We start from the raw sequence: 135,908 nt of genomic DNA on the forward strand, positions 1-135,908 counted from the left end.
AGGGCCGCCCCTGAGGCGCTGAGAGAGCCCGCCCCCGGGGCAGCACCGCCCGCGCGCACTACGCATGCGTCACCACCCCCCTGCGCTTCCGCAGCACTGCCACCCGCCTGCGCGCGCTCTGCGCATGCGCACGCCGCCTGTGGGGGCACTGCGCCTGCGCGGTCCAGGCAGTCAGGCCCCCTCCCCCCCCCGCCTCCAACGGCTGCGGCTGGCAACTGCGCGTGCGCAGATCTCCCCCCTCCAATTCCGTTTCCCGCCTCCGGACCTCGCGGAGGAGCGCGGGGGGGGGGGCGGGTGGGCGCGCGGCGGCGCGCGTGCGCAGGAGAGGCGGCCAGGCTCCGGCCCGCTCCCGCCGCGCCGCCTCGCGCGCCAATCGAGCGCCGCCCCGCAGCGTCGCGCCGTCGCGGCCCGAGCGCGCCGTGCGTGCCGTGCGTGCGTGCGTGCGTCCGCTCGTGCGTGCGTGCGTGCGTGCGTGCTTGCGCTCGGCGGCGGCGGCGGCGGCGGCGGCGGCGCAGCGTCCCCTGCCCCGAATGAAAGGGACGGTCCCGGCGAGCGAGCGGCCGTGAGCGACCGGCGGCGACGGGGGGGTGGGGGTGTGCCCGAGCTGCTCCTCTCCCCGGCGCCCCACCCGCCGCACGGGTGAGTGACTGAGTGACCGACCCAGCGCCCAACCGCCTCGTTGCCCGCCCAACCGCCTCTTTGCCGCGCGCCCGGGGGCAGGCACGGCGCCCCCCGGCCCGCCCGCCCGCAGCCCCCCGCCCGGGGAGCCCGCCGGGCCCTCCCGCCGCCCCGCCGCCGTTCCCCGGGCCTCAGCGAGCCGCCCGCCCCGGGAGGGTCCCGGCACCCAGCGCTGCCGCCTCGGGGGGCGCCCCCGGTGCCGTTACCCGCCCCCCCTTCCCCTCCCCGCGCCGACGGCAGCCGCTCGCTCCGCCCGCCTCGGCCCGCTCCCTCCTTCCCTGGAGGATCCGCCCCCCCTTGTCTCCGAGTCCCGTTTCCCCCCAAAATTTGGTGAGGAACGCGGGGGGAATCGCCCTCCCCGGGAGCCCCGCGTCCCGCCGAGTCCCCCTCGGTAGGCCCTCCGTCGGGGAGGGGTCAGGCCCCGCCGGTGCTGGTGGCCGAGCCCCTGCGGGGGAGATGGCGGCCGTCCCTCCCCGAGGGGGTGCCGTGCCGTGCCCCATCGGTCCCCCCGGGGAGGCGAGCGGCGGAGGTGCCGGTATCGGCTCATCTCCCGCTCCCCGTGGGTGTGTGTAAACTTTCCTGAAGATCGGTCTGTGCCGCCTGCCAGATCTTCCTAACCGCAGGCTCTTTTTGTGTAATTTTTAGTTACCTGCTTTATTCTTATTGTTTAGACTTTCCAGGGCTGGGCCCCACCCCCCGCCTTTGCCCCCTTTTGGTTTCTTTTTTTTTTAAGGAAGTTGCACAGATAAGTTCCTATCCTACTTTTTATAATGGCTGTAGGATGCTGTGCGACCGTAGCTCTTGGATAAAGATTTCTGTGGGACTTGTGACTTTGGGTTCTCCCCTGCGCACACCTACAGGATACCACCCCTCTCCCTAGCTTCACCCCCTGCCTTCTCCAAAATAATGCCCCCAGATCTACCCTAGAAACTAGAAAGCACTTGATAGTTTCTTGAACAGAGAATCAAGTATCTCTAGTGAGCATCTTGAAAAATTGACGCAAATGTTTTCTGTAGCGTTTTCTGAGAGTCCAAACCACTTCAGCATGTTTAATGAAATTTTACGAAACTCGTATACTTCTCTTGTAGGTTTTCCTTGGTTGTCTGAAGTTTTCTTGACATATAAATTTAAATCCTAAATAATTTTGTGTCATTTTGTAATCATACAGGCCACAGAGCAAAACAAACTGTACATGAGAGGGTGTAGCATGTAGATCACTGTCCTTTGTTGGAAATACAAGTGAGGCCTTAACCCCTATAAACAGGCAGTAGCTCTTGAAACATATTCAGGCAGTAAATAGAAATTGGAATCCAGGTTACTTTCCGTTCTTCAGTGCTGAACAATGTCTCATACACGGAGAGCATTTTTCTTTGCCTGAGAGTCATTGAACTTGCACTTTTCTTTTACATTTGAAAAATCTGCTGTCTAGAAGAACTCGGTAAAACAGTGTGCAAGCCATATGAGTTTGTAAAACATGCTGCTTTAAAGATTAAATAAAAGTGCTATTAGGGGAAGCACCATGTTGAGTACCTTAGTGGACGTTAAGAAACGTGAATGCAAATGAACCCCAATTTTTGAGTGAAAAATCACCGAATGAGTTTCTTCTTTTGTGATTTTAGAATAGATGTAACTTTTTTATTTTTTTGGACCAAGTGTGTGGAAAACGTATCTATATGTAATAATCTATGTTTTGTAGTGCACGTGTTCCGTTTTGGTAGAGATAGTGTATAATCTCTTAGTCAGTGATTCCATAGTACATCGCTTTCTGTGATCCAATCTGTAAGACTTTCTCTGACAAAGCTGACAAGCAAGATGCTGTCAACAGTATATTTAAACACTATTTTATAAGTCTTGTTCATTTGTTAGGTTTTTTAATGTGGAAAACAGAAATATCGAGCTGGTTTTAAGTTGCATTATTTTTCTTGTTCCATTGAAAAGTAGCTTGATACTTGGCAAACTGGATTAGTTGCTTTTAGGCGATTTAACTCGAGAGATGAAAGCAGAAAATGAGTGTTTGCATTCAGAATTCCGGGTCTATGGCATAGCTGCATAATTTCGTTCATATTTTTCAGAAAATGGATATTTTTAAATGGACTGAGTAAGACGTGCATTTTGGCACAAAGAAAACTGATCCCCGGGTAGCATTTTTTCACATTTGTGAGAAAGCAAATATAATTTAGGGAGAGGTCTACAGGCGAAATGCTTCTGAAATATTTCTCGGGCTCAGGGTTTCTTCCACAGCCTTTAAAAATGTATAAATAGTGTTAATGTCTAGTGATACAGAAAACATAAATGCAAAGAACGCAGGGGTGGAAAGAAAACTTTTAGATATCCTTGTAAAATGCTTTCAGAGTAATTTAATCTGATGGTGAAAAAAAATGTGAGTTTCCTTTCTGGCATACCCTGATGCTTTTTGGTCTGTTGACGTTTCAAGTAATTTTTCAAGTGTTAAATTATTTATGATTGAATAAGTATTTCAAAACATAGTATTTGCTAATTTAATTTTTTTGTTGTTGTTATAACATCAACATCCATGCATCATCAAGTAAATATTGACATTACTTTTAACTTCACCGTGAGCCTTAAAAAATTAATTATGCAAAAGTACTTCAAGAAGTCAGGTTCTAGTCTTGCTGTCATGACGTGCCTTCTCGTGTCTGTTAGTGCGCTGGAAAGCATAAAGCAGTGGGAAGACTTTTTTATAATCTTGTTTCTTGGAAAGTTACTGTTCCTATAAATTAAAGATGATGAGAGTCACTTAATAAATTTTTATGTGTTCTATAAATTATTTGCATTTTCTAAAATATGAATTTGCTTGTTAAATTGAGGGATAGCTGGTTTTTATAGCAGTAATTCTCATTTTTGCAAGTCAGTAGAACCTATGCAAGTGTTCAAGGAAATTCCCGATCTTCCTTTTAAGAACTACTATCATTGCTACCAATATAGTGATAGTATGACCTGAATATAAAATGAAACAGGTAGACCCAAATGAATGTATGTGTGTATCAAAGTATTTATACCAAAGCAGAACTTCTTGCATTTTAAATTATTTTCGTAATATATTTCTAACCCATCACTGTTGTGATTTATGTTGAGCTATTGAACGTGACCTGAAAACAAGAAATCTTTGTGTTATTATTTCCTACTTCTCTTTTTGTAGGTCTTTTTCCTGCTCCCAAATATTTTTAATTTTTTTTAAGTTTAAAAAATTATTAAAAAAAAAAAAGGTGAAAATCTGTGTATCTTTCCTTCAGGACCCATTCCTCCTTTCTACTCAGAAGGGATTACAGAATGGTCTTGTTTTGTTTTTTCTTTAGAAGAATACAGTATAGTAATTCTTTTGTGTTTAACACTTAAGGACTCTCTATTGCCACTGCAAAAGGGTGTGACTAGTTTATCCAGATTGGCACATTTTTTGTGCAAATCAGCAAGATCTGAAATCTATGCATTCTTCTTATGAGTATGCGTCACCGGCTAGTAAACTGCTTTCCAGTTATAAAAGAAAGCGAATGAAGCTGTTGGTAAAGCAGAGGCAATAGATCCAGGACAGACACCTTTTGCTGCAGGAGTTTTGCAGCAAACATTGCAAGTTAAAACTCAGTCCGTGAAAATCTGTCGAAACGGAAGCGTGAGAATCTAAAAAGGTTGTCTTTTAGCAGTAGCGTGTGCTGGCAGGAACTTAATGACATTCCTCTGCTTTCGATGAGAAAAATAGTGAGTGATATTGGTATTATGAGAGTGTGACAGCACTGAGGAGCAGGCAGGTTTGCCTATGCAAATTCCGGCAAACAGTCGTGCATTTTTGTCCCGATCACCATTGTAGCTCAGTCCAGATGTACTGCAACTCCGCTATTCTTATGGATGGATTATTTTTTTCAACAGAAATATCAAACTATGTGGTGGCTTTTCTTATTTAGATGAGTCCAATGCAGACAAAGGCTGAGGAGGATGCTTTTATTGCGGTTGTGGCCAATTCTGACAGCAAGGCTCAGATCTCCAAAGTAAAAAGCTCTGAGCGGGTCTATTTGAAGAGGACAGTATTTTATTTTGTGAGAGATGTAGAAACAAATGGACATGAATTACTTAATACCAGGCCAAGATGCACAGATGCTCACTGCATATTTTCACTTTTGAAATCGCAGTGTCTGCCCGATTAGGGGATCCGGACCACAATGTTATATTTTAAAATGTGTTGCTGATACCGCATGAGAAGTTTTTGATTCATTTTGAGTTTAATTTTAAGTTACTTTTCTTAGATGAGAATAGCAGCTCTCGTGCACTTACTGAAAACTAGTGTGGTACTGCTAAATTAAGTGTGGGTCTCGCAAAGGTTTCCATTGCAGCGCCTTAGTCATACCTAGATCCTTCTACAATTTTGTTCCTGGTGCAGTTTGAGTAGCCACAGAGTATCTGTGTGATACCGAAAATGGTAACGTTTTATCTTCTCATCTCTGCCGTCATGAAGGGTACTTACTCATCTGCCACGCTACTTTGTGAGCTTGTACACGCAAAACCTGGTCTGGCTGCTCTGCTGGACTCTTGGGGTTTTTCTTTGCTTCTGTTTCCGAAGAAGTTCAGCAGCGTGAATGTTATTGTATGCACAGGTAGTGCGTTTCCTACAAATTCTTTTGCTGTAATAAATAAGAATGGGATGAAGGAGTTGCAGTAACTTTTCCCCTGACGATTGCTGTACTTCTTGTATTTTCCACTTATTTCTACTTTCCCCGTAAAGTTTTATATTAGTATCTGAAGCTTTATATTAATGTTCAAATGTTTTTGCCTAAAGAACTAATTCTTGCTGATACAATTTCATAAGAAGTTGCTGAAATACTGCCTCTGTGTGTTTATTTGGATATATTGAAGTAAAGAAAAGGGTAGAGAGGGACAGATCACTTTCAAGCAACTAATATTATATTTATAAAACTGTAAGATAAATTGCCCTTTTTTGAAGTTAACATGCTGATTGCACCTTTTTTTCCCGTAGCATTGAGAGGATTGAAGTGGCATTCTAAGGTCATTTAAAATCATGACAAGCTCAGTCGGACAGAAAAAAGTCTCTTCAAGACAAAGGAAGTGTGGTTTTTGTAGATCTAATAAAGATAATGAATGTGGACAATTGTTGATGTCAGAAAACCAGAAGGTGGCAGCACATCACAAATGTATGGTAAGTAACCCATAGGAAAAAGGAAACGAATGTACTCAGCTAGTAAAAGACTACAAACAAATGAAAAATTCAACCAGCTGTGGCATGGGCACAAATCCTTAATCAGTCTAATTTGAAATTTTTATGGGTTTCAAATATATAAATGTTCTATATCATTTATACCCTTAAAACTTAAAAAATAAGTTTTGTTTTTATAATTTTAGCTGTTCTCATCTGCACTGGTATCTTCACACACTGATAATGAGAGTCTTGGTGGATTCTCTATTGAAGATATTCAGAAAGAAATAAAGAGAGGCACTAAACTGGTAAGTCTCTATTTTTGGCTCTTGAAAATGGAAGACAATATTTTCTTACCTTTTATAGAGTTTACCATGAAGTTGTTCGGTGTATTATATATTTGGTTGGGTTTTTTTAAAGTGCTACCTTGCGTGAGCTCTAAGGTAATAGGTAACTTATAGAAGAAGATGTTGAAGTAAAATTGGTCTTGGATTTACAAAAAGAAAACCTCAGTAGATATGCTTATACTTATATTGAAATGAAATTGAAATGTCAGTTAACCAACCCTTGAAGTTGGATAAAACGTAGTTTGTTGATTTCAGTCAAGTTCTGCTCTCGTGCAAACATGTTTTAAGAATTGTAGCTTACTCGTGGAATTATTAAAAAATAATTCCAGAATTATTACTTTTACAGTCACTTCTTTCTTATTGGCAAATGTAGATGGTTGTAGGAGGTATGCATTTTTTCCAAGCAAATTTGAATACTAACTTACAGACTATGCCCGTGTTTCTGTTTGATGGACTGCATATAAACAATAGCATTTCCCAAATTTATGTTTCTAATCCAGTAATTTCTATTTAATATTTTCTGTTAGATTTCAGAATGAAACCTACATTTTAGGGACTTGGCAAGGGTATTATTGTACCTTTACCAGTATTTGGTTTTGCTGCCAAAATCTGGTTGTAACTACCAAACGTACTTTATTGCTTCTTTTTATATTGATTTAGTAGATGACTCTGTGAATATAGGCATCTTATGAGGTACGTGGGTACAATAGTGATTACAGCTCTATCAAATTCACGAGAATTAAGCAGCAATGACTTGTTTTTAATACCTGAGAAGCTAATCTCAGAAATTCCTTTTTTTCTTTTTTTTTTTTTTTTTTTTTAGAAATAATTGTTTTTCTTTTGGGAAGTGACTAGGACTTTTTCAAAATATTTTTGACAAACGATCAATTTCCTCCTCACATGAAAATTTTTCAGCTTCGTTATTTAAAGCACGCTTACCTCTTTAGCAGTTCTTGGACGACTAAGAGTAGTCTGAAGTATTATTGTAGAACTACGATTATATAATGATAGCCCAATTTTTCATCCAGTGTTTCATTTGAACCTTTTCCAATGTAGGGAGCTTTACTTGCTCTAATTAGCTAAGCAGAAAGAAATAACTATTCACAAGTCATTTGTGTTGTGATTAAGACTTTCCAAAAAACATGTTAGTAAGTGGAACTACAGATCGCAAAGAAACTTTTTGCTTCTTGGGTCTCTTAAATGTTTCTTGAAGTTTATTTCTTTTTATGTCGTTGGCGATTTCTGTCTTGCTCTGCTTCTGAATGTTTTTATGTTCCTTTACTGATGCCACAGCTGGATATATTCCTGGAGCTCGCTAGCTGTACGTATCAGGCACTACGTTCAGCTTTTTGCAGAAAACCTGGATCTGCTTAACTTAGTAGATTCATAGTCCTGAGATGTTTCCTATTTGGAGAGAATTTACAATAAAATTTTAGATCTTAAGTGCCTTATCTCTGTCTGTAGCTGTCAGAAAACTACAGCTCTGAATCACCCTCTGGAGGAATCTCTTTTTCTGCCTTGACTTGTACAGGAAGCTTAAAGCTAGATGTTTACAGTCAGCCCACATACCCCTTTCTATGGTCTGCTTTCTGTTCTAGCCTCTTCTTTTATGTGGGAACACATTGAGCAAAAATATCTCAGCGTGGTGCACTGGGCGAAGTAATTATATTGATAGCTTGGACTAAATTTGTCTGCTGATAGAATTTACGCAGCTGCCCTCCTTCAGGAGGTGCTGCTGCTGGCCAGGCATGCACTGAAAACTGAGGCCCGTGGTGTGTAAAGCCTTTCTGGTGATAATATGGTTTAGTTCTGTCTGAGAAAAGTTTGTAGATTCAAATCTTAGTAGGGCAGTCATAAAAACTTATGAATCTAAATATTTGGGAGTGCAAGACGCTGATATTATTATTTCTGTTAGCTGTGCGTAGGAGGATTTTTTTTCAAAGCACTTACCTATTTTGCAGCTTGTCAAACTTCACATATACCTGATATAGCTTGGGAATTAATTAATCCGTTGACAGTGATGGTTTGGACAGCAGGAATTGTACCAATGGAATAAATATTTTATTGTTGTTAGGAAACATAGACCAGTAAATCAATTTAAAAATTCCTGCGGTCTGTTTTGTTCATACAGGTACATCATGGTGTTCGTAAAAAGAAAGTTTTCTTTGAGTCATTTCTGGCTTTCAAAATACTGAAGTACTGACTAAAATTGATTGGATGGATATGATTTCAACCTAGGCTTTTGTAAAGAGCTTTGATCGGCTTAAACTGTAATGTATAATAAATTTATGAGATAAAATGCTCATACAAATTAGATAACAACCAGGGAACAGCATATAACTATACCCTTTCAGAGCTTGCAGAGGAGTAAATGGAGATGATCCAAGGCTTTGACATTTTTACTGTTCAGTTAACTTTGTTAAAATTGAAAAACAGGATGGTGATACATAACTTTGGTGGTATATTTATTTGACATATTGGAGAGTAACAAGAAGAACTTGACTAAGCTAGTGCAGTGGACGCAAAGTGTGTTCCACAAAGATTGGAGTTTAATGGGAAATTCTGAGATTTTGGGGTACTATTATGTCAGTAAAAAAATAATACAGAGAAAAATATTGTGATGCTATCAATCACTTCCTTTTCTAACATATTCTAAGAAGGGCAGCGATCAGTTTAGAAGCATGATGGTTGGTGTATCCTAAGCAATGATGAGTCTAATGTGAGAAGAACTAATTATTGGGAAAGAAGACTAAAGCATCAGGCTCCCATTTAAACCTTTTCTGCAGTAGAAGTATAAAGAACAAAATTTAGTCTAATTGAAATAAATTCATTCTATTTAACAAATATTTCAGTAAATTCAGTGGTTTGGAAATTACTTTAGGAAAAAGCTGTATAGAAAAAAGAAGTAAAGTTAGCTGTTGAGACTACGGTAAATTTGCAGGTGATTGGTATTTCTGACTGCAAGATTCATTGCCAAATGGGTGTCTTTTTTTTCTCCTACCTTCGTAATGTGATTGGGAATTAAACAGATACAATTCATGATTTTAACTTTTCTGAAATGGTTGGTACAAACGGACTGTCCTCGGGAGTCGGATATTTCGGTGAATAGCTGTGTCACCTTCATCAAACACCTTTCACAGAAGTAAATTGCTTGTTTTCTTCGTTGAATTGATAATCAATGTATGATGGTTATTATACTGTTGCGTAACTGCAACAAGCTGCTTCTTGATTTTAAAATAAATTATGAAAACCACCTGAGAGCAGGAAGACCAATGCCCAGTGCATAACTCCATTTATTTTGTCACCAGGAGTGGTAACTATATTATTTTTGAACTTGGAAATACTAAGCCAACAGTAACATGAATCGTGCTTCCTTTTCTTTACAGATGTGCTCTTTATGCCATTGTCCTGGAGCGACCATTGGCTGTGATGTGAAAACCTGTCACAAGACATATCACTACTACTGTGCTTTGCATGATAAAGCTCAGATAAGAGAGAAACCCTCACAAGGCATTTACATGTAACTATTATTTATTTGCTATGTTTACTTTTGTATTTATATTTCACATTCTTTGTTTAAAAAAAAAAAACAGCATCAAAGCAAAACAAAAAAATACCCCACTTTGAAATCTAAACAAGACTGTTGCAAAAAAATCTAATGATAATTGTGGCATTCAAAATAGTGATGTGCTAGAAAAGCATATTTTCACTGCAAGATTTGTATATCAGTGAGTCTTACAAGTGGGAGAAAAATGTACTGGCATTTAAATTTAAAAGATGAGTAAATAATCTGTGAATCGTGACTGACTTGACAGTTTTCAACTACTTTGTTTATAGGATTTTATGTCGAAAACACAAGAAAACTACGCATAACTCTGAAGGTAAAATTAATTATTCAATATAAATTTTTCCCATTGTAGAAAGATACTTGGTTAAATTTAATTTTTCTGGAGAATATAAATGTTTTCAGTAAAAATTAGAACTACATTTTTTGGAGAAACACTGAGTTTGGAAGCCCATCTGATTTCTGTATTTTCTCTAAAAATTATTGGTTGAGGTGGAGAAAAACCCAAGCCATAAATTTTAGGATGTTCGAAGGATTTGATGTTCTGTCAAAACAAAGTTTGGATAGAAGTAATGCATTCCCTTCTGGGAAGAAGCTGCCTTATATTTGTAGTTAAATATTCACATCTAAAATATTATGTCAGGTAACATCTGATTTTTGCTATTGCTAATGTTCCTAAATATTCACTGGTTTTATTTGAACTATTAAGTAGAGTTTAACCCTTCAAATAAGAAGGACCCAATAGTAGAAGAAAAGGTTTGTGATCAGATCATTCGTAGATATATTTCTGAGTCATTTTGATAAACAAAAAAACTCTGTATGGATACATTTATGAAAGCTGTGCATCTCTGCAGAGATTAGTGAAATGCATGTGGGGTGATATGCCACAAAAGTAGATTAATTGTGTGGTCTGTTAAAATTCCAAACTAGTTGTGCTACTGTGTATTTCTGCGGGGATTTTTTTCTTTTTCCTTTTTCCTACTGTATCTGACTTTGGGTAAGCGAGCAGTTGTTAGTTTACTTTTTGCATTGCTTTCAACTGAAATGTCATCAGATTTAACTAATAAGGAGTATGCGGCTCTTTATTTAGTAAAGATGAAATTTCATAAATTAATTCAGTCTCTTTCTGCCAAATGTATTTTTAAGGTAATATCCTACTTTTTATGCTATGGGTAGTAAATACATTCATGGTAAGGTTTGGATGTTACTTCAATGTTCAGAAAGATATTGAAGGCAGTAGAAAATCCCAAATAAAAATGGGTATTTTTTTTTTTAGTCTATTTAAATAATTATTGTCACGTGCTTTGTATAAAACACTCTCTCTGATTTTGCTCTTACTAGGTTTAAACAGGAAGAGCAATATATGTGTTATATTAATTCCCTAAAGAGACTGGGCCACATTGTCTTGTTGTTTGGCACTTTGTTTCTTTGGTTTGGGGTTTGTTTTGCTCGTTAGCAGAAACTGAATATGAAAGACATCTGAGTCCAGACAGAGATTAATCACTTTAACTGATATTTAAACATAATTTTTTCTACTTATTCACAAATGGCTCAGTGTTTGACATCTATTGAGAAATGCCTCCCAATTCTGCATGGAGCCCAATGCCAATGGGCGACTTTTTCTGCTTGGAATTCCTTGCAGGCTTTTCTTTAAGAGTTTTCAGAAACCATTATCTCCAATTCTACAATCTCATTCTCTAACAGCAAAGGCTTTTAAATTTTATATGGATATATTTGTCTGAGGAGACACGGGAAAAATTACTAGAGGCATAGTGGATTTTTTCTTAAATGTTGATGATGGCAGTTTACTAAAACATTAAACTAGATGCATCCAAAGAGACTCTGGGATTGAGGGTAGGAGAGGGAGGAATAAACAACATCACTCAGAAAAACTGAGGCCAGAGAGCCCAATAGCATCTTACTTAGCATTTAACTCGGCCCACGTTTTTTTTTTTTGTTTAAAATATTTAGTTCTGTTATGCTTTACACTTCTAGAAATATATGCAGCTATACATATACAATTTGTATTCTGGGTTTTGTTCAATATTTGACTGAAATTTTACCAGTGCTCTGGTAGAATATGTTCTCTTTTTAGTCCATGCAATTTAGGGAACTATACCTAGTGAATATTATTACTTACAGTTATGGATTTGATAATGCCAGAAGCTGGGGCTCTTCTTACTCAAAGAAAGTAAAAATACATATTGCATTTGTCTTAGGGAAATGACTTGCAGCATTGTATAGCAACGTTATTTTGCTATGTTGAAAACTAATTACCTTTAGAAGACAGACATAAACAGGGTGGATTTCAGGCTTTAAGGAAGGGACTTTGGAGGGTTTGTTTCTTAACATTTAAGTGCTGAAATTTGTGCAGTGAAACGAGAACTGGAAGATGTTGGATGGTGAGATTAAGCTTTATATATGTATTTTGTTGGCTCTTTCTTGAGGAAAATGTGAATATCAAAGAGGACTTTAAATGTGAAAGAATGGTGGTGTGTGAAACCAGAAAGGCCTTGCAGAGAAGAGTGAACAGACGAGCTAGGCATACTAGATGCTAACGTAGCAGCCTTTTTTTCTTTCTTGTTTTTGTTTCATTTTTGTGAATCCTTGCTCTCAGCAGTGTTTTCATAACAGAATAGTTAAAGCTTATCTGTGGTTATGTCACTCAATGGAGGTTGCACAGAGGCATTGGAATTATCGGTCCTTTTAATGGAAACTCACTGCTCCTGCTCTGGGATGCTGCTTTGGTTTTTTCCTTGGTCGGTGTAGAACATCTGGGTTTTTTATCCTTTGTTCTCTGTATCCAGATTTAATTGTTGCAATTCAAATATTTTTATTATGTCACTTCTATTAGTGGATGTTGGAAGAGTTTTTAGGAGTGTTTGGGTTGGTGCAGTCCAGAACAGTTTGTTTTCTGTAGGCAGAACTGCTGCGTAATAGTGAGATTTTTCCTTCCCTTCCCTAGAAAATGGATGGGTTTTGGGGGCATATCTCTTCAAGTCTGAGATTGGGCTAATGTACCTTTTGTTAGAAATTGTAGTTTAAAAAGAATATCTGTTAACCATTTACTAACAGCTAAAGAAAATTTCTTGAGGCTGCATGGAAATGTGGTTGAAAGACCTACGTTGGAATTAAAGTTACCCAGTTCAAACCTAATAAAAGGACCTCTTAGATGTTATTTATTGCTGTCATGAAGTTCAAGTGGTGCAAGAATTCATCAGACTAAGTATCTCTCTACTCATCAAGACAAAATTAATGAGTGATGGGAGTTCATTTTCCTTTAATTGACAAGAGTTGCTGAACTACTTCCTGTTTTCTTTGAATACAGATATATGAAACATGGCAGCAGAGTATTGTGCTCTTAAATTCTTTACCTGTTTCAGCACATTGTTGGGTTTGTCTAATTTATCTGTATGGCCTGGCCTTCAGGTGACCTACAATAGGGCATTTGTATGTCTCCTGTATTTCCTTTGTGTATATATATTTCAGAGCGATTCTTCTGTGCTATTACTGAAAGCTTCACGTCTAGATTTTTGTCCTGCTGGTTACAAATCTAACAAAATGACCTGACCTGAACTTCAAGTAATAGTTTAATTCATAATTTAGGCAAACCATCTTAAGTTTTCAGTACCTAATAGGTTCCAGGAATTGGTGCCAGTGCTTTCAAACTATCACAGCTGACTATTACTGGAATTACTGTTCAGTTTGATACAATTGCATTTATTCTTTTTGAAGAATAGAGTATTGTTGAACTAAGATTTTGGAACTATTTACTGGAATTTATTCCAATGTACTGGAAATAATTGTTGAAAAATGTAAAATCTGGTATCTTTCAGTTCCCTGCAGGTGGGGCTGCCCTGGCCCCTCTGTTGTATTTAAAACAAATTCAGCTGATCAGGAGTATACTTTAATATAAACTAAGATAAGAACGTAATTTCATTTTTCTGTTACATAGGAGTAAAACAAAGAATAACGAAGACAGCCATGTGATCATCTATTGTTAATGTTTAAAACAGATGCTTGGGAACTGTGGGGTCAGAAAATAAAGTGTCCATAATTCCTATTGTAGCTGTACTCAAAGCCTTGGAGAATTATGTTTCCACAGCGGAAATAAGGACGTTCCCTCTCTCAGCATCCTTTTCATGTTATTCTACAGATCAAATATGAAATCTATGCTTCTCGTAGTGCTCAGCAAGTTGAGTCAGGATAATATTTCTCCGTGAGACCTATTTTGGGATGCTGCAGTCTGTATCAAACCGAATACTTTTTCAAAGCACTGTGTAAACCAGAGGCTGGCAGGAAAAACATCCGAAACTTTTTGGCATTATAGTTAGGTAACATCTTGATTCATCTTTGGATTCTTGAATCGGTGTTTGTTCATAGTTGCATTTTGTGTAACGCTATTGACAGCACAGGCTTGCCTAACATTGCATGCCTTAATGCAGCTGGGTATAAAAGTTTCTGTAACGCTGCAGTCGGGTGTCAGCACAGTTCTGCTGGTGGATGAGAACAAATCCTTCCTGGGCTCTGCCCCTCAGCCTTCTCATTGTCTGTCTCGTGGAGAATGCTGCTCTGAACGTGGCATCGAATGTATACGTAGCGTTACGACAAAACTGGTTGCTCCAGGCAGTAAGTCAGCAATCTCCTATGCAGTCCATTACAGACTAGCGAGGGATTCTGCAGAAGAATCACAATGGTGTTTTCTTAGGGAAAAGGAAAAAAATATAAAAGTAATGTGGCAAACGGTTTGTCCTGTCCAAGGAGGTGTCCTGTGGTGTTCACGTTCTAATTCTCCTTCCTCTCTAGGCAAGACGTTATACAACTAGAAACTTGGTCAGCTAACTCATACTTAATGGGTTTATCATACCAGTTTGTCATAAGCTTTCTGATTATGCAGATAAGCTAAGTGTATTGTCTGCCTTCAGTCTTTGCCAACAATTGTTTGCATGTGAAAGTATTTAGACTGTATAGTTATGAAGGACTATTTTATTCATTTTCTATGTTAAATGTACTTCATTAAAGAAATAATCTCAAGTTCTTCATAACGTAGCTACTACTCAGTCAAAAACAGCTTTTGGACAAGAGTCATCAGTTCCTTGAGGTATCTGATACTCTTGGAAAACATAGTAGTGACGGGACCTAAGGGGTAATTTGATTTTTTTCCTCTCCACTCTTACTTTCTCCAGTTCAGATATTTCATGTAACTTAGTCTTTTTCCATTAAAAAACAAACAAGCAAACTAAAAATTACATTCAGCATTTTGATTGTTAATTTCACGTCATTTGCTGATAAAAGCTACTATTGTTTCATGATAGGTTTACCTTATTCTGTATTTGCTTGCAAGGGCTTTTATGCAAATCTCTGATTCTTATTAATTCTTAAATATGCTTTCCCATTTTTACTATTGACTACTGGGACAATAAGGTTTTCTGGGTTTTTTGACATTTCTTTTCAATTTAAGATAATTATGTTGCCACACATGGATCATTGGGTTTCAGCCATATTTTAAGGACATCTTACTTTAACATGCTAAAGTGCTTTTTTCTTTCTCTGTTATATTCCGTTTCTCTTCTAAAAATGTAGTAAGGTTGATTTTGTTCTTTGTAGTTTTTAGTTTCTCTTTTATCCCAAACACATTGTAAAAATTTAAATACTTATGTGTGATTTCAGATTTACGTAGCAGCATGTCTAAACCACTTCCACCTTCTACATTTTGCCTTCTTTTTATGTACAATCCTACTTGCAAATATATTTTGCCAGTCAGTTTTATTTATTATCTTCCTCACACAGACTTAGCCCCCTTTGCTTCTGGCTCACTTAGTCCATTGTTTAAGGTAATGTAGGAGGTGGATACAGAGAGCAGTAGTGGCCTTTATTGTACACATCCTCTTTTTATTTGTTCTTTCACAACCTTTAAATCACTTAATTCTTTTATTACTTTGCTTTAACCTAGCTTTTGGAGAAGGGTGATTCCCTGTATATTTCAAGCTGATGCAATATAGAATAGAACAGTGATATCTCAGCCTCTTCTCTGCCAAGCCTTATTTTAAACAGCCAAACATCTCGATCCTTTTCCTTCTGGTCGTGATCAAAGGAGAATTTTTAGATTTCTCTCTAAAGCTGAGTCTCCCTGTTAACAGCTTATGTAATACAGCATTTTGCCAGTCTTCTTTTTGTGGTACTTTGTACTGCTCAGGGATTTCTAAAATGCAAATTTGGGGCTTGTTGCTGCTCATCTTCCCGCTCATCTGAATTTACAATATCATGTTCATAGGTGCTTTTTAAAATGTAGAATGTTTCCTCTTGATTTCTATCCCCACCCCTCCTTCTCATACCATGTTGCGTATTAAGCTCGTTTTTTCAGATACAGCATTTAGAGCCTTCTGAAGAAAGCTCATAAGATACCTCCTTCGAAGACTTTAGACAAAGTTATGTTGAGAATATTGTGGTGCTTCTAACGATCGATGCAGTAATGGGGTATGGGATGGGGGGCAGTTGAAGAATATGTAGGGAATCTCAGGGGATTCAGCGTAGGGGTGATATCCATGATAAAACGTCATCTGGTCAGGGAGGAGTTGAACAACTTTTTGTGTTTTCCTTAGTTCAAGCTGACATGAGAAGTTGGAAACACCCAACCATCAGATGCCAGGGAAACAGGGTAAGCTGGCAGTGGGCTCGAGGGGAGGGATAGGGCACAAACCAAATTGTATATTAAACAGTAAAGACCATCCAGGGCAGGTGTATTTTAAAGCTGGTTACAATCTCTCTCTTCCTATACTGTTACGCTAGTTCATAGTGCTGTTAAAAATGAGCGAAACTTTCTTGTTTTGAGGTATCGGTCTTGCAGACAGATGTGGTAGAGCAGATCCTCGCATCTCGGTGGTATTAATCTCTAGGTCTGTGTCACTTGGAGGACATCTAAATCTGCAAGGAATTTTATTTTGATGAAGGAGTCAGGTAGCATCTAGATTTCAATGAACTACTAGTTTTGAGCACAGAAAAGGGGGGTTCCTTTGAGGAAAGCTGTGCAATCTTGGTATTTTTTATCTTACACTGAAACCATCTTTTAAAAATATAGCATTTTTACTTTTCAAATCTTAAATATTCTAATAGTTGTAGACTAAAAAAATAACACTTTAGAACTAGGCTGTGACATTTCTTACAAAAAGTTGGTTTTCATAATGTGCGCTTGGGTTTTAGCAATTATGATTCACTTCCAGTTTTGAAAGTGTGACTGTAAAGAGCTCAGGATCTGCTTTAATGTTATTTAGAAAATAAGGATGGACTAAAGGTGGAAAGCATTATGGTTGACAGAACCGATAAAGAACTTCGGAAAAAATAAGGAATGTTGGTGAATGGACTACGTTTTGCTTCATCAGATACAGTAGGGAAATCTGTGGAATGGTTTTGAAAGAAATATTTTTAACTTCTTAGTGATGTTATTTAAAGGGTCACGAATTCAGTAGTCACATTTTTGTAAGATTTTTTTCTAGAATAACCATCTATGATTTCTGTAAATGTGAAAGTAGAGACAAAGATTCACAAATGTCTTTTAATAATTTGGTGGAGAGCTCATATGATGAGGGATAAGATGAAAGAGAATTCTTTTCTTTGAAATAAGTTTTCGGTTGTAATAAAATTTGCTATGTGCAACCTGAGAGGTATGATAACCTAAATTGCATAATCTTGCTTGGGGAATTCAGCAAGTAATCATAAATGAAAAATAACGTTAGACAGTAAATTCTGAGAAGAAAATGTAAAACATATTGTTTCATTAGATAATCCGTGTCATCCTGTATGTTCTTATATTTTTTCGAAGTAAATTAAATGGTGCTTTTTTCATCTAATAACAAAAGGGTAGTATATATATTAAACCATAGGAATGTTGTGGTAAATAGACTGACGTATTTCAGTAGCAATTTGGGAATATCTGTATACAGCTGAATAATCTCTCAATTCAAGCCAAAATAATTTGCAGATTTGTATTAATTTATTCTCAATTTTTTGCCTCTTTCTGTCTGTACAACAGAGTAAAGCTTTGGGGAAATTATTTTTCAGTATAACCTGTTGGTGCTGCATTTGGATTAGTTTTCTGTCCTTCATTAATAAATGTGCAAGAAGCTGTAGCGTTCTCGGGGATTAGCGCCAGAGACGATAGACCTTAATAGGATACACTTGTGCGCAAGGCTTCGGGCCAGGAGTGGAGTTATCTCCTGCTCCAAGTTGGTGGCTGTGGAATATGTTCAAGTCTTTGACTTCAAACTCTTGCGCAGTTGAGTCGCTGTTGATCATGAGATAGAAACGTGATTCGATTTTTATGTGAAAATAGATAAGAAAGACGAGTTCTGGCAGAGCAGCATTTAGTCGCAAAGTAAGATGTCCTCTGGCTAGCGAGACCACGATATAATGGCGGTAAGTGCCATAGCAATGCTTAAATAACAATAATAATTATACCACAGCGGTTAAGTGTCCCATTAATGTATAAAGTAGATGTTCTGAATCTTCTGATTAAGATTTCCTTCCGTTTGGGGGCTTGTAGTGATGTTTGTGGTTTGGATTTTGAGAAGCAGGTTCTTCAGTGGTGTGTGTGTTTGTTTAAGCAAGTCTGCTGAAACGTCTTTGCCATTTGAGCAGGGGTGGCTGTTACATATTAAAAGTAAAAAGAAAGACGTTCCTGTGAGCAGCTGATGGTGAGGAAAGTTGTTAGTGACTGAACAGAGCCGGTTAGTCAGTATCAAATAGAACTTAAGATCGCTTCCAATACGATCTAGTTGAGTTTGCAGAATTGATCCGTATTAATTGCAGAGCTTTGAGCAATCAAAAGGAGACTCTGCTAGAATACGGGACTGCAGTTCTACGTAGCGTTCACCACCTGAGCTGACACTTTCACAGGAACTTGTCAGACCTCTTTGGTATATCTGTATTAAAAAGATACATTCTTATATTCCTAATGGTCTATAAATACTTTTTCTGGGATATTATCAGTGTGGGTGATTTTCTGTAAACTGGCAGCCTTTTTTAGCTGTAGATGTAAAAATGTACTGTGGCTAAAATGAAATTTTAGGTTTGTTTCATGGAGGCAAAATACATTTCAGTTTTAAAACTTGATGTTAATGTTATAGGCAAAATGGGTGAATTTTTTTTCTTCAGTCAAAAGGCATCGATTAATAAAGCAAGGAGAGGTGTTATTTAGAAACACTGGCATAAATCAAGGACAATTTACATTGGAGTTATGCATCTTAAAAAAAAATTTATAAAAAATTAAAAGCTTATTTCATGGTTGAAAACATTTTCTGGTTTCAGTGTAGTTTAAATGAGTCTTATTTTCCGTGGAGGTGGATATATGTATCTGAGGAGACATTTTGGGTCTGAAAGTAGAAATTGTAAGAAATGCTAAACCTTCTTCATATATTATATTATAAAGATGCAAAGCTGTGTGATATGCATAAAGAAGTAAATAATGTTTTCAGGATCTGCAGTTGCATGTTTGTAATAAATGGGGGAAAGCTGCTATTTTTATTTCTGACCAAAATACAGAGAATACAGGTTATGTTTTTTCTTGTCTGGTTTGGGGTTTTTTTGTTGGGTTTTTTTTTTGGTTGGTTTGTTTTGCCTAAAATTTTTGAGAATGTTATTTGATGATGTTTTCTAACTTCTAAAGCAGATTTAGAAGAAAGTATCAATGAACACGAGTTGGAGCCTTCACCTCCCAAAGGAAAAAGGAGGGGTCGTAAGGGAAAGCCGAGAAAAACAAATCTAAAGGGGCAATCAGAAGACACTAGATCTACGTCCTCACATGGCACAGATGAAATAGAAAGCAGTTCCTATGTAAGCAGTAAATATGCTAAACTTCTTAGAAGACAGAATTGCATATTTCTTCTCTGCAAATATCATTTTTATTAAAATTTGCATTTGTCTGAGCCTCCAGCTGGTGGCCACAGGCTTTTAAAATTACAACCTTATTTGTGACCCAGCAGTATATTTTAGTAAAATGTTTTTCTTTCAGAGAGACAGGTCTCCCCACAGAAGCAGCCCCAGTGATACAAAACCTAAATGTGGATTCTGTCATGCAGGTGAAGAAGAAAATGAAGCTAGAGGAAAGCTTCATATATTTAATGCCAAAAAGGCTGCAGCACACTATAAGTGCATGGTGAGTAACAGTGGTGTTGTTAGCCAGTCTATTATGTGAATTTTGTCTGAATTGCTTATTTTAGATTTTAATACAGTACCCTCACATGTAATTATGCATGAGTATTGTCTGTGTGCTGATGATCTCTTTAAGCGCTGAAGTGTTGCAAAGTGAGCAATTCGTTTATTTTCACTGCGGGCAATATGGATAAAAGTTGGCTACGTGCTAAGAGACGGAATTAGCTCAGGGAGACTCTTTAGCTTATTAAAAATGCTCCCTTAGCGTCTAAATGCATACACAATATTTAAAAAGGAAAACAGAAAACAGTTTTAAGGAAAAGAATCCACTCCAAAAATAAAATACCTTTACTCCGCAGACATTCAGACAAAATCTGGGAAGAATCCATGCACTTCATTAGTTTTCTGAGCAGTGGGTTCAGCCTGTGTGACTCGTAGAGTGGGATATGGAAGGTCTAGAAAACCCTTGCCTTTAGATGATCACATTTACAGAACCATCAGCCTGAAAAGAATCTGCTCGTTTCAATGAACATGAGCAGATAGCGCTATCTTTCATGTAACTCGTTCTGTGACTGAGGTAGGGCTTTGAGTAACAAACCTCAGTGGTTCCTGTTGTACCTCAAAATGAATAAATAGTCCAGGTAATCTGTGGAGTATTAATTGTTTTTCTATACCTAGCCTCACTAAACGGAGAGCTGGTGTGTGCCAGCAGCCTTGAGTCTTAGACTACTCTTCAGTACTTTGTGTACCCGAGCTTGAATTTTAAAACAGTTTAAACTGAATATACCAGGATGATGATGGTAGGGATGGTGTTTATGTGCTCTGTTGATAATCCCTCAGGGCTTTTCAGGTATGTTGACATCAGCTGAATTGTATATATGTCACAGGGAAGGAAATGGAATATTCGTAAAAAGTTCAGTGGTGTAATTGGTAATATTCCCCATTTATTACTCTGTGCTTTCATCATGTCATATTTCTTGTCTACTCCTTTGTCATGTAAAATACATTTCTCCAAGGCAACAGGTGTAATAAAGCAGTCAGGCGGGTATCAGAAGGAATACTCACCATACTAACTACTCATTTAGGATGTTGGGTTTTTCCTAGTTTGTTGGCAGAGCACATGCTGTCTGAGATCGCAGAAGGGGATGTTCAATGCTCAGATATTCCTGCACATAAAAAAAGTTCTAATCACGTTGGTGACCTGGAATTGTTTTGACTTGCTTGTTTTACAGTTGTTCTCTTCTGGCACTGTCCAGCTAACAACAACTTCAAGGGCAGAGTTTGGTGATTTTGATATCAAAACTGTACTTCAAGAAATCAAGAGAGGAAAAAGAATGGTATGTATCTGCAGAATGCGATGAACGTGTCACTGATTCTACTAAGGTGTATATAGCTCTGCCTCCTTCCTTTTGTGAAAAAAGCTTTTCCATCTGCTTCTAAAACCAAAATTTGAATGTATTGTTACTTTTGGGACAGGTAGCGGGCTAGAAATCACCTTAAAATTAATGGAGTTTGGGCATGTGGTATTTAGTGTTCTTTATGACAGTGCACATAGTAAATTATTGTTAACCTTCCTGTAACAGCTTTGGATCCTGTGTTACTAAAAGCACAAAGTGTAAAACTACAAATAAACTTAGAGAATATGTTCTTGCAGAGACGGGTTTCCAACTATTTTGGTGTTTTAATATGAAAACATATTAAGGCCTCAGAGGTGGGGATGTTGGTAAAACGTCACATTGTATTTTATTAAAATTCAGGATGTTTTTAAAGTGGTAAGAAATTTGGAGGGGCAGAGAAAACAAACAACTTACAATATTGTTCCCTGAAAAATAATCATTTAAAATTCTTTATATATTAACATACTAACTTCAGTGGCAATACAGTGATCTTGGAAATGCAGTAATACGTGCAATCATGTTGCAATAGTCAATGCAATGGACAGGTAAATCCTAGTGTTCATATTTTAATAGGTTAGTATTATATAGTTTCTGTTTTACAGTATCTTTGATTAACTTTTCATTGGAAGGATGATCTGCTGGAGAAATTACTCTGTTCCGAAATGATAGCTATAAATATGAGGAACGCTAAACTGAATACTAAGAGGCAAGAGACTGAACGGTGCCCTTCTCTTCTTTCCCCTGCCCAGAAATGCACGCTTTGCAGCCAGCCTGGTGCTACTATCGGGTGTGAAATTAAAGCCTGCATAAAAACATACCATTACCACTGTGGAGTAGAAGACAAAGCTAAATACATTGAGAATATGTCACGAGGAATTTATAAGTAAGGACCTATGTAATTCTTGAATCTATTATGAGAGTGAAGATATTTCATGGCACTTTTTCTGCCTAACTTGACTAGTCAAGTATGTTATTAAAAAAGAGACTATTATTTATTTTAAATGTTATTTTTAAGTAGTTGTTGACTTTGCAAAATATTTCAGTTACTCTGCTAACTTAAGATTTATCGAGTAGTGTTGTAATAAGAGAAATGAGAAAATTAATTGACCTATGTTATCTTTTCCTCCTCGATTAATTGTAATTTATATTGAGGAAATCCTGGATAATATGTTTTGTAGCTTATTTTCGGGTTTTTTGGACCCTGTAACATTCCATGTTTGCTTGCTGAACGTTGAGTTGCCAGTGTGGCTGTGCCCACAAGAGGGCATTCTCTGAGCAGTGTAGTAGCAGTTCCTGGAAACTAGAATTGAACCAAGTTTTGTTGCCTGGTCTTCAACCTTGTTTTATTTCTCAGTTTAACTGATGCCTGACTGAAAACCATGAGTGAGTTAAAAGAGGGAGCAATTGACTTGTAGCACTTCTCAAAACTAATTGAGAGGAGGTTCTGGTTCTGATAGATATTTTCAGTAAAAGTCCTCACTCTTTCTTTTATTGTGCTAGACTCTATTGTAAAAACCATAGTGGAAATGATGAAAGAGATGAAGAGGATGAAGAAAGAGAAAGCAAAAGCCGTGGCAAATCAGGCACTGACCATAATGACATTCCTCAGCAGCAGCTCAATGGAAACTAGGTATGGAAGTTACTCCTGACAGATCTGTTACCGAGACTGAAACGCAATATACATTTAATGTAGTTTATTGCAGTGAAGTATTTAAATCTAGTGTATGCAGATAAGTACTTTTTATTGGCATACTGTAGAAAAATGGGGAGGAATTGTTGTTTTTTAAATCCAGCTGACTTTGTAACAGTGTAAGAAGGGAGGCCCTCGTTTCTATCGCTAAATATAGATGTAATGTCAGAGCTGCTAAATGCTTTCCTGTATGATTTTAAATTTACTATTGTTTTCATCGTTTTTTAAACAGGTTCAAGGGACAGAGTTATAGAAGTGGGAATGGCTAAGACATCATAACTACTAATTCTTTTAAATTGTTTTCTAAAATCAGAAAAGGGCTAGTAAGTCTTTACTGCCCGACTCTGTTAGAAATTTCATTGAACTGCCTGAAACGTTCATGTGTGTGAGCCTTCAGTAAGTGGCAGAGTTTTACATGTCAATATTATGTAGTTTGTAGTCTGCAGTGTCTGGAAAAAATGAAACACTATATAAATGATATGTAATATGTACAGTGTCAAAAGTTAAGGCAGACATTGAAATGAAGTAAGATCTATATTTCTGGACTGAATAAAAACCTTAAGATTTGGAATGTGTAAGTTGTTTAGTGGATTCATGCAACGAGGGAAAGGTCTTAGCTAGTTTAATTAACAACATGGACAAGTTCGTGGTGGCAACAAGCTGGTACTTTGTGAATTTTGCATTTTCTTCATACACAAGTTACGGAGGCTATACATGGGAAAGCCGCTCTCTGTTTTTTGCTTGCAAAGCACACAGTAGAAAAGGACTCAGTGTACACCGAAGCACGCTTGAACATTTCAGGTTGTTCCTGTTGTGATTGCTCATTCCGCCCAGCATTGTTTGCGGGAGATTGACTTGAGCAGCTGTTGGTTCTGAGCTGTGAGCTTTAGAACTCATGCCAAAGGGCTGTAGTTCATTCTTTCCCCGAGGACCCACCTCTTTCTGTGTCCCTGATTTACAAAGAACACTTCACTAAGTGTGATTAAAACCTTACCCTACAAATGTTTGGACTCTGCAGCCCAATCTCTTTTACTTCAGAGAGTTACAACTCTTCACTCACTATGGAATTTAGCCACCATATCTGACGTCCATACCTCAAGTGTTCTGTCGCGTGTGGAACACTTCATCTTTTGTCCAGAATATGCATAAAGGTCCCATATTCTGCAAGAAGAAAGAGGAAACAACCTGTTTTGCTAGATTGGTATTTATTTTTTAGTCTTATGACCACTATATGAGAAACTCTGCTTATCATCCTTATTGTTTTAGCGATTATTTTTTTTCCTCTTTCTGTCAAGTCAGCAATCACGTCATGGAATTCTACTTGCTAGAGTCCAATGTTCCTTTAGGGAATAATCGGATCTAGGCTATACCAAACCTAACAGCTCAGTCCTCTGACTGCTTTCAAAACGCCTTGTTGTTTCTAATGGCTACTAGCTTCTTCAATTGGTCTGTTAAAGCACATTCTCAGACTTACTTAAATAAAACCAAAAAGCTGAATCTAGTCCATATGTTTGTTGCTATCGCATCACCTTATTGTTTGTTTAGGGGTTTGACTTGTTTCACTCTGAATTCCCAACAAAACTTCTGGATTTGAAGGAAGGAAACAAGCAAAATACACTGATTTGACTATAAACTGCTACAGTTCTTCTGTGATTGGTATTGCAAAAACAGTTCATTTGTAACATGAGTTTCTGTAGCATTTTTTACTTGTATTTTTAAGAGATTTAATGTGTGTCATTTGTCTTCTTATGCATTCCCTTAATGTCTTGAGGGACTCAATTACTGTATATTGGAGTTTCTAACATTTTACCTGTTAGAACTCAATCAATTCTGTTTGCTTTCCTGGAGAATAATGCCGTTTTGGAAAGAAATATTGCTGTGTACAGAACATATTCAGTTACTGCTCTAAACATGATGCCATTGATCATTTTTATTTTGTATTTGTAACTTTCAAAATTAAAAGCGTGACTTGAATTGCAATGACAGATCGGTTATTGAAATTGTCTATCAAGGTGTTTTGTTTCTCCTAGAATATGAACATTTTTCAGCCACACAGAACAGTTTTAGGATGCAAAACGACATCCTTTGATGTTTAAATGACTTCTAGATTTGTGCCTCAGACATGGCCCTCCCATGGAAGAAAGGCACTTTGTTTGCAGCTACTGTATTTTAACTAAGGTTGCATGGGGTAGATCTGCCAGCATACTGATTGTATTTGAGACTGAGCTCTAATTCATAGTGTGTCAGTTGCTTAGTATAATATTCAGTCCAACGATTCATCTGTTAGGAAATAAATTACCCCATTCCATGCCTCGAAGAACCACAGCAGCACTTTACCTTCGGGTAGCAGAAAAGTAAGTGGCTGGTTTACCTGTTACCTCTCTGTGCTGAGGTGGCCTGACTACGCTGCCATTAATTCAGAATTCATGGAAACAAAGTCAAAAGCAAAAATCTTTTCTTACGAGCCTCAAATTTGTCATAACTGACTTCAACTCATGTATGCTGGGTAAAAGTGCCTTACAATGTAAAAATTGTATTTATATGTTCCCAAGTAGCATCACCTGCTGGGGAGTAATTCTGTTGTGGTGTTAATATTTAGAAGAAATGTACCTCAGCAGTGTATTTACTGTACATCTCTTACATCCTTAATTGTAGTTTTAAAAAGCATGACGATGTATGATACTATACAACATTTACATCATTTTTTTAAAGACAAAATACTGCCATTACTGTCTTTTTATGTGTATTTTAGCTTGGAATTTCAGACAGTCTGTCTGAATATTTTTTCTTTTTTTTTTTTTTTTTTTGGTAAAGCAATGTAATCTTTGCAAGCATATACTGAAGATTATTCTGGAGCATCTACTGCCTTCCCAGAAATGTTAGAAGTAATGAAAGTGCTCTATAGGTGAAATAGGTATGTTTAAACTAGCTAGTTAAATTAATGCAGTCTATTTGTTACTGAGGGGTTTGGTTTTTTTTAATAGGCACCTTCTGCTTTCATCTCACAATCAGAGAACTCATGAAATTAACAAAACTTGTCTTATGAAACTGGTTTCACTTTATTTAAATTTTTTTTTTTTTTTTGTCCTTTGGGCATTTCTTTTGCTCGCAAGAGTAATGTGTGCTGTTTGAGGCGCCTGGAACCCTCTGAGAAGGGAGGTTTCTCCCCACCTCAATGTATCCCTGTATTAACAGACCTCCCCAACTCACTGTATCTCTATATTAACAGATCTGCGATTGTGCTAGACCAAGAAAGGACTGTACCAAGGAAGGACAGGCATCAGAAGGATATTGTTCAAATAACTTGAGGATACAGCTGGTGTAATGCCAGAGTCTCGAGGCGTGATCAAACACTCTAGCAGTAAGCTGTGCTATCACTCCGTTTCAAGGAAGGGTGAAAGGCCGGTGCAGTGCCAGCGTCAGTGCAGCTAGCTAGGATGAAACAGATTAGGTAGGTGAGCAAAAGGTCTACTCCTTCACCAGGTGTTGATCCACAGGAGGTTCTGGGATAAGGCTCTAGTAGGAGTTACACCTACACTCCCCACAGTCTGATCTTTTAGGTACAAAGAGCTGTGCTGATCTAGAATGTATGGTTATACTGAATCTGTCCCTAAAATGTCATGGAAAGGAAGAGAGCTTGCTGCGTACTGCTGCCTATATGAAAAATAACTTTGTGCTAAGCCAGAGTGAAAGATGAAGAGGTGATAATCTATTTGAAGTATCAGACTTCTCTGGCAGCTGATAATCAGTGCGTTCCAAAAATATTAATATGCTGCATCAGATTGACAGGAAAATTAATCCTCATTAGATGAAATTAATCTTAAGAGAACTGAAAGTACCTTATAGCAAATAGTAACTCTTCTTCCATGTCACCTGAAAGAGATTCCACTGTGTTAGTGATGGAGGTTAAAAAACAGAACACAGCTCTTGATTCCTATACTTGTCGAAGCATTTTCTATATATGCATATGTATGCACATTCATTAGTCAACAGTGACATCTCAACCCTTAAAGGATCCTGGAGAACTGTTGCTTGTCAAAAAGCACTCAGGTTAGGCTAACGTTTGCAGCTTTTGCTCTAGCATACATTTACATTAGTTGTAAAGACAAGGAATGTATGGAAGAGGGTAAATGCATTCCTATCTACAATGTTATGTATATTTTGTTCCTGTTATATTGGCTTTACTTCCAAAGTTGTAGTTTGCAGTATTAGTTTCTTTTTATTGGTATCCTTGCATATATATATTCAATAAATGAGTTATGAATTTCATATTTGCATATCTGTCCTTTTTCTGAAAGTATAACTTAAAATTGTCGTTTTAATGCATAAATGCAGTATTTCCCGTTGAGGTTACAGGCCCGTGAAAATTTTACCAGGAGAGAAGCGAGAATGCATATTGACAGTATGCCACTTGCTCAGAGGTAACTCTGCATATTTGTGTTTTTTTTTTTAACTTTGTGATTAATAATGTGAAGTGACTGACTCACTGAAGGGTCCCATTCTCACCTTTCGAGAACTTTATTTTTTCTTTTTCAAGAGCAAATTAGTGTAGACAGAGATACCAAGGGAATGAGGAGTGTAATACAGTTACACTTCAGAAGAGCAGTTGCATCCAGAATGCACTTTAGAACTGTGTAAATGTAGCTGAAGAGATTAACAAAACAAAAGATAAGGAAGATGCTGGATTTGTCCAAATATGTAACTGCCTAGTTGTGTTTTTGAACTATCAAGAAACGTGGTGGAAAAACTCTGTAGGAGGAAGAGTGCTATTAACCTATTGATGAAGATTTTATTTTCTAAAAACAAGTACGTGCTTTTATGTCATCACCTTCAACGAGTCAATTTAATGAGCATAGCAGGTATTTACTGTGACTTGAGAAAAATCATATCCCCAGTCAGCACAGACTTACGTGGCAGGAAAAAATTGTCAGGCACTGTCTGCAAATAGGAGTTGCCAAATGATCGGGTCTTGTTGATGAAGTGTAGTTATTGATGCTGTGATTCCACATCCATCTTTGCAAAGGTTTCCTGAAGAGGTTAATTTAAGACTTTTATTTTCAAAATCAGTATTGGGAGTGCTTTTACCACATGGCTTTTGATGCCAGGGAAATAATTACTGGATGCATGTTTACTTTATTTGCTGTATGTTTTTTGTGTTTAATTCAGTCCGCTGGGATCTTTGAAGGAAGTGCAGGATATTGTTGCGGAGTTCCATGGATGTGACTTCTCACTGGAATAGCTGGTCACTGAAACCTTGGAGCAATGGAGGAGGGACCCACAGACACAGGAGCAAGAGATTTTGATCATCCTCGCTTTGTGTGACGTTAGGGCAGAGTAGTGAGTACTTCAAGGGCTCTCATGCCCTCACTTGGCCAAGCTCTATTTATTCTGCCCTGTGTAAGAGGATGCAGCACAAGCACGACAACCGTAGTTATCCTCATGCCTAGATCAGACACTCCATATGGTAAATGACTTTCATGCATGAGAGACAAAGAGGGATGCTGTAAACTGAAGGCTCAGCTTGTCTCTGCTCCCAGAACTGGGGGTCAATGGTTTAAACTGGAAAATTAATGGAAAAGGGAAACTATTGGTGAGCAGCTAAAAGAAAGAAAGATCAAGTTGTGTTAAATTAATGTTGCTCCGTCTACACCAAGCTTCTCAAAGAGCAGAGAAGCAGCGGGCATAGCTTTACTTTAACTGACTCTAATGACTTTCCGTAAGAAAATAGGAGAATGTGGTCTGACACCAATTTAAAAGTGAGGTTATAAAAACCAGTTTGGAAAACTCCTCTCAGAGTAATTATTAATCATTCATAGTCAGACTGCAAGGATGTATTGAGTGGGATTTTCTGGTTCTGCTCTGATTTGATGTTATTTGGTATTTTCATTAACAATTTAGATGGCATACGCTGATTAAATTGTAGGGAGCACCAGACTTGAGCCAACTACTGACTGAGTAGAAGACAATTACAATTCAAAGTGAACTTGATAAATTCTAAAGGGTTAGAATGTGATTCAGTAAATCCAGCAATGGGTTTAACAAATGTGTATTTGTACACTTCGGCAGAAGCAACAATCAGCTGAACAAATACAGGATGGGACAGGACAGGGTAACAGTTGTACAGAAACGTTCTCCTGGGGTTAAGGCCAGTCACCAGCTGAATGTGATTCAACAGCATCCTGTTCCTGGAGAAAAAAACCAAATGTTATGGAATGTATGATCAGGAACATAGTCTGTAAGATACATGACGTGGTCCTCCTCCCTCATGTGGTAGTAGCAAACCTTTCTTGGAACATGGTATCCCGCTGTAGGCACCGTGCTTCATGGAAAATGTGGAGCAGCTGGAGATAACCAGAGCAAAGCAATGAGAGGGATGGCAGGATGGAAGATTGGGCTTCTTTCAAGGTGATGGGAGAGACTTATTTTCAAATCACTAAGAGGTAGCGGCAAAGGAGGAGGAAATAAACACTTTCCCTCACTGCTGCAGGTAGGACAAGAAAAAACGATTACATTGCAGCAGGAGACATTTAGCTTAGACATCAGAATGGGTAGTTGGCCCTGACAGCAGGGAGAGTTAGGCTCTGGAGTACCTTTCCTGGGCAGGTTGTGGAATTTCTGGAGTTTGGGGTTTTAAAGGAAAATTTAGTGGGCATTTTACAGGGCTGGTGCAAATGTGGGTTGGAGGTGCTGGGGATAAGGCTAGCTGAAGTGCCTCCCAGCTTGTATTTCTCTTACATTTTTTACACTAAGGCCTTCTGCGAGGGAGTGGGAGAACTGTTCGGGAGCAAAATGCTGCGCTGGCAGAGCTACCGAGCTTGACCTCAAGGCTCACAGCCATGCGTTTCCTTTTTCATCTTGTCTTTTAAAATAGCGCTTGTGGTAATAACAACATCTGTGGGGAGACTTGCCCATGTCTGCGTAGTTAGTATGAACTTTCCGACACCACCCAGCGTAAGGCGCACTCTGCTCTCCATTTCCCATTTTTGGGAGTACTTCAGCGCTCCAACTTCTGGAGTAATGTGTCCCACACCTTGAGCATACGTTTCTATTGTATAAGAATAAGTGAAATGAGAGCAGTATTTCATATGAACGTATGTGTGGCAGTAGAGCACACAACTCCTTGATGCTTCTTAATTGCGTGCGTACGTGCACTGGGATGATCCAGAGTTTGGAGCGACTGATCTCTTACCCAGTTATTGTGGCAGGAATCTTAAACCTTTCTCTGAATTTTTGCCAGAAATGGTTTCTCTGGCACTTTGTTTAAACAGAGTTCTCTGCTTTTATTTTTCCTAAAACAACATTCCAGCTGAGAAGAGAGCAACCAGGGCTGGTGCCGCCCCTGTGCTTTATTCCTCGGATAGACGTGCAGGTTGCTTGGCACACGTGCAATACCCTGTTTCATGCTGCTGGCCAAAAAAAATCCCATATTCCTGGGTAAGTAAGCTCCATCAAGCTCCTGCCTGCCAGCGGAGGGCTTTATGGAGGCTTGGGGCAGAGGGAGGAAGACACTGGCTCCCTAACCGTACACTAAAAATAGGCTGATGCTGTGCAAACAGCTTTGCTGTGAACTTCCTTCTGGCAGGCAGCCATGCAGCTGCCTTCACGTTTTAAGCCTAGATACCTCTCCAAAACAAGAAGTCACCAAAGTTAAACGCAGTCAGCAACGCTTTTAATCTTATTACTCCCTGCTGTGTTGTATCAGTTTTAGCTTCTTCCAGAGTGCAGGTAGCTTACTGGGATCTTAAGTTCAAATTTTTTATTTTTTTTTTTTTTTTTACTTAAAGCATGGTTAAGACTGGTGCTGGCAGTCCCTGGAGTCTGCAAAGTTCAAAGGAGGGAGGAGGCCTTTAATCTAAAACTGAAATACTCAGGTGACGCATCCAAAAAAGTGCTTTCCTGCAGAGTAAGAACGGCAGTAGCTGGGCTGCAAAAGGTTTTTAAACTCTCCAAATTGCCATTAAATAAACATCCTTAAATCCTGATGTGATGATATGAAATTGGAAAGTCAGTTCCTTAAATGAAACCAGTATAAAAAGAATAAACACAAGACTCTCCGGGCAGTTGGATTGAATGACAGAAGTGATTCATTCAGGCCTTGAAGCCTAGGAGTTATTTGGTTTTGCCATATTTTCCAGTGATTTTTACCTACTTATTAGTGCCAACATTTTGCTCTAAAGTAAATCATGTCCCGTGCTTCCGTACGTTTTGACTATGAAGACCGATGTGGCAATTGAAGTATTAAGCTTCCTTGTTCTTTGTTTCAATGGTTGTTCATTGTTTAGACATAAGAAGATTCACATTCTTCTTTATCATGATTTCTTATTTGTAGCAAGAGTATTTTCCAAGACAGTAATTAAATCTCGGGATCATTTTCAGCTATTTCACAGGAATCACTGAAAACGCAGTAATTTTGCATAGCTGTTTTTTCCCTCCTGATATTTTATTGTCAAATACCCAGCTTTTATTTGAATCCTCTGTATCCAGTTATCTGATTTGTGCGGCAATTAAACAGAAGATCAGTGTCATTGTACTTTACCTTTTTAAACTCTCATCAATAGCAGGGCCACACTAATCTCTAAATTTGTAATTTAAGATGGGCTTGGCGGGGGTTCAAAGGGACAGGAGCTCTAGTCTGTCCCAATTCCCCTTGGAAAGCCTCGCTGGTGCTGCCGGACAATATTTACACCAGAAGGGAACGGAGTTTTGGAAAACTTTTCCAGACTCAGAGGAAACCAAGCAACCTGAGACTTAGATAAGCCTTGGTGAATTTAAAAACTCTTGATGCTATCGCTGTGTAAAACTTGGATTAGCCCATCAGATATCACAGATTTACAATTTGGGGAGTGGATTTCAGTTAATAGATAAAATTAAGAGCAGAGGTTTGGCAAAAATAATGTTATTTGAAGCAAAATTCTCCAATTGTCATCTCCGTTGAGCACTTTATGATATCTTACATTTCTGCAATTACAGGTACAGGTTCTCTGTTCCGCAATTAACTGAACACATGGTTTGCTAAATAGGGTTAGTGTCTGGAGCCAGAGAGGTTCAAAAAGCATCAAGCTTATTTCTTTTTCCAGGACCTTCGGCTTTCTAGCTGTCTGGAGAGAGGGTTCAGATGAGGTCCTGTCTTCTCCCTTGCCGTGGGGCCTGGCAGTCCTTTTGAGAACAGTTCTCCCCCTTCCCATCCCTGCAGGGTTTTTGAGGACAGATCTCTGAGGGGGCTTTCCACTGGGTCACACAGGATTCTGGGTGGCCAACAGATAGCACCCAGGAATTCTAGCTCCCTGCTGCCTGGTTGTTTCTCTTCAGACCCTATATATTCACTTATTTCCCCTTTTAAATATAAACTGAATTCTAAAAGCACTCTTCCACTGAACTATCTGCCTCTGTCCTCACCGGGCACCTCATCCAGTCCTGCACCCTTAACCCAGATCCAGAGGCAGGGTCTGCTGTTACTCCTAGAACAGCGTTTAATATTTGAGGATGCGAATGGTGATTTTGCTAGCTCGTACCATGCAACACAAAAGGTCTCGCAAAGTGAAAGGGAGTCCTGAAGCGCAGTTCCCTCCCGGCCTGCCACATGCTTTGTCTCTGCTTCTCTTGCAATCTGCCCAGGGAAGATTTCTGAGATACTTGAACGGCTGCCAGGGTCTGGATGGAGGCAGAGGCCGTGGTATGTGAGCGCTGCCACCTGAACCTAGGCTGACTTGAGACGGTGCCAGCTGGATCTGCTCGGCAAATACAGCCTCTATCAGCAAGTTATCTGATCATGTTGCTGCCTTGTGGTCTCATGCTGGTCTTCCTCATTCTCCCCTGTTGCTGCAACCACCTTCTTTTGCCTCCTCTCCAGTTTCTGTCCACACGTGGCAGCCCGTTGGGCGCATTTGTCCATGCTGTTATCGACAGGTACCAGATTTATTTTTTTATAAACAATCCTTGCGTCTGGCTCGCCTGCATGTAGCTGTACGGACACCTCTTCTGAGACATGCGACACAGCTAGTCTTCTACAGCTTTTTAGAAATGCTTCCTGGGGTTCGCAGACAGGTCCTGTGCTCAGGTGCCTGCTGGGAGCAGATGAGCCTGTTCATTCCTCAGAAAGCAACCGAGCAAGGGGGGAAACCCCACATCTGTCTCTCACTCCCCCTTCCCCAGTGGGAAGACCGGCTGGTGCCAACCGCCTGCGTTTGGAGTCCTCCAGCCTTCTCTCAGGCTGCAGCTGAAGGTACGCTACGAGCGAGCGTCCAGCGCAGATACCCTGGGCTGAAGCCCTGCTGCAGGGTGCCTGTGGTTTCTTGCTAGCATGCTTTCATCTAAACGGTGCCTGAAAAAATGGAGGCCATGTTAACTACGTTTTTGGCTAAAATAAGCCGCTCAACTTCAGTGAGAGCACTTCCCGTGCACAGCCCATCTCCCAGACATCCTTTTATGCCTGTGTAGTCCTAGGAGTTTGCCGCACATGCATGTCGCAGTGTGGACATCTGTCCACTCCTCTGCTCCCAGAGACCACTTAATTTCCAGTAAGCCAGTAAGGTCACTGCCATCAGTCGTGGTAATTTTGGTGGGGTTTGCCCTGAAATGTGTCACCCGGAAGCTTCTGGGTCACCCAGGTATCTTGCTGATGCAAGTGCTGCTGAATGAGGGGAGCAGAAGAGTTTTCCTTGTTACTGGCATGGGGAAAACATGCCGCTCACTGATGCTTGCCGCCCAGTGAAGGAAGGGATCTGGTCTTCTTAACTGGCCTTGGCCCTGCTCTTTGTTCTGCTTTGGGGTTGCTGGGGACCTTGGATGACCGCTCCAGCACGAGGGGAGCAATGGGTGCAGCCAAAGGAGACGTGTGGGAGGAGTGAGAGGAGGTCAGCCCAGGCTTTACCGTGTCCTTGGCGCGGGGTTTTCGCTGCCACGTGACCACGTCTCTGATAAACGCTGGTGGTTCCCCTCGTGCGGTGGGAGGGGTGGGTGGTGTAGCAGCTCTGAGGGCAGCTCTGCAGCAAGCACAGGGCTATCGTCTTAAAACAAACTCCTGGGTTTTTACTTTTTGCTGTGTGAAAAGTCAGCAACTCCGTCAGGCCGCGTTGTTCAAGTTGAGCTTGAAAAACTGCTGTTTCAAACTAAAAAAAATAAGAAAAATACCTTCCTGGTAGTTACATTGCTCAGGCTTCAACCTTTCTGTCAGGACAGGTTCAAACAAAAACAATGTCCTTTGGGCGGGTCTCTGGATTTCAGCTGTGCCATCCTCCCCATCCCAGCCGCTTCCCACAGCTCTCCCGTGCCCGGGGAGCGAGTTCCCTGGAGAGCGGGAAGAGGAGCCAGCCCAGGGCTCTGAGCTGGGGGGGGAAGGTGGGACCCCCCACGTGCTGGGTCATGGCAATGGGGCTTGAGCTACTCAAAGCCTTGGGTGTCTCCAAGGGCATCGGGCCCCACGGCACGGGGTTGTGCTTCAGGTCTAGCAGCACTGAGCCCACGCCAGCTACTCTGCTTCGGTGACAGGATATGGCCTTTGCTTGTTTTCTGCCATTTTAAGATAATCCCTGTTTAAATTTCTGCAGGCCCTTAGGCTGGGCGGACCTTGGCAGCATGCTGGCACTCCGTAAATCCTGTTGGGCAGGACTTGGGTGCGCCTTTAGGGATGCGCGGTGCCAAGCGCAAGCCTCTCCACTGTGTTGTGATGGATGCCATCGCCTGTCTGGTCCTGCTGAACCGGGACCACTGGGATAATTCTTAACGGGTGTTGGCAAACGAAAGCCAAAAAATGCCATAAATACCAGCACGGCATTGTCTGCAGCAATCCAGGTTGGCGTCTCCGAGGCTGGTTGACATTTTGCGATAAGTCAACACTGAGTGTTCTGTAGTAATTGTTTAATTCTTGTGTCAGTGACCGTTTCTTGCGCTACTGAATAGAGCAAAATGTCTGTAATTCCTCCAACCCCCCTGCCTAGAGTGTGGAAACCTTTTTCCTAAAAAGGTTGGCAGAGGCAAAGATGTATGTGAAAAAGGAAGTCACCTACAGATCCAGAGGAGTGCACCGGGTCAGAGGTTTTGCTTATTTTCATTTTGATAAGTAAATCTTCATTTATTAGCTGAGCAGAGAGAGAAATCTTGGTAAACTCTCATCATCCAGGAAGTCCTGGTCTTAAAACAAGTAGGGAGATAGACACCACTTTCCAAAATCCATGGGACCGTCACCACCGAGAATCGCTTTGATGACTAATTTCTGCAAAAGTCAACAAGACGGAGAACAGGAATGACATTATTTAAAAAGGTATTTTGCAACAAACAACATCTATTCCCTGTTTCTTAGGAGGGGTGTGTCTCTCTAAATGTTGTTTTGGTCCATCTGGCTTCCTCTCCCGTTTGAGACATTAGGCTAGAAAAAGAATTTGGGGATATTTGAATTACTAGTAACAGTGGAGGGATTTCTCTGTAGTCATGATGAAGACGGGATGCTCGCATGCTAAGTTCATATTTTGATGAATGCTTTATATATCATCTAATGAGATATTCCTTTTTGATTTTGCTCTTGATTAAAACTGTCGGTGCTCACATCAGGACCAGTTTAATATGCCTTGAATTCTCTATTTTTTCCCATTCTGTCTGCAGAGACTGATTTCTGGCCACAAGTGGGTCTTGCTGGTCTCAGTTGATAATCTGCTGAAAAATCATTGTGCTCTTGGCTTTTTTAGGAGGCTTGTCTTGTGAAAAAAAAAAAAAAAACAAACCCAAAACCAAAAAACAGCAGATTTTGCTAATTCCCTGTGAGTCACCCAGCAGCAATGGCAAAGCTGGGAGGAAAAAATAGGGGGGAAGAGGGGAATTGGTGAGTGGGCGGTGACCTGAAGACTTGCCTCAGATGAGTACACTATTTCAAGTGTTTACAAATGATGAATACTTATCTCCAGGTATTCCGTCACTGGGGGCACGTGGTTACCAAGCAAGGCTTTAAAAGTCTGTTAATAAAGTTACATACAACTGGTGCCCACATGGGCCATGGTTTACCGTGCCTGAGCACTGAGATACGCCTGACTGGCAACAGAGGATAAAATAATTACGAAATCAGGAATCTACTCAGAGACAAACCATATTTCTTAAATTATTTTGCCTTCTAAAAAGCCGTGCATACCGGAGAAATCAGAACATTGGCTCTCCCACCTGCTGCATCATCTAGACAGAAAATGCGCAGCTCCCAGGTACCTCTGAGCCCCCTCCCTTCACCCTGCCCCGCAAACCTCGGTGGCTCCCATACCAGCAAGAACAAAACTGGTCATCTGCTAAATCTGTTGCTGATCTCAGCTAACCGACTTCCTGTAACATCAGCAAATATTTCGGCTTTTGTAAATCTGTTCTTCCCTCCGTAACGGGGTGCCAGCAGGACCAGGAATGCTTTGGATCTAGAAATGCGCTGGTTGGCAGGAGGAACAAAGAGATTGCTCACCCAGAAGGGCAAAACAGAACTAATGCTTTTGTCTGCTCGGGAGAAACCGCACGAAGTCAAGCCAAGAGCTTTTGCGTGCAATCAGAAAGGTGCCGATGGATGCTGCTTTTAATGGCAGACATTGATATCAGTCATGAATAAGACATGTCTTCAGTAACTTAAAATAAAAGCAGATCCTGAAAGGCTTCTGTGGTTGAACTGTCTCTCAACAGATACTGCCCGCTGCCCCATAATGGCAGGCTCTCCCTGAACTTGACAGCTGCTGTTTTCCCCAGCCTGCTGGAAATAGGCCAGCTACGACACGTCCCTGATATTAGCTAGCTGCAGGGCGTATTTCATTCTGCCGCTCCAGGCAATTTGATAAAGGCTCTTTCCTCCCACTCCAGTGTTAACCCGCCCAAACCGTAGCTGAACACCTAGCTGCAACAATACCGTGTTTGCTAGGGATCGTGCCTATTTCCTTGGTTAAAATTTGCTTAAATTGGTTGTTTCATACAAAGGAACACTTGCATTGATTTTCATCGTGTTTTCTGAGCCAACAGTAATAATGCTAAATGTATACCGGGAGTTGATTGCTGCAGCTCTTTATGAATAAAGTTATTTTTAAGAATCATTATCCTTTTCTTGACACCAAGTATTTATGCAGCATAAGATAAAACTTGGTCTCCACCCCTTAGAGAAAGAAGGGGAAAGTCTTCAGCTGATAACATAATTGTTGAATATAAGAAACCATGAATTTTCATTTGTACTGGTGTATTTTCCTTAACTCCAGACTTACAGGAAAAGTTGACACAGGAGTTTTCTTCCCATTTGACACCACTGGAGCTATCCAGCCATTTACATGCTTTCTTATTATTTTACCAATATTTAATACCAAGATTTATCAAATACCAGTAAATACCAATATTTATCAAGGTTTTTTGACACAGACAATTAAAGATATGGATAGCTTCTGCAGGCGCAGTTCAGCCTTATCTTACACCAAATGGAAAGTGCATCTTCTGTCCACCCCGTCTGTGACGGGCGTGCAGGGGATCCTTTTTCATTTGTGCCTGGGAAAGTAGCACCTGTCATTGTCTTTGTCTAAGGAAAAGGCACAGTTATTACCAACTATGGCCTACTTTTAAATCAGTTCCCTGCTCTGACACATCATAGAATCATGGAATGGTTTGGGTTGGAAGGGACCTTAAAGCCCACCCAGTGCCACCTCCTGCCCTGGGCAGGGACACCTCCCACCAGACCAGGTTCTCCAAGCCCCGTCCAGCCTGGCCTTGAACCCCTCCAGGGATGGGGCAGCCACAGCTTCTCTGGGCAACCTGGGCCAGGGGCTCACCACCCTCACAGCAAAGAATTTCTTCCTCGCATCTCATCTAAATCTCCCGTCTTTCAGTTTGAAAGCGTTCCCCCTCATCCTATGGCTCCCCTCCCTGATCCAGAGTCCCTCCCCAGCTTTCCTGTGTCCCCTTTAGGGACTGGAAGGGGCTCTAAGGTCTCCCCGGAGCCTTCTCTTCTCCAGGCTGAACCCCCCCAACTCTCTCAGCCTGTCCTCACAGCAGAGGGGCTCCAGCCCTCCCAGCATCTCCGTGGCCTCCTCTGGCCCCGCTCCAACAGCTCCGTGTCCTTCTGCTGTTGGGGACTTTGGAGCAGCATCTGTGCAGGGTTCCACGTACGATGCCAGTGATGGTTGTTTGATAGCTGTGACCACACTAGAGCTGCAAGGGAAAGCAGAGAAGAAAAATCCCCTATTTTATTCAGGCAGTCGTTCATGCAGGGACCCGTCCCCTGCAACTGATCAAATTGGAGCCCTGAAGCATGAGGTCTGGTTATCGCAATGGCCCTGACATGAAGCTGCCAGCATCATTAGCATGCCAAGGTCAAGGCAGGCGACCCTGCCATGCCTGGGCCCCGAGGGCTGGCGGTGCCCCAACAGCCCAGTACCCGCATGTGCTGGTCTGATGGGAATTTAGGTGTATTTTCCCTCAGCTGCCCATACCAGGGGGTTGGATTTCCTACAACTGGGGAGAAAGAAGCTCCACCAAATCCCGTGATTCGCGGGAAGCCCCGAAGTGATGCAGGCAGTCCCTTTTCTTTGCTCCTTCGAGGTGCACAAAGCCACGGTGGAGGAGTGGCGGTGGTGTCCTGGTGATGGAGGAGAGGAGCTGGGCAACACCTGGCAGGAGAGGGGTGTTCTCCATCCCCTCCAAGGACGTGAACACCCGTGGGAAGAGCATCCCCGTCCTGGCTTTCAGGGCGACAGCCATTACACACCTTTTCCCCCCCTGGGGATGGGAGAGGGGTCTGTTAGGGGACAGGGGACATCCGTGCACCGCCCTGGGGGAGGGGGACGTCGACTCTAAAGACCCGGGATGGGATGGGGGAGACACCCGCACCCCTGCTGGCATGGGGACAGCCCTAAGCGAGGGAAGGGCAGGGGGACCGCCCCGGCTGGGAGAGAGGACCCGTACCTGCGGGGCAGCGCTGCCGCCGGGGCTGAGGGCGGCTCTCCGAGACTCCAGGGAGGCGGCTGCCGGCGGGGCCGCCCCATCCCCGTCCCCATCCCCGTCCCCATCCCGGCTCCGCGCCCGGCCCGCCGCAGGCCTCCGGCCGCCGGAGAGGGCGGCGGCGCCGCCGCGGCCATGTTGAGGGCGGGCAGCGCGGAGGCGGCGCCGGGGCCGCGGCGGGGCGCGGCGCCTCCCCGCTCCTGCTGGCCGCACGCCGCCGCCACTGCCGCCTCTCCTCCGGGCCGCGCGCCGCCGGGCCGCCCCGCTCCATGGCGACCCCCAGCCCCTGCATCGTGGTGAGTCCGGCGCCGCTGCCGCGGCCTCCCCCCGCGGGGGAGCCTGCCCGCCGGGCCGGGAGCTGCCGGGCGCCTGAGGGGTAGATGTCTCCCGCCATGCCGCCGCCGGCTGAGGGGAGGGGGGGTCCCGCTTGTCCCCCCGGATCCGATGATCTGTGAGGGAGCGGGGCCGGCGGGCGGGGGGATCCCTCAGCGGCGGGAGCCGCCGCCCCGCCGAGTCACCTTGAGGGGAGCCCCGGCCTCCCGGCGCCGGGCCCGGGGCGCCCTCCCATTCCCCGAGCGGTGCCGGGCCTGCCGGGGGGTGGGTATGGGGGGTTGGCGGTCACTGGAGGCCTCCCGGGAGGGTTTAGAGGCGGAGGACGGCGCGGGGAGCCGGAGCTGCCGCCTCAGCAGCGCAGGGGAAGAAGTTCCCGGCGGGCGGGAGCGCGGCCGGTACAACTTCCATCCCTGCGGGCGGCAGCGAGGGCCGGGAACGCCGTCCGAGTCGCTTGAGCCTCCGAATTCGGAGGTATTTTTGGAGGGAGAGCATTCTGGGGATGTTTGGGGTTTGTTGGGTTTTTTTTTGCATCTTCGCTGTATCTGCTGAGGCTCTTATATATTAATTTTTATTATTTTTTTAAAGCCAGTGCCGGGCGTTTATGAGATACATCCCTGAGAGCTGTGGCGGCCGCAGGGTTGCCGCCGTAAATCCCTGCGGTCAATAAAAAAAACCTGATAAAATCTCTAGGAAGGGCCCATTCCCTACCGAAGGCACAAGGGAAGGTTTAGTAGGCATGCTGCATGTAACGATGGGGCTGAACCACAGGAAAATACCATGTGTTTTGGGAGGGACATGTCTTATTACTTAAAATAACAGCGTGCCCTGGCTTGCAGGGAGCTGGGTCAGGGACTCGATGCCTGAGCCGGGTGCGTGGGTGGCTCATACAGGATTTTTTTTGAACAGGAGGGTGAAATACTCATGAAATTCCCAATGTGAAATACTTATTAGGGGGTTACACAACAAAAAACCATGTAAACAGTTGGCTGATCACAGGCCAGGTAAGCGCTTCCTTGGGCTCTGAAATCAGATTGTGTCCTGTGAGGGCTGCGGTAGCCAAAATGGATACTTAAAAATGCCTGCCCTGGTGAGCTGTCAGTAATAAGCTTTGGTTTTCCCGCTGAAATTCTTAACTTCATTTTACACATAGTAACGTTCAGCTGCATAACCAAAAGAGCGAGGAGTTATTAAGAAGCATATTGTCTTTTTCGAGTTGCAGCGGGGTTGGGGTTCCGGGGAGGCTATTTTTGATGCCGTTGCGATGATGTGTCCTGAACCTCAGCAGTGTTTCAGATAATTATATACGTATGCTAATCCCTTGTCCTAATTAATATGCACTTGCTAATATTGCAGGCTGTTTTACACCGGGAGTTTGCCTGTGAGGAACAGGTTGCTGAAGTAGGGCTTTCCTTTCAGATTCTGAAAGATCCCGAACCCCCACACTCTGCAGAAGGCTTACTTCGCAGCCCTGTAACTTGTCATGCTCAGCTGGCTCACTTGCCTTGTCCTGAAAACTGCCTGTGCGTTTTGTCGTTACTTGGTGTTGTGACGATTTGGAAGGTGTCCATGTCAAAAACTCTGCTTGCTGAATTGTAAATGCAGGTTTTGCATTACACTAGGAAAATCAAAGGTGTTAAAAAGCTCCTTGATTTTTTTTAATGGAATAAAGAGATTAATTGAGGTGTAGTAGTTTCATTTTCGCGCTCTCTGATGTAGCAGAATGTTGTTAGGACTTAATTTCTTACCCATATCGTACTGCGCAGCAGCTCATGTGGTATTTCAAGCAACTCCTGTGAACTGTAGGTTCTGTTACATTGCACTTTGTGCTGTGTTCAGTGTGACAAATGTTTTTACAGAGAGGGAAAGTGAGGTGATCCCGATGAGTGTGATGGGTTTGATAGTTTACTGAATACAGCAAAGGACTTGCAGTTTCTCACTACAGACTTTCCATAAGGCTTTGTAGAAATCTCACCTTATTTCCTTTTCAGATTGGTGACGATGAACAAGGTTATGACCTGGACTTGTTCTGCATACCTAAACATTACGCAGATGATTTGGAAAAAGTCTATATTCCTCATGGGCTCATCATGGACAGGTTGGTTTGACTTCAGACAGTACGCTGCTCCAGCTGATTCCATGACGCTGGAATAAACAATCTTCCAGTGATAGTTTTGCTGCCTGGTGACTGTCTAAATAGATTACATTTAATTAGAGACTAAGAAGTACAAGTGCTAATTAACTCTTTCTTTCTTGTTTGGCATCTAAGAGTTTGTATATTTGCTGTTATGCTATTGTTTGGAAATTTGTCATAATTCTCAAGTGAAATTTTGTGGCATGTAGCAATCTACAACTTTCTTTCCAGTGTTTCTTTGATGTTTTACCTTCTTAAAGCCTAATTAGAGATGTTATTTGTTGTGCCAGTTCAGTCTGAAAATAATTACAGTCTCTTGAATTTCCTTAGGATATTAATAAAAGTAAATTATTAATCACATCATCTTAGACTTTCTCATGTTCGTATGGTAGGTAAGTAGTATCTAGCTTTCTCCTATCTTCTGGGAAAGGCATTAGCCTCTGGAAATATCAATCTGTCACTTCTGTGGTTGCTGAAATCTGTGATGTGCGGTAGCAATTTTATCTTGTGTGATCAGAAATGGGTGCATAAGCCTACAAGGCATTTTTCCTTTACTTTGATAGTTGCTAATTCCCTTTAAGAGAATGAACAGATTCAGTGAAGGAGTTGTTGGAGAGACACAACCATTTAAGAGTGGTGCTGGGTGGATCTTCCTGGAGATCTTCTGGATAGGAATGCACCTAGATTTCACGTGGTGCTGTTTGATTCGATACAATAAACTTTCCTATAAAATGTTTTTAAAATATTGGAAAAACTTTGCACTGCAAGTCCATATAGAGGGAAAAATTGGACAAAGTACATGTCATTAAGTAATTGATGTAACGTTTATAATGGTAGGCTTTCGCTGAGAAACCTGCTGTCAGCTGGCACACAATAAATACATACCATGCTTTCTAAAATAAATTACAACATAAATTTAGAAACAATGATTGCAGAAAAACGGGGCAGTGTTCTCTTGCTCTGCTCCGTTGGTATTGTATTTTACAGTTAGGACAAATTTCCGGCATTCTAGCTTGGCAAATACACATAAGCTCTTTAGTTTACAATTTGAGAATTTTCTTGCTCCTCAGTCAGTGAGGGCCACTGCCTTTTTGGTTGTGTTAGCTTACACTGCTCTTCTCGTGGAAGCTGAAGCTGTCTTTGGAAGGAGAAAACACACCTTCGTGTCGTGTATCTCGCAGTGAAACAGCTTCAGGGTGTTAAGGTTTGCTTTGACTGAGTGTGACGTATGAAAACAAAGGCATTTGGCAGAGCTACTGTCAGATTAACCTTGAGAAGCAAAACTTCCTTGACCAATAATGTGTAAAGGTGACTGAAGTGATAGGCAAATATTTCTGAGAAAAGTGTCATTTCCAAGTTGGATGCATGTGTTTGCTGCTGTTGTTAGTGATACAGAATGCTGCTGCTATAGCATGCAAATGAAATGTGTTATGACAGCTATCTCTTTCTTGGTTTTGTATAGGACGGAGAGACTGGCACGAGAAATTATGAAGGGCATGGGAGGACACCACATTGTAGCACTCTGTGTACTCAAGGGTGGCTATAAATTTTTTGCTGATTTATTAGACTACATCAAAGCACTGAACAGGAACAGTGACAAATCAATCCCTATGACTGTCGACTTCATTAGGTTGAAGAGTTATTGTGTAAGTATCTCTGTGATACTGTGCAATTTTTATATAAACTTGACTGTATAGACTTCAGATTATTAACAGAGGTGGTTTAATATCGTTACTGCCAGAATGTGCTAATATTAAACAAATATTTAAGGGAGTTAAGAGTCACAAGCTAATTTAAGCTTTCTCTACCATATTATATCATCTGTTTTCTTTTAGACCTTGATATTTCCACAGCCCAGTAAAATCCTATGCAAAGCAGAGAGACCCTTTCCATGTCCTTTACTTGTTAAACAATTTCCTCTCTGCCCACTACCCCATCTCTAAAGCTGTGGCTCTAGAATAATGCAGAGGATTCTTCGGCAAGTGTGGTTACAAAAAATTAATTCTAGGAATTTTTATGTGGCTTAGACATCATTCATTGGACAGGAAGACTTGAAAGCTGCAAAAGCAGTTATACCCGAGTTCCCTGTCTCATCTCAACCAAGCAGTGAACACAAGGAGTTGGATTTGGCCTTGAGGAAATACTAGGTTCTTAAATGTAGATTTATGATTAGTGGCCACTGAGTATGGCACTACCTTTTCAAGACTAGGCGTAGGTTGCATTGGGTTTACATTTTTGGAAAATAATTTATTGTCATTCTGAACACCAGGATTTAATTTTATAGGGAAATTGAACATTCTGTAACATGAGGTAAGGTGTAGGTTTTATAGAAGGAAGCACGAGGTTATGTTGTGCAGGTCGAAGGAAGAGGCAGATGTATGTTAGTACCCTGTGTTTCCTGATTTACCGATAGCCTACTGTCACGTTTTCAGGATGGTGTTTATGATTTGTTCCATAAGACCATCTGTAGCATGGAAATAATTAATTTTTTTAATTTCAGTTTAGGATGTTTAAATAAATTGTTTTGTAAAGTTATGCTGTTAGTTCTGTCACAGTAATTTTGCATTCAAGTCAGCAGTATAAGCTGCGTGTCACAGTTGTAGGTGAGTGCCTATTCCAGTAGAAAAAAATAGAAATTACAAAATTGGAAGCTCAGCCTCATCCTTCCTTTCATTAAACTGTGAAACCAGAGATGGAGTTATTTGCAGGCTTAGTTTGGACTGTCAAAGAACTTCATAGGTTCATGATTTCTGTTGAGCGATCTGTTAACATTTCACAACGAAGCCCGGAACTGCGTGGGGCTTTGGTCAAGTCCATCTGCAGGGCGAGAGGCCCTGGCTGCCCGAGGCATTAAACACACGGCTGGCCGTCCAGGGGTTACCTGGAAACCACAATCATGTTTGCTGAATGCAAGGCAGTAATTTAACTGTGCTCTTTAATGAGGAGGCAAGGCTGGGCAGAAAGGTTCCTGCCAGCCTTTGGTTGCGTCTCACAAGGCGCTCTCTGTGCTTGTGCACTGTATTTAAATCAGTGAGTGAGAGCTGCTTGACACCCTTTCTTTCTGCTCCCCCCGCCCGAAATAAAAGATTCAGGCTGCTGCTGCAGGTCCACGTAACCACTAAGCCACAACATGCCCATATATTCTGCCTGTAAAAGCCACAACAGAAAGCTGAATGTCTTTATTACAGGATAATATGTTAAAGAATAGGAAATGACAACTCCCACCTTTTTTTTTTTTGGTGAGGAAATTGTGTATCTTCTGCCTTCTTCAAGGGACACTTCCAATAACTTACTTGGTTTGTTTAAAAAACAATATGAAGACTACACCCTTTCAGTCTCTCCGCTTTCTGACTAATTTGGAAAAAAACTATTGGAGAAATGGTTTGAAACACCTGAAAAAAAACCCCTCCGTTAAAAAGCAAGGCTGCTTTATTAACCACATGTTTTCTTTGCTCATACTGGTGTGTTAGGCATGTCTTGGTTCATTTCTTTACTACGGCTGCTTTTGTCATTTACTCCCCAGAACTACAGTGCCTTGATATTAATAGGGGAGCGAGCAGCAAAATAAGTTTTATGGAAATTACGGTTTTGTAGCAAAAACAAGTAGATGAAGAGAAACACGGAGAAATTTAGACAGAAAACTGTCTAACTAGAATGTTTTCCTTGAGGTGTTGGCTTCAGGGTTTTTGGTTTTGTCAGCCAAGTCTATAAAAGAATGTTTTCTTGTTCTAGATGAGTGAGGAGCTGCTGTTACTTGATGCCTCCACTACAGTATTTACGAGCATTTCATTTCTGTGGATTCTCTTAGGTGGTTATTAATATCCAGACTTATGTCCTTTAGATTGCATAACTTGTTAGACGGGATAAGATTGTCCTAGCACGAACACGTATGTAACAGATTGACTAGGTCTTCCGTTGTTAATAGTGTCAGAATGCTAAATCTGCTTTGTAGTTTTTATCTGTGCTTTACTAGATGGAGGGATCAGCGTTGTTAGTGATGTGAAAACCATCGCAAATGGTAATGGACAGTTGAAAGTGGAGCTAGCTCTCCTGTCACTGCCTCTGGATGCGATTACTAGATCATGCTGCCTGCCTTTACAGACCGGATAAAAGATGTTAAAAATACCCTGGTCGCATAAACAAAGCAGCTGAACTTGTGTAATGGTTTTGAAATTGATGTAATTGAGGTTCTATTCTTGTTTCAAACCGATCATTTAATATTTACAAGCGTATGGGGCTTTTTTGTGTTGCAGTGCAAAGCTCACACTGTTCTGCACCCAAAAATAATTCTCCAAGAATACTGACATGATCAAGCTGTGATTAAACTTTGCTCATAACTCCAGCTTTTCGAGTCCTTACAGATGAATTTTAATGATCTGGCAAGCTGTTAAGAAATGGAAAGATAGTGTTTGTGAACAGACCCAGATTTCAGTATTCTTGACAAATAGTTTATTTAGTTTGTGCTACAAGAAGAATGGCTTTTCACCACTCTCCTGCATTTAAACTTGGAAATGAGCAAGCGTTACGTATGTAGTCATGAAGGGCAGCCAAAAGACAATGAATGTGTTGCACTGTCACCGAGGAAAACAGGGATTTGCAATGGAGTCCATGGTAAACTCTGGTTAGGCTGGTCACGGCAGTATTCTGAAAGATCTCTGTTAACCAAGCCTTATAGCAAATACTGTAAGGAACTTAAAATGCCTTTTTAAAAGGTGATCTTGGAGTCACTTGGGTCAGGAGTTACGATCTTGTAAAGCATTATTGTTTTTCAGCAGTGACAATGGGGAGGCAGTGAAAACAGATCTAAACAGTAAAACTCTTATGTGTTAAACCACAAAGCATTAAAGTCTTACCAGTACTGAAATCAGAAATAATGCTCCTGAAGACAATTAAAACATTGCTTAATTATTAAACAATGTTCTTTCCAATGGAAATCTGGTTACAACCGGTGACAGAAATTCTTTAACTGTTTTTTATCCTTTAATTGCTCAGGAGGTCAGTACCTGCATAGGAATGCAGGTTTATCTGCCAGCGAAGATTTGTTTTGCATTAAGAAGTGTAGCAATTTGTAAGGGGTTTGTTGGGAAGGAGAAGGAAAGTTTCTGTAGGTTAGATTGTTTTTTCTCTGCTGATCATCATACTTTAATGTGCATAATCCAAAGGTTTACCGTAGCCTACTACAGTTTTGTGGTGTTCTTGTCTGAGTATGGTGCATTGCTTTGTAGCCAAACAGATCATCAAGAATCTGATCTTCTGCATATACCGAGAAGTACCAGTCTGCCACCTGTGCACATGATTTTAATGGAACAAATAGCTGTTAAGATCTTTCTCCATCGTTGTTTTGTAAGGAATGATGGGTTTTTTACATCCTTCCATGGAAGGAGGATGAAATCCCTATTAATGTATGAATAGATAAAAGAGAATCCTGTAACATAAACAAGGAAAAGCTTCAAGAAGCTGTCACTTAAGATAATTTTAAGATAGGGGGAACACAGGAAATGTGTTTTAGCTTTGTGAATACAGTGCTTAACTGAAGCACATTTTTGTGGTTGATCTAGCCGGTATCTAGGCATTCGGTAGCAGTGTGTATACCTGCCAGGTCAAGCAGCCATCATTTTGGACATCTTTGGTCATGGACTTTTTCAGCACAGTGACATGGATGCTGTTGGGTTTAGTTATTGTTTGCACTGTTATGGAAGCACTGAAACAGTTGACTATTTATCAAAAGTGAATGTTTCTTATAGTAATGAAATATGGCAGTTCGGTGTAATTTCAGAGTGGTATAACTCAAACTAATGTTTTCTTGAAAACATATGGGGCAAAACTGAAAAGATACTTTTTCTAATAATTTGCATTTCTGTATGTTGTGTTGTAGGAATCTGTTAGGCTTATCTGCTTTCACATGCCTCGAGCTAGAAAGGTGACACCACTATCAAAAAGATTCTAATACATTTTCTCTTTACTATCATCCCAGTGTTACTTGCTGTGTACTTGGCGTGTGACTCTAAATAATTTGCTTGGCCTTTTTTGTGATAACATTTTTAGTTTTTGCCTACAATCCATATAGCAGGAATATCCGTCTTCAGGCGGCTGCAAAAACAGGAAGCTGTATGTGGCTGTCTCTCTGTTCCCTTGTGGTCTCCTCTCCGTTGCCTCTGTCGTTCCTGGGTTTGGGGAAGGAACTGCTGTTTTGCTACGTGTCTGCATAGTTGTGCAGCACACTCGGGCTTCATGTTGCAGCAGCAAAATCATATCGGTTTTCTAAAAGGAAGATAATGTGGTGAGGAGTTATGAGAATAAAGTTTGATAAGCGGTATTAACCTTTGACTGAAATGATTACATTGTAGGGTAGTATCATCATCTGTAAGTAGTACAATAATAAGCATATCGCATCTAACTGTGAGAGCCCGTCAAGGTTTAAAGTCGGTTGAGTGACTTTAACTAAACTGCAAAGATCTGCGAAGCGCTCCTAGCAGCTGTCTAACTTTCTTATAGAACGCTTCATTTACATTTGTATCAAAGTTTAGTTTTACTGAAGTGAAATGCTGTATAGTGATGGTGTACCTATGTTGCTGTTCAATTACTGTAAGAGGTAATTTTATTGTTACTAATATTTGTTGTAAACTAGGCAAACAGAAGCTTTTCTGGCTATTTGTGTAGCTTATATTTCTAAATATTAATCTATGCCTTGTTTGTTGGCTATTCTTGTTATTGTTATGATTGTTTAATCTTACTCAAAGAGTAAGGCTTTCTAAAGCATTACAGTTTAAAATGTAAATTACCAGCTCTGTAGCAGCACGGAGCTTGGAAACTGAAGTGCTTTTTGTCTTATTTCCATCTCTGTAGGGAATGCGTAGCAAATTATATCATTTTAGGTACATGTGTATATATAACGGTCACGTGTGTGACATACACATATATAGCGGTGTCTGTGTTTATGCAGATCTCTCGTCAAACAGTCTTTAGTCTGAAGTACCATCTTTTAATTGGATCACTTCTAATTTCTTAGTTAATAGATGCTGTTGGTGCTATGTTTCTGAAAGCGTTAACATTCAGTGGTTATGTACTTTGCAGTTTTGATATTTACTGAAAGAAAACATTATTTTAATTCTGGTAATGCTAATGCTCACCTTCCTCTTTCTCAGAACGATCAATCGACTGGAGATATAAAAGTCATTGGTGGGGATGACCTCTCGACCTTGACTGGAAAGGTATGGCCCTTTGTACGTTTGAAAACAAACAAACAAAACCACTGAAGAACCCACATACCTGCGTGGTTTTAAGGCTGCTCTTTTAGCGTGCGAAGATTATAGAGTTCTAAAAAATGAAAATGGAAGAGTTTCACTTAAATGTTCACCCCTGTATACTAGGAGAGCGGATAAGCCCCACAAAAGCCATCAGTTTAGTCTGAACTTAACAAAAAAAACCCTATTCACCATCTTCAGTATCAGCAAAGTTTTAGGAGATTTGTTTTTCTGCAGCGCCTGAGAAGAATAATCTGGTGTGGGTTGTTGACTACAAACAACCTTTGAAAGAGAGTGGTATTATTTACGTGCTGTATTGGTGATTTGGTGAAGTAGTGGTGGGAATCCATACTGTCGAGACCTGTAATGTGCAGCCCAGGATGGGGACGGAGGTTCCTGTTACAGGCAGTGACTAGAGAAGGAAATGAGAGAATGTAAATTGGGAACCAGCTTTTCTCCAGTGACTCTGTGGAGATCGCTGAGCCAGATGTCTGGGGTTAAAGCATCAGTGCCTTCTGCTCTGTCACAACACATGACTTTCCCCTTCCCCTTACACATAGGTAATCTTTAAGGCATGTATGTTGATATAAATTCAATAGTTCGATATAAAGGACGTAGGTGTGACAGCATTGTGTGTGTGTCTATATTATGACACTCTTTGCTGTGGAAGAATACGAATTGTGTAGACTGTTTTGATCTCTTGCATATATCTAGAATCCTGAAAGTCTAAATAATTTAAAGACCACTTTGTACTCAGCGTGAGACATTGAGCAGAATCTCATCGCCAGATAATTGTTACTGGTGCATCAGAAATGTTAACTACGTAGAATTCGCTGTTACATGTGTAAACATAAATACATGCTGGTACAAATATTTAACTGCAATGAAAATTAATAAGTTATAGAGATTAATATATATAAGAAATGGCATATTCTCTAGATGTTAATGGATTTTTCTTTTCTTTTTTTCTTTTCTTTTTCCTTCCCACCAGAATGTTTTGATCGTAGAAGTAAGTATTATGTTTCACTTTGAAGTTCTAATGTGTGACTGGTAAAAGAGTTCTAATAAAGTTGTTCTTAAACTAGAAAACCTACAGTTTCTGGTTTCAAGGCTTCCAGGCCTGAATTTTGCAAGTGGGCTCTGAATTTAAAATGATCTGTATTTTGAATTCTCAAATTCATTCCACTGCCAAATTTAACACGGAAGATATCCATGTAAAACTGTTTGTATTTGCTTTCAGTTTTTAGGGATTCTGTCAATTCTAAAATACCCCTTTTTTTTTTAATTAAAATATAGCTTAAACAAACTGTTATTAAGCATATTATTGTTCTGGGTTTGTAACAGCCAACTAGGAAATTAAACTGCAGGAGTAGAAATGTTCCTAATAGGAATATCCTAAAATATGTGAAAAACAGATCTAAGCCCAATGCATCTGTGTATAATTTGTTTAGAGAATCGTGGCATAGAGAGCACTAATTCGTAATTAGCATATTGCAATTGCTAAATTCCTATTCTTCTGTCTTGTCGTGGTTCTTTGGATGATACCAGGCACAGTACACCTCAGTTTGATTTCTGGGTAGCTGCTGTTGCTTAATTCTTGCTTTCACACCTCGTTCTTGATGGGCAGCGTCGTGTGTGTTCAGTAAGTTTGGCAAAGGATGTTCTTGACTAAGATTGCCAGTGTCAGGGCAGGGAAGCAGCAGCAGGAGACAGGAAAAAGGGACGTGCAATCTAATCATGTCTTAAGGCTCCAAATAATGGAAGTGCCTTGTTTGAAACCAAAGAAACAGCTATGGCAACTGATTCAGTGATTCAGCAGCCAAAGGGAAGGATGTTTCCTCTCATAAAATGTGGCGGGTTTTATGTATGTTGGGTTTTTTTTTTTTAATTTGAGAAAGTTATATTATTCCACAGGAAGCACATTCAGTTCCCAAACTCCTACCAAAATAGTACATATACAGCAGTGTTTGTGTGACCAGTGGTGTCCTTCAAAGTGTATTTTGCTTCAGATAGGCAGATGCATTTAATTATGTATCTGCTCCATTTCAGATGAATGTATGTCTTTAAAGTCCCAGACAGCTAACTAGGTTAGTTTCTCATTTGTTCAGTGAATCATCTATCCAGTGACTTGACTTATACACTATCAAATATGAACCCTTTTACTGATCACCGTTTTAACTATCAAACAATAAAAATGCACATATATTGTAGGTTTAACATCGCGAGGCTTTTCTATACAGCATCCCTTTAATGCGCAAAAAAGTCTGAAGAAAATGGAGATTCACCTCCAATCAACAGATACTCAATACAAAATCAGTAATAGATTCTATTTTTATTTTGGAATATGGAAGTAGCTACTTACGTTTATTCACCAACTTTTGTTTTTATCTATGTATCTGTATGCCTTTAACTTTTCTTGAGTTTATAACCATGATTAAAAGCATTAAGTGTTAGAGATGGTATTGCTGACAGGTGCGCTGTTGAGTTTTTTGTTTGATTTTTATTTTAATTGGGAGTCGTGGGAAAATAAGCTGAAACCAGGACACTGCTGCTTCTGTGTTATCTACCTCCTTCCCTGCAGATAGGCTTGATTTCGGGCCAGGGGAAGGACTGTCCCTCTAAAGATTGTCTGATTATTTCAGTGCAAATGAGGAGTCCGTTTCTGATGCTTTGGTTGTAAGCCATGTATTCTTTTTTCTGCTTACATGCGCAGGGAATAAAATGGTGTGTCAAAATTCATTTCAGTGTGTTTGAGTATAGACTTTAGAACTGCACCCAGATATTCCCAATGCAATTTCTTCAGCTATTTCTTGGATCTGTAATGTAAATTACTCTCCTTTTTCTTTAATTGCAATAATGGGTCGTTCTGACTATTTTCCCATCTTACTTTTCTTTCTGTCTCTGTAACCGAGCTCAACAGTGAGACTAATGTTACTCTTATCATATTCAAATTAAACATTGTTTGTCTAATAGCTGCAAGGAGCACAAGCCGTAACATCTCCAAAAGGAGCCAAGAAGGTCATAGTTTAGTAACCGCTTTCAAAGTCATAGTTATCCACAACAATTAAGAACTATTGTTAATGTGCGTGATCACGTTACTGAGCATAGTTACGTAAGCACAACATGGTGTTACACGTCACCTATATTTGATTATGAATAGTATTTTGGCATATTGTCATGCTCTTGCAAATAAGCAGTTTCTGTAGTAGAAACTTGAAAATGCCTCTCTTCACTTGTTTAATATTCTTTCTTACTTGAGCTTTTTTTATTTTCAGGATATAATTGATACTGGTAAAACAATGAAAACGTTGCTGTCTCTACTTAAGCAATACAATCCAAAGATGGTGAAAGTAGCCAGGTAAATTTTTAATGATTGTTTGTGCTGTGTTTTACCTTAACAATGACAGACAGTGTTTAAAAAAAAAAAAAAAAGAAAAAAGTAGTGTAGAGTACATTTCCATGAAAGAGAAACGGGAGGGGACGTTTCTGCAGGAGTCATAGGAGTCATATATGATGTGATCTGTGGGAGTTTACTATTTGTTCAAACTCCAAAAGCACTTTTGCTTGTTATGAGAACCTACATTCGTTAGGCTGGTGGAAGCACTGCTCTTTTCAGTCTTACTGCTGGAAGAATTTCAGTGCTTCATAACGGGACAGCTTGTGCATGCCTGGTACATGTCTTGCCTTATCACGTGATGGTAAGATTTGTGTCCGAGTTAGGTTTAGAAGTATATGGAAGAGTTTAAACCTTTTGGACTTAACAAAAATACCCTCTCAAGTTGGTAGAGGTATTTGCAGCACAAATTTAGTTCATAAATGTAGACTTTTACTAGGGAAGGAGATAAAAAAATTGGTGGTTGTCACTTACCTATATGTAGTATCTATCCAAACATGTTTGTTTCTGTTTGCGCTCTCTGCAATTACAGTATGCTGCAGTCATGTACCTGTGCAATGGAGACCGTTTTTTAGTTTGCCTTCTTTAATTGCAGAATTAAATTAGTTTGCACACTAACATTACTGTTTGTATAGTGTGCATAGTGCAGCTGAGCTTTAGAGGTCATTCTGTGAGAGTCACCCAGCCATATGCTCTTCCAGGCTTTTCTACTTAGTTACATCTTTAATCAATTCATTTCAAAACATTTTATAATTAGATAATTTACAACTAACAAGAAACATTGAGGATAATATTATATTATTGACCAATACTGACATTATTCCTGCTTCTTTTTAAATTGCATCTTCGGCGTTGCTGTGCTGTGGTTGTAGTAACAATACAATAACAATAAACGATAATGATTGCTGGGGATTAAAGATAAAGCAGAGCTGTGTGTAATATCTAATCAGTTGTGTTGCCATAACAATGTCAAAGCAGTTGTTAAACGTGTGAGAATAGCTCTTCTTGCTGATAATCTGGAGGTGACCTGCTGAAGGTGAGGTTGTTGAGGATTTCTCCCTGGCCTGATTTAGGGTGCCAAATTTTACGTATTTGTCACTGAATAGTGCGCTAACACTGCAGTGTACATCGTGAATATAATACAGTATGAGCAAAGTCCAGTTTCCTGTTGTCTAAACCCGTTGCAGTAATTTGGGTCTGCCAAAGACCTGAGGAGATAACACATGATCATTCTACGTGGTCTTAAGTATAACGTTCTTAGTTACTTCAGTTGCCTCTCTTTCTTCTCTCTCTCTCCCTCTCTTTTTTTGTTTTTAAATTTTCTTTCTCTCTGACAATTAAGTCGTTGTAGCAGGGAGATGTTAGATAGTCCTAATTAATATGATTCCGGGGGTTTCTTTGATCAAATCCTACACTAATTCTCAAAAATTAAGTCTTACAACTAGAAGTTTCAGTAGCTGTCAAAAATTGAAACTGTGACTGACGAATGAAGCCCCACCTTCAGAGGGGATCCGGGAGGGAATTCTGTGCTTCATGCGTAGAGTTATGCTGACCTCTGTCTTTACGTTCAGCCATCGACCACCTTTTCTTTCCCTGCCCAAGTCTCTGTGTCTCAGACAGATAAATATCAGGCCTGTGGGGTTGTCTTCTAAGAGGTAGAAGCGCTCAACTGAATGAGGAGTGAATCAAACCGGCAAGGCATTTCTCTCTACTACAATACACCCAACTCTGTATCTCTGTGGTTTTTACACCTCTGACTATTAATTCTGGAAAAGTGGAGCTGGTTTGTGTTGCTTGATCCTCAGAACCAATTACATTTTCTTTATGGGGTTCATTAGCACTGCCAGCGAAGAGGAGTTGAGGGCATGTTGCACAAGTGCAATTGAGGTTGCATTTAACCAGCTGAACTTTTGCTTCGTAATACTAATGCTTTTGAAAAGAGCACAGTTGGTCTGGCCAGATCCCAAGTTGTCGCCTCTTTACCTGTAAGCTAAATTGCACCTGCAGTTCCTAACACACATAAAACCTCATTAAGTCACTTTTCACGATGAAATACATCCAGATCAGTATCTCCTTGCCTCTTTCTTGCAGACCTATCAGTTATCCTTTAGGCTCTAGGAAGTTTTGATATTGTCATTATGATCAGCTGCACCTGCAAATAAAAGAATAGTTTAAAATACGTGTAGATGTGCTTTCAGTTTTGCGCGTTTAGGCCAAATTCAGCTTGTCTGTCATCAAAACAGTCTCTTGTATTTGTATACAGTGCTTTTACTTGTTTCAGTTTTACATTGGTTTTATTTGACAGTTTGTTGGTAAAAAGAACTCCTCGAAGTGTGGGATATCGGCCAGACTGTAAGTGACTTTTTGACAACCATTATTCATTTTTAAAAGTGTGTTAATGTATTGTGTACCCTTTGATCATAGTCCAAGGATGTTCCAAATAAGTTTTCACTAATGATTGTGGATAGATTTTGCTCTTATTTAGGGAATTTAAATATTTTGAATGTATTTTGACAGGGTTAATCTGGATTTGGTCTGATCCTTTTTTTTTCTTTTTCCTTAACTTTTTGTAACATTGTACTATATGAAAAGCAAACTTTGACATTTTGGTCCAGGTTACACCTTTTTCATGTGCAAATTCTCCCAGCTTGCATGCCGTCAGATGTTTTTGTCAGCAGAATCTGCTGGATTACCCTTTGACGCTCTGGGGAGTGATTTGGGTGTCTCAACCTAACCACCTCACGCCATTTGGATGTCCCCAGGAACGAAGGAGGACTGCATAGGGTAGCAGGTCTGATAAAAGTTTACAGTGGCAAGATGCCTAAATTGGCCACAAAACTGATTATGTCAAGGCATCTGAATTACTCCCTTTTTGTCTTCTCCTGTCTGTCCCAAGACCGTAAAGAAAGGACCAGCATCCACAGCAGAGAGTGGCACCAGAGTGACAACTCCTCCTGCCTTGGGAAAGGCTATGTGTTTTAACCCTGTTCCAGAGGCCAAATTCCTGTTTAGCTGGACCATGGAAGCGGAGTGAATTTAGCAATAGAATCCTCTTCCTCCTCCTTTCTGAGTTTGTACAATATTCTGGAACTGAAATTTTTCAATGCCTTAAAGCTTAGTTGAGGTGTTTCCCTCAGTCAAGGATGCCCCTCATTCCTGAGATCTTATTATAAGCTTAGCTGGGTTACTGCTCTGCCTTTTGAGCATCTTGCAGCAGATGGCTTGTTTTGCCATCTGTCCACAGAGACAACCTGTTCGGTGCGGGACATGCGAGCTCTGAAAGAAGAGACAGCAAGGCAGTAATGGCTGGGCCTCTGTTTTATCCCTCAGTTGTGAGGCCAAGCAGACCCTAAACTTCACCTTAATTTTTCCAAAAGCGCACACAGCCTTTTCTTCGAATTGTACAATTTCTCTCCCTGTTTCCCTTACAGACCCTGGTTGTAGCCAGGGAGGGAAAAACCACGCAGCTTTCCTGTGCTCAGGAGTCTTTCATTTTAGCGTGAAGGGGAGAAAGCCATTTGGAAATCTTATATTGTATATAATTTAATATTTTTGGTCATTTTGTAGTGTGTGTGGACAGGTTGGACTGATACCGCCTGACCGCCCACAAACCGTCCTGCTAGAGCTGCTTAGACAGTCTGTGGAATAGCTGATGTCCTCTTTCTAGGCAGCTTCTCTGGGAGGAAAAAAACACAACCGAACATACCAAATTCGGAAATTTTGGTGGAAAAAAAAAACCCCACACCTGTTTCTGAAACTTGCAGGTGACTCCATAAAGAATTCTTTGCGCTTCACTATTCTCTATATCACAGACTCAGTATCTAAGACGTGCTCTAGCAGTGATAGTATGTTCCTACATAGTGGGTCAATGCCTGCGAGTCGCGAGGATGGAGTCCACCAGGCAGTTACTCAAAGGCGAAGGATTGGTTTCCCTGCAAGAACCGTGGTTCTGATACTTGCGTTGTTCCGTGCTCGCTCTCCCAGCCCTTCATAGAAAGTCCTGTGGGACTTGGCGCGCCCACAGTTTTGAAGGAGCTGACGACTGACCCTGCCAACTCGTTACGCCTGTGGGTACCCTTCCTGCAGCCCTGCCCCAGGCGCCGGCCCAGCTCCCTCTCCAGTGATTCTGGGAGCGTGACGCGTCCTGTCCTCCCCAGATCCACTGCTGCTGCACTGGCACGTCAGGCATCTAGGGAGTGCTCTTTTTTGTATGTATTTACAAAGTTGCAGGACTTTTTCAAGGAATTTTACATTCTGATAATAATGCTGTGTCTGTAGATTTAAGTACTTCCATTCATTTCCTGCAGACTGCGTGCTAGCACCACGCTGCTGCGTGGGAACCGATAAACACATCCATTTAATTTTGCTTTAGTCGATGAAATAAATCAACAAAGTAAGTTAAAATTTTAAAGTAGCTTGAATGTTAATCTGAGGGTGCTTGAGTAGAAGAAATAAAGTGAGTTAGGATGCACACATAGCGATACAATTCCAGATTGCCTCTGTAAAAAGGTCTAACGAACTCTAGGAAGTTCTTTTCTAACATGCTGGTGACTTATGGTCTTTTTCAGTTGTTGGATTTGAAGTGCCAGACAAATTTGTTGTGGGATACGCCCTAGATTACAATGAATACTTTAGAGATTTGAACGTAAGTAATTTCTCCCGTATGTTTTTGTCCATTTAAAACCAGGGAGGAGGAAGGAAGGGAAGTCCCCTCACGTCGCTCTCCCTCCTCTGTAAATCATGCCTCGTGTGCAGATCTGTTCCGCTGGTGATGGAACGAGGAGAGCAAACCCTAGAGCAGCAGGACAGCCTTTTGGAGCTCTTAGGAAACTAAAATTTATTTGGCTACGTGCACAATGGAGGCTACGCATCTCCTGTCAACTTTGAAGTAATATGAAGTTTCTTATCTCACCAGATGCCTGCAACAAATAAATGCATTTGCTTAGTTAGTAAGAGAAGAGAAACCTTGGAAGTTAAGAGGGGGTCGCTTTCTTCATCTGGGTCTCGCCAACTTTATACTGGACACTGTGTGGGATAATTAGAGGGAGGAGGAAGAAGGCAATGTTGAGACTTTTAGACAAAAAAAATGGCTTAAGTTGTTCTACATAAATAGTATCACAAGATTCTTTCATACTGAACCGTGTATAGCGTGCTTGGATTTTTTTCAGAAGTGCGTTATTGAATGCATATGTAAACCGTTGGTCTCTTACATCACTTTTCTAACAGGATCTTTTTATTTTGTTTTGTTTCAGCATATCTGTGTGATCAGCGAGACGGGGAAGCAGAAGTACAAAGCATGAAAGCATAGTTCAAGTGCTATGACAACACAGCTTTGAAATGTTTTGTTTACCGAGTCCTATCTTTCACAGGCTTCAACTCTGGTACACCAGCTAAAATTGTAGGATGCCCCAGCCCCATTGTCATACCGCTTACTATAATTTATTGCATGTACGATATAAGATCTTGTCTTGTTCATTTATATTTTAGAACTCTAAACAACCGGTGCGGTTCTGCACTCCTTATTTTGATTTGCACTATGACTCTACCGACTATTGCTGCCCCTGGTTGGGTTGTGCTGTTTGTGAGCTCCGGAGTCTAACTCTCGCAGTGGTAAATTGCTTAAACCTCATCAACCCAGAACTGAAATAGTTCAAGTACTGTAAATGTAAAACATTTTATGATAGGGAAGTCTATTAGTAATATTTTTAAAATCTGTAATTTAAGTTTTATATTTTAATGCACAGATGTGATTGTGATTAATGGATAGTTTGCACCTTTGGGTGTCATAAGGCATGAGGAGCAGCCAGTTACAGTATCTGTAATCTCCAAGGAGCTCGTTCAGATCTCCCGGAGTTGCCTTATTGCTGTAAAGGAAGTCTGGGTGAAAAAGTCTTTTTTTTTTTTTTTTTTTTTTTTTTTTTTTTTTTTTTTTAAAGGAGATGGAATGACAAAAGAGAATGTTTAAAATCTACTTTCGGTTGAGCTGCCTCTTTCTCTTGGATTATTTTTTTTTTCTTTAGAAATATCCATCAGCCAGTGGAATTGCCTTTTAAATTTAAACAATTTTAATATATTTGTGAAAAAGTATTGTAATGTTTACTTTATAAGATCTACCAAACAAAGTACTTTAAATAAAGGCTGTCTCTTTAAAATAAGCCCTATACATTTATGCCGCTCGGTCTGTCTATTAAAGCGCGCTTGAAATTTTCTTCTCAGTGATATTTTTCATGAGTGTTTCTGGCGGTGAAGGCAGACTCTCCCTTTGGTGTCTTTGTGGAGCTTTTGGTTAACGTTATCCCGGCTACAAGAGAGATGGTGAAGCGCTGAGGGAAAATATGGAAAGGCTTGCGTGTTCTATAACCAACGTAGATTTTGGAGAAAATGGTTTAAGCACTGTCCTTTCTTCTGTTTTGGCAAAGATGAAGAGTGGAGATTATATGTTCATTAAACATACACATGTGGAAAACCCCCACAGCCATTTTGTACAGAATTGTTTGGGTTTGTTTCTTTTAACACCTCTGTTCGCGTCGATTCTAAACGTGGCAGCCCGTCTCCCGCCTCCTCCTTGGCCATGCTCTTCCATCCCTTCCCTGCCGCGGCTCCCGTCGCTCTGCGCGGGGGTTCCTCCCCTCTGTACTCCTATTTAACGCCGCTCAACGCTCGATGCGTCACGAAGTTTTTGCCAGCCTGTTTGGAAGGATTTTTCTGTGGTTTTGGAGCTTGGGTCGTGTTTCTGTACTTTTCCAAGTACCGCGCATCCCTGTGCATCCACGCTGTGTTGCGTTACAACTGTAGTCATCTGTAGCAGACCTAAAATAGGAGTAACTTTCACGATGGAATTCAGATCAAACGGCCACGATCTGTAGGAGACCTATTTGTAAATCAAAATTCTCATTAACAAATATTAGAACACTGCTCGTGATTATACGATACTTTTGCAATGTTAGAGTTAACTTTCCAAAGAGGTTTGTTTTTTGTTTTTCTTTTCCCAAATGGACTGCAAAGTCTGACTGTACGTCTCCATCTCCTAAATAACGTTTGTGGAGTTGCCTTTCCGAGAACCTGGACCATCCCTGGGACAACTTGTTGCAAAAATACGTGATACAGCTCCGAGAAGAGGAAGCGCAAATGCAACATAGGAAAATAGAAACCGCTTGAGAATTGCTACATCCATCCAAGTTTGCACTAGTTCTGGTCGGGCTTAAGGTCGAATCTTAAAATGCGGCGGTTTCTTCAGCCATCTGAGTAGTTCCTGCTTCACAATCCTAAAACAAATTCATGGCACACTGGAGAGGCGGCCTAAAAGCGCCTGCTTACACAGGGAAAGAGTGAGAAGTGGTGTTTGGTGTCTTTTGGGACTAAACCCTTCAATTGGTTTATCCTGTTGGTTAAGACGACATTCAAATGCCGTGATTTGGGAAGGGGAGGAGAGATTTAGTCATAAATGAGGGGGTTTATCTTCCAAATTGGGGAAATTGGAGGGTAGGAACTGCGTGGACACGCGTGTGTCGGGGAGTCACAGAAGAGGGTTGGGAAGATGCTCTTGAGCTACGCTGACCCCGGGAGCGACGGTTTGCCTAGTAACAAACCTCACCCCTGTGATGGGAAAGGTCGATAATTAAAAAAAAAAAAAAAAATAAATAAAAATCCCACATTTCAAATTCTGGGGAACAGGCACCGTTTTTGTTTTTGGTTTGTTTTTTTTTTTTTTTGCATTTCCTTCACAGAGGTGCTTGCCCGATGAAGTTTATCACCCCAGAGGGATTCCTCCCTCAAAACCTTTGGGTACTTTTTGACGAAAATGGCTTGGAGGAAAAGTTAGCCGCTCTCTCGCCCCGGCTGGAACGCCTCTAACGCACTGCAGCCCTTTACAGCACCTGGGCCTGCGCTACAGCAAGAGAAATTCCCACTTGAAAAAAGTTGAAGACGCAGTCGTTACTTTTTAGGCAGTCATTTTGGTTAAAAGGCTGGGGTTTTCGTCACACCTTGGCAAGTTAAATGCCAACTTTGTGCAACCCAGACATATATCGTTAAAACATTATGAAAGCACAGAGACAATCTTGTATTTGAACATTTATGCAGCATTTGAAATTCATTAGAGCTCCACGTTTTATGACTCGCAAATGTACGCTGGAAAAATAATTTTGAATATTTATAGGCTTTAATATACCGTCTCACCCCGTGACATCTGGCGTTTCTGTACATTTCGGTAATTCCCGCCTGCCGCGGGCCGCTGACGCCACCTGATGTGGTGCCGCAAATGCGCAGCTCAGGCTTGGAGTGTTTGTTTTTCTCGCTTTAAATCCACATGGATCGGAATCTGAAGTGCTTGGGACGGAGCCGGGCCATGGGGTTAAAAGTCTTTATGTGACCTGAGCCGGTGGCTCGCTGGGGGGGGTGAATCCTGGTTTGAAAACGGAGACAAACGAGGATCTATTAAGCGGCCTTGTAATTGTATGTCCTGGCTGACGGAGTGGTGCTGGTGGCTCATTGTTACGCTCCGAAAGTGCTGCCAAGCCAGAGAAAGAGACCTGGGAGTCCTGGGGGACAACAGGATGCCCATGGGCCAGCAATGTGCCCTCGTGGCCAAGAAGGCCAATGGCATCCTGGGGGGCATCAAGAAGAGCGTGGCCAGCAGGGGGAGGGAGGTCATCCTCCCCCTCTGCTCTGTCCTGGGGAGGCCACATCTGGAGTGCTGTGTCCAGTGCTGGGCTCCCCGGTTCCAGAAGGACAGGGAACTGCTGGAGAGGGGACAGCAAAGGGCTACCAAGATGCTGAGGGGACTGGAACACCTCTCTCATGGAGAAAGGCTGAGGGATTTGGGTCTCTTCAGTCTGGAAAAAAGACGACTGAGGGGGGATCTTATCAACGCTTATAAATACTGAAAGGGTGGGTGTCAGGAGGATGGGGCCAGGCTCTTTTCAGTGGTGCCCGGCGACAGGACAAGGGGTAACGGGCACAAACTTGACCATGGGAAGTTCCACCTCAACATGAGGAGGAACTTCTTTCCTGTGAGGGTGGCAGAGCCCTGGCACAGGCTGCCCAGAGAGGTGGTGGAGTCTCCGTCTCTGGAGACATTCCAAACCTGCCTGGAGGCGTTCCTGTGCCACCTGCTGTGGGTGACCCTGCTCTGGCAGGGGGTTGGACTGGATGGTCTCCAGAGGTCCCTTCCCACCCCTGGCAGTCTGGGATTCTGGGATTCTGTGACCCGGGGTGAGGGCTCACCCTGCTCCCAGGGGCACTGCTCCCTGCGCCGCAAAGCAGCGCTGCTCCGGCTCTGCCCGTCTTGGGTTCTTGCACCCAGCCAGGTCAGAGATCTGTGGAGCAAGTGCCTTTATAAGCAAATGAGACATCACAGTTGTCTTTTTTTTTTTTTCTCCTTTTTTTTTCTTTCTCGCTTTTTTTTTTTTAGTGTATAAGCATTTGTAATTGATTTAATCTCACAGGCAGTTGTAATTTGGTAATATTTTGATGAGAAAATTGCTTCCTCGCTCTGTGAACGTGCCAGTGCCCCGCTGCAGGCAGGATGCTGAAGAAGGGAGGGACAGAAGAGCACAAAGATGGAGCACGATGTAAAAGCTGGCAGCGACGGCTTCCATCCCCAGGGGCTGAGTCAGCCGAGTGAGCCAAGGCGGGTGCGAGGTGTGTGTGTGGGACACGTTTGTGTGGCTGCAGAAACAGGTCTGTGTCCAGCCACCTTCTGCAGACACAATTCTGCGTACAGGCTTTGTCCTCCGAGCTCTTCTGCGCAGGTAAAACACCACCTGGGATGAAGCGGGGCGTCTCCCAGCAGGTGCCAGCCCTCACAGAAGTGGGCAGGAGGGACAGGCCCGTGCCCGCCAGTACATCGAGGTGCGGGTAAATGAACCTGGGTTTTATCTAAAAAGAGAATATTGGTGGCATCTTTATTTTTCACCCCCCCCATAACCAGGAAGGGAACCAACCCTCGTGCCTCCTGCCGGTCTCTGGGTCGCCCACAGCACATCGCTGTGTGTGGGACCCACAGCTTCGGGCATTGGGGGTGGGGAGCGGGTGTGTGTTTCCCAGGCGGTCCGTGTTCTTTCCTGCAGGTAGTGAAACCCCCCCTGCCACAAATACAGCCAGGAAAATTCCCCAACGGACAATGTCTGCGTTTGTAAACGAGGACCCATCTTTTTCCGCCTCCAATCCCAGCCCTGTCGGGTTTCCCGCGGCCAGGCAGCGCGTCCCTGCCCCATTTACAACCCTGACGCGCGGGTGGGATCGCTTCAGGATTGCTTTTGGAAGAGACTCAGAAAAAAACTCAGGTCTCCTACAATCTTTTTCCGTGCAGGGCGGTGAAGTGACCTGATTTATTTCACGTGTTCCAACCCCGCCACTGAAAGCAGCGTGTCTCCCCATGGATTTTTGCGTGGGGGGTGCGCCAATGCCCCCGGATCCGCTGTGTGGTGGTCAGGGATGCCGGCGCGGGGCTGGGTTCGCTCCCTGCAGCCTGCGAAGCAGCCGGGGCAGGGTTTTGGGGAGCCCGAGGTGTTGTTGGGGTTTTGGGAAGCCCGAGGCGTCAGCTCTGCCGTCCTTCCGTCAGGGAGGGAGAAAGCCTTTTCCCTGGGGACAGACTTTCTGGGTACTGACGGAACACGCTGCCTTTCCTGCACTTTCCGCTGGGCATCCCGTGGGGCCTGGGACGTGCCGGAGCAGCGATGCCGATGCCTCACTTGCCCGTTTCCCATCTGAGGAGCCGGGACACGATAAAGCCATCCGGAAGGCGGGGGGAGGAGAGCGGAGGGGACCGTCTGTGCTTTTAAATGGACATCGCAGTGTATTTATCAGCTCTTCTTCTCCTCAATCAATTTCCTTTCTTGCCAATTTTCTCTCTTCCATTCACAAAATGCAAAAAGTACCCCATAGCAATCGGAGAATACAAAATCCGAGGGAGAAATATCCTTTGCAGTCTCAAATCCTGACGCTCACAATCAGAAAACCATCTTGTGCTGTCTAAGTAAAGAATAATGACACACACAATCCCCCGTGTAGCTGCACCTTCCACACCCCCCCTCGTCCTTCCCCCGCCGTCCGAGTTGTGCACGCTCAAATAATTTCTTTTCGGTACGAGGTGGAAGCTCTTTTCTCTCGCAGAGAACTCGCTCTGCCCAGTTTATAAATGAATATATGCTTTACTTGAATCCTATTTTGAGTAACCTCCAACGTTCTGGTACTTGACCAGCACACAGGAATGGGGTTACGTGAGAAACTGCTGAGAGAAATGAAAAGATTTTTGAATGAAACGGAAAGAAATCCCATTTTTTTTCTTCCACTTGGTGAGTTTGTTGCCAAGACCCACCGAGTCCTCAGGGCGCCAGCGCCATCCTTTGCCCTGGAGGTGACACTCGCTTTAGCAAACCCTTGGGGCGGGTGAGCGGGTTCCTGCTCTGCCTGGGGGGGGCTGCCACCCACCACCTTTAAATTAACCAAGGGGATTGTGTCCTTCCCGCAGCTTTGCGTGGGGGATACCGGTGGCATCCCCCTGAACCCAGCTGCATGAGAGGTTAGAGCCACCTTAGCCAGGATCACCCTCGCTAAAACAGGCGTATGAAGGGGTTTCTCCCCCAGTTAGTGCATAAAAAGCAAGACCTGAAGTTGTGAGCGCCCAGCACCGGGCGCTGCTGCCGGGCAAGGCGCTGCTCCAAGCCCTGGGAAAGCCGGCCCTGGCTGGGAGCGCGGGATGGGGCTGCGGCCCCGCAGGGGAGGTGGGTGGGCAAGAAGTGCAAGGGAAGCAAGATCACGCTGGATACCGCGACGAGCCGCTGCCAAGCGCTGCCAAATATTCCTTTTGCATCAAAGGAGGCGAGCGGGGAAGCGCCGAAGGTAGATAAGGCGGCTTTTGGCGTTGCTTTTTTAGTGTTTACAGGAATCTGCAACACCTCGTTTGGCTCCCACCCCGCTGCCTCGCTCACGGAGGTACCTGGTACTCTCGGCAGAGTAACGCCGCAGCAGCCTTCGCGTGTGGGAGGGTTTCGGTCTGGGTGAAATTTCAAAAAAAAAAAAAAAGGTGTAGAAACGTGCCATTAATAAGCGTGTCTAGAGCCTGCCTCCTAAACCCAGCAGCCACGCCGCGGTGCAACGTGCTGCGCGGATTTACCTGCCGGGGGAATTGCCGCCGTCCAGCTCGACTATAAAAAAAAAAAAATCACAGCAAAAAAACTACTGGGGAAGCTGAAAGGCTTTTCCTCCAGAGCGGTCACGCGCGTTCCTGATGGAGCAGACTTCACATTTTATAAAACAGACATCTTGCTTTAGCCTATAGCAAGAGAAAAGCTGCTGCCCCTTTGCGGGGCTGGGTGCTGCGGAGCAGAGCTGCCCCCGCCGACGACGCCGGGGGCTCCGCTCGCCCAACTTGGCGCGGGGATGTGCTGCAAGCGCTTCTGCTGCCTTTTTTTTTTTTTTTTTATTTATTTCCAAGCGGTTTGTGCCGAAACACAGTAGTGAAGTCAACCTGCAAACACGTTGAAGGCAAACTTGGACGTTTTAAGGGGAAAAAAAAATACGAGAGGAGCTGCCCCAGCTTCTCAGCCGGAGGAGCCCAGCTGGATGTCTGTCCCCTGGGCTTTCTGCTTTAGTAATTGGCAATATCCTGACAGATCTGGAGCAGAGCAGAGACATGCTCACAAGCAGCAGAGGGGAGTGATCACGACACGGGAGGCACATCCACCACCCCTGCGCCCTGACCACAGCACATCCATCCCCCCTGTGCCCAAACCACAGCACATTCATCCCCCCTGTGCCCAACCAGGGCACATCCATCACCCCTGCGCCCTGACCATGGCACATCCACCACCCCTGCACCCCGGTCACAACACATCCATCCCCTCTGCACCCCAGCCAGGGAACATCCACCACCCCTGTGCCCAAACCACAGCATATCCATCCCCACTGTGCTCCAGCTACGACACATCCACCACCCCTGCGACTGAACCACGGCACATCCATTCCCCTGCACCGCGGTCATGGCACATCCATCCCCTCTGCACTCCAACCATGGCACATCCGTCCCCTCTGTGCCCAAACCACGGCATATCCACCACCCCTGTGCCCAACCACAGCACATCCACCACCCCTGCACCCCAGTCATGGCACATCCATGGTCCCACCTGTGCCCAAACCAGGGCACATCCATCCCCTCTGCATCCCAACCATGGTACATCCATCCCCCCTGTGCCCCAACCACGGCACATCCATCCCCCCTGTGCCTGAACCAGGGCACATCCATCCCTGCCCTGTAGCCACCACCCCTGTGCCCCGGCCACGGCACATCCATCACCCGGAGCTGGGGCTTGGACAGGAACCGCTCACCCACAGCCCAGCCACCTCCACAGGCACATCCTTCTCTCTCCCCTGGGATTGTTTTCCCTGTTGGCTTGATTGAGCCTCTACATTTCATTCTTGCCCGCTGCTCCGAAAACCACGGTGCTTTTATTCTCCTGTTACTGTCAGGGTGGTTTGATGCTGTCGGGAGGGTGAAAGCGGAGTTTTAGCAGGACTCTTCCGTTGGAGACTGAGGTGGAGATCTCTTTTTCTAGCCGAGGAAAATCAAACCAATCACAACAGAAAGGTCTAAAAAGAAGGACTAAACCTGCTTTTTAACTCTTTCACTCCACCCATAAACGCAAATAGCAGAAAACCGTCCTAAAAAAAAAAATCTGATGTAGAATTAATAAAAGTGTAGAACTACAGAATTAATCACTTTACTGGCCAATTTCACTGTAAACCAAGTTATTCATTAAATTGTTTTCCTGAGGAAAAGCAGTATTTTATACAGTGATTAAGGGTTTGACTTGCAGAAAGCGGGAATCAGCCGTTTTAGGGACGCGAGCGCGAGAATGCCCATGTTTGCTTTGAAATGAGTCAGTTGGGTGTCCAAATATTGTGACTTTGAGCTGTTTGTGCACCCACACGGGCACCTTCTGCACCTCCCCTGTGCTGCAGGCGTTCATGCACGGGGCGGGGGCTCCCCTGCGCCGCTCGGCCAGCGGCACCGATGCTCGCCCGCCGCTCACCGCGCAGCCCCGGAGCCGCCACAAAGCTGTAAATCAGCAGGAGGACGCTCCCCCACCACCCCCCTGCCCCGCGACTAGCGACTGTGATTTATTAATTCCTAAGAACAGTTGGAAAAACACGTTCTGGGCTTCGCAGCCGCCAGCGCTCAAGAGGAGACTGCAGGATCGGGCCCTTAACAATGCACCCTCACGACAGGCGACCACGCTCCCACCGCAGGGGATGGATGGCACCATCCCAGCCCTTCCCAGGAGGAGCAACCCTGGCCCCACGGCAGTCCCGGTGTTTATCCCTTGCTCCCACCCGGGCTGGGAAGCTGCGAGCAGGGCGATGCTCAGGGCAAAGGAAGGGAAACCATCTCCCCTTGGGGCTGGGCTTGCTCAGGAGGAGCTCGCTGCTGCAGCCATGGGTCTGTGGACAAACCCTTGGGTGCTCCAGGCCCTCCAAACTCTTCCCACTACATCTCCAGTGCTGCCAGATGCTGGGTGGGTGCTGGCAGCCCCCAGCTCGGCTGTGCTTGCCCTGGGCGCCCGCTGGAGCTGCAGGTCCCCCCCATGGCAGGGCTTCCCCAGGAGCACCCCAAGCCTTTCCTTCTCCCCACCCAGGTGACACTCTGGTCCCCACCAGTCCTCACCACCCCACCCCACCCGCTGGAGGCAGGGTACAGCAGGGCAAGTACTGGGGGGACCACCATTAGCCCTTGCCCGTCACCAACACCCTCCCCCGCCCCCCCTGAGGTCCTCCCTCCCCCACAGTGATGCCAAGGAAGGACGTGGCACCATTTCCCAGCCCTGGCAGTGCCCTCTGCCCGCTCCACGCCTGGGGTGGGATGTTGGGTACCCACCAGCAGTGGGGTGTTGGGGTGCAGCCCGGCCCCGGCCCCCCCCCCCCAATTAACGACACCAAGCCCTCATTAGTTGCTGCCTCCGCAGTGGTTTATTGGTGTGGGAGGCACCGGCCCCCCAGCAGCAGGGTGGAATGTGCCATGGGGGTGCCGTGGAGGGCCCCCCCCCCCGAGAGCCAGAGCCCCGGCTCCTGCGGCAGGGACCGATTTCCAGCCTCACTAAAGCAGCAATGCAATACTGGAGAGCAACAGGCAATCCCCAACTCCAGTATTTACGTGCTGCTAGAGCACTGCTGACAGCTCTCCAGCCCAGCGCCTCGCCACGGCCCCCACACCACCCCCCCGCCTCTCCCCCCAAACTCCGGGGGACAGAGTACCTCGGGCCATCCTTTGCCGGGGCAGGGACGGAGGAGCCATGGGGAAGGCAAGGTGCAAAGCCAACACCGGCCGTGCCCGTGCGGGAGAAGAAAAGGGAGCTACAAGTCCCTCCTTGCCTGCAGGGCCGGCGGGGCCGGGACACACGGACACACACAAACTCCTGGGAGAATGGATTTGCAGCTGCAAGGGATGTGCGGAGACAGAAGCACCAGAACTTATCTACACGTACCTGGTCAACTGAGCTAAAGAGAGACATGGGACTGCGTTAGCTTCCACATCTATGATACCCAGAAGCTCACTTTCTTGTCTTATCCTTGAGGTAATGAGGCAGCCCAGAATGGTCTGTATCTCCTTGTCCCTACAAACCATGATGTGCTGCTACATCTCCTCAAAGCCCACTGAATGTTGACATTCCAAATGGTATTTTGAATATATACATATATATTATTATTGTTATTTTAAAACCATGATATAAGGTACTGAAGAACACTCTACAATGAAGAATTTAACGTGCATGCATTACCACCACGGGACTATTTTTTTTTTTTTTTTTTTTTTCTCTTCACGGGTCCTATCAGAAAGTCTGTAACTATAAGAGAACAAGCAGTTACACAGTGCAAACAAACCAGAAACAGAATCAGAAATAAACTGTTCCCTTCCCACCCCCAAAAATATTCGGGCCTCGGCACGCATGCACCTTCCGATGCAGCAGAGCTGCTGCTTTGGCAGCGGATCCCAGATACCCCCCCCCGGCCCTCCCCAGCCCTCTCTGGGGAAATGTTACCTGGTACTTCCCTCCGAGGGGCTGCTGAACAGCAAGGATTTTTTTTTTTTTTTCCAGGAGTCGCAATGTTAATATTTCAGATAAATAAATCCAGATTCCAACAGTTCAAAAAAAACCTGTTCAGTTTTCCTTAAAATATTTTTTATTCAGCTCATTTTGACTTTTGAGAAATCTAAAAAAAAAAAAACAAAAAAACAAACAACCCCACAAACTAACTCCCCTCCCCCCTTTTTTTTTTTTCTAAAAAAAAAAAAAAAAAAAAAAAGACTAGATTGTGCTCATTCACTATTTGAATGGACAAACTTTATGCGATCAGAAATAAAAGACACCCTGGAAGCTGACGGCCCCCCCTGCCTGTACCAGCATCCCCAGCGCAGCGGCAAGGGCTGCGCAGGAGCTGCGCACACAGCCTGACATTTTTCGTGCTTCCTTTCGACTTTACTTCCCCCCCCCCCCCCTCCACTTTAGTTATGTGACAACTTCCTTCAATTCATTTTCTTTAAAAGCGGCATCACAAAAAAAAAAACAAAACCCAAAAAAACAACCCCGGACAATGTCAGCAGTGACGCCAGCAGGCGAAAGGCTCGTGCCGCGGCCGCACCGGGCTCCAGCCGGCCCTCCTCTTACTCCCTGCCCCTTCAGCAAACTCAAAAAAAAAAAAAAAGGAATTTCAACAGCTCTCGTCACCCGGGCCAAATTATTGCAAATTTTAAATCAAATATTTGCCAACCAAAAAGCAGGTTTTTTGTTTAGTTTTTTTTTTTCCCCCCCCACCACTTGAGCGTCCTCGGTACCGCCAGCAGCAGGGCCAGCTCTCCCGCCAGCAACTGCTACTTACGGCAAAGCCAACAAGCGCCCAGAGAAAGTTAAACCTGTGCAAGCTAAAACAAAACAACCCCCCCACCCGCATAACTTTACCACTAATTATTCCGTAACAACGTTTTACTTGACTGTACCTGTGTAGTTTTATTCCTTTCATCTCTTCAAGTGACTCAAAAAAAAAAAAAACTAATAAAGGCAACAGCAAACAACCTCCGCTCTAGAACCCATTTCGATTGTGTTTGAGGTTCCTCTTTTAATTAATGCTCTTATATATATAAACCCCAGTCTTTCGGCTAGTTCGACAGGGGGGGCAAGAGCTCTCTTCAGCAAGGAGGACCTTCCGAAGGGAGGGCTCGATACACCTCCACCAGCCTGTTCTCTAGCACGGAGAGAAAAATCAACACTCGCGCTGGGTATTGGGCAAGTGGAAATTTGGGATACGCAGCGCAAGATGTATCTGAGAAACTACGCGTGTTTATGACGTGACAGCGTAATTATTTTAAGCAGTAGAAAGCTCCGCCTTTGAATTGCCCCATCTCACTACTTTGGCTTTTTCAAGCTCAGTCTGTGCTCTGGACCCTCCACGCTGAAGCAGGAAGGCAGCAGCTGAACGGGACGGTTTGAGTTTATCCGGACCCCCCGAGGCGGTACCCGCAGTGCCGCAGAAGGGACGGGCATCTCGGGATACGCCTTTCGGAGGAACCTGCCTTTATCCGGAGGGAGGGAGGTGCTGCAGGTGCTTCGGAGCAGGTCGGCCGCGGGAGCTTACCTTCCCAACTCACCTGGGGATGCAGTGGCTCCTCCGCGCTGGCTCTCCCGGGGGACAAGGACGCGCTCTTCCCGAGGGATCTAGGAAGCAACACAAGGAGGGTTGAGGAGACGCTCGCAGAGGCACGGCCGCGCTCCAGGAGGGGACACCGGGGCCATCACGCAGCCTCGGAGAGTCCTCTCCTTAGAGATGTGCAGAACACAAGGGCTCGGATGGGCGCAAATATTTTTTTAAATTAGGGGGAAAATAAAAATAAATCAAGTTTTCACCTCCAGATAGGGCAGGCTACAAAGCAGCACATGAAGAGCGAGGGCACCCCTCCTCTCCTCCCCATCCCTGCTGCCAGGAGGGTGACTGTGGGCAGTGGTACCCAAGTAACCCCACATCATCACCCGGGCGCCGGGCAGCCAGCAGGGATGAGGCGAGATGGCTCCTGCTGGCCAAAACCAGTGGTCAAGCAGAAAAGCCACCGCACACGGCCACCAGGAAGCCCCCATCCCTCCCCAAAGGGGTTATACCAGCAGCAGCGAGAGCAGCCCATTGCTCTCAGCCGACCAGATGCAAAGGAAACGTCTTTCTTACACCAATTTAGGTGATAACCCCCCCTCAGGACCAGCAGGTAAGATGCAAGGCGGCTATTTAGGGGTTGGGACTTTTTTTTTGGTGGCACCTCAGCCCCTCGCTGCCGGGGCAGGCAGCATCCCAGCAGCACCATCAGCCTTTGGGAACTGGGGGGGTCCCACTGCACCCGGTAGCCCCAAATATCAAGAGAACTGCCCCAAAAGCTCCAACTCGACGCAAAGGCAGCACAAAAGCTCTTCTGCTCCGCACCTGCGGTGTGTACATCAGCTATTTCTAGAAATCCAGGCTTCTACCTGTCACCTACACGAACCAACCACCTTCAGGGGTTTAATTAAATCCCCCGCACAACCAGGGAAATTCGAACATGCAGAAATCCATTAGGGTAGCTCACAAAACAATGCAACTTCTGCTTGCCAAAGTATATTGGGCAATTAAGTAAAAAACACACACACACCACCCCCTCCCCGAGTCCACACACACAAAACAAAAAGAAATTCACCCCGAAATAGGGGGTTCCCTTAAAACACAACCCCGTCCCTCCTCACAGACAGTGTAACCAGGAAAAAAAAAAAGAAAAAAAGAGAAAAAAAAATAGTGAGAAAGAGCGCCATGGGAAAGGAAAGGAAATAAATATAGGAGCCTATGACAGGACAGATTTGCATACAGAGCCTTCACTGACTCGCACACTTCAGGGCCAGCTAAGCCCAAAAACCAGTAAATATTAAGCATTTCCTATATAAAGCACAGGAAAAAAAAACAAAACAAAACCAACTTTGTTATCGAACAGTTTTTCAGGAGACACGCACAAACTAACCCTGAAGTCATTGTTCTCAAAGGATTAAAAAAAAAAAAAAAAAAAAGAAAAAAAATAAAGAAGGCATTTACTATTTTACTAAAAGACTAAAATAAATCATCTTGTTAGAGCTGAAGGTCCCAGACATTAATTAGTGAGACATAGCTACGGTAACAAAAGGAAAATAAGGGGGCGAGCAGCACCACCGAAACGCTCCGTGCCTGCCTGGGTCTGAGAGGACCCACACCACTTCCCCCCCTGCCTCCCCTTGAGCCATTCGATTCAAACCCAAGTCGCGTATCAATATTTACAGATGTGGCCCACAGCTGGAATCGGAGCCGACGCTCCACCGACAGCCACCGAGCGGCTCCAGCTCTCGCGCTTCCCACAGGAGCGGCCGCGGGAGGCTGCGGAGGAGCAGGAGCAGCAGCAGGCGGACGTGGGAACGTCACGCAGCCCCCACGTTACTTTCATTTGCCCCCGGCACCCCCTCACCTCGCGCCAAAAATCACCGGTACGCCCGCTTTTTTAGCCAGCTACCACTTCCTCCTAGGCGGCACAAAATAAACGCATAAAATACAGATATATTCTCCCCGTTCGTTTGTCAAAGCTATATGAGAGCGGCTAATTTCTCCTACACTTCATAAAAAATTAATTTTATTTTTTTTTTCCCTAATTTACTCAGAAAAAGTTCAGAGGAGCAGCGTGTATTTCAAATCAATACCAGCATATCAGAGCTACATTTTAATTTTAGCCTGGTGTACCTTTCGCGCGTGAAACCGCACGGCGTGAAGGCGCTCCGAGGTGGGGCAGAGGACCCGAAACCACACCGCGGCTACAAAGGGCAAATTCAAATAACGCCGAAAATTAATTCGTTAGCTCGATTCGATTCGAAACTCGACCCCGGTGCACGGTTACCGGCGGGACGGGCCGCGTTTATCGAGACGGGGCTGTTAACACGAGGGAGAGCTACCGGCGCTCGCAAGGGCCTGCGGGATACGACTTCCACTTACAGTGCTCCAGAAAACCAGTAAAATCCACAGGAAAATTCCCGGATCCGCAGTTTTTTTCTCAACGCTGCTGAGGAGAAGAAAAGTAGGATGCTTCTTGTTACTTCCATTTTTTTTATATTTTTGTTTTTTTTTTTCCTGCATTGTCATCCCGTCCAGTTTTAAACAACAAGGGACAGATCTGGAAGCCCGACTCCTACAAAATTTGTTAAGAACGGGGGGGAAAAAAAATTTAATAAAAAAATTGTCAGATGAACATTAATTCAAAACATAACAAGCGCATAGTAATTTTATAATTATTTTTTTTTTTTTATATTTGGGTCATTTTGCCTGAAGCGTTACTTAGAGCTTCCCTCTTATATTTCATAAATGTTTATTGCATTAGCAGCTCAGTTTTACTGTATTTCCCACCAAAGTGGATTAACTGAAGACAGACTTTCGCAGCCGATGGCGAGCGCTGGAGCTCCTTGGATTTCTTCAGAGCAGAAAATGATGGAAGTTGGCGGATGGGCCCTCACCTACACACGAGCACAATTTCTTTTTTTTTTTTTGGGGGGTGGGGAGCATGTTTTAACCTTTGGAAAACTCACTCCCTGAGTGCGAAAAAATTGTCTTTATGTACCTGATCCCTACGTGGGGAAAAATACGGTGTTCAGGATAAATCAGAAGGGGAACACACGCACACACCCCCCCGCTGCCCCCGCGCGTTTCTCCCATCACCCTTTGTCGCCCTTTGCCAGGATATCCAAATTTCCTGTACAAAGCCAGGAACCAGCCGGGGGGGGGGGGGTGGTGAAAAAAATAAAAATTAAAAATTAAAAAAAATAGCAAAAACTGGCTGCCAATTTTTTTTTTAATATTTTAAATAATTTCGCCTAATTTTTTGGTTGTACTATGATTTATTTTTTTTATATTTTTTCTTTTTAACGTATAAAACTATTTTCTCCCGTGTGCTGGCCTTGGCAGCGGGGGCGAGCACGGGTGGGGGGGGCGCAGGCCCCACGCCGGAACGGAGCCACTGGGCTCCCGGGAGGGGGTGGGGAGGGGTTCTTTTAAAAAAATAAATAAATAAATAAAAGGGAAACTGGCAAAACCCCCCCCCCCCCCCCCCAAAACAACAAAACGTAAAATCAAACAACGCCGAGCCACACCTGCGGGGGGCGGGCGCGGCTCCCCGCCACGCAAAAAAAAAAAAAAAAAAATTATAATAATAAAAAGGAGGAAAAAGAATCGGGGGGGGGCGCCCCGCACCCACGTGGGAACCGTCCCCGCGCACCGCTCCCGCCCTAACGGTCCGGTGTCCTCCCCCCCCCCCCGCCCCGCGCGGTCCCGCTGTCACCGCCCGCTGCGTCACCGGCCGCCCCCCCCCCCCCCCCCCCGGTCACCCCCCCCCCCCCCCCAACCCCCCCGGTGCCGCCTTTGTGCGGCGCCGCGCGGGCGGGCGCTGCCGGTGCCGCCGCTCTCCCCACCCCACCCGCCGCAAAAAAAAAAGTTCTTTTACCGCTTTTTTTATCCTTTTCCCCCTCAAGTTTCGCCCAGGCCCGTGTCCGTCCCCCCCCCCCCCGCCCCGCAACAACGGGGAGCGTCGCGACCCCGCCCACGGCAGCGGGTCCCCCCCCCCGGGTCCGTCCCGTCCCGTCCCGTCCCGCCGCCCCCCCCACCTTCGCCGGTCCGGTCCCGCCCGCGGGGGAAGGGGGAGGAGAAGAAGGAGGAGGAGGAGGAAGAGGAGGAGGAGGAAGGGGGTGTGCGGGGGGGCAGCGGTCGGCCCCCCCGCGGCGCCCCGGCCCCCGCCGCCCTGCCCGCCCTCCCTCCTCACCTCCGAGTCCACTCGAAAATGGCGCCGAAACCGAAAAAACTTCGCAAATTTCATTGTAGGCGGTTGCAAGGGCTGCTGGGAGCGGGGGCGGTGGCGGGGCGGGGCGGGGCGGGGCGGGGGGGCGGGCAGACCGGCGGCCCCTCCCGGCCCCGGCCCCGGCCCCGGCGCGGCGGGGGACGCGTATCCCCGCGGGCCGGGGCGGCGGAGGGCTGGGGAGGGGGTTCCCCGGCACCCCGCGGCCGGGCGGTGGCGGGGAGCCCGGGCTCCTGTCCGTCCCCCCCCCGCCCAGGCTGCGGAGGAAAAATCCCTGCGAGTTTCCTCCCTGAAAACGGGGAAAATACAGAAGGCGCCGCGCGGGGCGTAAGGGTGACCTCGGCTTTGCCCTCCGGGCTCGTTCCGCTGCCTCTGCCCTCCGCGGTTTCCAGCCTCCTGTGAACCGTCCCGGGGTTGGGGGGGGGTGGCGAGGGGGCGATGCTTTTTCAGTCCTGGGTGGGTAAAGGTCGGTTTATGGTTGTTGGGCGTGAGCTTCTGCCCGCACACGGTCCGTGATGTCTGACGGGGGTTGATGGGAGTTCGGGTTCTTTGGGGTTCTTCGGAAGAGAAGGCTCCGGGGAGACGTTAGAGCCCCTTCCAGCCCCTAAAGGGGCTCCAGGAAAGCTGGGGAGGGACTCTGGATCAGGGAGGGGAGCCATAGGATGAGGGGGGACAGTTTTAAACTGGAAGAGGGGAGATTTAGATGAGATCTGAGGAAGAAATTCTTTGCTGCGAGGGTGGTGAGCCCCTGGCCCAGGTTGCCCAGAGAAGCTGTGGCTGCCCCATCCCTGGAGGGGTTCAAGGCCAGGCTAGACGGGGCTTGGGGCAACCTGGTCTGGTGGGAGGTGTCCCTGCCCAGGGCAGGGGGTGGCACTGGATGGGCTTTAAGGTCCCTTCCAACCCAAACCATTCCATGATCTAATTATTCTATCTCCCCTCCCCGTTACTGTGCTACTGGAGTTCTCCACAAGCGCTGGTCTGCACCCTTTCCCATAGAATCATAGAATCGTAGAATCAGAATCTTCATGGTTGGAAAGGACCTTTGAGATCACCGAGTCCAACCACACACACACACACAAACCCCTACAATCTCTGCCACTAGAGCATGCCCTGAAGTGCCACATCTAGACGTTTCTTAAATACCTCTAGGGATGGTGACTCCACCACCTCCCTGGGCAGGCTGTTCCAGTGCCTGACCACTCTTGCAGTAAAGTCATTCTTCCTAATGTCTAATCTAAACCTCCCCTGCTGCAACTTCAGACCATTTCCTCTGGTCCTGTCATTGTTCACCTGGGAGAAGAGGCCAACACCCATGTCTCTCCAACCTCCTTTCAGGTAGTTGCAGAGGGCAATGAGGTCTCCCCTCAGCCTCCTCTCCTCCAAACTAAACATGCCCAGCTCCCTCAGCCTCTCCTCATATGACTTGGGTCTCCAACATCAGGAGGTGTTCCCCACTGTGTTCCCGTGCACAGCTGGCAGAGCTTTATAACCCACCCGGAGTCACCCAGGAGCGATGGGAAAGGGATTTGGGGGCCCACCTCACACATGCTGGGTGCGGAGTGGCACCGCGACACACTTGCAGGGAAGACGGGCGGCTTGGAGACATGGTTGTCTGAAGATTCTTGAATGTGAAGAGTCAGAGCTTGGGAGGATGGTGATTCGTGCCGGTGGGAAGCCTGGTGAGCTGAGGCCTGGGGAAAAAGTGATGCTGGGACAAAGTGATCCCTTCCAAAGGGACAATCCGGATTTGGAGGTCAGAAACTTGCAGGTCCATCCTGGAGGATGGAGGTCCTCCACTTGAGTGTCCGTCGTTGGGAATGGGCAAAGCTGTGAAGCCTCCTGTTGACTGGGTGGGTTCGTGGTCTTCCCACTGCAGTTTTTACTTCTACCCCTGCCCCAACCAGCTAAATAAAAAAAAACCCCAAGCCCTGTTGCTAAATAATTGCTCTGTTCTCACAGGTGAGCAGTGAAGCTCAATTAATTCTGCTTTGTGAAGCGCTTCTCATCCTCCGATGGAAACATGTAAGGGCAAAACACTATTATTTTGCAACTTTGCGCAGGCTGATAAGAGCAGTGAAAATGGAAAAAAGCCTCACCTCTGAAGGGTATCGCAGCCCCGCGCTTTTTCCGCTCGGCATCTTAGAAACGAGCTGAGGGCTGCTGCTTTTCATTTAGAAGGGTCCCCCGTCCCCCCACCCCCCCCGACTTTTTGAAAGAAACGCAATCACTACCAAGTATTCCGGAGGGACTTCATCTTTAAACAAATAATGTTTTTCTTGTTGGGTGTGCGCTATTATTTTCTTAATTATTCCTGGATTTCTGCCTGTTCCACCAAGAGTTTTCTCAGATGGCAGAAACAATTGGTCCTTTTTTTTATTGCGCTAATAGCAAAAAGTATCCCCAATAAAAAGACTCTGTACATCCCATAAACTCAAACAGGACACGTTTTGCCAACAATCACACCTCTTCATTGAGGCATCTTATATGCGCTTTTTTAATTTTTTTTTTTTTTTCTTGCATTTCTACTATTGTTTACTACTGGGCCTCGCCGGCTGGCTGCGTTTTGGTGTCAAAACGAAAGGCATCGAGTCATTTCTTTAGCACCGGGGCCCTCCCACGCACCCTTAGCGTGTGCGCCGAGATCTCGGCAGACGTGGCGGGGGATGAACGGGCGAAGAGATTCACCTACAACCTCTCCCGTCTCCCCGTGGGTGGCCTCTAATTAATTTGGCTCGGAGGCTCGGCTGCAAGGTTAGATGGGTTAGGAAGTCTGGCCGGGAGTCGTCGCTTTGGATCCTACCTCTTCTACGGAGAACTTCATCGCGTAGCCGTGGCTGACCTGCACCCTTGCGAGAACCAATTAAAAAAAAAAAAAAAAAAAAAAAAAAGCCCCCACACTTATTGGAATGTCAAATATAAATAATTAAAAAAAAAAGCCTTTCAAACGAAATGGTATCTTGGGAGGCTCCTGTGCGTTTAATCAGCCGGTTGCGCCATCTATATCGTGGAGGCAAAAGCAGCAGCGAGAACCACGAAAGGCACTGGCTTCGCATCAGCAGAAGTGTTTGCCAAGCTCGGATTATGTCACTGCTTTATGATCTTGCTTTGTAAAGGGAGAATACTCTTGGGGAGAAAGGACTCGGCACGCCGGATCTACAGCGGGAGCAAGGAATGAACGCCGCTCGCAGAGACCTGGGGGGGAGGGCGAGGGGTTGTGTTTGCTGGGGTATTTTTGCAGATGGATGGTTTACGGCCGCTGCCTTCCAGCAGAGATGTGCCCCGCAGGTCGCTCGGCCGGAAAGCAGAAAGCCCAAAATACCCCTGGGAAGCTGTTGGCTGCTCTCCCCTCCCGCGGGATGACCTGCTGGGGTCCTGCCTGGGTGCCGTCTACCCGACAGCCCCCGGCTCCCCTGGCATCGCCACCTCCCCTGCAGCCCCCGGCTCTCCCAGCATCACCATTCCGCTCTAGGGAAAGGGATACAGCTGGCTTTCCCTCCCCCGTGGGATACAGAAACCCAGCTGGGTTGGGGCTTATCAAATAGTCATAGAACGATGACACAGCATTGTGGAGAACTCCAGTAGCACAGTATGGGAAGGGGAGATAGAATAATTGAGTCATAGAATGGTTCGGGTTGGAAGGGACCTTAAAGCCCATCCAGTGCCACCCCCTGCCCTGGGCAGGGACACCTCCCACCAGCCCAGCTTGCTCCAAGCCCCGTCCAGCCTGGCCTTGAACACCTCCAGGGATGGGGCAGCCACAGCTTCTCTGGGCAACCTGGGCCAGGGGCTCACCACCCTCACAGCCAAGAATTTCTTCCTCACATCTCATCTAAATCTCCCCTCTTCCAGTTTGAAACCGTTACCCCTTGTCCTATGGCTCCCCTCCCTGATCCAGAGTCCTTCCCCAGCTTTCCTGGAGCCCCTTTAGGGACTGGAAGGGGCTCTGAAGTCTCCCCAGAGCCTTCTCTTCTCCAGGCTGAACCCCCCCAACTCTCAGCCTGTCCTCGTAGTCAAACCGGGTTGCCTTTGAGAGGTGGTAGCTATAGAACTGGTTAAAAAAATAAATGTCCCTGCACCGCACCTATTAAACATGGCCCTCTGAAATGCTTCTGCTCCTCGCAGCGGGGACAAGCTGTGACCGCCCCTTCTGTGCAGCGGCTTCATGGCAAAGGCAGGGAACTGTCTTTGAAGAGAAAGTTTGTCCAATTCTGTTTGCCCAGCGCCAGCCCAAATGCGGGGCTCACCTTTGCTCGGAAGCAAGTGGCAGTGGAAGTGGAAGGAGAATAAAGGACAAAGCTTGGAGGTGACGTGCCCTTTAAGGAGGGCTGGTGGTGAGACAGGGGACCTCAGAAGGGACAAATGGCTGAAGAGAGACGTCTCTTCAAAAGTAGCCCCTGGGGTCTGAGAGTCATGCTGCCCTTGCTCTCCCCAGGCTCACTGCCGAGCATCCTGCCCAGCCTGGAGACCCTCCACAGCCACTGGGCTCATAAACTGTGGCTCCTTCTGGCCGGGTACCTGGCCAGCTCCAAACTGGATCCCGGCACTGGGGTTTGGCATGGAAAAGGGGGTCCCTGCGCCGGCAGGGGCTGCGTGGGGAGTACGGGGAGTGCGGGCGGGCAGCCCGGGGGTGGTGGTGGAGAGCAAGCGTGGGTGTGTGTGGCCACCACAGATCGTGGTTGGCCACGTGGAGAATGGGGAGCCGTGCCTCTGATTTATCATGTTACCGCACGTCAGCTGCCCATCTCCAGCCCTGCCTTCCGCACCGTCCTTTCCTCCGGCGCTTCGGTCCCCTCCAGCCACGCTGACGGGTTGGGTTTGGGCTCGGTTTCTCTCTGGGTCTCCTTCACCTGACCTTCTGCCCCAGCCCTGGGCATTCTGCAGCTCCCCCCAGCTTTGTGCGTGGCGTGGATGTCCCAGCCCCGGCTTTCCGGGCACCGCCACTGTTTGCAGCAGCCCCGGCCACTCGCCTTGGTGTGGAAGATGGGTGTGGTGGCCGTGCCGACGGGTTTTTGGCAGCGTTTCTTGCCTTCTCTTGGCTCAAAGAGTGCCCGGAGCATAGCGCTGTCTGGACAGGGATTTCGTTACCCGCCATCCAGCCTGCCAGCGCAACCTTGTCATTGCAATTTGTCACACATATTTGGGATGTGTTTAGTATCTTGCTGAGGGCTCGTTTGCCAGGCGATTCATCTAATAGCTGCTCGTCTGCCGCCGAGAGCGGCTTGGCCTTTGCTGTGCCGTGGGGTTGTGCTGTGGGGCTGTGCCATTGGGCTGTGCTGTGGACTGTGCCGTGAGGTTGTGCCGTGGGGCTACGCTGTGGGGCTGTGCCGTGGGGCTGTGCTGTGAGGTTGTGCCGTGGGGCCGTGCCGTGGGGCTGTGCCGTGGGGGGCTGTGCCGTGGGGCTGTGCCATGGGGTTGTGCCATGAGGTTGTGCCGGGGGGGCTGTGCCATGGGGTTGTGCCGTGGGGGGCTGTGCTGTGGGGCTGTGCCGTGGGGCTGTGCCGTGCTCTCGGAGGCAGCGCCGTCCCTCCAAAGCAGGGAGGTGTGAACCAGCAGCATGAGCTTCCCTCCCATCAGCCTCCTTTTTCCACTAGAGGGGGGGTATTTTTGTAGAAAATAACGAGTTTTGTCAAAACAGGCATTGTAAAGGATCTTATTGTTGTTTGGGGATGGAAAAACTTTTGCCGAGGCAGCAGCTCCCCGCTCCTCCCCTCCTTGTCTTTGCAGTTATTTGCTCTATTTATTTACTGCAAAATTAGCTGGATTGCCTGACATTTTTCGGTTATCAAAATATTTTGATTATGTGCAGGGGAGGGGGCGGGTTGATAGCGCAGCCGACATCTCGGTCGAAAATTGCCTGTAAAATATTCTAACCAAATTCAGGGCGGGGAAGAGTGAGATACTCCAGCTTGTCCTGGGCAAACCCTCGGCATTGCTGCTGCCACCCGGGCCTGCGCAGACCCCCGCGTCAGCTCAGACCCATTTCCCTGGATATTTCCAGCCCTTTCAGGTTCCTGAGTGGAGCGTGAGCTCTCCCCATGGATGCATCAAATCCCGCAACAATAGCAAGGAAGGCAGGGAAGAAGATGCTGCTGCACGAGATATATATAAATACTCAAAATACCCGAGACTGCGGCAGAGGTTTTGGTGCAGCGTGAGAAGGGATGGAGGCAGGACACAAAAAGCAGAGCTTGGTGGCGCGGGAGGAGAGTTGCACATCAAGGTCACTCCAAAAAGGGCTTGGAGCACTTTCTGCTTGGTTTTCTCTGGCTGCGAGAAGCAGAAGTGTGGCTCTCCGCGGGGTAACCGCCAGCGCGTTGGCCGCAGAGACGTTCCCTGGCTTCGTCCTTAGGCGAGTGGCATCGGCAGAAGATGGGCTGGCCCATGGGTGAAGAGCTGCTCGCTCCTGAAAGCGAAGCTCCTCTCACGCGTTTGAAATAGCGTTGAGAAATTCCCTATTTCTGTGCAAAGTTGGCCACAGTTTTGAAGATCAGTATTTATTCAAATGATGACTTTGTCTGCTGTTGTGACTCTTCTGTGTCTAAACAAGCTCGTCTCACTTCCCCAAGCCAGCACATATAAACTTTTTCCGACTTCACAGAATCCCAGACTGGCAGGGGTTGGAAGGGACCTCTGGAGACCATCCAGTCCAACCCCCTGCCAGAGCAGGGTCACCCACAGCAGGTGGCACAGGAACGCCTCCAGGCGGGTTTGGAATGTCTCCAGAGACGGAGACTCCACCACCTCTCTGGGCAGCCTGTGCCAGGGCTCTGCCACCCTCACAGGAAAGAAGTTCCTCCTCATGTTTAGGTGGAACTTCCCATGGTCAAGTTTGTGCCCGTTACCCCTTGTCCTGTCCCCAGACACCACTGAAAAGAGCCTGGCCCCATCCTCCTGACACCCACCCTTTCAGTATTTATAAGCGTTGATAAGATCCCCCCTCAGTCGTCTTTTTTCCAGACTGAAGAGACCCAAATTCCTCAGCCTTTCTCCATGAGAGAGGTGTTCCAGTCCCCTCAGCATCTTGGTAGCCCTTTGCTGTCCCCTCTCCAGCAGTTCCCTGTCCTTCTGGAACCGGGGAGCCCAGCACTGGACACAGCACTCCAGATGTGGCCTCCCCAGGGCAGGGCAGAGGGGGAGGATGACCTCCCTCCACCTGCTGGCCACGCTCTTCTTGATGCCCCCCAGGATGCCATTGGCCTTCTTGGCCACGAGGGCACATTGCTGGCCCATGGGCATCCTGTTGTCCCCCAGGACTCCCAGGTCTCTTTCCACAGAGCTGCTCTCCAGCAGGTCACCCCCAACCTGTCCTGGTGCAGGGGCTTATTCCTCCCCAGGGGCAGCACCCTACACTTGCCCTTGTTGAACTTCAGGAGGTTCCTCTCCACCCAGCTCTCCAGCCTGTCCAGGTCTCGCTGTATGGTGGCACAGCCTTCTGCTGTGTTAGCAAACTTGCAGTTTGTCATTAAGACGGTATTCTGTCAGAAATGCAGGCCTGTGGGCACGTACGTATCAACAGTGTGCTCTCCTGGCACAGCGAAATGCCACGATAGGCTCATGTGTTATTTAGCACAGAGCTGTAGATTAGGGAGGGACATTTGCAATACAAACAGGTCCCAACAGCAGACATTTGCAAAAGTCCTCATTCTGCTGAGACAACAGGAAAGCTGATATTTTCAGCTGAATATTTTTTGTATCGTGCTCCTTGACCATCCCATGGACCTCTGCCATATGACACGCAGTATTAAATTATACTGTCCAAGAGTTATTTTGTACAATTCGAGGCAATAGCCCCCGGAGGTGTCCCTTAGATGTGTGAGGGGGTCTGTGAAATGGTGAGTTAGTGGTAGCTTTCAGATGCCTTGGCCCTTCTCCTGGGAAAGATAGCCTGGCTCCTGGCTTCTTACCTGGAAGTCGTATGAATTCCTAAAGGCTAGTGCCTAGGACTGGCGAAAAGAAAACACAAGCAGTAAAGCTGCGCGTCTCTGAGAGCTGACAGCCAACAAGCTAGCGGGGAAACACGTTCCTCTGAGCTGCTGGTCACCCCATGGACCGCTCCTGGAGATCCAGCTCTGTTTCCAAAGCAAGCAGGTCCATGGCCAGCCCAGGAGCACCATGAGGGAGCCAGGGAGGCTCCCACGCAGCGCCTGCCCACACGCTGGCACCGTGCTCTCACGGCTGAGTTTTAAGCCTCTCTCTGTGATTTTCCTTGGGAAAAAAACCTTGCCCTTTGCCATCTGTAGGCAGCTGGGTCCCTTGTTGGGTGTTGGACTGCGATCGCTGCCCTCCAGCAGGTCTGGGGGTCCCTGGTAGCACTTTGCCTTCATAAGGAAGGCCGGGCTTGCTGAGGACAGGAGCGAGGGTCCAAATGCTGGAGAGAGCATGGCAGGATGGTCCCAAGCGCTCCAACTGCTGGCGTGTCCCTGGTTTCCCACCCTGGGAAGGAGTGGAAGGGCTTTGGGAAGGGTTATGCAGTAGATCTGTGTCCCTCCAGCCCATGAATACTTGGTTTGGTGGCTCCTGGACACCCACCTGGGGGAAGTTTAACTCATGGGGGCTTCTGGGGGACCCAGCTCCCACAGCGATCTCCATTGCTTTTGTGAATCCCCATCCCGGTTTTCCTTGGCGGCACTCATTTTCCCGAAGAGAAGAACAAGGCTTTAGAAGAAGGCAGCTTCGAGCAGGGACGGCCTTGCGCTGTGTCGCAGGGTGGGACAGGTAATGGCAGCACCGAGTGCGCAGCGTGGCCGTGCACCGCTTTAGCAGAGTTTTAACAGGAAGACGAGCATTGCTCCTGGGGATAAACATTAATTACATTTCGAGACGGCCAGGGCACAATATACCTTCAAACATGGTTTTTACCCTGAATTACTCAGTACACCGTGTTGAACCTCAGTGTTTCCCACTCTGCGGAGGAGGATGAAGAAGTGTTGCTTGTACCATAACGTCAAGGCTGGCAGAGCTCATGGGGAGGCACTTTATTCACATCTTCCTGAGGGGGGACCTTAATCAACGCTTATAAATACGGAAAGGGTGGGTGTCAGGAGGATGGGGCCAGGCTCTTTTCAGTGGTGCCCGGTGACAGGACAAGGGGTAACGGGCACAAACTTGACCATGGGAAGTTCCACCTCAACATGAGGAGGAACTTCTTTCCTGTGAGGGTGGCAGAGCCCTGGCACAGGCTGCCCAGAGAGGTGGTGGAGTCTCCATCTCTGGAGACATTCCAAACCCGCCTGGAGGTGTTCCTGTGCCACCTGCTGTGGGTGACCCTGCTCTGGCAGGGGGTTGGACTGGATCACCTCCAGAGGTCCCTGCCAACCCCTGCCAGTCTGGGATTCCGGGATTCTGCGATGCCCTTCTTCCAGAGCCATCTGTCTCATCGTGCCTCCATAGCAATAAGGCTTCAGGGGCGAATATGGAATTTAAAGCCACGCAGGATCTGACTTTCTGTGCAAAACTGCATGGATATTAACTGACAGTGCAGAAACAACGGCAAAACAGGCTTCAGATGGTACTTCTCATGTTGTCCTGGGTGCAAAGAGGAGACGTTGCATTAGGTATCTTGTGCGGGTGGCCAAAACTTGCACACAGCGTGGGGAGGGATTGCCCTATCCACCACTTTGCAAATGCACTTGTATTTGAAGTGCCATTTGGGACCAGGCACTGACCTGCCCCATCTAGCCCAGTGTGGGCCAGTGAAAGCCCAGTGAAATCTAATAATAGCTTTCTGCTTTCCACCAAAACTGCAAACTGTAATGTTATTTGTAGAGAAAGAAGTAGTATAAGGAAATAGCTGCTTAACGTCAGCCCTGGACGTCTGTCTCTTGAAAAGCTGTGTTCATTTCTGGGGTTCGCGATGCCTCCGTGTCTCTGTGTCTGCGACCTGCCCTGGATGGTGCTGAGGGCTGTGGGTGTCGCGGCTCGGCGTGCAGGGGAGGGATGCAGCGCAGCCCAGGGAGAGAAGGGAAAATCCTGCCCTGTGCCCCGGCAAGGGGCAGCCAGCGGGGTGGGCGACCCCCGGGCACCGGGACAGGCCCCCCTGGAAATCCCCTGCGGGGACGGCTGGGAAAGGCGCTGAGAGAGGAGAAAACGTGGGAGAGAGGGAAGCGGCGGCAAAACCAGTCTAGCCCAAAAGGCAGAACGCCAAAACGAGACCACCCAGAATAGCTTTAATTAGTACTTTTCCTAAATTAGCGCTTCTCTCTGCTCATCTTTCATTCATTTTCGGCTTCATGAAATGTCAAGTCAGATGGGTGTGATAACATGCTGCTCCCATGGGGAATGGCAGTGACTTGGGGCTGCCCATGGGTTGGGGTGCAGGATCGGGCCCCGTGCCAGCCCCGGAGCCGGTCCTGCTGGGAATGGGTCTGGTTTCAAATGGTGCGGGTTGGGGGGGGCACAGCCAGGTGTGACGGGCCGGAGCAGAAATACACAGGTACGCCCAGGCTGCTGCGTACGGCAGGGCCCCCATCCACCGCGAGGGCTGCGCAATTTAAAAAGCGAATGCAATGTCTGAGTTCCCCCAGTATTACTTGTTTCAGTGGGTGCTGAAAACTGTGAGAAATAATTAGTGGTTTTTAAGGAGGGGGGGGCAGGGAGATCTCTGCTTGGAGAAGGAAAATCAAGCGCTTGAAAAACAAGACCGTGCTCCCATCACGGGTGGAAGTGCCATGGCGGGGGTTTGCAGAAGGGGCACCTCTGAGCTCAGGGGTGGTTTGTTGGCCATGTGGGTGCGGGGCAAGCACAAAGGTAGGTGTCTCATGGGTCGGCTCCCACCGCTGTGCCCCAGCTGTGGCCCAGGAGGGCGGTGGGAGAGCCATGGCGGGCTTTGGATTCCAGGGGGGTGGCTGCCGACGCACCTTCCCCGGCTCCTCGGTTGGGAACGGTGATGGTTGGCACGTGCCCCGGCCAGACCCTGCCATGGGGGATGCACCCCGCAGCCCACAGCCTGCCTCTCTGTGAGCGCTCCTCACCCCCTGCGGCGGCACAGGGCACCCTGGGGCTGCTCTTCCTTCTCGCCCACACCGAATTTCACCTGCCATCACATCACCCAGCCTGTCACCGCCTCGATGGCCAGCTTGGCCATTCGCTCTCCCGGCTGCCTTCATACCCTCTGCACATCGCGCATCCGTGGGGGGCCGGCTCCGCACCAGCTCAACCCTTCCCGGCGAGCCCCTCACCTGGGCAGACACAAGCATCACACTGCCGTGGGCATCCCGGCTTCTCCGGCTCCGCTGAGGAGGCAGGAGACATGGAAACCCGCAGAGAAGCGGCGGCGTAACCCCCGGGGCGAAGGCGAGGAGGGAAGCAGGGCGACCGCCTGTTTTGTTTTCCAGTCTGATGTGTGAACTGGGAGAGGTGGTGATGAGACGGTCTGTTGGAGCCACTTGCCTTTTTAGTCTTTTGCACTGACTCCATCTAATAAAATATTTTAATACGAAAAAATAATGATTTCTGAATCTCGCTTCTGGGAACGGGATCTACATTTCTGCACTCCTCACAGGAATGAAATCCAATTTTGTTTGAAAGAAAGAGAAATTCCTGCCTCCTGGGGAAAATACCTAACTGTAAAGAGACAGAAGAAAAAGCCCAAATGAGTTTCATGATGTCAGTAAATGATACCATGAATTGGGAAATCCATGAGTTTCGCTGAAACCAGCCACGGTTTCCACCTCCCCCTGCCTCTCATCTGCTTCGAAACACTTTGTTGGGGCTCGGGGCTGGAGGAGTGCAAAGGTAGCTAAATATTTCCACATCTGGCTTAGGGAAGATTTGGAAAAATAATTTCGCTGAAGAATTAACATCAGTAATGGAGTTTATTTGTGTCTCTCAGTAAATGGCAATATGTTGTAGCGTTTCTCCTCGAGCACGTGCGTGCCGGGGCTGCCTGGCCTGGCCCTATCGACTCACCTTCTCCTTGGAGAGGGAGGTTTGCTGCCTCCCTGAGAGATAACGGGGCTATTCTCAACCATGGAAAAACATTTACTGTTTCATTTTATCAGCCTCTCGTCGGGAAGGTTTCACCATCCGAGCCCTGGTTCTTCTACACTTTCACTTACTTCGACTTTGCGGTTTCATGCACTGAAAGGAAAGCAGCTGTCGATGACACCAAGGAAAGTGAACACGGGAGACAACTACATCTGTTTAACTGTTTATCTGCATCCACAGAAACGCTCCCAGAAAGCAGAGGGATCAGCTTTGAAATATAAAACGTTTCTCTCCGGAAAATATTTTCCCTACAAGAGTTGTACGAAGCGAAAGGGTGGATGATGAGGCTTCACCCGGAGGACACCCTGCGGTGTGGGTCACCGGCTGCGCCCGTCAGACCGCCACGGCTCTGCAGCGCTCGGTCCGATGTGGGCTTTCACATCTGCTGAGGCAGAGCGGGACACCTAAGAGGGACACGGGGCGTGGGTTGGCAGTTAGATGGGAATAGCCCCGCGTTGCGCAGAAACCAAGTGTGGGCTCTTCACGAGAAGAAATATCTGTGGGGCATCCCCCAGGCGCTGGCAGAAGCTCTGGCAGCTCCCCCAATGGTGTTCAGCCCCAGAGCTGAACTTGGAGAGGAGCCGCTGTTTAGCGAAAGGAGGTGAAAAACCTGCCCCAAGTGAGCTGAAACCCTCACTGTGCCCCAAAACCCTTGCCATGCCCCGAAACCCTCGCCATGTCCCAAAACCATCCCTGTGCCCTGAAACTCTCACTGTGCCCCGAAACTCTTGCCGTGCCCTGAAACCCTCGCCGTGCCCTGAAACCTTCACATGCCCTGAAACCCTTGCCATGCCCCGAAACCCTTGCCATGCCCCGAAACCCTCACAGTGCTCTGAAACACTTGCCATGCCCCGAAACCCTCGCTGTGCCCTGAAACACTCGCTGTGCCCCAAAACCCTCGCAGTGCCCCGAAACCCTCGCTGTGCGCCGAAACCCTCGCTGTGCCCCAAAACCCTCGCTGTGCCCTGAAACCCTCGCTGTGCCCTGAAACCCTCGCCATGCCCTGAAATCTTCACCATGCCCCGAAACCCTCGCTGTGCGCCGAAACCCTCGCTGTGCCCTGAAACCCTCGCCGTGCCCTGAAACCCTCGCTGTGCCCTGAAACCTTCACCATGCCCCGAAACCCTTGCTGTGCCCCGAAACCCTCATTGTGCCCTGAAACTCTCACTGTGCCCCAAAACCTTCGCCGTGCCCCAAAACCCTCACCATGCCCCGAAACCCTCGCTGTGCCCCAAAACCCTCATCATGCCCCGAAACCCTCGCTGTGCCCTGAAACCCTCGCTGTGCGCCGAAACCCTCGCTGTGCCCTGAAACTCTCACTGTGCCCCGAAACCTTCGCCGTGCCCCAAAACCCTCGCTGTGCCCCAAAACCCTCGCCGTGCCCCGAAACCCTCGCCGTGCCCCAGGAGCATCCCGGCACAACAGGGAGCTCGAAGGCAGCGGAGAAGGAAGAGGATGTAAATCGTCCACGCTAAGGTGGGTGCCTTGGGGAAAAGCAGCAGGTCACGGTGCCGGTCACCTCTGGGGACCAGCCGCATCAATGAAGGCATCGGCGCCTACCAAAACTTCTGGCCAGGTTTTGTTTCCTCCAGCAGTCACAGTTCACAACCTTGAGGCCGAGCTCACCTCCTCCCTGCCGCCCCTGCCGTCCCCCCGGGGAGGGCAGCGGGCGAGGAGCCGCCCCGCTCAGGAAGAGCCTTTGTTGCAGGGCTCAGCCATTGAATTCAGCCACTTTCAGAGAAATCCCCCACTTGTTTCCAAGATTTATTGTTCGCCCTGGAAAGCAGCTCTGAAAGGGCAGGTCTGCACACCCCGAACACAGGCGTGCACCCCCAGGAGCTGCCGGGCTGCTCCTTGCCCCGGCTGAAGGCAAACCCCCAGGTTTTGGGGGGGTGATGGTGGAGGTTGGGGTGCAGCGGGTGCCCGGCGCGGCCTCCATGGTCAGCGATGCTCTGTGGGGTCACCGTGGCTTCCTGGGGTGCAGTGGCAGTAGTGGGGAGGAGGAGGAGGCTGCATGGGAAGGATAAGAGCATTCTTTTTTGTTGTTGTTCAATTTACATCCTCTTCCTTCTCCACTGCCTTTGAGCTCCCCATCGTGCCGGGCTGCTCCCGGGGCACAGCAAGGGTTTCGGGCACAGCGAGGGTTTCAGGGCATGCCAAGGGTTTTGGGGCACAGCGAGGATTTCAGGGGATGGGGAGGGTTTCAGGGCATGGCAATGCTTTCGGGGCACAGTGAGGGTTTCGGGGCACAGTGAAGGTTTCAGGGCACGGCGAGGGTTCCAGGGCACAGTGAGGGTTCCAGGGCACAGTGAGGGTTTCAGGGCACAGTGAGGGTTTTGGGGCACAGTGAGGGTTTCGGGTCACGGTGAGGGTTTCGGGGCACGGTGAGGGTTTCAGCTCACTTGGGGCAGGTTTTTCACCTCCTTCGCTAAACAGCGGCTCCTCTCCAAGTGCCAGGAACATCAGGAGCGTGACTGAACCATGGCTGTGAGTGAGGCAGCCAGCCATCGCTGCAGGGACAGGGATGGGGATGGAGACGCGGGGCCGTGTGCCATGGACAGGGATGGGGATGGGGACACGGAGCTGTGTGCGAGGGACAGGGATGGGGACACGGGGCTGTGTGCTGGGGGAGCTGGCTGCGCGGCAGCCTCCCGCGCCGGGTCACCCTCCGGCGCGTCTGGCTGGAGGAGGCAGCCTCAGCCATAACCTGGCTTTTATGGGGCCTTGGAGAAGGTGTCTTGGCAGCTGTCATTCATGCGGCGCGGAGCGCAGCTCCCCCACCTCTGTCCCCAGCTGGCAATAACCCCTAGAAAGCAGCCTTGAAACAACAACCAGCTTTCTAATAAAGCTGGCAAGTGTTGCTAAGACAGAAAATGCAGGAGACCCGCATGCAATCATGGAGCACAGCCTGCAAACCAGCCCTTATACAATCATAGAATCATAGAATCACAGAATGGTTTGGGTTGGAAGGGACCTTAAAGCCCACCCAGTGCCACCCCCTGCCCTGGGCAGGGACACCTCCCACCAGACCAGGTTGCTCAAGACCTTGCACTGCAATGTCCTAGCCCGATTCCGTGCTTCCCTGTCCCCTTTGGCAGGAGGGTGGCTGGCACTCGTGAGCCAAGCTGCAGCCTTTGCTCCATGCTGGTGGCCTCCTTCTCTGGTGGTGGCACCTCGGCGGCCAGCTGTACCTGCGCAATGTAAGAGCAAGGCAGGTCGCCTGGTGTTGCACAGGTTACGCGAACACCGCCAGCTGTGGAGGTGTTGGTGCACAAAGCTGCACAGGGTGTTTGTGAAAAATGGGTTGAGAAACCCACAGTGTCCTCTCTGTGCCTGTGTGTGACTTTATTTAATAAAGTAAACCCTACAATACTGGTCCTGTTTGTATTCTTCATCATGTGATCTTCATCATAGCCATGTGTTGTAATATCACTCCCAATAGCATTTTTTAAAGTTTTTATTTTGGGGAAGGTTTTTGTGCTGTTTCTGGGGATGCATGGATCCTGTCTGAATCCTGCGATGCCCCGCTTGGTGCAACGGCAGCAGCTGGGCCGGCACCGGGGACCTCTCTTTCGCTGGGGACTGGCTCCGAGATGTGCTTTGGGGTGTTGCTGGCCCTGGAGAGCGGGGGTGGCCCAAGGGCTCAGTGGTGCGGGTGCAGTGCCCGGGCGATGCTGATGCGGTGCTGGTGCAGTGCCAGAGTGATACTGATGCGATGCTGGAGTGGTGCCGGAACGATGCCGGTGCGGTGCCAGAGGGATGCCGGAGCGATGCCAGAGCGATGCTGGTGTAGTAGCGGTGCGGTGCTGGAGCGATGCCGGAGCCATGCCGGTGCGGTGCCGGAGCAATGCTGGGCCGAGGACCAGCAGAGGGAGCACAAGAGTGCAAAAATCCCACCTGGGAGCTAGGGGGAGGAGGGCTCCGGCTGCACTGGTGTGCAATGGTGTGCACTGGTCCACTGTGGGCCCCACGGCTGCTCTGCCCTGGTCCTGAGGTCCTGAGACACCCACCACCCCATCCCAGAGCCACAGGGCTCCCCAAGGGTCAGCGATCCCCGACAGGACCTATAGGGAAGGCATGGAGCGGCGCAGGCAACCTCCATCCCTCGGGCTCTCCCTCAGCATCCCCCTGAGCCATGTTGTCCGGTGGGAGACGGTGACATGAGTAAGGAGGGTCGTGCTCGGGACACAGCCTGCCCGGGCACTCCGTAAGGCATGGCCGGAGCTCTGCAGCAACATCGCTGGTTCATCAGGGCACATTTCAATTCAGATGTTTCTATCCCCCACACCTGTATCCCTCTCCTCTGCATGCTGCTGGCGTGAGCGAAGCCCCCCTGCCCCAACCCGCACCCGTCGCTGGGGATGGGGGCACAGCAGCGGGTACCTGCTGTGCCCCAAGGAGCCAGGCTCCCCTCCCGGCCCCGTGGGGCAGCTGTCAGCACCTCCGAACCCGACTTGCTTCTGGAGTTCGCTGTGAAAAAGCCATCATGGCAAAGTCCAGGGGGTTATTTTTGATGGAAAACTATATCTGAATGAAAAGAGAGCAGCCATCCAACTGTAGCCAAAGGGTCTGGTGATATCCCTGCTGTGGCTTGGAGCTGCCTGTCGTGCTGCAGCTCTTGTTCTCCCAGAGCCAAAGATACCGTGGAGCTCCGGCTTCATTGAAGCATGGAATTGCAGAATGGTTTGGGTTGGAAGGAACCTTAAAGCTCATCCAGTGCCACCCCCTGCCCTGGGCAGGGACACCTCCCACCAGACCAGGTTGCTCCAAGCCCCGTCCAGCCTGGCCTTGAACCCCTCCAGGGATGGGGCAGCCACAGCTTCTCTGGGCAACCTGGGCCAGGGGCTCACCACCCTCACAGCCAAGAATTTCTTCCTGATATCCAATCTAAATCTCCCCTCTTCCAGTTGAAAACCCTTTCCCCTCATCCTATGGCTCCCCTCCCTGATCCAGAGTCCCTCCCCAGCTTTTCTGGAGCCCCTTTAGGGACTGGAAGGGACACAAAGGTCTCCCCGACCTGATTTACACCAGGTTGCTCACAGGGGGGTGCCTGCTCTCGTGTTTACTGTCTGCACCCTGCCTGGCTTCACCAAACAAGTCTCTGGCTGCATTTGCTGTGCGATGGCCGTGCTGGGACCTCCTTCAGCGCCCTGTGCCCTGCAGCAGGGCAGATCTCTGCGCCGAACAGGCTCTACCTGGGCCAGGTGATCCAACCCCCCCATTGCAGGGCTCACAGAGCAAAAAGACAAATAATTCCCAGCACGTCACTGCTGTTGGTACAGTCGCGAGGGCTATTTTTTCTTGCTCATTCAAGAAGAGGTGAATTCCACCCGGGAGGAATTCACTCCTCGCCTGTGCTAATATTAAAAACGTGCTGGATGGTTTAATTTTAGGCCCGGTTATCTTCCTCGCTGCAGAGTTTAAGACAATTGCGTGGCAGGATGTCTGCAGAGGTCAGATGGGAATAATAGAGGTGTTAGTCACTCCAGAAAAGGAATTAAATCGCACCGGGGAGTTTGCACGGTTACTTCTGTTGCTGCCACGGGGAGAACTTCTAGGTCTTGTCTGGCAAAGCTTCAGCATTTATTTAGGAAAGCACAGCCAGCATTTTGTACATTTTCGGCTGCCTTTCATAGGGGGTGCCCTGTCCCCATGCCCGTAGGTGGATCCATGTCACAGCTGCCGTTGGAGACTGTCCCACCGGCGGCCGGGTGCCGAGGGAGGGTGATGGTCCCATTGTGTGGGTGGGAAATGTGAGCACGGACACACAGAGCTCTGCTCGGAGGCTGGCGGTGGCCAAGCTCGAGTCTCTGGGGCCTCAGCCTGAGCCTTAACTACGAAACCATCTCTTGCAGCCCTCCGTGAGCCGAGGGACGGGTTCCAGAGCATCCCCCTCCCTGCTCGTGACTCTTCACCAGCAGCTTTCTGGGGGGTGTCCCTCAGGAAACCCTGCCGCTCTCTCCAGCCTGGGTAACTGCACGGATGGTGCAAAAGCTTGAGCTCCGGCCCAATTTCCCGGAGCCCAGCCGAGCTCTGGTGGCACAGAGCCAGGCAGGGTCCGGCTGGTCCCGGCACCGATGCCCAGCTCCAAACCCCGGGGGGCTGGTCCCCGGGGCGTGGGTGCAGGTGACACCACATGTGAGGTCCACGAAGTAAGAGTGACCCGAGGACCTTCTGGGTCCCAAGGACTTAAAACCCAAACTGCAGAGCAAAGCGTGCATCTGCCCGAAGCTGCGACGGAGGAAAGGGACGGAGCGAACGGCGGGGGGAGGGAATGGCGGTTTCGGAATGGTGTGAGCCGTGCTTGGGTCTGACGTTGGAGATAACGAGGCTGAGACGCGCAGGCTGTGCTGGTCCCCTCGGCGGGCGAGAGGGCTGTGGTGGGTGCATCCTCGGCGGGCCCGGCCCCGCCACCCCGGGGCATCCAGACACACAAGAGCAATTGTGGCTTTCTCGCTGTTGGGCAATGAGCGGGGCCTGAATATTGTTGTGGATTTCAATAGAAAATGCTTTCAGATTGCAATGACCTTGATTACAGCTGGTTGTATAATTTGTTGTGAATAAGGTTCTGTGCGGAGTTTGGCATTTTCGTTTTCATTGCATAATAACTACTGATTACATTTTTCCAGTATTTATCCTGTGCTAATCTTGATATGAGCCTGCAATGCCAGCAGTGCGATGACAAGAGCCAGCGTCCACGCCACCTGGGGCGTTATTTGCTTTCTATAGGCCAGGAACATCAAGCAACCCAGAATTGCTTCCCTCTCAGAAACACACACCTCACTGATGCCCGTTTGGCTATTTTTAATTTTATTAAGGGCTCTGCAAGTCCCCTTCGGGGGACAGATGCAAATGGGGACATGTGTTTGTCAGGTCTGCGCACGCTGTGAACAAAAACTGTCCACAAACACGTATTCCCATGTAAACCAATTTATTCCCACCATGGTCCTTTCCATCGTTACGGGATTATGGGTTTAGTAATGAAAATGAGGATGAATAGTCCTTGGTATTTACGCTGACTATTTACAGAACCAGAACTTCTTGCCTCCTATGCAATTTCAGGCAAAAAAGTGTCAACAGTTATTTAACAAAATAATAATAAAAATCAGTGACTATTCACAGAAATGTAATTTAGATTTAATGCATCTTTTTGCCCATGATATGGAGCTAAGGGCACACGTGGAATCGCACTGATTAAACTACAGATGCAACATTTAAGGTGGGAAAAAACCTGTATGAGCACCAGTACTCTAAAATAAAATACGTCTAATTTAAATTGTTTGGGAGTGGGTTTTAAGTAAGCCAAAAAAAAAGTACGTTTTTAAACCACCACGATCATGTCTGTACAGGAAGTTGCATCTGTGTATTTACAGCCATGCAAATTTGCGTGCCGACAAACCCTGCGTGGCGTGTCCTTGTGGAGGGTCACATTTCAAACGCCCAGCCCTTCGTGTTGACTGCAAACCAGGTGAGCACCAAGAGCGAGGGCAGGAGCTTGAAAAAACGGGAGATCATCAGGATTTGTCTGTGGTGGTGGTCAATGAATCCAGGACAAAATAACTGCACTAAGTTGTCAGCTGCGGTAAATCACCTAGTGTTTGCTGTTCTGCTTCCTCCATGGGGTCTCACTGAATAGTAGCATTCTCAGGAACTTTATAGGATTTACTGGAACTTTATATATGTATACAGCATTTATAGCAACTTTATTTTTTAGGCAAAACATGTTTTCTTTGAAGGATAACTATGAATTGCAGTCAGTAACACCAACGACTTCAAATCCTTGCTCTGACTGTCATTGTGGCAGGTTGGCTGACACAAAGATGAGCATGTTGGTCTCCGTATCTGCTCGGGCTTTTGTAAGGCACCAAGAGGGCTCTGGGACCTGCTGCAGCTCCAAACCCGACAATGCAAAGGGATGGCTCCAAGTAGCCACAGGAATCGAGTAGGAGAGACATTGCTGGAGCATCTCCAATGGGACAACTCCAATGGGGCACCTCCAACAGGGCATCTCCAATGGGGCATCTCCAAGGGGCTGCACTGGGAGATGGGCTTGTGCCTCCCGGCACAGGCAGATGCAGAAGCAGAGCTGGAAGGTGAATTTGCAGCAGCAGAGCTCTAGAAGAAGGGTTTGTGCAACACAGGGGTGGGAGACGAGACCCATCCGGCTTCTCCAGCCCAGACCCAGGGGAGTCCAGCCGGCTCAGCTGTAAATGTTATTGTATATTTATAAACAAGAGCAGGCTGGAGGGATGACATGGCTCTATTTACCCCAGTGGCATGTAAAAGTAAACACCCCAGATGAGCTGATCATTAACTCGCCTCCCCTGCTTTGCTTCTGTGCTTTCTTATATGAATAGAAACATTCCCCCTCGACTCCTTTGCTCCGTCTGTTTTTGTTTGCTCTATCTCCACAGGGCTGATTTAATAGCCCTCCTTGAACTCGGGGAAGCCTATCGTTTGCTTGCAGATCAAAACAATGCTGGCTGCCTTGCATCTGCAAAACCCCCAAATTCTGCTTTACAAATGAGATAAAAATCCTCCTCCCCGTTTCAGAAAACAACCAGTGAAAGTTTGCGTGGTTCGGGACAGTCCCATGAAAGCAGAGACTTCACTGAGAGCTTGGGAGCAAGCCAATTTGATGCATTAATCTCAAGAAATAAATCACAAAAGCAAGAGATAAGCACATGTTCTCCCCCCCGCGCCCCCCCCCCCCAAGCAAATAGAGGCCACTTGGCTGTGAAAGGCACGTCCTTCCCGAATAATGAGTGGGAGACTCTAATTTCGTGCTTGCACTCAGTGTTTCTTTAGGGGCTCGCAGGCTGCGAGCGGAGGAGTAGCGGAGCGTTATCAGCCATCTATCGAGAGGCTGTATGTCTCGCACAGCTCCCAGAGCTCGCAGAAAAGTCAGCACAGACTATTTTCCCACCCACACACTTTCACAAGGAGTCAGCGGCGCCACTACTGCACAGGTCTCGTAAAGGGTCAAGGATTTATTTTTCTTGAGCGAGCAACAAACTTCTTTTTTCCACCAGCAATAATATTTTGTGACAGCGAGGCACCATCCCTAGGAAACGGTAGTCTCTGATACAACGGGTACCGAAACTGCAGGCGTGCCGCTGGGCGAGTTCCCGACATTCAGTGGCGCACAGAAACCCCCCCCTTTGCATCCAAGACAGGTGCTGGAGAGGGAGGAACCACCTGAACTGCTGCTTGTGAAATCTTAATTCGCCCTCCTTCATGTTTCACTGCAGGAGCCTCGGTAACGAGGGCTTTGCAGGCAGCTCCAGGGATGCGGCTTGGGGTGTAGGGAGAGACTCCATCATGCGATGAGGATGGTCCAACACCGGGCGCCAGTGGGGCAGGGGGGGTCTCAGGTGGAGGCTGGCAGGTACCGGCAGAGACCGAAGCTGTCCAGATGGGAAATTAGGCAAATGGTCTACGCTACTTTGCATCCACCTTGATTTTTATTTTCCCTTTGGCCAGTGAAAAGCCAGGGGTGTCTGTATGGAGAAGCCACACAGGTGAGGTTCGGTGCAGACTTCAGCCATAACCTCGAGTGCCGTAACTTGACATAAGCGACTGCAGCAGCAAACGCTGGTTAATCTGGAGTTCAGGTTTTGCAGCCTGGGAAGGAATTTCATGAAAACCCAATCCAGCCAAGCCATTCAGGGCAAGTTCTAGATGCTCCTGGACAAGAACCCATGAACATGGTGGCCTGACTCTTTGCCCAAATTAAGCACCCTGGGATGAGCTTCTCTTTGCCTGCACACTCGCACTTTCCTAAACTTGTCTTTTCTTGATTTTCCTCCCTCCGCAGCATCCTCAGAGCCGAACAGCACCGCAGCTCCCAGAGGATGCCTGGCTCTGGCTCCATCCTGGGCAGCCCCGGTCCTGCGGTGGCCCCGAGGTGGCCCGGGCTGCGCTTCTTGGCGCCGGCGTTTCGCCTCTCCGTCCCCGCAGCCCCGTCGCAGCCTCTCACTTATTCCGGGCTATATTGGCAGCTGGCTTGATTCTTGCAGAGCTACCAAACCACATTTCATGAAGATGGATCACAGAAGCCATTGTTGTCCTGTGTTAAGTCATTTATTTTCTGGTTAATCCCCAGGGTCTCTCTGGAGGGAGAGGGGGAAAGTGGACAATAACGGGAGCAAAGGGACCCTGCTCAGCACAGGCTTTCTCAGGGATGCGAAATCCCCAGCTAACCACAGCGTGCTTCCACCCAGACACCGGGCTATTTTTAGCGTAACATTTCAGCTGGGTTGTTGTTGCCTCCGCTCGGAGCCCAAACGTGCTCTCGAGAGCTTACTGGGCATTGCCATCGCGCGTGGCCCCGGGTGGGTGGGTGGCACTGCTCTTCCTCGCACACCGGGCATCCCTAAGCATGTGAAATCAGGGCAGATCGGACAGCCTCATGTACACAGGGCTCTTCAGGGCATCCTCTGGGCTGATAACTCTGTTACAGCACCAGCACGGGCATCTGCTGCCCTCCCTTCTCTGCTCGGTGCTCCCAGCTCCCGAGCTGCAAGTCCCTTCTACTGGACCTGCCGGATGGGACAGACGTGGGGACCAAGCTCCTGCAGTTTTGTGCCACGTGTGCAGGGATGCTGGAGGCCCTTGACTGACGTGGAGCTGCGCCGTGGCTGCTCTTGGATGCGTCTCCTCGTGCTGTCAGCTCACGTCACGCCTGCCTGGTGGCAGCTCTGGCCTTGCGAAGGGCAGATAGGAAAAACCAGGGGGTCTAAAAAGCGACGCGCCATTGCTTTGCTCTGCATCGACTCTCGCCATGCTCTTCCCCCATGTGCAGGCAAAGAAGTGCATGACAATGCTCAGCAGAGCAGCCCCCACCCCAAAACCAGCTCCACGTTCTCCTCCCAGCCAGCCCAGGCTCCCTCGCCCGGCTGCAGGAGCCAGCGCCTCCTCGGGGGCTGTCCCCGTCAGAGCCATCTCCTTGGGACAACATCGCTCCTGCTCATGGGGTCCCAGTGCGCAGGGACCGGCGCTATTGGGTTGATGAGCCTCGGACACAATCGTGTCCTCCAGGGTAAACAGAAGGAGATGGAGAATAAATACTCTATTATGATGATTGTCAGCAGAGACCGAGGTAATAACTGCAGCGAACAGTCTCCTTTGGGGAAGGGGAGGGTTTCTGAGCAGAGCTGGGTTGCCTTCATGCACTCGGTGATCATCAAGAGGCCTGGACATTGCCGGTGAGCTCTGCCGCGGGTGCGTGCGTGCCAGGCTGCCTGGGCACAGGGCGGTTCCTGCGCCTGGACTGGGAACATTTTAAACAGGAGACTGAAGAGTAGCAAAAAATGAATACCACACTCCCGTCTGAGCTTACTGGGTGAATAATCATTGGTGTTGAAATAGATGAGACACTGTGAGTCTGGGCTCAGAGTGTTTTCACCAGCACCCAGCGGTTGTCCAAATGCAAACAATGACTAACAGGAACCACAACGAACACAACGTGGGGAAGGGGAATGCCAGCTTTGCTCTATCTCCCCAGTCTGTCACCAAGCAAGGGGTGACAGACTCCTCAGGTCTCTCGGGGATGCTGTGGCCACCCAGGCCACGCAAAGGATGTTTTGTGCCCAGGCCCCTCCCCGGTTCCCGGTCCCCTGTCCCTGTGCCTGCCTTTTCTGCTGCAGGTGGGCTGCAAACCCCCGTGCGCTGGCTCCCAGGGGCTCCCAGCAGCACACAGCTGCCCAGCCCGTGTCCGAGTGCCTCATCGAGGACTCAACCAGAGCTTTTTCCAGTAAGAAATAGCCTTTGGCCATGGCAAGATGGTTCATACTGCCACCACCAACCTTTGGAAAGGGTCCGTAGTCAGATGAGTGCTGGGCTGCCAGCTCCAACCAGAGAAGTGGGCTAGCAAAACACAGACAGAAGGCAGGGGTTTAACTCCAGTGCTTTTTCATTACCGCTATCGTGACGCAGCCATCGGGAGCATCTCTGCTGCCGTCGCTGTACCCAGAGGGCTGGGCTCCCCCTCACCCCCACCTCGGGGGCACACGCTGCCCTGGCTGGGGTCTGTGGGCAGCCCCTGCACCTTCTCTGCTGGGAATGGGACCAGTATTCACAGCCATACTGGGAGTAATGGTGCGGGGGCTGCTGTGTTGAGGGAGGAAGGAAGGGCAGGGGGTCCCATCTGCAGGGTAAGAGCCCTGTCCGAGAGCCGTGTCCCGCAGGGAGGGGGAGGGAGGTGGGCCAGGCAGGGAGGGACGCAGGGAGGTGATGGAGCTGGTGGGGATGAGGAGGCATTGAGTCAGGCCCCAGCACCCATGAACCGATCACGGCAGCAAACCTGCTGTTCCCCAGACCCCCAGCACCAGCCCCGACGATGCAGGTTTATCGAAGGACTTTGCTGCTGGATTGCGTAGGGACCACCCCACTCCTTGAGGGGCAGAGGTGTCCAGAGTGGCATCTGGGCTTGGGGTGGGCAGCTAAAGGGTCCTGGGCCATGTGCAGCACCCACAGCGCCCGGTCCCACATGCTGCAGGGGGTGGCTGTGCTGGCCGTCCTGCTGCCTGCTGCCCTGCAAACAGGGGGGCTGCAGCCCCTGGAGCTGACCCCCTGCCAGCCGTGCCCAGATGGGTCTCCCCACGTCCCTCGTCCCTTGCCACGGGCTTTGCCCAGGGACAAGTCTGGGGCCGGGGGGCAGATGTGCCACTTGTTCTTCAAACATGGCTGATTCAGGCCAGCGTCCCCTCAGTCACACCTGGAGTCAGCTGGAGGCTGATTTCAAACCCAAATCGTTGCTATATAAAAGGAGGAGGGACGTATCAGTGAGAACATGAGAGAGGTTTATTGCATGGGTGGAGAGAAAATACATCCCAGGCAATGTTTGGCTTCCTTCGGCAATTTAAATGGCTCTCTGGACGCGAGACGAATGTGTCCCCTTACCGGAGAGAGTGGCACTGCTCTTGCAGGGCTTCTCCCTCTCCCAAGCCCGGCTGCTGCAGAAATGCAGGCAGGCAAAAATGTCCGAGGTCAGGAGTCACCGGCATTTGGGTTTTAAAGAGTTTAGTTATTTAAAATGCTGACAGTGTTTGTTTGTTAGGCCACACGCTTTGCACAGCCTCCCCCTCCCAACCCACCTGAAGCAGAGCCTCCCCGAGCACTGGCTGCCGGGTAGGAGCCTCGTGTCACTGTTTCAGGTGGCCCCGAGCGACACTTGGCTGGGGGTTTTTCTTGCCTGTGCGCACGTCGCTGGTTCGTGCGAGTCGCCGTTTCTCTAGGTGGCTGTGCTGGGTGATTTCAGCTTAGCCAGCAAACTTTTGTTCAAACATCAGCTGTACTAAATTTGTACGAAGCAATTCTCATGCTGTCCAGATGCCACTGCTTCTAAAAATAGTCCAGCCTAGTCCGTTTTCCCAGCTTCTTGCCTTTTATCAGTAATACTTTTCATAGTCTTTGCAATATTTTAAGGAGTCGTTTGTCCATGTCAGGCCAGCAATTACTGGGAACAAGAGTCCTTCCCAGTTCCCCTGTACTCCCATTCATGTCCTACACAAAAAAGACCATGAAGAAGCTCTTTTTTGCACTGGAGAACAGAAGTTTTTGGTGCACATTCAACAGGAGTTGTGCCACGTTGGGTCGAGCCCAGGCTTTCCCTGTAAAACTCCCCAGCACACAAAAGCTGCCGTGGGTCCCTTCCTTGGTGCTGGTGCAGCACCTGGGGTGGGAGCAGGATGTCCCTAAGGGTCCCTAGCATGGTGAGTTGTCTTCCAATGTGGCCAGGAAATGGAGAGCTGTAGGATGGGTTGGGAAGAGGTGGGATGGGATGAGATGGGGTTGAGTGGGATGGTGTAGGATGGGATGGGTTGAGTTGAGTTGGGATGGGATGGAACGGAGTGGGATGGGTTGAGTTGGGATGGGATGGAGTGGGGTAGGATGGAATGGGTTGAGTTGGTATGGGATGGAGTGTGGTGGAATGGGGTAGGATGGAATGGGTTGAGTTGGTATGGGATGGAGTGTGGTGGAATGGGGTGGGATGGGATGGGTTGCGTTGGGATGGGATGGGTTGAGTTGGGATGGGATGGAGTGTGGTGGAATGGGATGGGTTGGGTCGGGATGGGGATGAGGTAGGAGGGTCAGGATGGGGTGCCAGGCCAGCAGCCAGGGGCAGGTCCCTCCAGCTGCCACCTTGGTAGGAAAAACTGTGGTGCACACTCATGCCTCAGTTTCCCCATCTCTCAGTGGGTATGACCATGCTGTTTGAGAACCTGGAAGCTTTGTGGCTGGAGGTCACTGCATCAGCGGTGCTGTTACAAGTGCCAGAGACAGATAATATCTATGTCGCTATCTTGCTCGCTAATGTTTTATTTCATGAAAAATTTATGCCATATTTGAAGCATTTCTGCAAACACAAGCATTTTTTAAGGACATTGGCACCATTTAAGTATCCAGCGACGTTCTTGAATGTTGTGGCTTTTCCTGTGTTTATTCTTCCTCCTCCTGGACCTTTTGCTCAGCAGACAGGCTGGGTTTTTTTCATTTGGCTCTGCCTGCCTGGAGCGAGCATTCCAGGAGCTGCGGCATTGGCAGAGCTGGCACAGGGCCGTATTGAAGCCCCAGAGGTGGTGGCAGGGATGCCCGGGCACCAGGAGGAGATGCATGGGCTGAGGATGGCCAGCAGCCCTGCTTGCATTGGCGGCAGAACCAGAAACTTGGATTTCCTCGGTGGCAGGTCGATGGGACCCACGGCATCACCTCTGCCCGCTGGGGCAGGCCAGAAAGCGGGGAGACCCCCTGTGGGCCACGCTTACCCAGGGCTGCTTTGTGCTTTGGGGTCTCAGTGTGCCCAGCAGCTGGAGGGAAATCACCCCGAGAAATCCCAGGCAGTCGGCTTGGAAAATCCCAGGGAGTTTGATATACTCGCAGAAGATGTTTGCCTAACAATACAATGGGGGAGTCCTATTTTTGGTACAATGCGTCGCGTCGCGTGCCAGGACATGCTGATACTCCCTGGCTCGGTCAGGCACCGGCGCAGCCACGCTGGCCACGTCCCAGCTGCCCGCTCTCGCCCTGCGGCCCCTGGGCAAAGACAGGTGTCTGGAGGGCTGGGGGTAGCGGGGGGTCCCCAGCCACTGGCAGGTACGAATGCTGCTGCTTGCAGGGCTCCTGGCTGGGCTGTAAAACCTTGTGAGCAAAAGTAAATGGCATACAAGGTATGGGGGATGTTAACGAACCAGCTTTTGGGGGGATGGCTGAAGAGATTGCTGCAAAACACCAAATGGTTCTTCAATAATAAATTGGGGAACTGGTGGGTTGGGCACTGCCGTGTAGGAAACGCCTCTGCATCCAAATTGCTCCACCTGGCCCCACTGTCCGCACCTGGTTTAGGTGTTTGCTTGAGCCAGGTTTGGAGATTTTGGTGTGGAAAAGAGCTTTGCAGCGCCCCAGCATCAGCCCTGGCAAGCAATGTCGCACGGTGGCTGCTGGGCCAGCATCCCGCTCCGGGGCAGCCATCCCAGGGCAAGGATCGTTCCCAGTGATGCTGATGGAAACTGGTGGGCTAATTGCAAAGGCAGTTGCTAATGAGCACGTCCAGATGCAACCGCCACCTTAGGGCTGACCCGCATTGGCACCACAGGTGGCCCCAAGGGTGGCCGAGGGTGGCCGGCACCTTCTGGCCAGGGGATGGTCCTGCTGCCCGTGGGCTGGAGCGTGGCCAGGTGGCCGGGTCTCACCAGCGGCCCCAGCTCAGGCATCTTGGGCCCTGGCAGAGGCTGCACAAGTTATTTCCAGCCATCCCCGCAGCAGCGTGGGGGGAGGCACCCCTTCGCCTCTGGCTCGGCAGTCCTGCTTCTGATTATCACTGCCCTGAAATAGCTGCTCCCCGCGGGGTGGCTGCGAGGGCTCGCTCTGCTCCAGGCCAATGGGGGGTGGCTGCTCCCACAGACCCCTGAGCACAGGCCAAAGAGGCGGCTGCTGGGAGCCTCCTCCCCAGCATCCCGGGAGGGCGATGGGCGCCTGGAAGAGTTAGTGCCAGGGGAGAGCAGGGGCAAAGGCTTTCCCGCAACACAACCAGCGCCAGCCCGGCTGGCCCCGAGGTTGCATTTGTGTTTCAAAGAGTGGTCACAGAATCATAGAATTGTCCAGGTTGGAAGGGAACTTTAAGATCAAGTCCAACCATCAACCTGACACTGCCAAACCCACCACTAAACCACGTCCTGCAGCATCACGTCTACTTGTCTTTGAAATACCTCCAGGGATGGCGATTCCACCACTGCCCTGGGCAGCCTGTTCCAATGTTTGATAACCCTTTTGGTGAAGAAATTTTTCCTAATATCCAACTTAAACCTCCCCTGGCTCAACTTGAGGCCATTTCCTCTTGTCCTATCGCCTGTTCCTTGGGAGAAGAGCCTGACCCCCCCCTGGCTGCCCCTTCCTTTCAGGGAGTTGCAGAGGGCGAGAAGGTCTCCCTTCAGCACCCTTTTCTCCAGGCTGAACATCCCCAGCTCCCTCAGCCGCTCCTCACAAGACTTGGGCTCCAGACCCCTCACCAGCTCCGTTGCCCTTCTCTGGACACACTCCAGAATCATAATGTCTGTCTTGTACTGGGCTCATACTTGAGGTCCCCCGGCAGCAAAGCTCTGCCTGTTCTCCTTGCAGGAGAGCCTTTGGAGCTGATGGACACCCAGGCGCCTTCACACGCGTGGACCAGCACGAGATGGTCAGGGATGCTCGTGCAGGCTGTGCCGGGGAAGGCTGGCGGGGGCTCAGGCAGGGTGCACAGCCCTGTTTGCCTCCTGGGTCTCCTCCACGGGAGCCAGCTCCCGTAGGCTGCCCTTTCTTCTTCTTCTTCTCAGTGGCTGCTGGGAGGATGCGGAACAAACAAACGTGGGAACAATGCTTTCCAGGAACCGCGCGCTTCCTCTGGGAGCCCCGAGGTCAGGGCTATGAGCGCCACAGAAACACCCTGCGCTCGACGTGGCCAGCGAGCTGGAGCAGTGGGCATCCCGCGGGGCCGTCCTGCAGGCGTTAAAAAAAACCAAAACAAAACAACAAAAAGAAGATTTGCGACTTATCCCCCACCCCCACCAAAAGAGCGTTTGAATTTCCAGCAGTCCATGGACGGGTGCCGGTGCGAGGACAAGAACCCTTGTGCTTTTGCAAGGTGGTGTTTAGGGAAGGCTGAGGAAGTGCTGATGAAGCATTTGGACTTCGGGTCTTACAAACTGGAGGGGAACATACCCGGAGACAGGCTTGTTCCCATAGTTCCTCCAAAAAAATGCCTCACCAGGGCGTGTTTAGGGAGGGGGCTACATATAAATTATCCATAAATAAGCTTAACATTAGTGAGCAGGTGGAACAGGGCAGGGTTCAGGAAATTATGCAAAGAGAGTAGACAAAGAGCTGGGCTGCAATTGCTCTTTGTCTGGGGGAGCCGGGCTCACTTTCCGCAGTCACAACGAGTTAGCGCAGGGCACAAAGGCGGGCAATTTCAGATTTGATTAAACTGTTTGACAGCATTCACATGTTAAATGATTATATGCTACTATCTGCTGCTGCAGCATGCATATCTCAGGAGAATCACAAATTAATCCATTGAGGCCAGCGTGTAGTGTAACAGGAGATGTAATTAATAAGTTAAACAAGAGGGGGGAACAAAAAGCGAATTTGCTGTGGTTTTTACCCAGTGACCAGGAATGTCAAGTCAGGAAGAAATGAGTAACACAGGCAAACACAGATGCATGTTCTGGCATTTGAGAGTCTAATCTGGATGCAAATATTTTAGGCAGGATTCTGTCTCCCATCTTCAAAACTCCAGACACCCAGGAGAGCTGCGTGGCATCCCCCATGCCGACAGATGCCTGCGGAGCCAGGTCAGGGCTGTTCAAAGGCATTCCCATCGTAAGGATTATTTTGCCTTTATGCTTGCTGCCCATTCAGTCTTTTGTGAGATGCCACGAGGAATTGAATGACATTCGAAACAGGAGCAAGGATTAGAACCCTCTGCTCCATGTCAGCTGCACAATGTCTGGACGGAGGAGCCACGGAGGATGCTGCGAGGCAGAGGTGTTGCACACCCCGGCATGACCTTCTCCATGTGCCTGTGGACACGTGTCCTGGGTCACACCGGGACGATGCAGACACCTTGCCCCACAGAAAGGTGATGCCAGAGATGCCACAGCGACACCAAAAATGCTGGTGCTGCTGCTGAAGTATCTGCAACAACTCCTCACATCCCCCTGCTCTCCAGGGGCAAAAAACGTTGCTGGTCCTTGCTGGGGGCTGCGGTGCCACCCCAGGCTGCCTCATGGGTGGTGATGGCGAGAGGCAGGGTGACGTGCTCCGGCCCTGTCCAGGTGCAGACAGGCATAGGCAAAGCAGCTCGCCTTGGCTCCAGATCAAAATCACCATAGGAAATGCAGAATAAAAGGAGTCAGGCAGGGAACAGATTGCAGAAGCTGCCTCTGTGCAAGTGGTTCAACAAGAAAAAAAAAGCTACAAGAGGGAGGGAAAGAGGGACTGGCCCTCGGTGGTCCTGCTGGGTCACTGGGAGGGCTCTGTCCCCTGGAGGCCATCAGCAATAGCCGTGTTTCCTCCTCTGGGTCAGGGAGATGGGCGACTGAAGCCGTCCATCGCAGGCATTTCTGCTGGTAACAGTGAGCCCTGGTACAGCGGAGCAGGTTCACGCTTGCTCTGTTTTCTTACGGCCACCAGCGAGCCCAGCCAGCCGAAACTGGCTGCCGAAACAGCCATGGTGTCATGTGCAACGAGCCTGTCCTCACTCACTGCCTGCCGCAGCAAGACACAGGCTCTGGAAACAGCCAAAAAACCCGCTTTTTTCCAAGAGCACCTGCTGGGGAACTGCTCCTGGGCTTGCATGTGGGCTGCAGCCCCGGGTCGTCCCCATGTCACCCTGCGTCAGCCCATGCTCCCTCCATGCTGGTGTCTCTGGCTCCACTGCCCCAGTCTCCCTTGGCTCCCGCGCGTGCCGGCTCGGTGCCGGGAATGGGATAAAACACGGCGCAGAGAAAGCCAGCCAGCCAGAAAAGGCAATCATGCCTGCAGCGTAAGGAATTAATCAAGATCTGTGCTGATAAAGCAACTGGCAGCGCCGCCGGGCAGGGGGTGAGCTTGGGTTCGGGGAGGCGATGAGCGGCAGCAGGGGGTGAAGCTGACGGCTCCTCTGCTGCCGAGCCGGCCTCGGGCATCCCCCTCCCCTTCCCAACCGGCATCGGCACGGAGACCCTCGCGTTCCTACAGCCATCCATCCCTCGCGTTCACAAAGCACCCTCCGGCTGCGCTGCAGGGAGGGGATTCTGTGAACAAGGCGCCTCTGCAGGCTTGGGATGCCCCAACGCCCGGCGGGCTGGTAAAATGTGGGCTACAGGAGGCCACAGAGTAATAGCCCCAGCTCCCAGAGCCCCAGAGCAGGGCTGGCTGCCTGCCTTGTTAGCTACATCCCTGCGGACACCGGAAATTAATTCACCGGTCTCATTAAGCTGATTGGCAGCCACCAGGTTTGAGTTGCTTGCAGAGGGATTCACCCAGGGCCAGCTTAGAAACGTGCCTGCGGCCGGATCTGGAGGAAGGCGCAGAGCAAGGGGTCCTGTGGTGTCACCCTGTCACCAGCCCGGCCCGGCTCCCGGCAGCACTTTACAGCATGTTCGGGACAATATTCCCCATGAAATTTTTAATTCCCGCTCCGCTATTGCCAACTATCTTCTCCCGGAGCGTTTCCCCCCACTCCCTCCCAAAAGGGCAAAAAAGAAGACGAAAAGTGCGTAAAGATTTTTATCCGGAGCCGGAGGGCGCCGGGAGCGCGGCGGGGAGGACGGGCTGCCTGCAGGCCCCGGAGCCATGGCCGGGCCGGGCGCGGGGCTCGCCAGCACCCACCGTGCACCAGATCGCCCAGTCACCCAGCCCATATCAGTCAGCTATTTGGCTGAAGGAGAGGCGTCCATTCAAAGCCAGTTTACAGCAGAGCCTTTATTTTTATTTTAAAAGCATCTGGAAATTAAAAATCCCCTTTGGCGCTCGTCCACTTTGGAGCGAGAGCCAGGCCTGTCGTCTGGCCAAGCAGCCCCCCGCTCTCCCTGCGCTGGGCGGATCCAGCGCTGGGACGTTTTTCTAACTCGAGCAGACACAGGCTGCTGGCTTCCTTCCAGCAGCTCCACAAACTTCCCACGCCGAGCGTCGGTTTGGTCCCCGCACCGTACGTGTGACACCGCGCCCATGTCACTCGGAGCTGCTCGGGGTGTGCCGTGCCCACCCCCGTGCCCTTCCCCGAGCCGGGGACGCCTGTCGGACAGTGCTTTGGCCGGGATAAGGAGCAATAGGCTGGTTGGTGCAGGTAGGGCTCACCCCAGGTGAATGGCGCCAACGCAAAACGTGGGTTATTTATTTCCATTTTGGGGTGGCTGCAGGTCTGGCAGGTGTTGGTCACCCCCGACAACCTGTCCCCATGCAGAGGCCACATCGCCGCTGCCTCCTCAGCAGCATGGCAGGAGGTGACACTGCCTGAACCTGGTGGGACGGGCGTGCTGAGTTTATAGCAAAGCCCTGAAAAGTTCTCCCAAATCCGCAGAGTTTCCCCCCAAATCTGGAACATTTCATTAAACTCCTTCCTCAGCAGGCTGGTAAATGCCAGCTGGGTCATCCCTTGGGTGAAGATTTGTGTTGGAAAAAGTTATAAAAAAAAAAAAAGTATATATGTGGCTATGTGCAGTTACAGTTGTGTATCCCTGTTTTTCACCCTGCAGGAAAAGTGCAGGCACTGGAAATGTCCAGCTGGCTCCTCTGGGTGCCCAACCCCATGCATCCCTGCACGGTGTCTCTGCAGCGGGGAAGAGGATTGCTCTGAAACAAGGCAGAGGACTGAGCAATAATGATGATGTATCTGCCCTGTGCTACAGAAGGAAAATGGAGAAGCCCCTGCCCAACAGTTTGGGATGGACAGTGTGGAGATTGGAACCTGCTGAGGGCATCAGCTGCAACCTGGGACAGGGTCCTTTATCCAAAAAAGTGTGTGAGATGAACAAACACATTCAGCTGGAGGAAGAGTTGAGGATCTCCAGATGCAGCTTTTGCCTTCGTCCTGCCGGGTGCCCGGGGCTGCCCTCCTCCCCTTGGGGCACACCACGACCTGGGATGGCCACAGCAGTGGTCTGTGACCCTCTGCGTGCATCCACGCCTGGAGGAAATGTGGGTTATTGCTTGTGAGTGTCACCGATGTCTTCTGTCCAGAGAGGAAGGCAATACTCCTTCAGGCTGGGGAGAGGGGATAGAACGGGCACGGATTCATCCCCCCCCAGCCTGCCCTTCCCGACCTGCCCCATCCCACCAGCTCCCACCTCCAGGCACAGTCCCCATCTCTGCTCCAGCATGCCGGCAGCCGCAGCAGATGGGCTTCTCTTCTCCCTCCCAACGTCCCACTCTTAGCGAGAGCTAGTCCTTACCAGGAAAGACCAATTCCACCCCTCGCGCAGGCCGGTGAGGGCCAGGCACCAGGAGACACGAGCAGAGACCCTTCTCTAATCTTAGCTAAGCTCCTGCAAAGCCCTGCTGCACAAACACAAAGTAGACTTTTTCAGAGGCTCATAAAACTGAAACACCCGTGGTTGGCTCCTTATGGCAATGGCAACGCGCCTGTCTTTAGCACAAAGCCTATCTTCCCCCACTGGATTTCAAGTCCCCGTTTCAAAGTATGGAAGCGTTAGATCTTTCCAAAGAAAGGATTTCCTGAATTATTCTAACACTGAAAAAACAACGTATTCTTCTCTGCCCTGGCTCTCGCAGGCAGTTGAAGTACTTGGCTGAAATTTTCTCAAAAAAAAAGAGAAAAACCCAGAGTCATGACATAAGAACAGGATCTTGCACTTAGAAGGGACAAGCCACCTCCAGAGCAGGCTGTGCTACCAACTCTGCCTCTAATAATATCTGCCAACTTTGTGAGCATTGTACATTGTTTAAAGAACCTAATCGAGTTAGATATTCCTTTTGAAGTCAGACAACTTTGATTTAACAATGGCTTCAGAGCTTTGAAAACCCCAGTCTTTTCTAGTTTGTCTTCCATGATGGTTCCTTACCTGTCTCCCATCATTGAATAAATCATTATAAACATAAACCAGATGCCTGATGCTAACAATAACTTTAGAGAGCCCTGCTTCCCCTAAGATGTATGGGCAATGACTAACACACTTTTAGCTTCCAGACTTAATTTAAAGCATTCTGAAATTGTGCACGGGTGAGATGAAGGCTGCCCGAGACGATAACTTTTACATTAAAAATAATCTCTGTCTTTAGCAGCAACAAAGTCAAGGTCGTCCTCCTCCATCCCCAGTGTCTCACCCCATGGGTGCTCTGCAAGCCCTGGGTTGCACTTACATGAATTCATGCCTTGGAAAAGGAAGACCTTGCACCACCTTAAGGAAAATAAGGTGTCTGTGTCTGAACGCAGGGGCGCAGTGGCTTATGCAACTTGGGGTGAGCACGCAGCAGCCAAGCATAGCTCCTTGCAGCAAAGTTGGCAGCATTTTTGGCCAATATGTGACAAGGGACAGTGCTGAGCCTCCAGACACCATGGCTCTCTCCGGCAGGAGCAGCAAGCGGTTGAGTTCACCTCGGCTTCTGCGTTGCCAACGGAGCTAAAAGCACATTGAAACCTGGAACTCGCCTTGCCTGAGGACAGATCACCAACGTGTGGAGCGGCTCAGGGGGATGTGCTGGTGGAAGAGGGAGCGTTCCTGACCTGGAGGCCTCAGCCTGCGGAAAGCCTGGAGCTAACAGCTGCTCCAGAGCCGCTCTGTAGGGAATATACTGCTTAACAGAGGAACACGCTTAAATGCATTACTAGTACAGCTCAGTTAGTGTCTGGAGATCGAGCTCTGGCAAAGAAACAAAGTTTTGAAAGCTCCGTTCAATATTCGTTCACTTTCCTATGCCTGCACACACTGAGCCCATAATTGGGTTAATCTTGCCATTTTATTTGCATGTTTTTGTCACCCCTTATTTGCTGTCTTCTCCATTTGAAGCACTAACCAAAAAGTGGAGAGAAGAAGGAAGGATGGGAGGAAATCTTGGGATCTGCCAAAGTCAGAGAAATTTATGTTAGGTAAACTCTTCCACCCAGATGTGCTTTGCCCTGTGCCACCGGCATGGCGTGGCACAGCGGGGAGCTCAGTGCAGAATTTCCTGACACAGAATGAACTAAAAAGAGTCATGGCTAACATATACCAACAGGGAGGCTCACAGGGAGCTGAGGAGGGATTATTTCTCCTCCCTGAACTTCATGGCAGTACCTCTGTGTCGTTAAAAGACTTTCGTGCGATGGCCTCCGAAGCAATCTGGTCACACGTAAGTCCGGCGCTGTGTTTGAAGCCATGGCAAAGATGCCATGTGAAAAATAAAACCACACCAGGGCAATCGGGGAGATTTGCCAGGAGCTCGCCCTTCGTGTGAAGCTTGTGTTACCTTGGCATCACAGCCTGGCTTTTCCTCATTTCCAGCTGCTTGGTGAAGCTTCAGCCCTGGACAATTTTTTTTCATCCTGATTTTCAAATGAAAACTCACCAAGTTATTCCGTGTGGGGAACAAGGCAAAGCAGGGAGTGGCTTGAGGGGAGTAAAGAAAGACTCTGGACCCAACCTCTCCCGGGAAACTTTTGCCGCTTGCTGCACCCTCGTGCTCTTGTGGGACAACGGGAGAACTCCTTGCCAAAGGCTATCCAGCCACGCTTGCAGCAGCACCAGATCCATCTCCAGAGCAAGTTACTGGAGCACTAGAATATAAAAGACCATAATTTATGCATTTGAAGCCATGTTTTTGATTATGTCGAAGAGCGAGCAAAACCTGAAAAGTCTCTTTTATAGAAAACGTTAATTCTCTATGATGTTTTTTCCTTATAAAGAATGATTTACCTGTCTCTGGGGTAATGGTCTTTGTACAACAGAGCACATGTCTGTTCTGGTTCCTTACATCTGAGATACAGATCCCAGGCAAACAGCTGTCCCGTGGTATCGTGGGGTTTTCATGACAAATGGGAATCCTTTACAGGCAGCTTTCATTTTTTCATCTGAAAGCCTCAATACATTAGTACTTGCCAGAGGCCTGTGAACTTTCATATCTATTATGCCATCACCGCTACAAATGCTTTCAAATTAACAACCAGCCAGATTCCCTTTCTGTGACCAAGCAGGAAAATAAAGAGAAAAGACAGAAATTATTACGTTACCGAATACCTTCCCTTCCGTCCCACTTAGCAATTGCTTTGTAAAGTGATATGAAAGGTTATTTACATGGGGATACATCTAAGGGGATGAATAGGAGCAAATGCTCTGAAAAGAGATCACAGCTGTTTCCTTCCTTACCCCTTGCCGGTCTCCACCGCTCCGAGCCGGGCTGCTGCGCTCCAGGCCACGCTTGGAAGGGATCCTGACACAGCCCAATAAAGACTGGTGAGAAATAAGCATTTAAGCAATCTCATAAATTCATTAGCAGTGTCACTTCCTTTTTAGCTCATTACTTTTTTCAATTCCCGTTTGGTTTTTTTGGTATCTTCAGTCTATGGATGAGGGCAGGCATGCGGACAACGGCCCTTCCTTAAGGAGGAGATCCGCTGTTACACCGGCAATAACAGTTTCCAGGAAGAACAGAATATAAAGCAAGATAACGTTGCAAGAGGAACGTTTTAGAGCAGTGTATTGCACAGCTCTCCCACCATTGCCGACACAGGCTTCCAAACACGCAGCCATGGTGGGATGCACAGCGAAAGGCTGGAGTTACCGTCTTTTCAGAGCAAGACGTCAGGATTGGTCCATTCGGTGCCTCTGGCAAAAAGATCGTAGATGTAAAAATAATGAGAGCAATATTCAAAAATTAAGGAAATTCACTTTATATCTCTTCTCATGACTCTGAATTCTTCCTGTTCATTGCTCCGTCTTTTGACTGTGCCTTTTCAAACCCTTATCAATGGTCCCACCTGCTTGGCAATGAGAAGTGGAGGCGCAGTCTTTGATGAGTTCTTGCAGGGCTCTGAGACCTTAGATGGGCACCGGTGGGAGATCCCAACTCGGGCAACCCCAGGGATCCCCTGGCCTGGCTGTCTACGGGTAAAATCTGGGTGAGTGACTCAGTATCTTCAAAAACTGCCATGGTGAGTAATCCTCCGAGTTATGGTGTTGCTCTCACAAACACAGGCTCGACAAATCCGTCTTTTAGACATCAAAGGATCACATTTGCTTTTAAAGTGGTGTTTAGTCATTATATGCTGTTCCTCCAGGTCAGTTGCATTGTGGGGAGGACACAGTCATTTCAAAATAAATGATGCAGGATCCGCTCCGCTAACCGAGATGCTTGAAAAATTGTACGTACAGCAGATGCCAATGCACAGGTCATTTATACCAGACAAAACTGACGGTAGAGAATGCTCTGTCCTGGAAATGCACACACAGAGTTTATTTCTACTTTTGCAGAGAAGAGGACAGAATTTTGCATTCCTGTACTTTTTATAACTCTTCCCTCATCCTGCTATAAATTGTGGCAAAGCTTTAGACTTGAAGAACTGTGGCGGGAGAGCTTTCATCAAGGGGACTCCAGGGCCTGCTTCTGTCTCCTTTGTGCCACAGGTTCAACCAAAAGGGACCGCCGGGGAGTAGGTTCAGCCCCGATTTATACAGATAAATGGTGAGGCAAAAATCGGAAAAGTAGCAAATTTTATTACCCCTGTACTTCTGAGGCAGACTGCGCATCTTTGACCTCTTTTGATGCCCTGGGGACATGTCTGTCAGGGCTGTTTCTTCTCATCCCTGTTTCTTATGTAGGTTTTAGCGTTGCATGTGAGGAGATCAGAGCAGAGAGAAAGGAAGACCCAAAACCTCTTTTCTCAGCCTTTTGGCTCAAACCCAAATATTTTAAACATTTCTGCTAGGGCTTGATTCCTCCAGCGAGTCTCAGAGCTCTCATCTCGGACTGCTATAAACCAAAGACTGTTTACATGAGATCAGCACATGCCCATATTGCTTTACAATTTACGGTGCGTGCACTTCATATATCGATAGTGATGCGCAACCCAGCCCTGCAAGCCCTTTAGCTTTTTGATTGTTTAAGCTTTAGATTGTTTTTTTTTTTATTATTATTTAGAGGACAGGGGAGAAAAGCATGATGGAAGTCATGCAAATGGTTAAATGCAAAGATCTGTTGATGTTGTGAGATTGCTGGTAAATAATTTAACAAGGATCTTTAACAAGTCTCACTCTGAAGGAAAAAGTAAGTCCACTTCAAACCCTGCTTTTCCAATTTGGCCATCTAAATCAGTACTACACTCTAAAACAGCCAAACTCTGTAGGAATTGCCATGGAGCGTCAAACACAGAGTTCTGGCGGCCAAGCACAAAAGAGAAAAACGTGAGAAACTCCATAACAGGCAAACATGGAGTAATCTCCCTTCCCCCCAAAGAGCTCATCTGAGCCCTGGAGACCATCTAAAACATTAAAGCAAGAGGTTTTGCCCTGCCCAACCATGGTTCATGTGAACTCTCCAGTGATGGCTCTTCTCCACAGGAAGATCCTGCAAAGCTTTTGATAAGTTTATGGGAACACCTCATTGCATATTTTAAGCGTTCCCTTTACCATCTCTCTCCCAGAAGCATTTTAACCTCTCCAATAAAATACAACTGGAGATGTAACGTCTTGTGGTCTTCAGGTCCCTGACCGTATGGAGAAGCCTTCACTGGTGTGGTTGTTCCAAAGCCGTGGGTGAGGCTCGTGCGAGGAGCGTGGGTTCCTCACCAGGAGACACTTGATTCTCAGGGAAGGGAGCACAGGGCAATTAGTCACTGTAAAACAGTCTAAAGCGGCTAAAGAATTAGGAATTGCCTAGGCCCCAATAAAATCCAGTGCTTTATACGAGTCGAGATGCAGTTGGAGGAATCTGGCTAATCTTTTACTCTCCTAGTAAATCATTCATTGAGGCCATCTGTGAAACATGAGAAGAGCAGCTTCAACCCAAGATTCCCGCTTAGCAAAGCTCTTACTAGCTTGGCCGGAAAGAAGCTTTCCTGATAAAGTTGATAGCTAGTCCAAACCCTCATGATTTCCAGCAGCAGTAATCCTTCTGGGGAGATGAGAGAAGCAGCCCTTGAAGGTCCTGGAGCATGGCTGTGCACTTCTGCAAAGTTCAAGGGGAAAAAAAAAAATAAATCCACAGCACTTGCCAGGAGAGGGCCTGGACCTGAGGTGCATCTCTCAATGTTTTCTTTTCCAGCGGCCTCCACAGACAGGTCTGACAAACAGCCCTCAAACCGGTGGGTCGCAGCCCCCTGGGGACAGGGAGCAACCACGGGGCTTAAGGAGAGCATCAAGGAAGAAATGTGGTGCCTTGATGGCCAAGACTGAACCGTGGTTTTGTTCAAGGACGGGCACGGACGCCCATCTGGGAAGTGATATTCAGCTCTCACAGCTGAACCCAGAACCCAAACTTCCCTCTTTTGGGAAAGTTCGTGCCTGAATCAAAAGAGTACAGTGTGGGATCATGTCACTTGAAGAGGAATAAGTCATCCAGAACACCCCCACCAACTCTCCATGCCACGCTGCTTATCTATGTCCTCCACCCAGATTTGATTCGGTTTTTTAAGAAGCAGTCGGTCTTTCTCCACAGGCATTCCTGCTAACCTGCGAATAGAAGAAAGTCCTTCAGCAAACACTTCACAGGGCAAAACAAATAAATATTTTAGCTTGCAGGAGAAAGGGGCTGAACACCTAACCACAGCATTCAAGAACATGAGTTACAAGCCGCCTCCTCCAGGAATTAAGACAATACAGATTTGATGACTTTTTTTTTTTTCACATCTTCTAGTTTCCAAACTCTTAGGGTCTGCAGTTCCCAGGTGGCTCAATAGGTAGAAGGAACAAAGAGTTTCAAAATGAAAGATGAGATGCCCCAACTCCTGGAGCCAAATACTTAAAGAGAAGTGAAGCAAAAACCCAAATAGGAGACAAAATAAGACCTTAACAGGGCTGGAGGCACAAGCCTACAGTTTTACCTGGTGCCGGGCTCTCAGAGAAGACAAGGCTTGCAGACCGGGAGGCTGAGCAGGTCCCACCATTGAACTCTGCCAAATCCATGTTGTATAAATCCAGACATTTATATCATGTTTGGGCGCCTTGCAGAAACACAACCAGAGCCACAGAGGGGAAAAATACACCCCCTCCTCCCCTGCGCTTAAGAGCTAGGCAATAACATGCTTGGTTAAGTGTTGAAGTCTTCCAAACATCTTGGTCCAAATTACAGCGCTCTTGATGACCAAGGAAAGTTGGGGAAGTGACTATGTCTTGGACCAGCACGTCTGACAAACAGTAGGAGCTGCAGTTCCTAGAATGACAAAGATCCTCTTTGCTATGTGAACTTCAACCAAAGTTTGGTGTGATAATCCCTCCGCACTGTGGTTTGTAAGATTTTAACTATTCCTTCTGTTTTCCTTGGCTATCTGGTTCTTGCTCCACTGAGCCTTGAGGTCAGTAACTGTGTGGAATACCTCACATTTTCTGCCTTCTCCCTAAAACCTCCTCAGATCTAAGCAAAGAGGCATCTCATTAACCATTACACTGACCAGCTTATTAGTGGTCCATTTTCTGTTGTGGAGAGAGAGAAGTCAAGGCGAGTATGATTGGAAGTTGCTTATTGGTTTTAAAAACAAAGGGTTCTTCCTCTCTGCTTACTAAGTCTATAACTGTTGAAGAAAGTATTTTACCCTGTGCATCAGCTAAGGTGTTAGGGAAATGCTTCTTCCACCTTATTATTAGTGTAATAATATGATGACACCAAGCTGAGTGGTGCGGTCCGACATGCCAGAGGGACGGGATGTCACCCAGAGGGACCTGGACGAACTGGAGAGGTGGGCCCGAGCAAACCTCATGAAGTTCAACAAGGCCAAGTGCAAGGTCCTGCGCTTGGGTCGGGACAATCCTCGTTATCAATACAGGCTGGGGGATGACGTGATAGAGAGCAGCCCTGCAGAAAAGGACTTGGAGACACTGGTGGGTGAAAAGCTGGATATGAGCCAACAATGTGCGCTTGTAGCCCAGAAGGCCAATCGCATCCTGGGCTGCATCAAAAGAAGCGTGGCCAGCAGATCCAGAGAGGGGATTCTGCCCCTCTGCTCCGCTCTGGTGAGACCCCACCTGGAGTACTGTGTCCAGCTCTGGAGCCCTGTGTCCAGCTCTGGAGCCCTCAGCACAAGAAGGACATGGACCTGTTGGAGCGGGGCCAGAGGAGGCCACGGAGATGCTGGGAGGGCTGGAGCCCCTCTGCTGTGAGGACAGGCTGAGAGAGCTGGGGGGGTTCAGCCTGAAGAAGAGAAGGCTCTGGAGAGAACTTAGAGCCCTCTCCAGTCCCTGAAGGGGGCCTACAGGAAGGATGGGGAGGGGCTGTTGGCAAGGGCATGTAGCGATAGGACGAGGGGCAATGGTTTTAAACTAGAGCAGGGTGGGTTCAGATGAGACATTAGGAAGAAGTTCTTTCCAATGAGGGTGGTGAGACACTGGAAGAGGTTGACCAGAGAGGCGGTGGAGGCCCCATCTCTGGAGACATTCAAGGCCAGGCTGGATGAGGCTCTGAGCAACCTGATCTAGTTGAAGATGTCCCTGCTGACTGCAGGGGGGTTGGACTAGATGGCCTTTAGAGGTCCCTTCCAACCCAACACATTCTAGGATTCTATGATTCTAATAAACGCGATAGATGTCCCTTCCTGTAACACTATTCTTAGCATGTTCTGCACCATCCTCGGTGGCCAGGGCGGTCAGCCGTGGTGGTCCCAATGGCAGGTTGAATCGTGCAAATAGAGAGGGTCTGAAAGGAGGAGCAGTGGGGAGAGCAGCCCTGCTCCCTGGGCCAGAAGCAAAGTAGAAGAGGAGGAAGATGACATCCAAAGGGTAACAGGGAAGTGCTTGGCCTCAGCAAGACCAAGGAAGTCCTGTGGTTGTGGCACTGCAGAGTGCCCCAGCAGAGCTGCTGAGGAGATACGGCCCAGCACGGCAGAGCTGACGCAAGGAGGGGATCTCCTGCCTAAGTGTCAGCTCTGCTCTGGGACAGAGAGGTTTCCCACTGGTCAAACAGGACTCACCTCGTTCAGCAGAAAACTACCCTGGCCTCCCAAGTGCATCAAGTGGGGTGAATCCTCCACCCTCCAAACCCCACACAGTGAAGACTGTAGAAGCATCTGTTACAAATCCTCTTCTCTGGGCAGGAGCAGGAAGCACAACTTTCACAAGACTCTCCTAAATGGAGAAAATCATCCAGGTCTTTTCTTTGCAAGATGCTGCACCCTTCCTGGAGCCCTTTGTGATCTAAGTTGTTCAGAAAGTAAATGAAATGGAGTGAGCCAGAGAGACAGGAATGGTTACTTCTCCAAGAAAGAAAAACTTGATTTTACCATGGGGATCTCGTGTCTGCCATGACCCCTCCAACAGCTCACAGGAAGGCAAGAAGAATTAACCAGCAGCGAGGACTGGTTCCTTTTTGCAGATCTGTGAAGAGTTTCATCTCAGTTCTTAACAGAAATATCCCCCCTCCTGCAAAAAACCAAACCCAACCAAACACCACCTAGCCCTCAGCTGGGAATGGGCAGCTCCTCCATAGCTTATAGCATTTTCCTTTTTCCATCTGACCAAAGCAGACCTGGAGCTTGTAACCTCTTTGGAGGCATTCCTGGGCTGCAGCAGGGATGGGCAATGCACGAAGGGCAGGCAACATTTCACAAGTGGCGACCCTGGAGGAGCAGGTTCCAGAGAAGGTGAGAGGAAAGAGAAGCAGGAGGAGGATTACCAGGCCCAGAACCGTTTGCCGTTGGCTCGTGGTTAGCGTCTGTTCAGCTAACTGGCAATTGAGATCAACAGCGTGGATTTTTCCATCCAATCTAAGTGAGCTAGCAGTTGGGTTTCATTCAAGTAATTGTTCTAATGGATAATAATGTATTATTATGACTAGAGGGCTTATTACTAGAATGTTGTACTAAATTCAATAACCCGAACTCACCATATATTGTCCCTCTTGTGGGAGCTTCAGTTGTTTGAGAAGGAGCCTCAGAGTTGCGTGATCATCCCTAAAACCTTCTCGCCTAAGTTCCAACTTTGGAGAACAAGTTATTCATCATATGCTGAATTCAGCCTTGGAGTAACTCCAGTGAAAACAAAAGGAGTAACAACAGGAATGGATTAGGCCCAATTGCTTTCACATTTCTCCAACTTGAATTTCCAATTCCAATACTAAAGGAGAAGTAAAAAAAAAAAAGAAACACAACATATGGCACAGCGACAAATATACTTCAAAACATAAGTCTGCCTATGCTGTGACCTCATGCCCTTTGGAAAGCGCACCAAGGTGAGCTTCCACAACCTCACCCTCAACCAAAGCCCTACTGGCAGCCGGCAGGAGCAGTATATATTCCTACTTCTGCCACTGGATTGTAACAAGTTTTGCTCGGAATGGTCAAACCCATCCTGCAGTTCTAGGCTGCTACACTTGAGACTACTGACCTTGCACACGACCGAAAAAACCTAGTATCTGCCAAGCTGAGATAGCAAGTCACGAGGATTTCATTTCACAAAAACATACTGAGTAAGATTAAGTACTGCGTGTTCTGTACTGACCCCATTTTCCAGGGAGAGCTGGGCACAGATCGGGAGAGGGCACGGTCTCACCTACAAACCCATATCTCACAGATCATCACCTCAGCATCGGTCTGGTTAAACAGATGTCAACCAACGGAGAGCAAGTGGCATAAGGACCGAGACAGAGGACCCCAAGCTCCCCTGCTGGCTATCGAACCACGCTTTCTCTCAATGTTTGCTGCACCGCTCACTCGTTAGCTTTTCAGTAAGTTCCTTCTGACTTTGACCCACTGTTTCCTGCTGGGGCTGATGAGCCACAAGTGCGGAGTCGCTTCCTCTGGGCCAGTTCCTCCACGCACGCTTCCAGTGGCTGCCACATGAAGTTAGCCTAAGAAAAAATGTTGCTCTTGTTTTCCCTGGAGTTATTCCCAGGCTATTCCAGTGCGTTACAAACGGGCAAACAGAATTATCCAGTGATCAAAGAACCAAACTGCAAGTCAGGAGTCCTGGGTTCAATTCCTAGCTCATATTAAACCAACCCTAACCATATGCCCTCTTTGTGCCTCAACACACTCTTTTGAGGGTTCTTAGTAATGATGATGACGCTCACTTAAAGTTATTCCGAAACAAATAAGAAATTTATGAAACATCACAGCAGCACAAAACGTTAAGCCCAGGTTTGACCCCCGAGCTTTACAAAGCAAGCGCACGGCTTCGTCCCGCTGACAGGCTGGAAGCGGAGGAGTTCAGCTCAGCTGCTATCTAGCTCAGAAATCACTGCACATTGTTTGCAAACTTATCAGGAGTGACTTGAATCGTGAATTAGCTTCAGCAAGGCAGCTGGCAGGCTGCTGAAGCACACAATGCCTGCTGAATCCGCACTTCCTGTCGGAGACGTGCGAAGGAGAAGGCAAACTATGAAAGAGCAGAGAAACCGCTCCCAAACTCGAGGCAAAACTACGTGCAGCACGGGCACAGCAGGGCCGGTCACCGGCCCGGGGGCCAAACCAGAACTCTGAGCCGCGGTGGTGCTGATGGCACCCAGCCCTTGCCATGGAGAGATCTACAAGCGCTTTGTGAAGATCAGGCTCATCCATCTTCCCCCTACTCCCTGCTAGGCCGGTCAGACGGCAGAGCTGGAAGGGCAGCGGTTGGACCTCCCCGGACCCAAGCCGGGACCCTGCCGGCAGCTCTCCACACACAGCCCAAGGCTGGTGCTTGCTTATTTTGGCATCTTGGTTTGTGGTAAATCACCCAATCTACGTCAAAAGCAGCAGCAGACACCCGGAGAGGTTCCAGCCAGCCTTACCCGAGAGCTCACCTGGACACGAGAGCGGAGCAGAGCTACCTGCTCAGATGCCCGTTCCGCGCAGGCAGATGTTCCCCTTGCAGGTCACAAAGCCGGAGCCGCTGTAAATTCTCCAAGATCCAGGTCTGTGGGTGCCCCCACAGAGAAATAACAAAAAGATGCTTCCTGCGTGCGGTCTGAGGGGAACACGGCAGCATCAGAGCTTCAGGGAAAAAAAAAAACCCAGCTTGTGCACTGCAATTCCCTGAAGCCAACTGAAATATTCCACAGCACGCTTCTAAAAGACTTCACGGGGCTGGGAAAACAGCCAATGTGCAATACACTCCTACAAAAGCTCCCTTGCCGTGAGAAGGGCCTTTCCATTCATTTCAGGTTGTCAGTACCTTTGATCAAAGTCTCCTCTAGCACGGGATCGTGTCAGTCTTACAACTAAAGAGCATTCACCTTTTAATTTTAATCAGTTTGAAGGTTATTAGTACAATGAAGTCCAGACCTCACGCTGGAAAGTTAGCGCTTACTCTGAAATGAAGGGGATACAGTGTGAGCGAAAAGAAAAAACCCATTAGAAACTTCCAGCGATAGAAGCTGCAGGACGAAGGCAGTTCAGATGTGCTTCAGCCAGCATCGCCGCTGCTCATCAAACACCGCTCGGCGCTTTGCAAGCCACGAGACGCCATCCTGTGGTCGTCCCCATCACCATTAACTTCTCCCATCTGGTCGGAAGCACCCATGGCAGTTGGATACGCCTCCTGCGTCCTGGCTCTCGTGCTCACTCTAAGTCCTATACGCACTCGGCTCCTCGTTGCTAATGCAAAGCAAGGCTGAAACGCTTCAGATACTCTCCAAAACATACCTGATAAGCCCTGAAAAGCGCAAGCTGTAAGGCACAGCTGTGGCACAGCTGTCTTGCTGTCTGCACGCACTTATACCACAACCCCTCTTCCTCAGCATGAGCCTTTGGTTGGCAACAAGGATAACCATGACATGGCACAGGAGAACCATCGCTGTCTCCACACCAAGCGGAGGGACCAGCCCTGCCCTGCCCTCTCCTTCCTACTGGGGGACATTCCTCCTCCCGCTCCGCTGTGGTGCTGTCTCTACAGTTCCTAGTCCCACCGGGTCCCCCACGCTGTGCCCGCAGCCTTTTGGGTATCTCTGTCCCACTCCTAGTTCCCCTCTCCCCCCATGAAGAGTTTGGCCCACTGCTGTAGAGGACATACCTTGATGTTTGACAGAAGCTGGTGATTCCCATCAGTAACTACGCTGCTAAAGATTCGAAGCTGAGCATCCAGCCTTGCTTTGGTTGGCCAACAAATACATCTCTAACCTTCAAGGCTGATGCAAACTCGGTGTAAAGGGGCAGGAGGGAAGCTGTGAAGGTCCACGCAGACCCAGCTAGCCCTCCGTACCCCTCCTTGCTGCCCAGCTGGCCCACCCTACCCATGCTGCCTTGCATTGCTCCCGCTGCCGGCTCGTAGTACAGGAGGGAAAAATAAATCAGGAAAAAGAAAAGAAAAAAAGAAGTGACCAGCAGCAATAACAGTCCTCAAAAGGCAACTGTTTCCTATTACAGTGCTGGTTCTTTTGATGTCGCTTCTCCCACACAAAGCTGTTTCTTTCACAGTCTGTTCTTGCACACGAACAAGATGTTACACGTACCGTACGTCGCACATCCTCAACTCTTATTTAAAGCACATTTGTCCCAACTCCCTGTACTTTGTTCTCCGTATCGGTTTTCAAACCAGTACTCATACATCACAAGCGCAGCGGCGTTTTTATTCTAGCTTCCCCTTGCACATTTATTTTTCTTCCAAACTCTTGGAGGTTCTGGTCATAAGTAGAGAAGTGTTGACACTTAACTAGGCTTGAGACTGGGCTGCTCAGTTCATGGCAGTAGCTGAATTTTTCCAAAATTTTAGGGGCTTGTAGAGCAAAGGGTTTGCTTTGTCAGAGGCCAGATACAACATTTGGGTTTAGATTCAGATTCTGGACTAGTTAACTTAATTTAGTTATAGTTTTTGATACCACCTGCTTCCTACCTGTGTATTACAGAGCCTAACTTTTCCATATTGAAACAAAGCGTTGACCACGCGTTGCATTGATAAGCCACGACAGTTCTCACGACAAATTTAAATTGCAAATTATTTAGGGCAAGGCAAAATCTTTTTGTTCTAGCACAATAGGGTTTTCATAATCTGCATTATAAACTACCCCAATACAAATAATAGCCTGGCGCTTCTGCCAACTTACTTAACTTGGGGGAAAGTTCAAAAGCAGTGGGGACCACGGCAGGACGCAGGAGGTTTCTTTAGGGGATGCGAGGGTTAATCCAGGCAACTTCTGCAAAAACAAACGCGTGTCATTGTCTCCAAGATTCATTTGACTCATGTTTTTAAATATGAGTTACTTCTGCGTAAACTACATCCAAATGCCTTGCAGAATTAAAACACAATGGCTAATTCTCCCAGAAGACACACATTGCGTTATCGGAAAAATAATCAAAAATCCCAAACTCTGTTATACCCCCAAATGAGAGACACGCAAAAGCCCGCAAAGTCCACCAGGAATTTCACCACAGCTATATGGTAAAACACTCAACCTACAGTAATTAACAGCTAATAATAACTGTGTTTGTATAAAAGGTAGAAATCTCTTGGCCCTCAGAAATAACCTAAGGGAGACTAAAGGTGTTAGAATTATTATATAGTGTAGAATGATGCTTTTTAGACAGAAAGGGACTGCTGGACGGCCTGGTGTCACCGTCACCGCCTGTCAAGTCAGAGGGGGTCGTTACTGCAAAGCAGTGTCCAGAGCCCTGAGACAGGCTGTGCCCGTCTATTTGCCAGAGATTACCAAAATTTGGGGCCTTTCAGTAATAAGTTCCTTCTTTACCATGAGGAGAAGCGTTTGGGAGTGAAAGCATATTAGATTTTGTTGCTGTTACTAATGATATGTTCAAACGACTATTGCCTGCATTTAAAAAAAGAGCCTGGTTATCAAACCAGCCAAATTGGTTTGCTAAAAATAGGCATTTCTTTGTTCTGTGTTTTCAGGTCTTATTTCTTTGAAAACCCCGCAATCTTGTGTGATCACCAAAGCTAACATGCTTTCGTCGTTAACAGCAAGAGCCTCCCTACTCTGCATTTCCAAACTTTCTACCGCATGAAGAACAAAACAAATTGCTCCAGGTTTAAGAAGAGGAGGTTGGCCCTGGCACGCTAACCAGAGGCAAGACTCAAACCCAAGGCCCAACAGGCCCCATATCAAAAGGCTTTGGGATCTAAAAGCACATAATAAAAAGCAGCTTTAATGCAAAACGGTTTGGATTGAAACAAGAGACTTCCGTTAAGTGCCCAGTACGCTAATAAAAAGGATCGCCTTGAGGTACGCGTAGCAGTAGGATGTGGAAGCGGGGTGCAGCTGTGTGCATGGGAAGGGCAGCCCGGCCACCATCACCCGCCCACCCGAGGGCTCTTCGTCCACAGCAGGAAGCAAACCCAGGCCACCGCGCTTAAACCAGCTCTGCAGCCCTCAGAACCTGCCCTCAAACACCTACTTTTGATTTTAGCCCGATGACAAAGCTCCCAGCCATGACTTAGATAACTGGCCCTTATGGAAACCCAACCCCCACCTCCCTGCCCCCTCCAAGGACACCTAAACCCCAGACAACAGCTACTCTAACTCAGACTTGCAAGCGCGGCTCGCTCTTTTGGGGGTAGATTGAGCGAAACAGTCCTAGCCTTGCCAACAAGGAGCCTTTTCCTCCAAGTCTGAATGGCGCAGAGCCTCATCAAAGTCTCAGTTCCTCGAAAAACGCGTTTTCCACTTGAAAATTAGTTGGGTAAGCTAGGTCTGCGCTCAGGGCTAAAACTCGAATTTAGTCAAACGTGCTCCTCACTGGGTCATCTGGTACCTTCGGTGACCCATCTTCCACTAATCCCCGAATTTGCTAAGGATTATTTAGCGGATCTCAAGAGAGACTGAAATATTGAATGGTAGGCAAAGTCCCCCTCCACTCCCCACGGACAGCTGCCGTTTATAGAATAGCCTTGGAATACAAGAGGCAGTTTGTATTGCTCCAAAAATATTTCTTGGCCTTTACTCCAAAAAAGCAAATGAAACAGTCCTATGACTTCATGAAATATTTGAACCCATATTAATGCAAAGCTTTTTTTTTTTTATTATTATGAAGTTACCGGGAAGATTATAGTCACATGAATTTCCTCCAGGAAAAACAAGTTCTCATCTTTGTTGTCACACAAACGTTATTAGCAGGGCCTAGAGATAAGAATGTGAATATTTGCACAAAAATCATTTCCCAAGACTAGTCTATTGTGTTTGTGCACCAGAACACGGGAGTTCCAAACCCGCCCGAGCCTGCTCAAGCTCACCTCCGCGTACAGCCCCCAACGTGGCTCTGGCTGGAGAAACGTGCCAAGCTGAAGCCTTACATTTAAAATGGCTTTTAGCGTTTTGAGTTGTTAAAATGAGTACTCTATTTTTATCATGACTTTAATAAAAACCCCACTTTACTGTTTTTATACAGTATAGCTTTGTGCATTTCAAGCGTAAGTTTTCCAATAAAGTCTGCAGGACTCAGATTTACATCCTCACCCACTGACAGTTTAATTACTTTCATTGTAGGAGAAAGTTATTTAATCACATACAGTCAGAAAAACAGCCCCTTAAATACAGGCTTTTGGGCCCGTGATCCCCAATTTGAAATTCAATGAAGGAGCATGAAACATGCACACTGTGATCCATTTCCTGATTCAGAACACTTGATATTATCAAAACATAAAGAGTTCCACAGCTGACACGCACATTTTTCTAAACCATTGGTAAAACCCTTCCAGCATTTTAAGCCCACGAAATGAGGATTCAGCGCGCTTCAGCTATGACCTAAAGGCAGTGCTAGTCAATGAGCCGAACGCAGACCCACACCGTAATACACTGCTAATTAACAGAGTAAAAACAGGCCATCTAAAACGCTGCTTGAATTACGCTGGTCTTGGCTGGTATTTTAACTTTCTCCTCAACAGTTACAACATTAAAGGCAAGTCATCACTGGTGATTCTCAGCAAGAGAGACGCATTTATGGTTCCTTATTTAAGGAAAAAATAAAGGGGAAGGAAAGACAGGAGTTCTCAGCCACTCATCATGGCAGTTCAGCACAAATAACTCCACTCAAGTCATAAAAACCAGTTATTAAGTCTCAATAGTTATATATTAAAGCTGACCACCAGCACCAGCCTTCTTCCCCAAACTGGTATCTCACTCATTACAGACGAGAGCTAAATCCAGGAACACAACTTTTAGTCCGTTTGAGTGGGAGCACGCCGTACTAGCCTTTACGCCGCCAACAGATTCTGTAAGCGGCAGCAACTCGCATGCAGGTAAGCGCAGGTATCAGCTGTCAAGAGTATTAGAAAACAGTTTTGAAATGAACAAGCGGTCTTATGGCTACGGGTGTGAAACAATACGGTCCTAAATGGGACCTATTATGTTACACAATCACATTCATTCTGAGCCAGACACCGTGTGTGCGTGTGCTATGTATATATTTTGTAAAAGAGCAATGTCTTCTGAGGAGCAGAGACTAGCCAGAACACTAAAAAAAAAAAAAAAAAAAAAAAAAGAAAAAAGCTGTAACAAGGGTGAATATTTGTGCGTTTGCTTTATGAAGCTTACATTCTAATGTTTACAAAGGCCAGCACTTGTATAAGACTCTCCACTAACAAACAAATCTGGAATACATCAATTTGTACAGGTAAGTCAGCCAAAAATCAGCAATAGCTATGCTCTTCTGGGTTTTAAGAAAGCATGCAATAGGTTTCCCCCTTCTGCCACCCCTTGTTCGGATTTCCAAATGACAGTACCAAGAAAAGCACGGCAGAATGCAACCGGGGCACAGGTAACATGTCGAATTTTATCACAGACTGTTTACCAATATTTTTGCAAATGTAAAAGCAGCCTTCTTTTAGCACCGAGAAGGCAGAGAAGATACAAGCATGAATAAAAAAATAATTAAGCGGTTTAAGACATCAAATTCAAGAAATAGCACTGTGCATACACAAATAAAATTAACATTCAATACTGTAGAGCTCATTTAAAAATGGCACCAATGGACAATATTTTACAATATGCACATTTATTTGAGGCGGGGAACTAATGCTCCACAGGTGAAAATGATATTACAAATAATAGTGCCGCTGTTGGCCCATTATGGTACTACTTACAATTTAGTGGAAACACTTTTAAAAATAATCTGGTATGTACACGTCTTCTGGAAACTCAACGGCTTCTTCAGAACAGGAAAAAAAAAAAAAAAAACCAACCCCTACGGTTCTCCCCCTCCCCTTTTTAGCCAGACAGTATTGCCAGAGATTGTGCTCACTTGTAAAGCACATAATCTTACTTTAAATTCAGTGCTATTTTCTTTCAAAAAGATCAGAAGTTGTACTTTTAGATAACAAAAGCATTTATGTTACAAACATTCAAAAATGGAAGCTTATGATTCTGGCAGACAACGTTGCGTATTAAATACAAACCAGCCAGCAATTACTGAACATAAAAAACTTATTCAATCATAAAAAAATACTATAATTCATCACCACAGACTTTTTACATAGTTATAAATAATAAATAGCATAACACAGTAGATTACAAACGGATTTATTTTGCCCCGTTAAAGTCTTTAAAAAGTAAAATATCTATTGTCTTACCTCGGACTGACCAAGGTACTGTATCAAGACTAGTCATAGCTCAACTCTAACTCCTTCACCAAACGATTTGCAGAGCTCGTATTCAATCCAACCTCTCAAGTCTTTCCTTGGGAATCGAATGCTCGCTTCGCTCTCTGCCCTGCTCACGACCAAAGGCGTCGCCGCTGTGTGCAGCGGAGGGTGTCACTCCGGCTGCCGTCTCCCAGCAGAGCTGGGGCTGCCCGTGGCACCCTGCAATGCAGCACACGCCTGGGAAAGGAACACTACGGAAAGCAGCATCGACGCCAGGTTCTGGTAAGCAACTCTATAGACAAGCTGTACACAAAGGACTTTTCCCACCCACCCCTCTGGTTTACATTCCGTAATTCTGTAACAATGTCCCCTAAGGCACAAAAATCCCTATGACCTCAATGCCACAGGAGACATCGACGGTGCCATACGTGGTTCTCCTACACAGTAGTTTAAATAGCTTAGTTATCTGCACTGTATGTCTTAGATAGAGGCATGGATTCGTTTTCCTTGGCCAAATCGTGCTGAATATTGACCTTATTTCATACAATTTGCAGGATAAAGGAACTGGGGAGAGAACTATGCAGCTATTTTAATCACGTTTGCAGAGTATTATTTCTTCACTGATGGCAAAAGTGCCAGTCATGAGTTATTTTGCTGTGGGTTGTCTGGGTTTTTTTTTTTTAATGTAATAGAGTGAGATTTCCAGACCCACTGTGGTCTTCTGTAATAAAAACAACTAGCAGCACTAAGAAAAGAAACGATTTTTCTTTTCCTCCCTTCTGTAAGAGAATTTGAGGCTAGTGACTGAAACAAACCAAGGAGAATAGTTTTACTCAATGGTAGAAGTGCCAGAGAATAAATTAGTATTTTCAAATCCTTCCGAACAAAATTATTTCCCTAGACGGTGACCACGATAATAATAGAAGTATTTTCCTAAAAATTGCAACACTAATAGGTAGATACCTATTCTCGGAATCAAAAAGTATATGCAAGTTCCTGAAAGCAAAAAGTTAGTATAATCTGAGCAGACATCTTGTTTAAAAAATAAATTCGCAAAACCAGACATGAATGTGGTCTACAATGTCCATTAAATGGATAAATCAAAATCACTGGAAAGTCGCCAAGGATTACAGTTACAATAATTTTTCCTTTGAATAATCCATGTGTTAATGGTTCAAGGATCAGAGTTCGTTTCTCCGTACGAGCGTACAGTAAGGGAACAGCACAGCCAGACACTGACTCAGAACTTAAGTCACTTCGGTGAGAGATCATCCATCAAAATGAATGAAGAGCACGAGTTTGAGCACGTTACGGGAGACTCCGTGGTTATGCTGCCTTTAGTCAGTGAGTCAGAGGAAGAGCCAACACTGCTGCTGCTCCCATCGAGAATATCTGAAGACAGGCTGGGGAAAAAGAAAAAGGTTATCTAGCAAGACGGGCACGATGGCTTTGTGTAGAAACCTAACATACTTTTGTCCTTGTAGAACAGATGTAGGAGACCTATACTACCACTCAGTCTTTTCTGCAAGACTGGCAGCCCTGAATTCTCCTTGTTTTCTGTAGCATGTTATATATATATTCATGCTCCTTACGGGAACGAGGAGCAGAATTTGTATTTTTTTTTTAACATGCAGAATAAATGATGACTCTGATTTTAATCAGTTACAGAAAGGAGGTGAAAACTAACAAGAATAAAACCTTAAAAGGAAAGGAGTAATAAGAATCTAATCAGCAATGCAGCAGAGATGTCATTAATTAGCTCGTATGTTTTTTAATGTTGCACTGCACAAAGCAAGATTTTGAAACCCATTTTTCCCTTCTAAGTAAGGAATTCCTCTGTTTGGATTTTGAAGTCTTGATACAAGATTCCAGAGGGCACGTTAAATTGATGCTTTTGCAATTCAGCTGGAAGCAACACAAAAAAAAAAAAATAAATATTTTGAGGCACTTTCAAGCCCGTAGGTAAACTCAAATGATCATAATACAGAGTTGATATTTTAGAATACTTTGTATCTGACTCTTGACAAAAAAAGAACTCAGCTTTTTCTGATCACAATACAGAAAGGAGACAGACACTAAAGATCATGAACGTATCAACATGAACTGCAGGAACTATTCACGCACATACTATATGACCACTGCCTACAACATAGCAAAATGATGAAGCATCTTTGAGGCAAAGTAACTTTGCTTATGAACCAACAGGGATTTATAACAGTTATATTCAAGATAAAAAATTTGATACACAAAATCTAGGCTAGAGTCTGCTGAGGAATAATTGATCAAAGGAGCAGGAACATTGCCACACCACACTACCACAGGAACAGTTCCCCGGAATACGCATATGCAAGCTACACACAAAATATTTTTCTGGAAAAAACAAAACAAAACAAGAAAGCTTGTGATAAACGCGCATTCCCTGTTTCAGCATTTCAGGGCACATAAAATATTTTACCATGAACTGAGATCTGTCAGATGTGTAACATCTGGAGAAAGCATGTTGGTCGTTCCTTGAAAAAGTCTCTTTGGCTGACTTTCAGTTTCCATTTCACCTAAGGAAAACAGTGCAAATAATCAAACTCACTTGAGTCTCTGGCACGCCCAGTCAATATTTGTTTATTGTAAGAAGGAGGTTTGTCCCACAATAGAGCAACGTTGCACCTGTAACACTGTAAGTCCTCTAATTCAGCCAACAAAACACTTGGGTAAGACATTAATTTGATGCTAGCTGTTGTTTAACCATCCAGTCTGTCGTTAACTAATGCTTCAACAGCTTCTGAGGGGCTACAATGATCTTAAAGACACAAAACAAGGCGCTTGCTATTTAGACTACAATCAGACAAAATAATCTAAAGCAAACTAATTACTGTGACTTAATTTTAAGTAAGCATTTGAAATGAGGCAACTGACATAAGCCAAAATACGGACATTAAAATTTGTAGTGATTATGAAAATAGGAGCAGCAGCTCGGTTCAGTTTCACCCTCCTGCGTACAACAAATTCTGATGCATACGTACACTCTGACAGAAAAGCCGAATAAAAAAAAATTGGCATGTGTAGGCATTTCCACTTACTCATCATGGATCAGACTATCTTTGTACCTGTAATCATCTACTGACATTAAAAGATTAAACATGATGGGGAGAATTCATGTAATCTCGTTAGTATAATCTGCACCGAGAATGAGCTAGCTCATTAATGGCTTCTGTAAAACAGACACATTGGAAATATCACGAACTTGCCAATAACAAGCTTAGAGGAAAAAACCCAAACCTCTCAGCTACAGTATATTTTAATTTTTAGTTTGGCAACAAAACCATATGAAGTGAAAAATTGTCTGGTGTTTTACCTACACTTCAAAGCAGTCGTGGTGTCAGTTTGAAGAGCAGACGAAAGTTAAGCATTATACAAAAACAGTACATATTAATATGTTATGCAAGAGAATTATACTACCATTCATTTTATATAAGACTGATAACCCCCCCCAATTTCCTGTTTCCTTTAACCCATGAGGATACATTCCCTTCTTTGAAGGGAAGGAATAACAACTTCTATCAAGCGATGGGCAAAAAACGCTTATAGAATACTTGGTCTTATATAAAAATGAAGAAAAGCCAGACCACCAACTTAGGTAACTCTTTTACCACCTGAAATGTCACAGAGAAATCTGCACCACCACAACACATCGCATACTCTCCCTGCATTAATTCCCTACAGCAGTGAAGTGTTCTTCAATACATCATATTCTTCCCTCCACACATCACGGTGGCAATTTGTTACCATATCACATCTGTAGAATACGAACCATAAGGCTACTGCTAAAATTGGGAATAATAACAGGATTATGTATTTAGGAAAAGAAATCAGGTTCACTTAAATGGATTACATGTTTTAAAATTAACTAACATTTTGAAAATTCCTTGATATTTTGAGTAAAAAAGGGAAACTCCCACCTCCGCTTTGTAAAAGATGCTCCACATGCGCACATGGATAGGGTGAGGAAAGCCTACCCTTTACCTGCACTCTTTTTAATACTATCTTTGTAAAGTCTACTGAAAAATGTTTAAAAGTAAAATACAGTATGAATATCTATTCCCTACTGATCCCTGAGCCTGATAAACTTTTGTTCGATTTTAATGCCTCTAAAATTCATAGAAAATAACAGCCAAGATACAACTGGCACTATGAGAAAGCTTGTCTCTCCCCCCGTCAATTCGATATAAATTAGACAACATTCTTTATCTGATAGGAAAAGCAGTCCTAAAAAACCCAATACACAGTAACTTTTCTTGAAGGCTAAATATAATTCTTGTAAAATAGAAGGACATGCTTTTGGTGCAGTTAAAAAAAAAAATGCAGGAAGGATAAACATAGCCAGAGGTACACTTATAAATATCTCAATCTTACAGTTCTGCTATGGAGACTTGTTCTGAGATGTAATTTGAATATTCTTAACACAAAATACTTCCAGGAAAGAATGCAGGTTTCCCCCTTCAGGAGGAAAGAGCACTGATCTACTCCATTTCTCTAAACACTCACCTTCTGAACTTTCAGAGTAAAAACAAACATTCAGTTCTAAGTTTAGAAGATACTGCATGATAAGCAACATTCCTGAGATGATCTGAAGGGTGCGCACCGTACAGTGGTACTCATAGGAATGTCAGGGCTTACGAATATTCGTAACATCTAATTTGTTGTGGAATAAAGTTTGCCTCTTTCAAGCAGTAGCTGCTTTTAAAGTTCTTCATTCTTGTGTTTTAGACTACCTACTTTACATTGTACTTTTAAGTTACAACTGGCAAACTGCACTTCAGTGCGGATGCAAGGGCATTATATTTACAGAACAGAAAAAAAATATGGAAAAGAGAGAAATGTATCCAAGCTGCAAAACTAAATCCATATTAAAACACCTGATAATGTAAACGCACATACCTTTTCTTTTAATGGGGCCGAGAACACTGGGCCTGATACAGTTGATTGGGCTTTGACTCCTCCTGCTAGAGAGAGAGAGAACACCGACAGGCAGGTCTGTAAAGGTTCCAACTCTGAACACCACCATACCTAGCATCAAATCAACACAACCACATCATATGAAGTGTTCTTTAAAACTATTCCTCCACAGCCGGAACGCCTAGAGAATCTAAACACATAGATAACAAAGTGCTGCCTATTAGAGAAGATTATCTGCCACACAACGTTGCAGTCAATTTTCTAGGGTCTTCTCCTTCCCTTATTGCATCACATCCTCACTTCATTTCTAAATTGTGTGTGATATTTACACAAAATTGATATGCTGACAAAGTTAGTAAAGTTCACTTGAAATACCCAGGAATTTCCTCACAAGTTACCAAGTCTAGTTGACACAGGCTCCTCTAAGCGCACCCACTTAAAGCTACCATTGCCAAAGGCTGAACTTTAAGAGCATTTTTATGTGGCAATACTTCAGCTAGAGAAGACTAAAGTCTCTTTTAATGCCTTAGCATCAGTTTTAACTAATCTTTGTGCTAGCCTTTGGATGAATTACAATTTAAGCAAATTTATACCTGTTACTTGCAGATGCTACTTACTTGGAGAATCGCCTTGTTGGACTGGGAATAGGACTTGGAGGTAATCCATTACTGCTCACAAACATTTGCAATGATGGTGAAAAACATTGCTGCAGAAAAAGTTACATTACGATGCTTCAGAATTTCCTTTTAAATACTCAAGGGCTTCCCCCCACCCTCCAAACAAAACATCCCCAATTAAAAAAAAAGCTAATAATGGAGTAAGGAAGAGATGATCAAATGCAATCTTAGAGGCATTAAAACTTAACTTGCAAAAATATCCTGGCTAATGCAATAATGCTCAGATTAACCTAAAATTCAAACCCACACGAAAGCTAAAAATGAAATACACACTGTTTTCTAAATAAGACGGTTGTGTCTGTTCTTCCTGTTATATTTAGAAGCAGTAGTACAGTCCTCAAGAATTACTTCTTTCAAGGGGCTTATTAAACAAACAAGTTGAGTTTACTCAAAAAACATCTGACCTGAAAATTGAATGCAATATTCCAGGGTAGAACAGAGTATTTAGCTCTGTGGCTCTGCAGTGAATCTGAGCCTTGCCCAAGAATGCCCATAGCTAATCATAAAGATGTTTCTGTCTTGTTATCTACTACTGCTTTATAGTCGTGATTCCAAAGGCACAGGACCAGCTGCCAGCACCAGTGTTACACCAGGAACACATTTTCCCAGCACTAGTACGTGGCTGCTCCGTGCATCAGTACTGGTAGAGGCGTGCAATAAAAACAGTAGAACAACCAAAGAGGGTGAGTGAAAACAAGGTCAAGCAGCCCATCTTTAAACACAGTGCCATCTTCTCTGTGCTACATTTCAGTTTTCCAGTCCTTACTGGAAAAAGTAGTTTATGTTGTCTAAGATCCACCTCTTCCATTTTTCCAGCACGAACCATCAGTCTTCACTGCAAATTCAGCACGCCCGAGTCCTTCACAGTGAGTTTAGGCCTTCCTTTCCATAACCGATGGACATACTTTCATCTTCCTCACCACACAGATTTGCAGCTTTTGGTCTTTGCCTACACTCTTATTCTACACATACAACACATTCTGATTTTGGTGCTTCTTCCCCAGCATCCCCCCACTCGTGCAGCTGAAGATCACAGCCAAATCTGATTACTCTAATGACCTCTTCCAGCTTCCCTTAGAACCAGAACCCTAACCCATCCAAACATCGCACAAAGAGCAGCAACCGAAAACATTCAGTGTGACAGAACCGGCACGCTGCTTAAACTCTGCAGCTCTAAGATGGTAAGCATCTGATTCTTAGAAATCAATAAAATGTGGGTTTGAGTTGGAGGGTTTTTGTTGTTTGGTTGTGGTTTTTTTTTAAAAGCTATCAAACAATTTGTGAAGTTACACACCTTCACCGTTCACCTTGGTCTAAAATGTTCTTTCCGTTTGGCATTTCACTTATCCTACCTTTCCTATTCCTCTTGTCGGCGAAGGTGCAGGCGAAACTGGAATGAAGTCTATTCGCTTTGGGGAGGAAGATTTCTCAGACTTGTCCAAGTCATTGTCGCTCTGTAAATACAAGGTTTCCACCTTAATGCTGGCATGGGATATTACCTTAGAATCCAAGGCACAACCTTCTAATGGGAAGTCATCAGGTCAAATGCACAAATAGGTAAAGCAGATGAACTAAGTTCTTCTTATATTATTTTCACAGTATAATTTTGCTCTTTCCCTTAAACTCATCAGTTGAGCGTAAAAGTAGAATTAAATAGGAAACATCTATAAAGAGATTACCAGGCTCAAGCTTTCCTCCCATGACTGGCTTATCTGCATTGCTGTTTGCACTTCCCTAGAACACAAAAAATCCCATCAGTAGCTGCAAAGAGGATAACTCTGGCTATTTTATCATCTTGTTTCAATAACACTCACCTTTCATGTGCTGTTTCTCTGTTCATTAAATCCACTCCTTCCTCCTGCAGGAGATACATGTCGTAAGTCTTCCCATAACATTTGATTCATCACAGGTACTCACGATTCAATAATTTGCCATTAGAATTTAAATATGAGCAGTAGGAGCACTCCAGAAAGAGAAGACTGCTACCAGGCCAGCTCACTGTTTCTCTTGAATGAAACAACACTTCACAAATACAAGGTAGTTTAAACACAACAACAATAACCCTTGCAAGGATACTTCCTTGTTGAAATTAAGTCTTAAAAGAGACTGTTTCCTCTAGTACTTGTAAGACTCAATAGGAAAGAAACTCCCATTACGTAAATACTTCAATATTATATAATACTTTTCATGCCGTTACTAAATATACAGATAAAAATTACACTTACCCTTCTGATCTGATGAAGTCGGCTACTAGGAATACGAATAGGAGATGATGACAACAACTGAAAAAAAGCGACAGCCACAACGATTAAATCACTCATCGACGGCTTGCACACATCCTATTTACCACCACCTGCACTCTTAGTGAATTAAAAATGAGCTGTACAACTACATATGGATGACTCAAATAATGTTGCAAAAAGAAAACACTGGCCTTCAAGAGAAAAGACTTGTTTTACCACTTACAAATTCATTCTCTCGCTCAGCAAGTGGCACAGATCTCACACTTGTAGGCAGATACTGCTTAGCACCTCAAATACACAAATAGCTATATACGCCGTTTTGACAAGTGAGGTATTACAAAGGAAACTATGAATACGATACAAATCCCTGCTGCCCAGGGTAAGACGACAAACTCCTGTACTAACTTACTCAACCAGTTGGCTATTATAAAGGAGAAATCTCAGTGTTTCATCTCAGCCTTAAACAACATTCTCTAGAACTTTACTGTTGCAATTTTTCAGTTGCATACAATTTTATACATCTAATTCCTCTGGAACTTTGGCTTACCACCACGTGGGCCAGCAGGTTCCACTCAGGATGCCCATGTGCCTACCGTAACACCTACTGATTTGAGTTCCAAACTTTTGGATTCTTATTTTTAAGAAAGCTCATAACAGAAGATTTTGAACTAAAACGTCATCTTGCTTTTTCTGAACAGAATAAAATACATAGCAGAAATGCATTTCAGGACTTTTAAGTTCCACGGGTTTTGACAAAAGCTATTTCCCTCAGATGAGAACGAAAAATTTTAGTGGAAAAGAGCATATAGATCTTCCAGTTGACAGGGAAAGATTCGAAAAAAGAAATGTAACATTTTTGAGAAGTAACTGCAGTACTGTACACTACCAGACTTATATGATAATGGGCAAAATATCACCCAGCAAATTACCCTTCTTTAAATGATTTTCTGATGTCTAGTGTTCAGCCTTTGCAAAAAAAAAAAAGAAAAAAAAAAAAAAAGAGATCGTCCCCATCAAAAAAATCAACAAAGACTTGTAACTCTCTTTCATTTTTACAACAAATTAAAACACCCTTTCATGGCTTTTAATTGTAACAGCAGTTTTCTCTTCAACACACAGGCAGGTCTAAATTAACTCTGAGCCTGTACTTAATACGGGGAATCACGCATGCCTCAGCTACTGCTGTCTTCTTGGGGACATACAATTAATACACCAGTATTATTTCATTGTAGGTTGCAGTCACAGTGGAAAAGAAATGCATATTCTGCAGCCAGGAAGCTGGCTAGGATGCTTGGTGCAAACACAAATCAAGTCTAACTTCATTTCTCCAGCCCAATTACTTCTCGTTAGATGTAAACAAAACATGCTTAAGATTCCTTACCATGCTGTGACGGCTCATAACTGTTGTACTGTTCCTGCGAGTTCGCAAGACGTAAGGTTGAAAAACCTGCGAGCTGTCACTGATGGGGGAAAGAAAAAAAAGTTTTGTGAAGAACTTTCTTAGGAGTGCTTCACATAAAGCTGCACGGCGCTGTGCTACATGTTCCCATCTGCAGGGCACCAAAAACATCCATTTTGTTCCACCAGAAGCGCCGCTTCCAGCGAAGGACCCAGCAAGCGCTTCCCTGCTGCCGGCCCGTGGCGACGGCACACGGCGGCTCCGCGGTCACCAGGAGGGACCCAGAAACCAGCGACACCTTTCAGAGGCCGCCACCGCGCAGGGGCCTGCAGGAAGCGCGGCCGGCGGCGGGGCCGGGCCCGCTCGGAGGCCTCAGGGGCCCCGCTGGCGGCGCCCGGTGCTGCCGAGCCCCCTCCCCGCCGTTGCAGGCGCCACCGGGCCGGGCCCCGCCGGTGCTGGGCCGCGGGCCAGCCGGGCCGCCCTCACCTGAGCCCGTGGATGAGGGGGGCGCTGTTCGATCGCCTCAGGCCGCCCCCGTCGCCCGGCGCCGCGGCGCTCCCCGCCGGCAGCTCCAGGTCCAGCTCCATTTTCTCCTGAGACATCGCGGCGGCGCCTCCGGCTCCCCCCGCCACGCCGCGACGCCCATTCACTGCCGCCGCCCGACGCGGCTCCTCATGCCGCCGCTCCCCACGGACAGGCGCGCCGCCTCCGCCACTACAGGCCCCGCGGGCGGCGCCGCAGGCAGAGGCCGGGGGCGCGCCAGGCCCGCCGAGGGGGGCGGCCCCAGCAGCGCCCCATGCCGGGGACGGCCCCTTCCCCCAGCCGCTCCCGCCGACAGACGAACTCCCCGCTCGCGGTCCCGCTGCTGCCGCCGCTGCCGGGGAGCGAGCGCCTAGGGCCGGACACCCCCCCGCGCCCGCCGCCGCCGCGCAGCGCGCATGCGCAGGAAGCGGGGCGGGGCCGAAGCTGCCCGCCTTCAGCAGCGCATGCGTCCCGCCATCGCGTCCCGCCACCGCGCATGCGCGCGAGGCCGCCATCGGGCCCCTTCCGCCTCCCGGCGCCGGCTGCGGCGCTTGCAGACGGGCCGCGCGCGCCGAGCGGCTGACGGGGCGGGCGTGGGTTTGAAACGGGACAATGGGCGCGGGACGCGGGGGCGTGTCAGGCGGCGGCC

General features: G+C 46.7%; 3 protein-coding genes, 3 long non-coding RNA genes and 1 other non-coding gene across 11 annotated transcripts; 2 read left to right on the plus strand and 5 right to left on the minus strand.

Moving 5' to 3' along the window:
- Positions 1-457: 457 nt before the first annotated feature.
- Positions 458-27,253, plus strand: PHF6 (PHD finger protein 6). 4 transcript variants are annotated; one of them, XM_054214734.1, is made up of 11 exons: positions 458-639; positions 5,663-5,842; positions 6,046-6,147; positions 9,573-9,706; positions 10,024-10,067; positions 19,413-19,579; positions 19,758-19,901; positions 21,130-21,234; positions 22,044-22,177; positions 22,795-22,924; positions 25,799-27,253. In XM_054214734.1, the coding sequence occupies exons 2-10, from the start codon at positions 5,705-5,707 to the stop codon at positions 22,922-22,924; spliced, it is 1,098 nt and encodes a 365-aa protein (XP_054070709.1). In that variant the 5' UTR covers positions 458-639; positions 5,663-5,704; the 3' UTR covers positions 25,799-27,253. The 4 variants fall into 4 exon arrangements, with proteins under 4 accessions (XP_054070709.1, XP_054070710.1, XP_054070707.1 ...); XM_054214735.1 differs by having other exon boundaries at positions 26,214-27,253; XM_054214732.1 differs by lacking the exon at positions 25,799-27,253 and adding an exon at positions 23,217-24,964 and having other exon boundaries at positions 459-639.
- Positions 27,254-30,631: 3,378 nt separating this feature from the next.
- On the minus strand, positions 30,632-39,056 carry LOC128914988 (uncharacterized). Its single transcript, XR_008468477.1, has 3 exons — positions 38,879-39,056; positions 37,965-38,125; positions 30,632-35,195 (listed from the first exon to the last, which is right to left on the minus strand). It is a non-coding gene; the product is annotated as an uncharacterized LOC128914988 (long non-coding RNA).
- Positions 39,057-39,064: 8 nt separating this feature from the next.
- HPRT1 (hypoxanthine phosphoribosyltransferase 1) lies at positions 39,065-58,506 on the plus strand. 2 transcript variants are annotated; one of them, XM_054214738.1, is made up of 9 exons: positions 39,065-39,210; positions 41,236-41,342; positions 42,841-43,024; positions 48,524-48,589; positions 49,614-49,631; positions 51,898-51,980; positions 54,322-54,368; positions 56,585-56,661; positions 57,269-58,506. In XM_054214738.1, exons 1-9 carry the CDS (start codon positions 39,184-39,186, stop codon positions 57,314-57,316), a joined length of 657 nt encoding a protein of 218 aa, XP_054070713.1. In that variant the 5' UTR covers positions 39,065-39,183; the 3' UTR covers positions 57,317-58,506. The 2 variants fall into 2 exon arrangements, with proteins under 2 accessions (XP_054070713.1, XP_054070712.1); XM_054214737.1 differs by lacking the exon at positions 39,065-39,210 and adding an exon at positions 39,503-39,718.
- Positions 58,507-66,962: 8,456 nt separating this feature from the next.
- On the minus strand, positions 66,963-73,888 carry LOC128914990 (uncharacterized). Its single transcript, XR_008468480.1, has 3 exons — positions 73,846-73,888; positions 72,033-72,225; positions 66,963-69,724 (listed from the first exon to the last, which is right to left on the minus strand). It is a non-coding gene; the product is annotated as an uncharacterized LOC128914990 (long non-coding RNA).
- A 31,918-nt stretch (positions 73,889-105,806) lies between these two features.
- Positions 105,807-114,576, minus strand: LOC128914992 (uncharacterized). The gene is made up of 4 exons (XR_008468482.1): positions 113,858-114,576; positions 109,737-113,486; positions 107,277-109,597; positions 105,807-107,088 (listed from the first exon to the last, which is right to left on the minus strand). It is a non-coding gene; the product is annotated as an uncharacterized LOC128914992 (long non-coding RNA).
- Positions 114,577-124,389: 9,813 nt separating this feature from the next.
- PABIR2 (PABIR family member 2) lies at positions 124,390-135,661 on the minus strand. Its single transcript, XM_054214753.1, has 10 exons — positions 135,224-135,661; positions 134,720-134,798; positions 133,321-133,377; positions 132,910-132,953; positions 132,775-132,829; positions 132,448-132,549; positions 131,036-131,124; positions 130,401-130,465; positions 127,924-128,020; positions 124,390-126,871 (listed from the first exon to the last, which is right to left on the minus strand). The coding sequence occupies exons 1-10, from the start codon at positions 135,337-135,339 to the stop codon at positions 126,721-126,723; spliced, it is 855 nt and encodes a 284-aa protein (XP_054070728.1). The 5' UTR covers positions 135,340-135,661; the 3' UTR covers positions 124,390-126,720.
- On the minus strand, positions 126,956-127,102 carry LOC128915392 (small nucleolar RNA U109). The gene has a single exon (XR_008468631.1). It is a non-coding gene; the product is annotated as a small nucleolar RNA U109 (small nucleolar RNA).
- Positions 135,662-135,908: the final 247 nt, after the last annotated feature.

The sequence above is a fragment of the Rissa tridactyla genome, chromosome 9 (assembly GCF_028500815.1).
Source record: "Rissa tridactyla isolate bRisTri1 chromosome 9, bRisTri1.patW.cur.20221130, whole genome shotgun sequence".
Lineage (NCBI taxonomy): Eukaryota > Metazoa > Chordata > Aves > Charadriiformes > Laridae > Rissa > Rissa tridactyla.

What these genes read in the sequence shown, in the direction of transcription:
- PHF6 (XM_054214734.1), top strand. Translation starts at nt 5,705, where the DNA reads ATGACAAGCTCAGTCGGACAGAAAAAAGTCTCTTCAAGACAAAGGAAG. An exon ending in AACTACGCATAACTCTGAAG is followed by an intron (nt 10,068 to 19,412) that starts GTAAAATTAATT and finishes TAACTTCTAAAG; the next exon opens with CAGATTTAGAAGAAAGTATC. An exon ending in TCAAGAGAGGAAAAAGAATG is followed by an intron (nt 21,235 to 22,043) that starts GTATGTATCTGC and finishes TCCCCTGCCCAG; the next exon opens with AAATGCACGCTTTGCAGCCA.
- HPRT1 (XM_054214737.1), top strand. Translation starts at nt 39,518, where the DNA reads ATGGGGGGTTGGCGGTCACTGGAGGCCTCCCGGGAGGGTTTAGAGGCG. An exon ending in CATGGGCTCATCATGGACAG is followed by an intron (nt 41,343 to 42,840) that starts GTTGGTTTGACT and finishes GGTTTTGTATAG; the next exon opens with GACGGAGAGACTGGCACGAG. An exon ending in TTAGGTTGAAGAGTTATTGT is followed by an intron (nt 43,025 to 48,523) that starts GTAAGTATCTCT and finishes CCTCTTTCTCAG; the next exon opens with AACGATCAATCGACTGGAGA.
- PABIR2 (XM_054214753.1), bottom strand. Translation starts at nt 135,339, where the DNA reads ATGTCTCAGGAGAAAATGGAGCTGGACCTGGAGCTGCCGGCGGGGAGC. An exon ending in CCCCTCATCCACGGGCTCAG is followed by an intron (nt 134,799 to 135,223) that starts GTGAGGGCGGCC and finishes TTCCCCCATCAG; the next exon opens with TGACAGCTCGCAGGTTTTTC. An exon ending in CTGACAGATCTCAGTTCATG is followed by an intron (nt 126,872 to 127,923) that starts GTAAAATATTTT and finishes CTTTTTCCCCAG; the next exon opens with CCTGTCTTCAGATATTCTCG.